The sequence below is a fragment of the Rhopalosiphum maidis genome, chromosome 4, assembly GCF_003676215.2.
Source record: "Rhopalosiphum maidis isolate BTI-1 chromosome 4, ASM367621v3, whole genome shotgun sequence".
Classification (NCBI taxonomy): Eukaryota; Metazoa; Arthropoda; class Insecta; order Hemiptera; family Aphididae; genus Rhopalosiphum; species Rhopalosiphum maidis.
In genome coordinates, this window is record NC_040880.1 from 12,265,834 (window position 1) to 12,405,817 (window position 139,984).

Sequence of the window (139,984 nt, forward strand, 5' to 3'; positions counted from 1 at the left end):
TAAAACATAAATCTACAATATATGAGTAAAAACCAGATGTTTTTTTTTAACAAGGTTAACAGGGTTTTTGAAATATAATTTGTTTATAGACACATAGTTTGGAGAAAAAAAAATGGAAAATTTAAGTTAAACGTTTTCCATTCTAAGGAAAATTTTTTAAACTTAGTTATTTTTAAATTAATCTTTTAACCAGTTATATTTGAATTATAAAAATCTAATTTAAATTGTTACAAATTATAAATTATATTTATCATATAATGTAATTTTTAATTTCTATATGCAAATACTAAAATATGCTAATAATGTTTTACACTACATAATTGTTTAGTTTTATGTTTTTAAATATATATGTATTTTGATACGAGTTTTAATTTGTTTTTATTAATAAATATTGATTCCAGAACAACATATAACAACCATTAGCAAAGAATTATCTTTAAATCATCTGGATTTCACAGTTTAAAAGCTTCTAAAAATTTTATTACGATATTCTTTGATTAAATTAACTCGATTTTTTATTAACATAAAGTCGGTTAAATATGTAAAAAGTTAGTGTTTTTTTTTTATTTAAAATAGTTTACTAATTTATTAATATGATTTTTTTTCAATACAAATAGGATATCAATAACTTTAATAAAATAACTTAAATTGAGCCCTTGGGTTGATAATATTATATTAAATGAAACAACGAGCAATTTGTTAAAAAATGAATTAAAGTTAATATTTTATCAGTATAAAATTAATAATATATAATATATATTTATTAAGTTTAAAAATGTGTGTTTATTTCTTTAGTTTATGTATGAAGTAAAAATAAATATGATTTATTTAAAATTAAGATGAGTACATAACTATCTTGGGTTTTAGTTTTCATGACATTAATAAATACAGCTAAAAATATTGTGATTATGAAAGTTTCTTTAATAATTTATAAGAAACTTGTAATATTTTAAATAAAATGTATTGCATGTTTAATAAAACGGACTTATATTATTCTCGATGAAATTATTTAAAGAATAAACTTTCCACCATGCACTTATTCAGTTTAAGAAACATTTAATGGAATAATTTTTAAAAATTTTCTATTTTATAATTTCTGGAAAGTTTCTAACCGTTATTTATATATACTTCGTTTAAATACCTTTGTTTATAATATTCATAATCGTGAATTATAACGCACTAACGCACTGTGATAAATAACGATTTAATATTTTATATTCATAATCAATATATTAAATCATACGGTTAATAATCAAAAAAATATTCTTCGAAATTGTATTTTATAAATATTATTTTATTTATATATTGTTAATAGGGAACTGAGAAAAGTTTAGTTATGTATACTAAACTTTTCAGTTATGTTTTGTAATACAAATAACTTATTTGTATATAATTGTATATTATTTGAAATAAGGAACTAATTATTTTTAAAAATATAGTTACATATTTAATATTGATATATTATTATTTTATATTATAATAATTTATTAAAATAATTAAAATAAATTTCAGTGTGCTACAACTTTATTTTTTGTATACAATTATTTTACTATGAATTGTTTCAAATATGAACGTATTCTATATTGTATTATTAAACGTTAAACATCTGAACGTGTTAGTGGAAAACTATTGTTATTAGTATACTAATATATAAATTAACTATGTAATTAATTAGATAATGACCTCATACAATAAACTTATAAATACATTATTATGAGTGCTTACATAATATTGAATTTTAACTAATATAAATATCTAAATTTAAATTAAATTGTATTAAAATTGGGCATATTACATTCTATTAATTAGTATATTTATAACGTAAAGAGATCCATTTAATTTAATGTGAAATTAATTTTATGATAAAGTTTGTCATATTAGTACAAAAAAGATAAATGTTCTCACATTTCCAAGAATTCATCTAACCTAGTTAAATATTGTAATATACGCTTTAATATAATATAATGTACTTTTAATGTCGTGGGTTTCAAAAATATTAAAATATTTTAAGCCTAATAGGTGTATATCATGACAGTTTTAGAAGATTATAGTTTATTGGATGTTGCGAGATGTGTTAAAAATAAATCTAGATGATTCCTAATACTATAGTTATTAAGCCGTTTAAATGGTAGAACTGTACTATGTATAATCAGTCTATTCAAAAACAAAAAATGTATTAAGAGGGCAAAGAATGTGTTATGATAGGAATTTTCATAAAGTCATAAAAAATAATCTGATAAAATTAAAAACAAAAATGTCAATAATCAGCAATAATATACAAATTAATTTTCCATGCGAAAAATGATCAACAATGGGAAAATTATATGCACTCATTCCAGCAAGTTCAAGTTTCCAGTGAACCAGATATAATATCGAATATAATGGAATATTTTTGAGAAACCTTTTGCAAAAGTTTGGCGAAATATCAACTAACGTTTTCTATTCTATCCAATATATCAATCCTGTTTTACATTTACAGTGCTTACTCGTTATTTTAATAGTTGTATACTTACGGCGATTTGAATCATTGATTTTGAACTTGTTGAAAGTTAACTATAATACTTTAATTGTTTACTACTAAACATAAAACATAATATTATAAAATAAAGCTATTAAAAAAAAATGTGTTATAAATTATGGCCATGTTGTGGAAAAATAAATTTTTTAAAAAGATGCTACAACTGAAAATACATAAATACATTATAATAATAATAATAATTTTTTTTTTAACTAATTATATTTTTCATTTTTAAATGTTAAGTGTAGGTAATTAATGAAATTGAATTTATGAATGACAAATATAAAATGTTGTTAATATTTTTGTTATAATAAGTACCTTCACTTCAATTTTGTTCTCAGAAACCGTTTAAATTTACACACGCAAAAAATAAATAAATAACCATTTTTGAAATAAATAATGAATTAATAATTATGTAAATATTGTATTATGTTTAGTACCAATATATTTCTATGTTATAATTGTATCCTAATTAGTTTGCCGTTGTAAAGTGTTAACACATACATTTTATTGTATTACATACTTGAAATATTTTTAAATAAAGGCTGAAAATGAAAGAATAATAAAAAAAAAAAGGTTGCTATAATTACACAGATACAAGACTTATACAATTGCTGTACAGATGAATTTCATATTCTTTTTTCTCTAGCTAAACTTATATATATATGTATACAGTACACATTTGTTTGACTAGTTCAATTATTGTATAGTATAATAATGGTAGGTGAACATAGTTATAAGATGATTTATTTAGTGTTGTATATAATAATTCAAACAAATCAGCTGCGAGAATAAATTATTTTTCATTCAATTATTAATAACCTTATATACACATAATTAGAAGTGCAACATACACCTTTCATGCATTTGTAGTAATCCCCGAGATTTAATAATAAGGAATTTCCATCCATCATCCAAGTAAACGTTCGTGAAATATGTATAAGTTATTTATAAGACAATAGAAATAACAACCGACTTATGATAAATTATACTTTTTAGAGTTAAACTATTTTTGCTATAATATATCATAATAATTCCTTAGATTGTGATAGGAGATATGAATGTATTGATTTCACAATGATTTGTGTGTCTTTGTTGTAGAAACAATTTTTTAGTGTCTAAAGAAATGTTTTACAATAGAAAAATGCTTTGATTTTCAACTCAAATATATTTTCTGATAGATAAGTGCGCACCTAGTTGAAAATTCTCAGTAAATTCCTCATTAGTTGGAAAAGCAAAAAAAAAAAATAATAAAAATCTATTACCGTTAGCAGTAAATACTCTAATATTTGTATCAAATGTTCATAATATAAGTATTTTATATACAACGTATGATTTTATCAAAATATTATGTCTTTATTTGCAGACGTTTGATATTTTGGTTTTCTTTTAATTTTAATATTTGATTAAAGTATTAATAACAAATGTTTAAGGCTAGCCTAAAAACTTCAAAATGATATACAATGTTATTCTTAAATATTTGTTACTGAAATTTAAAAAAAAAGTTGAACGTACATCAATAATAATTTTGCTATGGTGTTTCAAATTAAAATTTTTATCAAATTTTATAAAAGTTTTCATATCATTTTTACTTAAAATAGTTATTGAAAAGCTGAAAGCGAATTTACAAATGAATGGATTTTTTGAAAAACAGAACATCCAATATTTTGACATCTTCTGATTTTTTCAGAAATATGTATTTGTATCAAAATACACTATTTGGTGTACAAACGAAACATCCACGTGTTCCTATATAGCATGTTATATTCATTTAATTTATTTCAAAAAGGGAACATTTACTGTAAAACCACAATAAGTTTTTTTTCTCCTGTAAAATTTGAATTTCTGGAGATGTTCCCTTTTCAAAATAACCCATTCAAATATTTTTATTAGCATTTTAAGTTTAAATTTAAAAAAAAATACACATGAAATAAATGATCTTAGTTTTTATTTTATGTAATTCAAATTATTAACCATAGAACCTTGAATATTCTACTGTAACATAAATTACTATTTTTTATACTTGATGAAGTTTTCAAAATATTTAGAAAAATTTAGTTATTTATAAGCATATGAAATTTTTAATTTCTTTATTTCTTATTTTTAATTAAAATGTTGTTAAACATTTTTAGTCTCAATCAATAAACTTCAAAATGTAATATAAAATCTCATATAAGATGTTTTAACCACAATTAAAAATATTAAAATTACTTTAACAAACATTTTTTTATAGAAGTTTAAAATAATGCAAAATTAGGTACAACAAATAACGATTTTAGTTATTTTATTGTAATTCAAAAATATTATTCGTAGGGATTTAAAACTTTTTACCACTACATATATTATTATTTACTACTACACTATGCGATTTTCAAAATATTTAGATTCATTTTAAGCTATTTATACCACAAACCAATTCACGCTGTTTTACAGTAAGTCGGTATTAACTCAAAAGTTAATAAAAGTAATATATGATAAAAATATACATTGTATAATGATAAATATTATAAAAAATATGATGTGTTTGGCAAAAATTATTTTAATCAACCGTATTATCTTTAGTAAAATAAATTACTGTAATAATTAATAATTAGCATTATAAATATAAAATATACTTATTAAAAAGTAAAGGGTGATGAACCATCCCTGGTAAAATTAATTTTTGTTTATCAATTATTTTACAATAAATTTAAATTTAACACATCCATTACAGTGAATTACTCAATAACCAATATTCTACACCTTTTTTACTGCAGGGCTGTAATATATTTTTGTTGTTATTTAAGTGTAATACTAAAAAATATCTAAGGTAACTACATAATAATAAAACGTGTTATTAATTTAAATTATTAACATAGATATAGATGTTTGTATACACCTGAAAATGCACAATAGTTTTTGGTTATTACTTATTTCTAATATTACATTTTTCCGGTCTATGTTTTTATTAAATTTATATATATATATATATACTATTATAATAGCAATATTAACAACAATTTATAACTTAGAGCAAAACACCCTTTTCTCATCCCAGTGTGGTCTGTGGTATCAGGTTACTGATAAAGCAAATCCTAACTGAATTCTAAAAGTTCCATAAGCATCAACTCAGTGTCAAAGTTCCCAAATAACTTGACTAAACTCAGATAAAAACAATTTAATTATCAAGTTTATAGAATCAAATGATCAAATTATATAATACAACTGTTTAAATAAAATAAAAATCATTCCACTGTTTTTAATTTTTAGTTCTTGAGTATATTTTCCATAACATGTTTAACTTTACATTATAGTGATATGCAAGTAATGTAACTAATGGACATTTCAAAGAAAGTTGTAAATAGAGATCAGAGTTTAACAAAAAAAATATTATCCACAACATTCTCAGGTTTTTGTTTTAGTTATTTATGTATTGTGTAAATCAAAATGTATTTATATTAACTTAAAAAAAACTATTAAATCAACAATTCATATATATGAACTAATTATTGGAAAATATGACTTTAAATTATCGACAATTATTTAAATATTTGATGTAAAATGTATATTGTTTAAGTAAGTAATATATAACATATCCAAATTGAATCGGAATAGAATGGGTCAATTGAAAATTATCTCGTTGCACACATAAACGTCAAAAACGTAGCAAAATATAATTATTATATAGTCTATAAACTAAAGAGTAAAACTAACTATGTAAGATAAAATAATTTATTTCAACGAGAAACAGTAAGAAAAACTTATCAAGACGAAATTAATATGCACTAAAAAAAAAAATATTTGTAATCGAAATTATAATTTTTATTATAATCGGTGTCTACGTTTTTATTTGTTACGGTATCAAATCGACTTTTTAAAACTGTCCAATCACATTTATAAATTGATTGATGAAATGCATACAGTTCTTAGATACTATTGTTTCTCTTCGATTAACAAGACTACGCTGCATTCAAATCGTATAACGTATAATGTTTGACGATGTCTATAGAGAATAATACATTTTCATGAAAATTGTATTTGTTACGTCGCAGCTTTCATTATTATCGTCCTAATTCGTTTTAAATTTAAAACCCGTGACTCTATACATGTATAGATGCATTTCAAAAGTTGTTATTTATATTTTATTCAACAACAAACTTTAAAACTCACATTGCATTTCAAGCACAAATCATTATCATCGCACGCTTTTTTTTCGTGGTTTGCAAAAATATGTGTCCATGTATATGTTTGGATAGATATATGTGTAAAAATATATTGTTACATACCTCGTGGTTGTCACAACCAAATTAATGTTTTCGTATTCATTTACACGGGTCAACGATGAGTTTTATGAGGGAAGAGGCCATAAGTTGTCCAGGGCGGATGGCAGATGTAATTCATTAAGAAGATGGATGGCCACAGGAGATGGTGGAAATCGTGATAGGCCCTGTATATACACATGCAAGGCGAAATTAAACAGCTGCCTTGTTTTCGCCATCAAATCTGCCAGTCACCGTGTTGAGAGGCAATTTTTTTAAGCCATTTCTGTTGTTTATACAATATTTTTTCCCTCCAAAACGGGTTTCACATTATAAACATCCTAAAACCGAGACCGGACAATTTATCATGGGCAGATCATGATGGCTGGAGAAGGGTAATAGTATAGCGCGAGTTGTTCTCGCGTCTCGTTTGTAACGGTTAATAGCCTAAAAAGGCGTAGTTTTTCGCTTTTCAAATAATTGCCCATTGTACTTTTATGTCGGACCTTGCTTTTATGTCGGATTTTTAAAAACCTTTGCGGCAATTATTATACGACCTTTTTTTTGTTTTTATTTTTTATACAGGAGGACGATCGCGCCACAAGCTTGCGCGCATGTATGATTTTTTTTTTTTTTGTTTAATGTTCTTCGTACATGAAATTATGCGAAGCTGTATTTAAGTACAGTCATTAACAATACGTGCATATTGTAAATGACGTACGTAGAGACAAACGTAAACAACACTAATTTTTCTTTAATAAATAGGTACGTTTCTTTTTACACGAACATTTAAACAATATTAATTTTCAAAGACAATATATGTATACATTATATTCAGTTTGAATTATTATTTTCCCTTAATTTCTTAATTCAAAAACGTTTATTTCGATGACACTTTGTTATTGTTTAAAATATAATAGACCGTATAATATGTCCATTGTCCGTTGTAACGTGGTCGAGGGAACCGTGTTACGATATTAATTATCCAGGCAAGGTTTTCTATTCCTTGTGGATGAGTTTTCCGTAGCTGGGGGTTAGAGCACTGTGTATGATTTGCTTATCAATAATAAGACAAGTTCGGTTTTTATATCTGTAATGATGATGTATCTAAAATATACTTTACAGTTTGGTAGATGGCTGCTAATAATTGTACTGCCGAGTTTGCTCGCGTTGATGGTCAGTGTCTTACTGGTGTCGTTTGTCATTTTAATACATTAAGTAATAATTCGGACGTGTAAAAAAAGTTGAGTGCGTATAGTATACTATACTCCTCTTGTATATATATATATATATATATTTTTAATTGATACGTATAGTATAGACCTGCTTTAAATGAAAATAGAGGATATTTTAATTTAATACAAATTTAGATGTATATTATTTTTTTGTTTTAAATAGGTTTTTTTATTTTTTAAATTTCAGGGTTTTTGTTTTTTATTCTTTTTCAATATGGTACTATGATGCAATACCTGTCGATATAATACATTTAAATCCATTTTTTGTATATTAAATAACTAACTTTTATATGATTATCTGTTACGGCGTATAGGTAATAAATCAAATTTGCAGCCACTAAATTGAAAACGTATAATTATCAAAAAACTGATGCAAATAATTTATTAAAATGTATTTAAATTATGATTTAATTTTAAACTGCCTCCAAATGATTATTTATTCTAACAGCCTTGTGAAATATAAAATTATTACTTATTTAAACCGCACAATTTAAGTATAGATACATAAAAAAAAATGTTTGAGTAACGATCTTATCAGTTATTACTATACAATGTTATGTTATATATTATACAATACGATTATATTATATCTTAATATCTTTAGATCAAATATATTCATGTAAGCTTAATAGTATCAAGTACTAGTATATACTATTATATTAACTGAGAGTAAATTTCAAGATTGCGTTTAAAAAAAAATGTATTCTGAATGTTCTTATATACCATTCTAAAGATAAAATATAATGTATGCACCATTTTACATGTATACATAATTTTATTTTACATTTTTTTATTCTTAAATAGACAATTTTGATCATGATGCATTTTTCTTTTTATTTGTGATTTTTAATATAGTTCATGTCAAAAATAAAAAATAAATTACCATAGTATGTTTTCTCAGTCCTGAACAATATTTTAAAAATAAAATAATTTGAAAAATCAAGTTCATTATGATTCAATAACATTTCGTGCTAGATTTTTGAAATTGAATGCTACTCGTGACATTATCTACATTATTATACATAAATATTTCTTTTAAAATAATTTTAATTTAATTTCGATTAAGTATGTTATTGAAAGACGACAACAATAGACTATAAATAGAATATTGAAATATGGATTTTAGCTTATTTCTTTTATTTTTCTTCTCGGTAAAATATCCATCAAAATAATATTAAAATCATTTAATATATTATATTACCAGGAAAGGCTCTTATTAATACTAAACTATTGCAAAACTGTTGAATGTTTATCCCGTTCGGACAAAAAATGTTTAAGTACGGTCGATTGTTTATGTCGTTATACATGGTGTGAATGCTTTTTCTTTTTCTTCACGCTCGTACACTTAATGTTGACATCCGTTTTCTCGGATTCAACTATACGGGCTTATCCATCAACCGAGCAACTTTACTCTTTTTCACAGCCGCATTTCTGCCTGTAGGTCTACACGTTTTACACGTTCTGCACTACGATTTCCATAATCCCATATACGTAGTATTTTCAACTGTCAACGTCATACAATATTTAAAGCGAACACATCGCGAGTGCCACTATTTCATCGGAAATTTTTGACGATACGTGTGTGGATTGGTGACTACGCGAATACCACGCACGACTACGATTCTAACCGTTCGATGTCAAAACCTTGCCATCGTTAGGGTTTAAATTGACACGCACCTGAGCCAATCATAAGACACTGAGAGGTATCAAATAATAAACGATCTGTTCAGACAGCACGTCTGCAAAGTGGTACGTGCTGTAGAAAATTAAAAAGTTATAGGCATGTACGAATATAGGTGATTTTTATGAGATGTCATACGACATTTCACAGAAAATTGAATACCGTACGTTTTGCATATGATACCGAGTTGTTAGATTGGCCAACAATCAATATTATATATTGTATAAAATACATACAAACACAGCACATTTAAAAAATTAATAATAATTATTACTATTATTGACATGTTAAAGAACGATACTTTTATGTTTGCAGACGTTTGTAAATGCAAGTTTCTTTGATCATCAAAACATACAACAAAAACTTTTATACCGACAACAAATATACAGTTATAAGTACTTATTAATTTTTAAAATTGAAAATTAGTATACTACCAGTTTTGTTTATATGATACGAGAATGGCATATTAATACTAAAATTTGTTTTAATCAAAATTATATGGATTATTTTTAATTGACAATGTTTTTTTTTTTTTTTTGATACTTGTGTAAACATTATCAAATAACATTATGGGAATAAAAATTGTGGCTTATTCAAAAAAAAAATACAATCTAAAATTTCTATTGTTCTCATGATAATATTATACTGTGAAAATAGATGATTTATAATACATTTTTGGAAAATACTTTTATGTTGTTCAAATATGTCACATCAATTCTTATCAAGTATGGAAATCAAAGTTATCTAGATTTTATTCAGCTGTCGTTTCGATTCATCCTTTACATAAAACTCACATCGTTTCAACTAACTCTTAATGTAATCCGTACATCGATTCATTCCAAAACTTAATATATATAAAAATAAAAACCGAAATACTATATGTTATTTTTTTAAAACATAAATTCAAAATGTAATTATATCATTCAATGAAATTCAAGTTGTTTTCATTATAATATTGTTTTATAGAACAAAAAAATAACACAAATTATAACGAAGATAAGTCTCTTATGAAATATGAATATATAATATATATAACCAATATTATATATATATATACATTTAACAACACGATAATTGACAACAATTCTCTAGTGTAATATTGTTTTGAGTTATTTATAGTATTATATAGGTACAATAAAATTATGATATAATAAATAATAGTAACAATTAAAAACTCAATAAAACACAGTTTGTATATAATATTATGTTTAAGTTATTAAATTTAATTGTAAAAGTAATTACATAAAAATAAAATGTTTTCATCTGAATCAACATTGAGTTAATTTAATACATTAATAGTTTTATTGAATAAAAAAAAGTCACAACTTTATAATCACTTATTGTTTTCAATAACTGCTAAATTAATAAAATGCAATATCGATCAAGAAGATTATAAGTAGGTACTGTATTTGAACGAAATACAATTTTGATTAATAATTACCATATGTATTGTCAAACAATAAATTCGGAAGTGTACATAATATAATTTTATCAATAATGAGAAAACGACTGAAATTAAAAAAAAAAAATGTATAGATAATGGTTTAATCAAAATAAATAAAAATAATATTCAAGCAAAAGAAATGGACAGGTCATAATGATGTAATTTTTGGACGACTCCTGTATGCAATTAAAATAAAGATTAAAGTGAAGATCTTGAGTTAAAATGCGTTAAAAACAATGTTATTCAAAGATCACGGATTAAAAATAAATATTAAAAATAACTACAAAGTTAATTAGTTACTCTTTAATAATAATAAACATAACTGGTGATGAGTACTTATACAGTACACGATAATCGCTAATGTGTATTTGTAATCCAATATGAACTAAGCACAGTTAGACGTATTGTACTGGAAGTAATAAAAATAAAAATAAAACATTTTAAATAATATGATTCATATAATTTGAATGCATGTATATGGAATAGTGTAATAAATGTATATTGTTATATTGTAATTATTGTAATTAAAAACGTTTCGTTTAAATATTGTGGTTCGTTGTACATTTCATTTCATTTGAAAACGTTTTACAAATAGGTTTCTTTAAAATGGTTAATCTGTCACTTAAACTTTTACTGAAACCTGATTGGACGTTTTTTTTCATATGACTTTACATCACATATTTGATAGATATAAAAACAAAAATAACTAATAAGATCATGGTAGCATGTTATATTACATATATGAAAACCAATATTCAAATGCCAATACTATAATATCCTTGCTGTATTTTATTTAAAAACAATTTCATCGATGAAAAAACCAGACCTATCCATTTGCTTATGCTTACAAAGTAAGTTGGCTTTATATAGTACCTACTGTTTTTCTGATCTAGACATTTTATTATTAGTAACATGTACATACGTACGAAAATACAGATGGTGAATTGAGTAACTCATAAAGCCAATAAAGAGTTCACTTTAAATTGGATACATGGGAATAACAACAACGGTAGGACCCAAAGTTATGACAAATGTATTATCCCAAAATTGTAAAGAAAAAAAGTGTTATTAATAATAAAAACCCGGCTAAAGGGCCCATAGAGGTTGTATTTTGATAAAAAATAAAAAAAAACATACTATATAGAGAATAACACTTAGTAGACACTGTTATGAATGTTTGTATGTACACGTCTACACCGTTATTTAATATCGTTCAATAGAACTTATAGCTGTCTAATAAATTTTCATTTTCAGAGCTCATTCTTTTTATCATTTTATTTTTGTTGTGGGAATGAGAAAGTTTCATTAGTTTTTAAACAGATATTTAACTACAGTGATATAGAGCTTATGTCTTAATAATTTACTATTAAGTGTTATAGAGTTTCATTAAATTAACAACTAGTATATATTTACTTTATAATGAGTTTATTACGATTATTATTATTTGTACCAAAATAAAATAAAAGATACAATAATTATACAATTTTTGATCAATTTTTTTTTATAGCTTCATATGAATGAAATATAATATTAATTAGAAATATAAGAGTGTATTAATTTATATACATTTAATTATTATTCTATAATCATATAATATAATACATGTGTAAGTTAAACCATTCATTAAATCACTCATTAAAAAATCCTCAGTGCGTTATTTTTTATTTATTGTTTCATTAGCTGATATTGAATGTGTTTTTGTTTTCCAAAAACCTAAAAGACAAATAGAGCTATAGAACCATCACAATTACTTTAGTATTATCAATAATTTTGATATATGACAAATTATAGTGTAACTGGTATTATCCGATTATATTAAATTAGTTTCATTTGTTATAAATAAAGCTTATTTGTCGATCACTAACACAGTTAAGGCTGTACAAAGTTTCAACATGCATCTAAGGATCTATGTATTACCAAGTGTTTGGCCCAATGCACCAATATATAAATATTTGTCGTTCTATGAAACAAAATGTACTTTTAACTTTAATTCTTCAGTAAAATTTAGCTTGTATTTAGTGTATCGTGTATTTTTATTTAAAATAAAGCCGAACTATAGTAGCAAATTTATTTTATCCAGATTTTAACCCGATATTCAAGATGAAAGATTTTCATTTTTACATTTTCTTTATCTCATATTCCTGGGTTGAACAGATTGGATCGTATTTCCGGTTAGTTAAGCCCAGGAGTTATGATAATATATATATTTACGTAATCAACAGGATACTTTACAACATGTAATTATCAATTATTTAACCACGATATATTAATAATTAATAAAACGAATCGAAATAATATAATATGTATTGTATTCATTTAAGTTTTTTTTTTTTAAATTGTTATCTTAATACCTAGTTGAAATTATTGCGAGTTTGTTAATTTAATCACTTAATATATACGAGTATTTTATTAAAAATAGATAAAATTCATATATCAAAAACGGGTCAGTCTTCTACTTAATTTTCTGAGTGAATATTCCATTGCTTGGATCTATCATTTTTTTTTTTCACTTATAGATATTTTATTTAATATTGTATTAAGTGAAAAATATTATATAACTATTGAGGCTTTCACTATATTACGTTTAAAATAATCACAATTTATTCTTCTTCGATTATTTTTAACCACATTGGACTGGTATTTGAAACGAAATTAGTGATATTATTTTTTTAATATTTGATATCGTTACAGATATTAGACAAAAAAAACTCTTAAATTATTAAATTCCTACGTTATTGTAAGGAAGGGGAAACATATAATAATAATAAAACACACGGACATTACCATTATCCTTTCGATTTGTCCTCTATAAGTGTTCCTTTCAATCTATGTCCTGTTGGAGACATATTCGATTGGAAAATACACAATACATAAATATTATACATGCGCATACGCACATACATACATGATATATTTTGCAACCGCAGTTTATTTGGTCGTATAAGAAACCTATGGTCCATTTTCGTTTGATTAATGTAATCGTATTTTGTCATGTGTATTTTGGCCAAATGCTGTATATTAATGGAATACATTATTCATGTCCTGACCCTACGCCTCTTTGACCATTGTGTACGGAGGATTTTTCTTATTTTCAAAAATCACCTCTAGCAAACAACGTCTGGAATCGTCAAAATCGAAAGTTCACCTCCCCGGTCTTTACTGCTAATATGTTTGCATATTCTGACATTGCGTAGTACGTGCACGATACAAAATTTATATTATATTCCACATTCATAAATGAAAGTTGCTAAAAAATTACAATACATTTTTCTAAATTGATATTAGCCACCGTGTTGTTATTGTAAATATAAAAGTACGTAAAATCAATGAATAAGCCGAAGTTTCGGCTACACAGTTAATGCCAAATGCCAATTGCTCTATGCAATTGAGTAGAATCTAATTTTAAACTTAAGTCAAAATCTTATATTATAGATCGTTTTGTATTTATTCATATTATTCCGTGTATATATTTTACATCGATCTATTACTTATCATTTTTAAAAACTTTCATCAAATCTTGACTCCGTGAAATATACCTATCGAAATCTCTGTTTACAATAAACAACAATAATATTGGTTATCATTTAAAAACTGAAATAAATATATACAAATGTTTTACAATAGCATCTCGTAGGTTATTTTTGATTAATTAAATAATTATTTATTATTTATTAAATTTGACAAAATTATAACGGTGTTATAATATTGATTTATAGTAAAAGTTGGTAAAATATAGTTTGTTATGAAATTGAAAAACAAATAATACGTCCAAATCAATCAATAAAATTTATGATTTATATTAAATAAAAGATTGTTGAAGAAAAAACAAGTTAAAATATTATAAATAATAATTGCAGCTTTTGCTACTTAACAGTTAATAACACAATTTAAATATATAATAATTTATTAATAGCCATAAAAACATTGATGTTAAATGGCTATAATAATTGAAAAAAAGTTATAATTAAGAAACAGACGACTTTAATTGCGTTCTTCTTTGGTTATTTCTTTTGCTTAATTCATAAAATCACAAAATACATAGTTTGATTTGCATAGAATTTTATTGCCAAAACAAGGTGTATGTATTTAGGATTATCTTTATAATCTATTTATATTTTGTTTTCTGAGCACTTATAACCGTCACATTAGATATACATAAACCTATATTGAATAGTTGTAAAAATATATATCGTATATTATAAAAGAAAATAATACTTATTAGTACTTAATAAGTATTTATTACGTACAATGTTTTTTTCTTAAAAGCTTGTTAACAAAATACTTTGAAATTTATATATCTCATTATTTGAACAACAGTAATTATAGTTTAATTTTAGTTATACATATCTATATATATATTATATAAAATAGGCAAATAAATACTTAGTGAAGTAATTGTGTTATTTAAACAGTTATTATAATTATTATTGTACCTATTACTTATATTTATTTATATTTATATACCTAAATCATTCGTTATAGAAGACATACGAAAGGAAAATAATCACATAATATATGACATAATAATATATATTACATAATGCACATACCAAGTACTAACCTATTTTTTGAATTGCATACAAGTACAACGTGAATAATATATCTTATTCTTATTAATCTAATAAAAGCCCAATATATAAAAGTACATTTATTTTATGGTAGATCTTAATCGTATTATCGTTCATCAAATAAACATGTTGTTGAATTTATTCGTATAAACATTAAATTTCAATTTGCTTTAATCTTATACAATTTGATTCTAAGAACAACACGTATTATTGTTGTATTATCCACAGAGTTCAATTTTCATAAAATATAATTTACATATTTTATGTGACATAGTTATTTGGTGTATATTTACAGATTCAATCTTGTCATAATAATATAAATAAAAAATACTTTTCAATATTGAGGTTGAAGAGATAGTTGTAGATTTTTCTAATTCCATTTTTAAAATATACCTAACTATAAAAAAAATATTTAGAACTACAATGTTAATTATTGCTGTAGCAATTGCACACTATTTCTTTTATGCATTAATAATTTTTATTGATGGATATGAATATGCATAGCTTTATGATTTAGTAACAAAAACACATAACATAAAATACCACCGGTATCGATAAAAATGAATGAATATTTAATTGGTTATTAATATTTTGTTTTTAAATTTCGGAAATAATAAAATATAATTGAAAAGTAATGAACTCATAAGTAACATGCGATTTTAGTAAAAAACTAGAATATAATAATTAAACGTGTATTAAAAAATAACTTGGTATATAAATTACATTTTTCTATATAAGTTTTATTGTGTGAGTCATAATGTTTTTCTATGAAGAGAAAACAGAAAAAATATTGTACATAACTTTAAATCAAATGTTTTAAAATTTATTTTTATATACTAAATTTTTACCCTACGCAAATTGAATATGATTTAAATTTACACTTACAAAAACTAATTTTTTTATTTAAAACACAATTTTTAGAAAAATAAACAGAAAAAATGATACATTTTAATAAATATATTACTGTGGAATGTTTTAAAACCAAATGATCTAAGGATGAGAAGACATTAAGCCATAACAGTCTGAATTCATTGCTCAGTAGATCGTTTAGGTCACAAAAAGCATTTTAAATACAACATGAATCCCATAACAATGTAAAGCTACATAATTTATTTTTTTGTGTGCAAAGAACCAAGTAGTGGTTAATGACTTGGTGGTTTGAAATGTTTGTGTTAAACGAAAGAACAATAATTGGTACTTCAGCATTTAAACAAATATACTTTTTTACTTTAATACAATGAATAACATAATTGTTTTTTTTTCGAAACAAATTTTTGAATTTTTCTAGTATACTGTACTTTAATTATAATTTCATGATAATAATGAGAGAAAAAAAATAATTATCAGTTATCATAAATTCATATTAAGAGATTTATTAAAATATGTTTTTGATATATGAAATTATTTAGTATAGAATATTTAAAAAGAAGTACGTCATAACAATACAGTATATTCCTAAACATAATAATAGAAAATTATTTATGAATAAACTATTAAATTCCTAAAAAATAGATAAATTACATGGTGTATATTATACATTTCTGGTATAAAGTACTTAATAAAATAATTAACATTTGACCTAGTTCATAAAAATTTTAATTCTGTAATAGTTCTTATAATTTATTATTTTTTCATTACTTAAGACAGAAAATATAAATTATTTAAGTTTTAAATTTAGTAAATCAATAATAAATGTATAATTAATTTTAAGCTAAATAATTAAAATTGAGTATTGCATTAAAATAAAAAAATAAAATGCTCAACAATATACTGAATATACTGAATGGTTTAATTATGTTATTAAGACTATGTTAGTGTTTTAGTAGTGTATTGGTGTCGACGAAAATAAATCGTTACAATTTGCAAAATTTGAAATACTTATAGAAGTGATTTTCAATGAGTTTGACCTAAAGCAACCTAAAAACTTTAATCTCAACCATTTTTTCTTTTTTAATTAGGTTATCATTTATTTTGTTTAAACACAATTTTTATTCTCTCTTAAAACGGAAAAGTACACTTCATATTTATTTTTTTATTAAAATATAAAGTAGGCATTTGAGCGACGTATCGAGGCTTCTCTATTCATGATATGAACTATGCCTGGGACAAGTAAATGTTAAAACGCAATACGAAGCTTTATTTTTAATCACTTGAATATCAGTACTTGTGAAATACATTTTTAATATGTCATCTATTTTTACGTTATTATGAAAAAAAATGTACTGTATTATTGTATTATTCATTATACATTATAATATATATATAATATTATGCTTTACAATAAACACACACTACGGGATTGACCAATACAAAACATACACAATAAACCCTTTTCGACACATCCAAATTATTACAGAATATATTAAAATTACACACAATAGGCAGTTCGATACTAACCATCGACACGAGCGAACTCATCTATAATAACACACTTAATAATACTCGTCTTGCAAACATTAAAGTACTATTTTAAATATAATAATTGCAATAGATTTATAAACCAAACGTTTATAATGATTGGTAAAAAATAACCACGTACATAGTGCTCTAATCTACGGAAAACGTATCCGTAAGGAATAAAAAACCTATTAGGATATCGTACAAAACAAGGGTTCCCCCAACTTTGCTATTATATTACCTTGACGTTTTGAAATAAAAACACTAATTGTGATTCCATCTCTTAACATTATGTATCATGAAAATAAAATATAATTTAAGACATACAAAGAAGTAATTGTTAATAATAATGATAATTTTCAATTATTAATTAAAATGAAAAATATAAAATAAATGTAAGTTTTTATCTTTTTTGCATTCAAAATCTGCATTAGCTTAATAGACATATTTAAATATTGTTTTTTTTAATTTCAATGTATCGATATAAGATTGAAAATTATGTAAAAATCAAATATCTAATTGTTTTAATCATATCGTAAGCACATATTGCACGAAAAATCTCTAGTTATTAACCTAGATCATAGATTTTTTGGGAAATAAGATTCAACAATTCCTAAAAATGACTTCGATATAATTATTATTATAAATAGATCGTATTGATAGAAAAAAAATGGATTACTCACATATTGGAGCTTATAAATGAATTATTATCGGATATTTGAAAATGTTTTTAGATGATTAAGTAGCTATATTGCCTATACATCACTCCGTGTCACATATTCTAAGAAATTTAAACAATCATCAGATATGAGAATACCATAGTCCAATTTTAAATTGATTTAGGATAAAAATAAAAAATAAAATAAAATATGTTTCATTAATGTCCATGTTGAGTTGTTGATTTTTTATTTATATTAAAATACTATTTTTTGTTTCAGTTGTGAAGTATACGATAAAGCAACTAAAACTAATAAACGTTTTTTTTTTCACATAATTTAACACATTTTTATTTTAATCTAACAATAAACAAATATATTTTTATTGCAGATTTAAACGTATAATATTTACGTTTTTTTTTTTCTATACAATTGCGGCGAACACGAGATATTGCATATTATTCTTATAACTTTTATCATGAAAAATATAGTGTGTAGACTGTTGTGTTATTATTAAATAATAAAAAAATTATATTGGATATATATTTTAAGCCGACTGGTCTCGCCTGCCAATAATATATTAGACAAACAATTTGTAATCAACATATTTATAGTGTCTTAAAATGTCAACAGACATTATCAATATTTTATAATTAATGAGTCTTTATCTATGACCGCTATACATTATTCCTAGTGAAAACATCTAAAAGTTTGTTATACTTAAAAAATATTAAAAACTATCTTTCAGATTGAACCGGGGCAAGGTAAATCATCTGTTATTTGAGCTTATATTTTCTTGCTCACGTCCGTATGCTTGTGTGAATAACAGTAAACCATTAGCCTATTGTAATTTTCCTACGGCAGAGCAAAATATTTCAAAACAACGCCTAAACGTCACTGGCAGATTTTTCGGGAGGATTATTTGTTTGAAGATGCGAGTTGTTTAATGGTTAAACAATAATTTGAATATTTTCTATTTAGCTATTTCTTATAAAAATAATAACTACACGAGTTGTTGGAGATTTTGTAACTAAAGTATTTTTTAGCACTTCTGTAATAAATGATACTACAGTATCAAAAATATTTCTCGAAATCATGTTGGGAATTTACCGTAATATTTTACTGGTGAGTTCCATTTATACAATAATTTATAATTATTTTATGACCACTGACATTTTATTTCATTGATATGTTTCTTGAATTTTAAATGAAACAAAATGTATGAATATTATAATTAAAATGATGATATTTTTCACATCAGTGAGTTGTGGAATTTAACTTCTGTACCTTTACTATAATGAAACATTTCTATTCGATATTACTTTTAATGGGATGTTTAAAAAGATTAATATAAGTATTATAAAAGCTGAAAATTGAGAAATATCTTGGACTCTATTATACATGACTACGAACAACAATAATAATAAAAAATGAACATTTTGGTAGTATATTATACAGCATTATTGTATTAACGTCGATTTTATAAATAAATAATGTGCCGAAACTCTATTATGATAGTATTATTATGACACTGGTTTTGGTGACCAGTTGGTGTAACGACCACAATAATATGGCCCCATCATTTTACCCTTTATTTCAATAGACAATGCTAAAATACAATGTTAATACGACCATAACATATATTAACCAGACGAATAATACAATCTATATTATTTTAAAATCCCTGTAATATGATGGCTCGACGTGCACACATAAATGATGTAACGGCTGTATACGTTTAGTAGTTTAATTAATTCGAAAACAAAAGGTAACGGTTTAGTACTATGGTTTAAACCGAACTTATACTTTTGTTATAACCTTGAGTAATTAAAATCAGGTTTTAGCTGACGTAACATGCCAAGTATTTTGTCTTTCTCATGTCATTTTTGTCAGTGGCGCTTTAGATAATAACTTATTCTAACGACCATTTGTAAATACATATTACGAATATTTGTACCATATGATTATATCGATATTTAATACGAAATAATATAATAATTTGTTAATGGAACCGAAAATTTGTTTCAAAAATAAATTATAAGATAATACGGATTAAAATATAATATCAAAATGAGATAACAAAATTATAAAGATGTAAAATATAATAATAATTAACTATGCTGTCATCAAACACATAAAGTGTTTTTTTTTTACGATAGATTTCTCAATAAATTCTATGATATATGTACATAAATTTTTTATGAATAAAATGTGGTAACATATTAAATTTAACATAGGAATATTACATTAAATAAAGTGACCGAAGTTATTAAATAAAATTTGCAGAGCAATCTATCTGATTTTTTTTAAACTTTTGCCAACCACATAATAGATTTTCATTTTATTTTAGTATTTTACTAAATCTAAAAAAAATTAACTGTAAAAAAGATAATGGTTTTGATAAATTCATCAAACTATGATTTAAAAAAATAAATATAAAAATGTACAAACATTTAAGTATGTACTAAATATATATGTTTGTTTACGGTAAGACTGATTTTTATAAATTATAATACTAGACAATATTGTTATTTGGGTATCAGAATTTATTTGTTGGAATAGAATTTTTTGATTAAATTCTTTTTTAAAATTAAACACCTTCGATTGCTAAAACATCTTTCTATTGTTCTAAATTTTTATTTTCAAGTTGGTCGATTGTTGGTAATGGATGAAAGTTAAAAAATTTTCCTTAGTTTATTGTCTTAACACCTTGAGTTATTTTAAACCAGATCGCATAAACAAATAAAACGAAAAAACAAATAATAACTCCATAAAGTTTGAGTATATATACCACATTGGGCACTTTTTAATCATAATGCAAAGAGTTTTATAAACATAAATAAATAACTAAAAGCAAGTCTGTTTCCAATAATAGATTTGATAAAAATGTTTTACATTTTTCATTTAAATTTTTAACTTTTCTTCTATAATATAGTTAATATTTATAATAAGTTTATTACTTAATAATATACGTGCGACATATCTAAATAATTGTCTAGTCTATTGATAAATATTTTTTTACCAAAAAAGTTTATTATGATTAATTTATTGATATAAATATTAATAACTATAATACGTAGCTTTGTTATTATTTAAATTTATTCGCAGAATAAAGAAGGTTATTACGTATTCATATTTTTTATTTAATTATCAGATGAATACTTACACTACTATTTTATGGATTTTTATTATTTTAATGTAACAGTTATCATTATTTTTATTAGTTAGATATAATATCAAATTTAATTCTAAACAGCAATCTCGTTTTAGGTAGTTATCGAAGCCATATGCTAATTTAAATAACTAAAACTCGCCTTCCCCCCCAAAAAATACAACCAAGTCTTCTATGTACTTAAACTATAATTTATTAAACATAAAGTATTTACTGTGTAATCAAACGTGTTAAAAATATGAATTTTTACTTGCCTTTTCTTGCTATTCATCTATGTAGACCGCTGTACACAATTATTGAGTGCGGTTATATTATTGTACTAACTACGCTTTGTGTTTTGTACGTGAATGGCCTAGATATAACCCTGGAATTCAAATAAAACTTTTTTATTAAAAAAATCAATACAATGTACCTTAAACCTATTTAATTTAAATCAACAAGTTTTTATCAACATGATTTTGAACCTTCATTTATTCCAAAATCATCTATTTCAATCGAATTAGTACATAATTTATATTCTTGTTATTTACCTGATAAAAGTTTTGAATAGTTTTAATACACTAAACTAAACGTATATAACAAAATAATGTTCTTTTATTTATTTTATGATAGACTTGTACACTATTCTCACTTTGTACGTTTAAAGTAAGTTAATCATATACCATTTATTAGATCAGACCAATCAAAAACTTAAAAAGTTGTGAACATTTAACATAGATGCAGTGAGTATAATATTTATATTTATTTTTTATTAAATTTAATTTTATATTTAGTGGAAATAAAACATAAATGGAATTCAATAAGCGTTATTATTTTTTCATTTAACATTAGATTTTTTGATATTTTAACTCAAAAATTAGATATATTTTACAAAAATTCAAGCCACTATATTTAATACACGCACCTGATGTATTACAATATTTTAGTTCTTATGGGTTTTGAATACACACAAGTTAATAATTAAATTAGCAGCATTTTAACGCCAATATAAAACATAATAATATAATGGTTGCCTAGTGGATTTTATTACAAAGTGCTGCACCTGATCTTCTTGAAAAGTGTATACAAGATAAGTGTAAATTTATTATATCTTGTTTATTTAATATAATTTAAAAACTATAAATTGCCTTAATTTTTAACAATAAATTACATTATCACATGTTATTAGTTTATAAAAGTAAATAATAATTGTTTGACTAATATTTTATTTTAATCAGTTTAAATGGTACTAATCAGAATTTGTTTAAATATAGATACTATGATTAATTAAATTATACTGATAACTAATTATACAACTGTACGAATGCAATACAATTAAAAATATATACCTATATAAAAAAAAAAAAACCAATAAATTTAAAAATAATTTTACATCACATAATGAATAACTATATACACATTTGAATTAATATCACCTTGTGAAGAAGGTTTTTCTTCTAAAATTTAATTTATTATTCTAATATTTAACTGGCGTTAATTATATTTAAGAAATATATAATACATTGATTTAATTATGTTGAATATGGTATCATTTAAAACACTTGATAAACATGATTTTGATATTTACGTGATTAAGTTTTAAGATGCATCTCAGTTTTAAATTTGAGCAGGAATTCAAATTCTCATGATCAAATTTATAATACCTCTTCATTCAAACGGTGTTATTAACATAAATTAGGTAGTTGTTCTAATTTTCTTATTAGGTACATTAACTAATATATTTTATGAAAAAATAACGCTTTACGATTTCGTAAGTGTAATATTTTTTAACAGAACAATAATTTCGAAAACAACATTTTTTAAAGAAAAATTGTTCATAAATTGTTATAGATTATATAGAAAATATTATTATTAATTTATCATTTCATTTTTACATAAGTCATAGTTTTTATAAATAAACTATTTCTAGTTCATTGAATTTTGTTTTTTCTTCATCAAAGTACATACATCGCTTTGCTCAGTATTTATAATATATTACACACATCAATTAGCATATTGTATAATATATTTAATAATACATATTTGTAGGTTTTTTTCTCACATATAATTTTATAAACCAACATTACATGAGATAAACATTAAATACAATTCTCGTTTAAACTAAAAAAAACTTGACCAACATATCGTTTTGTTTAACATTTTCATTGAATAAATATAATCGTAAATTGAATTAAAAATCCATAATTGTCGTTAAATTCTACATGTATTATAAACATTTCTATACTTGAAATCGTATTGGATATGATAAAAGTATAATTTACATAAAGTATTAAATGAACGATTTATAATTTAATTTGAAACAATAATAGTAACTGCATGTGCCTTATCTGCTTTTTTTCAGGGTATTCGATGTATTATGGCTTCGTAAATAACTGAAATGGAATTTATAGTGCTTCGTGTGTGTTTTTTTTTATTTTCAGTTAAAAAAAGTCTATTCCAGGATAACAACTGGTGTCAATCACCAATAATCCGCATAAAAAGACAAGTTCGTTTGTGTTTTTGCGCAATACTTTTGGACTTCTATTATATGTTATTTACAAAATTTATTTCATTTTATAAGTATTAATAAAAATCTCGAAATAATCTTTTATTCTTATATCTTATATATACATATTGTTATCCAGAAGTAGTCGAAAATTGAAAAATTGGATCCAAAAACAATATACAGACGTCTATGACCCCAGCTGCCAAAGGACGAACTCTTATCGAAAGACTCAGAAAACTTCCACGATGACTAACAACAATAAATTAGTATAACTTATTATATTTTTAATTTTCCTATTTATTTTTGTAAGCTATTAATTTAATGTCAATTTTATTTAAAATCAATTCTGTTATTACTACAAAACACATAAAAATGGTTATGATATCTATATAATGTAAACAATTTATCATACATATAATAACATAAAAATATTATATTTAAAATAGGTAATAAATAAAAATAAAATATAATATAATATTTGTATTTAACTTGTGTGTTATATTGTTCTACATACTATTAGCTTTAGATTAAAACTACCATTTAATAATAATTTGTATACCGATGTAAAACAATATTAAGTTTGTATTAGGTATATTATAAGATTATAAATAAAAATACCGGGAAATTTCGCAGATTATTAAATTAAAATAATTGCAAAGATATTCGAGATAAAATTTTAAAAGTTATGTGTATCTATCATTATTAAATCATGTATGCTATAATATATACGTATATTTTGTATAAATATCAAGTCCATACTTTTATAAAAATCTAGATATTGTGTAATATCTGTGAACTAGGGCATTATTAAGTTTAATTGTATGATTATACATATAATTCTAATTTATAATAATATAATGATGTTGTAACTTGTTTTTTTTTTAAAACTTTTTTTTCGTTATTTTGATTAATGTACGTCACGTAATATTTGTCAAGAGAGATTCAATTTTGTAGCTTACACAGCGAGTGATATTGATCTCTATACAATGCCGTTTATAAAATTATAAACAAATATTACAATGTTAATATTCCTTACCACAATCACACTGTGGTGTAGTATAAATAATTTAACATAGCTAATAAAAATCTATACGCGTTTACCGAATACCTACGACGCCGGGTCACAAAAGAGCGGAAAAATAAAAAGTTTTTTTTTTCAGTGAAACGGGTATGAATCGTTTGCGTTCTAATTGTAGGCATTCCGCAAAGGAGCCGTGAGATAATAATTATTACTGTGTATATTATTTTATAGGTCTGCACGGTGTTCCAAGTGCGTGTTTCGTATTTTGTAAAGTAATAATGGCAACGGTAATTTTATGCGGTTCGGAGTGAAAAGGTGTGTAATGTTTCTTCTATATTTTTGACGAATCGTAACCACTATTATAGTGGTCAAATTAAATAATATTAAATCAAGTAAAAAAACGTGAAAATCAAAAGTTAGCAAAAAATTATTATTTCTCTTGCATAAAATAATATTGATAATAATATGTAACACGGTATAATATTCTTGGGTACGATAATTTTCACGAGTTAATTTAAACGAATTTTCGAGACTTTAAAATCGTGTATGATCAATTCGTACTAGGGAATTTATTTTAATAGTATCCACGACTAATATAAATATAAAACGCGTTTTGCTTAAAGAAGGTGATTATTAAGAAATATGATTATAATTTAACACGAACATTTAATACTACAGTCTACAGTAGTTATTGTTGGAGGGGTTACCGTTATTGTCAAACACTAACACCACGTCACAATCATTTACTTTGCCTACAGCATAATAATCATCACAATAATATACGTTAATGAAATAAAGTATAATTTAGCTATATTATTACATGCAAATGTTCAAAACATGCTACGTATTTTTTTCTTAAATAAAAAATCAATAACATTTCAGAAACATTTTGTATATTTTAACATATAATATAACATAATATAATGTAATAAGTTTTCCTAAGTACCTGGAAGTTTAAGCTTATATCCTATAGAATATGAGTTCATATTAAGTTACGGAATGAAAAGCAGATTAGTTAATAAGTTCGGTGTGGAGCTCTTGTCTAGTTTCGCTGAGATCCAGTTGGGATTTAGTCTTGTAAAAATTACTTTTTAGTAGATTGCTTGTGAATGTGTGTAGAAAATGTGCGCTGTCTTTTTAAATTTGAGAACTATTAATCATTTCATTCTAAAACCGATTCTCAGAAAAGCTCAATGTGGTTTTCAAGTTTAGTTTCATTTATTTTTCATTTGCGATTACCTGAAAATATGATGATTTCTGATTTGGATATTAATATATCATACAATACGTGTCACGAAGTCACGTGTCTGACAGGCATATATTCAAAATGATATTTAAACTTTATTTCATAATATACCACAGCAACTTAAACCTTAATTTTCTCATGTACAATTACTATTACTATTCAAAAGCCGTATATGTAATACAACAAAGATTTTGGTGTATGATTTTTAATCATTGTATTGTAATTTTTCGCTACAGTTCGTGTTAAATATCGAACTCGAGTATGTACATTATATATATTAATATTATAAATATTTTAAATATAATTTATGTGTCAATAATGTAAATCTAAAACGGAAATTGTAATCACTGTAATACGTTTCATGACGTGCACACTGTGCAAGCGATGGTTTTCCGACATCAATTATCACGAAATCAACACATACCATCAATCTATTTACGAAAGTATAAAAGCCTCATCCAAAACTTAACTGTTAAAAAAGACCCAGTTAAAAACCACTTAGCAAAAGTAGTCAGCCTACAAAGTACCTGTTATCTACATTGTGGCCAAGTCTACTCATTTCTTTTTAGTTCAACACCTCACTTCACTATTAATTTAGTGAGCAACAATACTTTTTTTTTTTATTGCTTAACACTTGGCCAGTTTACTAGCAGAAACCCTAATGAGTGGGCGATGAAAATCATAGAACTCAGAAGAAAAGAAAGAAAATTTCATGACCTGCCAACTTTTTGGTACGGGTTTTTGATGTACGATCCATACAAATAAACTATGTAATGCGATATAGTCATAGTGTACAGATATTTTCTGTTTATCGGGATAAATTTTTCTACAATTTTTCACAGTCACACGTAGTTATTACTCTACCTGCGATTTAAAAAAAATGCTTTTCCAACTTTTTTGGCATTTACATTAAACTGCGTAGCCGCTGCATTTTTTATACGTATTTTATAGCTATACTTCGAAGCGCAATCTCGTGCTAAACGATACCTTAAATATAATTTACAACAAATTATTGTAATCAAAATATCGAATGATTTAGAATAGACGGGGAAACGGAATTTCACCTTGATTTATTATATACGTCGTGGTGTAATAAATTTTGACCACTTCCGTAAACCACCACCACCGTCGTCGTCGTCGTCGTCGTGAAAACCGACGTGCGCCATTTACGATACGTACGCGTTTGTCGCATTGCTGCATTAACACGTTGGTACATACACCTGCAGTATCGATGCGTGCCCACTATTATTCATCGCGGAATACATAGTCACCTACGCAAGTAATATTCTATGTGACATGTGTTACATCTATATGTTTGTAGTATAATATTACAGCGATTTAACGAAAAAATTTAGAAAAATACACGCATCAGCTGATGTCATATTGTATATTCTTCTATGAAATGTGTGTTACACACACACACGCACACACACTGATTTTCACCGATTTTATATTGTACAAAAAAATTAAAATAGTTCTATTACAAAAGTATAAAACGCAGGTCCACGATAAAATGTAATTAAATTACAATTTTCAATATATATTTCTTCAATGAGATTAAAAACAATAATTAATTTAGTGTCAGAAAATGTAAATGAGTCTAATAATATAAAAGTGTGAACATAATAAAAAAATATCAAAAATAGAAAATTAGTGTTATATATGTTGAAATAAATTTAATTTAAAAACGATAAAAAATACTATAGACCAAAAACTATAATTGTATGCCTGCTAAAGTATTGAACTGAATTTATAGCTATATATATACTGGTTGCAACTGTAAATTTAATTTAAAATATATTAAATTAAATATCATTAAGTTAATAATAATGAATGATTAAAAGTTAATAGATGAATTATAGACATAGAATTTCTGCAATATATCGACTTATTGTACACGCTCCTGGAGAATTGAGTCTTGTTGTTCCTTTTTATAATATTGTATTTGAAACAAATGCGTAGGTACAGATAAATGCCTAAAGTTCTTTCAATGAATTTCACACTATGATTCATATCCTTCTATTTTTTTTTTATTTCTCTTTGTAATTAAATTTGCGTATCGTTCTTCTTGTTAGGTATGTGTACATATAGTGTAATAAAACAAATTTAAACATAAACTAATATAACTATAATAAAAAGGTTTTTAAATTTCAAAAATACAAAAATAATTTTTTAATGGTTTATTTTTATAATGTGTATATAGATACCCTATATGTAGTTGTTCAAACCAAAAGTTTTAGTCATCAATAATATTATTATACTACGAACAAAAATAACTTAACGAGATATCGTTGTAGTTTTTATTTGAAAACATTATATTTTTCTGTGTATGAAAGTTGTTCGAATGATACCAAAGTAAATAAACGGTCAATGATACCATTTGTTTTCTCTTTACTGAAACCTATAAGATAAGAAACAAGAATAAATAAATAATGATCGGAAAACAAAAAATACGTCGTTATCCAGAGATAAGGAAATGTATAAACCAATGAATATGAAAATGTTGGATGACATTATTTTCTTTTAGTACAATAATATACATTGAACTGTTTTGAGCTCAATAAAAATCACATTTATATATACTCTTTAGAATTGTTGACATAACATTATAACCTAATAATTTATCCTTACATATAATACACTTGTAAAACTGTTGAATATATTAAAGAAATAACTTTATCTTAAATGTGCGCTTTCTAGAATTCCTCGTAACACAAATACAAAAAACAAAAATATAATGATACATTTATTATATAACAGTATTATTGAATAATAAAACAATTTCGGATTTCCAAGATAATTAGAAAAAAATCGATATATTACCCATATGTGTTTAATTTGAAATCAATACAAGATACAACTTTCAGGGCACTGATTTTATCTTAAACTGTGATCACGTACTTAAAGAAAAAACTTAATCAATATGTCATCATAAAATCAATTTGGTATTCTATCCGTATCAAAATTGGTACTTCATATCTAAAACACAAGCACGAATACTCGAATATTCATGTAAATTTATTTATGGCTAGAATAATAAATCGAACAATATTATAACACAGCGGAACAATCAAATGGAATATATTTTAATGTAAGATTTTTTTTTTTTTTTTTTTTTATTAATTAATCCGCGGCAACAAAGGCCATTGGATGGTTTTTATTCATTTTTAGAGGAGAGGAACGGTAGGTTGAAACACGTTTTTTGTATGCGTGGCAAGGATTTGTCACTAAAATCCCGGGTGGTCACCCATCCGGGAGCTAGCAAAACCGGCCGATACGTACACCCAGAGCGTTTCTGCAGTTGAGTGTACGATCGCACTACACCAAGCCACTGATGTAAGATTTATTGTAACCAGTTTCATGGTTTTACAATAATTTAGCACCTAATAGATCTGTATAATTGAAAAAATGCTCATATCGGTCGTACATTACACTTATATATGTAATCATTTTAAAAGATTTACAGTAAAATAAAGGTAAATTCGAAAACAATGAACATGGGTGTTGGTGCAATTCGTTACAATAAAGTTCTTTATTATGTTGTTTGTATAATTTAATTTTGTTAAATCTAAATGATCTTTGATAAATAAAGAACTCATATGTATTAATATTTTAATTTTTGATTTGTATGTATGTTTTATTTTTCTGTAATATTTTAGATACCAAGTAGTTAATGCAGTATTGGTTCAACAATTAACCAATGATTAAATATCATAATAATTATATCCATTGTTAAAAATGCATGCATTTTGTTAAATATATAATTATATTTACCTACAGTGGTTAATATAATAATAAAAAAACCTAAGATTGTACAGCAATAAAAATCATAAAAAATAATTTTATCAAAACTGACTACGGATAACGATTTAATTATTCATTTTAGAGTGTGTTTTACTTCTCAGTAAACATTTTCTGATGGATATTTTCAATAATTTAGTTTTTTTTTGATATTTGCATTATCACTTAATTTTTACTCAATTAAATAATTATTGAAAATATATGTTTAAAAGATAATTGATGAATACATTTTGAAACTAGAATATTTTATATTATTAAAAGAACTTTAAATAAAATTTGTAACACTTTTTCTACCTTTAGTTAAAGTTCACCCAGCTACAGCTTGAAACTAGAAGTATAGCGCAAATTCTATTTGTGTATATTGATCACAAAAATATAAATACCAATGCCATTAAATCATTATAAGGTCCATTGTCTTTAACTTATGCAACTATAATTTTACAAATATATAAGGTATATTCAAAGAGAATTGTGATTATTTATTATGAAAATGTATTGTTGCTGTATTGATTCTAGAAATATTTAATATACATATAAAATAGTGACTTATATTGCATCATTTGCTTTACGGACGGAGACATTATACAAAATATATTATATTATGTAAATCGCAAACTATTTATAGAGCAGTGGACCATTCAACTATTGAAGTTAGGTTTTAATCTTACAGTAAGAAATCTATTATATTATTGTTTACTAGTACTCGTGTGTCCATCTTATTTACACACGTACATCATTCGTCTAGTAGGTACTTTTGCAATTACTTTGTTCATCTTGTCAGATTCTGTCTGTACTTTACTATTGTACCGTTGTTTATTCTAAACCTTTTTGAACAAACGAGGAATCTGTTAATTTAACAGGCCAAACTAATTTTGTGGTAAATCGATCTTTGATAAGTTAATTTTCTACACGTATAAATGAAGCTTATTTGAATCCAATAAGTCGTGTATGTTAAAACGTTGGATATCAATTTATTTGTCATACCCTTCATATTGTATCAAACACATTTTAACATCGGAAATGATAACTAAGTTTTGTGTATTATTTCATAGCAAATTGAATATAATTAGTTATCACAAAATATAAATTAATTAATCGCTGTGGTTCACGTTTATGAAAAATTCTACCCACATAATTAGATATATGATTCATAATCTATATGGTTAATATTGTTAATAAAATAAACATGTTTGCATGAAAATTATTTGTAAATTTAATATTAAGAAAAGTAGTAAAAAACTAATAATTTAAAACGAGTACCTACCTAAGCACACATATCATGATAATCTAAAAATAAGAATTTTATAAGAATTTATATGAGCAAGTACATTTACACAATACTACATTAATAATTATTATAACATGTGAATGGATAAGTAACTTTTGTTATTAAATGTACCTACGGTTTTTTTAAAAAAAATTATAAACAAAATTCTGTAAAATCCTTCGAGGGATTTTAATTTTTACAATCGGAATAAATTCGAGAACGCCGATCGTTTTTGTAACTGAAAACTAGCAATTCGGTTTTTATTTTTATTTTAATTTCTCATACCATAACGAACTACCTATATTTACCTCGACAAGATAACAAAAACATTTTTTTTTCTCATTTTTTTTTTTTTTGCTCCCCTCTATTATGCGTATCGGATTACATTCTTGTTGGCACGTACCGAGCGGCATTTGTGATTCGGGAGATTTTTATTTTTACTTCTTTGAATTATTCCCCTCTCTACCTATGACTACGAAAAAATGGTTCATGCTTTTTAAACATAACCCTTTAAGGATCCTTAATTCCTAGCTGGTTTTACATACCAATTATAAATTTAATGAACTCCTTCATACTCTGTTTCATTTGTGTTTTCAACACTCTGTGGATATTTTTTGGTAACATACAAAACTAAACATAAACTTCCGCAAACAGAAACGTTAATCATCGTAAAGATAAAACTTTTTTTTTTTAAAGTTAAATTGTTTTAAATTTGAACTGGAATCTATCGGAATATTATGTATATAATAACAATGCTTTGTATGTAAGTGGTTATCAAATTAATTTCACACTAATAATGCGGAAATTACATACTCTAAACTAAACATTCATTTTTATGAATACATTTTGTACATTTATTTTGAAATTTACCTGTTTTTTTATCAGTTGCTCTACGTAAAATTAATTTAATAAACTGTATTCACAGTTTTTTACACTGGTCACGTTGGAAATGTTTTTATAAAAACACATATTATTCCGTCTTACACGTCATATTATGTTTGATTTTAAATTAAAATCTTGTAAAACATGGAAGATATAATATGGCTCACATCCCGCTTGTTTTTTTTATATAATATAAATAAGGTAGGTATCAAAATACAATTGTTTATACGAATTTTTAACTTATAATATTAAAAATAAATATTTTATCTCTTGTACATTATTTATTTAATCTGTTTAAAAAATATTAAAATAATACTATTAAGCAGACAGTCTAAAATAAAATGATAAAAATGAAAACAGTCAAAATTAGTTAAATTGAATAAGATTTTTTCAATATTATGGCTATGTATAGAAAGATGGTCTTGTTTTATATTTACTACCTACCAGCTAATAATTTAGTTTTTGCTCTATTTATTCATTAAGTATTATATTATGTTTTAAGATTGAACTAACATTATAAATTATAATGACCAATTCGAACATAATTTTTTAATCACATATTATCATTAGGTGATATATTTTTTTGAATAAAATAGTATAATGTTTACCATTTATAATTAGTATGGTTAATAAGTATAGGTATGGATTTTTATACTGTTCTACTAATGAGATATTTTGCAAAGTTAAAATATGTTCATTATGTGAAAATTACTACATAACAATTCATTTCATAGAAGAATCAGACAACTACAAACATACAAACTCTTGGTTACATATAATTATTATTTGTGATGATATTACTTGAAAAAATATCTTAAATTAAGCAGTTTATGAATACATATTTCAGAAATAATAAATGCATAATAGAAATGATCAAATTGTATAGATTTCAAATAAAATTCAAATAGTATTCTATAAATAATATCATGTTATATTATATTTTTTATCACTGCTTAACCATTTTACAATACTAAAATAAATAATCTATGTTATTTTTACATTTCTGAAATTATTACAAACAAATTTTAATGTCAAAACGTCTTAATTTCAAATGTCTTAAGTACTCGGGGAAAATAATAACATTATAGTTAGTTATATAATTTTAGAGGTTTAACTTAACAATTTATAAGCATTAAAAAATAAACAGTTGCCTACATATTAATACTATAATATGTCTATAACAGTCACAATAAATAAAAAAAAAGCTTTGATGACCCACAAGTCAATGCTCCTTAAACATGTTTTAGTAAACATATAGTATAGCATTGTTTATAGATAGTATTATTATATAGAAATATTTAGAATGACAGCTGTTCATGTACTCAGCACAAAATTATTTATAAATATGTATTGTAGTACCTTTAAATGTAATTTATTTTAACACTATGCTGAATTGAATTTACTGTGTATATTATTATTATTATTATTATTATTATTATCGTTTATTGATATCAGAAATATCTGAAGCGAAATACTATTATCTTTTTCTTAGTTAAATTGATTCTTTCAGCAATTTACTAATAATTAAATCGTAAATAAGAGGAAAAAAGTTATCAAAGTGTAAATATCAAAGAATATTTTGTGATTAATAATAATCGACCGAGAATAGTTATATTTTTTTATATCACTTGAAAATTTGATTTAGTTCTTTGCGCACAATAAGGCCATCAAAATCATATAACTCAATAAAATACATGTCGGCCGCAGGCAATTTTTATACGTGATTGAAAAAATGAGAAAAATCGTAAATAAATTTACTACCCTGTCCGGTGAAAGTCAATTTATAGTACCGATTTTTAGTTTCTTGGTCTCCGTGACCCTGATAAATAATATAATTTTATCTTCATGGATCATACCGCAATAAGCAGAAAAAAAAATACATATATATTCTAGACTATAAATTATTGTATTTTTTACCTCATATTTAAGTAATAAATCTAATAAAGTGATAAAGTATCGAATATTATAATACTTTTGAATCAAAAAAACAAAAAAAAAAAATTCTGTTCAAACTGTTGTATCAAAATTGTATTTGTTATCATAAAACTAAAAAAATATCTATGCCATTCAAAGTTGTTTAAGGTAGCTATATCTGAAGTATAACCATATTTTTTATAACTTATAAATATATTATTTATCTATAATTTTTTCAAATACTATATTCGTAGTGGGAATTAAATTATATTTATCCAAAGCTATTAAAAGTTTATTTGAAGTGAAATATTTTAATTTATATTTAATTGTATCCAATACTTAAGTATGATGTTATCATATTATATTGACATAATATAATATTTATAAATAGTTTCTATATCACAAAATATAAAAATTGAAATAGTATGATACCTAAAAGAAATTATATAAGTTCAATAAAAATACGATATATATAATATTAAATAATCATTTATTTAGAGAAATAAAAATATCAGATGAATTCCCTTTTTAAATTAATGAATATAATGTTAATGTTTATAGATTTATACTGATATGATATTATTTATTAAGTTATTTTTTGTTTGGTCAGTCATAATTTTTTGGGCCAGTAAAAATGTTTGGATTCTCAACTTTAAAAGTGGTTTTTGGTAAAAAATTAGATTTAATTGAAATTTTTTTTTGTGTGGGGGGAAATTAAAAAAAAACCTTAAGTGTTTTTCAAAATGACTGAAAAAAAAATAAAACTAATGAAACACGGAAATTTTTATTCAAAATCAATACATACACGATGAAATCAATCATGTTTTTTTGAGTACAACTCAAAAACGAATATTTCGATTAAATGTGTTAATATTATAATTTTTATATATGCATACTCGAATAGATTTTTTTCAAAATATTTTCATTATATTTAAGCAATTTATATATATTTTAAATTAAAAAAAAATATATCAATTTAAAATAGGTTCTTTATAACTTTTTTTTTGTATTATTTAAAAATATTAATTCTGTACAGCATCAATTGTATGGGAATAATTTTTATCTTATTTAATTTTAAATATATTTTTCAAAGTAGGTATATGGCATTTTGCAAATAATGTTACATTATATCATACAAAGTTTTAGGTTATATGAATTTGCGTGAAATATGAAACTAAATTTATTTTTGAAAAAAATAAAGAAAAATGAAAAAATATTGTATAATAGTCCATACTCCATATAAACATTCTTAGAGGCTAATACCGACCGACCCACGAATTGGTATGTGGTTACAGACTATTACGCCTTCACGCAATACAGCCTGAAACCTTATAAAATTCTAACGAATTTTACGAATATACACATTTAATGTAACTTTTGAGTTTTAAATCCCACGAATATGAAGTTGAAATTTTACCGCATATTGTTCGTTTTTATGAGTTAAGTAATAAAAAAAAATTAAATGCACTTTTGAAATGAATATTTTTTAATCAACAGAGAGTCAATAATAATGTATTCTTTTCTTTTGGCGGTGGATATTTTCATATCCCCTTGTAACAAGCATACGTTTTAAACTTTAAAATTCACAATATACATTTTCATAACGTTGACATTGTGTCGTTTAATAGGTTGAAAACAAATTGCAATTTTTCTGGGACAATATTTTTTCTAACCCAAAAATCAGATTATTCAGTAAGTACAATTTTATATTTTTTTATTTTTTTTTTTTTATTTAACAATATTAATTAGTTTATAAAACAAAAACCAACAGTGAAGCAATATTGAAAAGATTTTTACACAGTTTTCCATTAGCTGCTTAATGGTTTTACATTTCAACACAATTTCAAAGCAAGTAACATATTTTAACAAACACAGACTAAAAAAAAGGCGCTAACAAGGTATTTCTCTATCATATTTCACAAAAAGTAAATACATTTGTGTATATTTTTTACCAAAAACATTATGTTTTATTTATAATTACATTAATAATAAACTAAATTAATTTTAAAAAGTTATCCATTTTAAAAATATTAAAGCACATTTCTAAAACAAGATAAAAATTAATAGCTATATTCATTTTATGCGACACATTTTATAGTTGTTGATGGAATACGAAACATTATTCTCACAAACAAACATTTATGCCTATTAAATAAAAAGATGTTGGCTATTATTTTTTGATTATTAAAGCACTGTAAAATAAATTGTAAACCCAAATTTGTTTGACGTAAACCAAGCTTTTCTTTGTTGCATATTATAGAAGTCTCCAACAACTCTGCCGACGCTTACAATTATTTTACTGAATCCCTTTAATGGAAATGGCGATCGAATTATTTACTAGAAGATGTGATCGATTTGAGGCGTAAATTTCACATTATACATTTATGCCATCAGCGTACACATAGTACCTACTTTTCAAACATAAATTTATAACGAGAAAAGTCTAAAATTACAATGTTGCTCTCGTCGCTGCATACTGATTTATTTTACAAAATCATTAATTAATTACCGCATGCGATTCAATTACAAAACTAATAAGTAAGTTAACTTGGTCACAATTTTTATTTACAATCACAAAAACATGTTCAAAATGTACTACATATCTATACGCTATATTTCACGAAGGTGGATATTATTAAATAGTAAAATAAATTGACAGGACAAAAATAGGTACCGGGCTATGGTCACTAATCTAGACTCGTTCATCTTGACACTTCATAAGGAAGTAATTAAAAATAACAATTGAAAATAATTAATGTAAATAATATATACGTCATACGAGTATAAATACATTTATACCATATTAATTAATTGTTATTAATGTTTAGCTTAATAGTTTAATACCGCCTTACTGAAAAACAATCTAAGTTTATAGAACTAATACATATTATGTTAAAATTAACTTACATATTTTGAAAACAGCATTGTGTATAATAAAATGCATATTATACCAACATTTTGAGTTTTCACAAATATATTGTTGAATTATAACAATTAATTAGTATCTGTATTAATTGCGTACATTTTTTTAAAAATGTATAAAAAAAAAAATAGGTATATGTATAAGATATATGTATATTAGATTTTTCGGTTTCACTATTAACAACTTATGAGCCACCTCGTATTTAATTTTCAAACCTTAGCAATAAAAATTGAAGATTTTATAAATGTTTACTTAAAAATACTTGTAGCTTATAAATGTTCATAATTTTGACAAATAGTGTAAACATTTTAAATTCAAATGCACATAAAAAAAAAACTGTTGAGTACTTAAGTGTTTTTAATATTTTTGTATAGATATATAAGAATAACGTGGAATTACGTACTTACGTACGTATTTTCAAGAACTTTTATCGTAGTTTGTTTTTAAAAAAAAAAACCTAAAAAAATAAATACCTAAAACAGTCAAAATACTCAAAATATTTTGAAATAAAATCATTTATGTATAGAAAATGAAAATAAACATTTGGTTTTAATTTTATACATAAAATATGGATATTTGTTTTTAAAATAAACCAAAAACATAATCGTTTTTTTTTTTTTTTATATTGGTTTCGCGTAAAAATTCTAGTTTTTCCTTTACTTTTTTTATTTTACTTAGTTATTTTGAAAACTATTGGAATTTTTTTACTTTTGATCCCCAAAGTAATAACTGTATCCAATTTTTTACACACAATTTTACACACATGAAAATTAAACATTTTTATGTTCCAAATAGTGTCGAAAGATGCACAAAAAAAAATTAACAAATAATAAGTATAAAATAAAAACAAATACACATCATTATAAAATCAATACATTCATTGCTCCATTCAAAATTTAAAACATCATCAATAAATTACACCATACAATACTTAAAAACAGCAGAGTAGAGAAATCAGTCACTTTAATTTTTATTGTATTATTTAATCTTGGGATTTTTTCCATACATAACATTAACACAAACTTGAAAAAATTTCCCAATATTTTTTCAAAAATATTAGTAATTGAAGTTTTAGTACTATTTTTTGCTAATATACATCATTTAATGCCTTATTTTGTATTTTTCATAAATTTCATTTATATTGAATGAAAATTAATATTTATTTATGTGACTCCATAGGAAAAATTCCCACATTTTCATTTCATATTAATAATTTATAAATAATATGATATTTGACATGTATAATTGCGTGATATAATTTATGTATTTAAGATAAAATATAGGTATATCAGTACATATAAGTTTTTTGAAACTGTAACAGAAGATAGTCTTAGTTTTTTTTTATAAATATATAATTTTATAAAATTATTTAGTAAATATAATACAATTTTGATTTGAATTTTTTGCTATTTTTAATTTTTTTAGGGCATATTTATAGAGAATATTTTAAGGTTTTTTTGGTAATATTATAGCGCATATTTTAGTATTTTTGATGCTATAAAATCTGAACCCTGCTTATGATTTTATGGTGGCCTGGTAAAGATCGGAAAGGATAAACAACATTCTTCAAGTAGCATCACATATAATAGTTTATCATTGTTAAAACTGGAAAACTAACTGGACAATTTATTGGTTTCTTCTTCCAAATCATTACTTTGGAAATCCTTAATTAATGTTTTACAATATCTCTAAGTTATTTCAATAATTTTGATTAAGTATTAAAACTTTAAAATGTTCAAATTTTGATTTACATTATATTAATTTGAATAATTATATATGATATTTTTTATAAGACAAAACAATTTTGAAAAAAATCACGGAAAACTGTAATTTAACTATGACGATATATTATACTAAAGCGTTTAGGATAAATAGCGTGAATAATTTATTATACTAATGGATTTCGAATCAAAAAACATTTAATAGAGTATAATTTAATTATGTTTAATACCAATTAAATAAAATTACACAGTATAAATGTTTAAACTAATTTTGTTGGTATTTTTATGGTATAAGGTCAACCCCATTTAATAACTAATAACTAATTAAATATATAAAAATAGATGAATATTTTGTATCTACATAATTAAAGAAAATTTTTCCAATGCTCCAAATAAAATAAATTATTTAAATTAGGTTTATTTAAAAATCTTAACTATAATATGTTACATTTAATAGTTTGATAAAGAATACTTATGAACAAAGAAATTGTATCATAAAGAATTAAGTATTCACATTTTTATAAAAAATAGGTTACTTTTAAAAATAATATCATGTTTAGTTAATACCCAATTTAATGTTGCTAACTATGGAGTTCTGAAAATTGACATTGAATGTAATGACAGTATTATCTATTGAATATGTTATATTAGTTGGAAAATAAAAATATAATAATATATTATAATTTAATTTTTATAAGTTTAGTTTTATGACACAAAATGTATTTAGTTATTTAATAAGAATCCTACCTCACTGTTTAATAAAAAATCTGAAGTAAGTAGGTATACTTATATAATTTGAAATTTAAATAACGTTTAGTCTAAATGATCATAATAATTTAAAAATATATTTGAAACATCACAATACGTTAGGATGTCATAGATAATTTGATTAGAAATTCGATACTTGATGAAATAAAGTTTCAAATAATATCCTCATGAATGCATCAAACACTATATAATTCATTTGAAAACTGATCTACAATGTTTACATAAAATACATATAAAAACCAATTGCCAATTTCGGGATCCACATAGATACGAAAGGGACTGATTGGCACTAGTATTCGGTTGGCATGTTTCAATGACAGCAATTTTCTTAAATTTAGTGTTTTCCTCTCTTTTCTTACCACCAACGAAACAACACTCATAAATCATATCTGTACGATTTTAGACCTTGACATCGTTGGGTATATTTCATTATCAACAAAACTGAAGACGGCGCCAAAATCGTATTTCCGCTATAACAAAATATATTTGATTGCCGTCAAATCATAAGTGTCTATACATCACAGCTGATAATAAACGAAAAAAATATAAACATTCTCGGATTATCCGATATCGAAATTAAAAATGAGTGATATTGTTAATAACATTAATTAATTAATTATTGCTGACACTGGTCAACAAAGAATTCATTTTATTGATAAATAGCAATACAAATTAAATTCATATTTTATATGTATAAATTAATATATATGATGTGATATAGATAAAAAATTATTCACAAAATTAATTACTGATAATAATACAACTGAAACTATTGGCTACATAAAATACAAATTAAGACTTTTATTTACACTATTTTATAAAAACGTATCTAAAATGATAATTTAAATGAGCTATTTTTATATTTAAATATTTAAAAAATATTTATTTGGACATTAATATTTTGGTAACTGCTGTTAAATATTACGAGTAATATCATATAACACGAATAAGTGTCATGGTCGAGGTTAGTAGTATCGTTATACCAAATAATGTGTAAAAAATGTATGTTTATTAATCCAAGACCGAACTCCTATTAATGATATATTATTATATACATGTACATAGCCGTAATATGTGGTTAGGAGTTTCCGAGAACTTCCGTGGCTTCTAAATAGGGTTCTAAACTCGAAATGTGGTAAACTGGTAAAGGACCGAGTAGGAGGGTATTATGACTACACCTATCCAGTGTAATGGCGAGTTGGACGGCCGAGTCCGACAGGCCGAATGACACGCCGTTTCACGTCTCGTCGCCCGAATAGCACCATTTAACCGTTTTTAATGGACAGTAAACGCTGGAAAGTTTGGCGTTGGTATTATTATCATCATCAACGCTATTAAGTTTCTTAGTGCGGACGTAGAGTTTTTAAAGGATTCATAGCAAAACGCAACTTAACGATTTGTCTTGGTACGTGGTTAGAAGTTTGAATTCGTCTTGTATTCTAGTCGATTTTTCTTAAGTCATCAGCTGTACAATATAACAGTTGTATTATTTTTATATCTGTGTGTTACTTTTATCATTTTATATTAACATTATAACGCGTTAGGTTAAAATTTATTGTATCTTACATATTGTGCAATGATCGTAGAAAATAATTACTTTATTTAATTTAGTCATACTTCATTATTTAAATACTGTAAATGTGTTTATAAGGGTTATATTTAAAATATAATTGAGAAAATCTAAAAAAAAACGTATAAAATAATTTATTAATAATCTCGTAATCGCAGTAAAACAAAAAAATGGAATTAATTAATAAACATTGATTTCACAATTTAATATATAACATTTAATGAAGAAAATTAGTGATGATCATAAGAAAAATCTATTTTAAATTTTCACGTAACATAAGATGTACTTTAAAATTGAAAGCTGTCATTTCATTTTTGTTTTCTACGCTTTTGTAAACAAATGTTTTACACACGAATCGTGCAACGTGTTCAGAAAGATAACGTTTAACTGATTCAAATTTTTCGTTAGAATTGGAGTAGCATCGTTTACTACACTAGAATACTTTATTATTATATAAAAAAACAAACTCAGCTAAATTAAATAGTTTTAAAATTGCGCTTAATGTAATGCTTAGAATATTTAATAATTAAAAATAATTTAGAATAAATAAGCATGCATTTTTTGTAGTATTACAATAAATGTAATATTAATAACACAATTATATAACATGTATTTTTAAATGTATTATAGCATACACTTGTTTTTGATCGTTGTTAAACGAGACATAATATATTATGTATTACGAACAGTGCAAGAATTATAAAAACAAAAAAAAACTTCCTAAATTTCCATATCTGAATATTCTGATTACAAATTGAACTGCATTTTAATTATAAAAGTTTCGAAAAATTTAAATTTAAATTTCATTCAAAATCTAAAATCTTGCACATTTTAGACTCATATTATTTCACAATGAAATAATAAATACATTTATCAAAATATAAATGTTTAAAAAATATCTAACGTAAATAATATACTTATAATGATAATATTATTATCGTTATACGTTAATTTTTGTCAGTTAAATGTTCAACAGTAATAATTTTTAAGTGTTTCTAAAGATGACTACAAAGATTCAAATAAACTGTTATAATGGAAAATTGACAATACATTTTTAAAGACATTTACAATAGTGATCCCATTCAATATTAATTTTGACTGTTCCATTATTTCTGCTGAGAAAATCTTTTAGAATGCCTTTGAATACAGTCAATATTTTCAAATTAAATATACATACAATGTATATGGTTTTTTCTTTGTGCAAAATCAATAATTAGAGTCTCATTTTTGCTATAAGAAATATATTTAACGTAAAATGTAAGTAAAACCTTACTAACTGTGTACTAAACAATTAAGCTTTTTTTTCACATAAAAATTAAAATCTATCACTGCAAATATTAGATACACCAACTAATTATTGAAATCGTCATAATCCAATAAACATAAAATATCAGATACAATTAATATAAAAAAATGAAATTTTTTACTTGCATAGTATATTATTATGCTGATGGTTACAGATATATAAATACAAATTTGAACGTCCTCACATTTAAGTTAAATTACTAAATCATGATTTTAGAGTATAACATAATATAATAATTGTATTATTTATTAGTACCTACCTAATAGTTTTCGCTTAACAGCACTACTGAAGATTTATATAATATAGGCACACAATAAATATTATGAGTAGAGTAATACCATGTTTAATAAACTAACACTAAGTCGCATAGACAATCATTAAATATTTAGGAAATTTATAGTGAATAATAAAAAAATACTAATAATATTCTTAAATATGATTTAATGCCCTATGAAATTTACGTTTTATGAATATTTTCATTTATTCGATACAAAAGACAATATTTAAAAAATGTAATTTAACCTACAGACCGATTTTCATTAAAATTATCACTATGTGGCTATGAATAATATAATATGATAATGTAAAATATATATATATATAGGTATGCTCTCGCATTAATATACATAATATCATGTATATAATATAATGAAAACTGTCCACAATGCAACCCGATTAAAAGAAATTGCCTTTAGCTGAAACAATTGCGAATAGGATAGGATTTTATGCGATTTTAATAAAACTAAAAACTGTTCTAAATGGAAAAAAAAATCCTTATTGCAGTGCCTTTCCAAATGATTTTCATTGGCCTTATGAAAAAAAAAACATATACGTAAATATACACACGTAGGCATTATAATATACATTTTGTGCTAAACTATTCGATGGATATTAATTCATTTCATATACTTACTCGCCTCCTAAAGTTTTCTTGCCATATGTAAAATCAAACCAGCAATACTACGCAGAATACGTATAATATTTATATTGGGATTTCAGGTTAAAGCTGCGAAAATAATATCGATGGCAAACGAATAGAAAAGTTTTAAAAGAGTTGTTGCAATCGTAATATGTTCCCGACAGATGGTGTACCGATGATTGAGGGCTGCATGTATTTGCAATTTTTACTACGAACCTCGACGTTTTGTAAAGTTTTTAAAAGCACGTACAGTATTCTTTTAGAAGTCGGGTGATCGTTTATTTTCAAGACGGCTAAGAAAATGTATTTTATATGATTGTGAAAGGGAGACAAATAATATTACCGAGATATCCATGTCTGAAAGAAGAAAATGAAAAATAAAACGACAATGCAATAACGTCCAGGTGTACATTTTAGGTGCTTTATTATTTTTTAATTTCATCTATTTACGTAAACGTTTTAAAATTCCTTTAAAATGTCGTCGTGTAATATAATTTCAAGCATGGCCTAGTTCATATTTTATAAGCAATGAATATTCAACAAAACATAGTATATCACAGCGCTATGATTAATTATTAAAAACGTATGACACTAAATCATCATAAATGTAAATATTTATCATTTTAGTAAAATTTTTTATTTTAACGATTCGAATTCATCTAATAAAAGTGAAAATTTGAGCAGAAGATGTGACTAAAATTCACAAATAGCATAAAATCAAAATATTAAACGAATTTAAAAAATATGAAATTTAATGATAATAAAAATATGGTGAGTAGTTAAAACGTTGTAAGTAAAAACCTATATAAAGTATAAAGTATTATAACTATTAAAAATTACAATATCTACCTATATGTATATTATTTTTTGATTTATCGTTAATTATTTGATTATTTGTACACACATGCTTTAGTTAATATTTTCACAACAATCAAAAACTGTAACTCATTTAAAGTTATACATTTAACTTCATAGAATTTTAATTATTGATTGATGTTACTTATCAACATTTTTAATAGGTAAACTTACTAGTTATTATTGTTTATATTTTATGAAATAGTGAAAAAAATATTTGTCATAATCATAATTATTATTCATTGTTTATTAAAATAATTTCAAACTTGATATTTAAAGCCACATATTATGATATTTTGTTGTTAAAAACTAAATACATATTTCCTATTTTGACATATAACTTGACAAGTGTATTCAAAGGAAAACCTTGAAATGTGCAAGTGGATTGCTTGCCAGCATTTATAGCTTTTCAGTGTGAATATTTTAGCATAATATTTTTAATATTTTATCGAAGATGCTTTACACATTTTTCTAGTACATCCGTAATTTGCTCTTACCTGACTGATAATATTTATCGGTGTATATTATCAAAACAATTTCAATTTATTATCATTTCTAATAGTTAATATTTAAATGTATTTGTATTATTTCTAAAATAATTTTCCAAGTGCTTCGCTCGTTTCCTCATCATTGAAATCATAACTCATTTTTTCCGGTAGGTATTCAAAGTTTTTATACATACATTTCTTCGTTTTTCTTTAGCTTAATTTTTGAAGGTTTCGTTGGAATTTTTATTATAATTCACTTAATTTAATTTAATAAATTATGGATCTATGTGGTCCTCTCTTATTCAGTAGAAGTAGATAATATGTTATTTTTTCCTCGGTTTCTCGATATATATATATATATATATATAATATGATGTATTTAACATCATATTAATTTTGAAACCGTACTATAACACTTTGTAAGTTGTAATTTATTTATTTGCTCGAGAATCGCAGGTCTTCTTCTAATATAAAAAGACGGTTTTTCACAACATGTGTCATATACGTACACGTGCAAAAGTAAAAAACTTACAATGTATTCTACGAATTCTTGCGCTTTACTTTAATTTTCAATTGGCTATCCTTAAGATTTATAAGTAAAATTTTTATTTCCAATTAAAAAAACTAAGGAGAAATCATTGTATGTATAACTTAAATTAATATTTATAGTTCAGGATTCAATTAACCATGAAAATACCCATTATAAGATGGCAATAGTTCTAGATTTTGATCTAGATTAATAGAAGCTACTGGAAAAAAAAACATAAAACTTTAAAGTAGGTTCTACCGATATTTAATTTTCCATCGAACAAACTACATGAGTTATTAAATGCACTTAAAAAAAAAAAAAATAATAATAATAATTTAGTAGTTTCATCATTAAAATTATACATGTACTGCTTTGATTCTAAAAACAGAAATAATAGTTTAATAAAGATTTTTATCAAACACCAATAAACAAAATTTATGATTTTTATTCGAGTACTGAAATAAATGTTATTCTTTTTTGTTTATTTAAGCAAAAACTAAAAAAATGAAATAAAAATAGTATCTACCTTTTGAAATTATAAATAGTCAATGTTTGATAAACAAAACCAAAACAAATTACTTTTACTCTATTTTCTAAAAAAAAATAAAAATTATAAAACAAAATGAATATTTAACTCATTATATACATAGACCACAGAAAAATAACGTGCTGAAAAAAACGAAAGAATAATATATCGGTTTTAGGTGGGCTCGTGTCGATAATTGATCGAATCCATTCTATTTATGTTCGTCTTGACAGAGTTTACCATTTTTTTGCACCAAGACAGTTTTCGAAAAACTATTGCTTACGCCAATATTATCCATCTAACCATTGGATTATTTGATCCAGTCGACGTATAACCTGTGATTTACCCGTACTACCATATTATGTATTATAACAGTTATATAGTATAAACAATATTCATTATACGTAGAATAAATTTCTGTCCAAAGTTATACGTTTATAACATATTGGACGATTTTACAGACAGCTCCTCTATTATTCCGTGAAACAACTGCGTACAATCGAATAATATGACTGACGTAATGTGTATTATATTAATAAAGTTCGGGTAAATAGCATGTCTCGAAAGAAATCCACCAAATGTATACAACATGCGACACATCGTATAATAATAGTATACATGATGTTGTCTATCTATTGTTTGATCAAAATATTAGTATTGGTTCTCAGGAGACACTAGCAAACAATAGAATTTAAATGTCGTGTCGTTTCCGGAAAACGTCGCAAATGTACTTGCTCGGTATTTTATTCGACTGTTTGAACACATCCGCCGCCGCTGACAACTTACTCCGCTATACGAGTATCACATACATCGCACGTTAGCATACGCAACTACATGCGAGTATCGTTTATGAAGTACACTAATATATCAGTAAAAAATCTATTTTTTCCTCGGTTTATAACTTAACGAATATGAATTAATATTTCTCAGCTAGGTAATATTTACGATAAATCTAATTATCTATAAATAATCAGGTATTTTGTCCTGTTATTAGCAACAACTGTTAGACCGAAAAAAATTGTCAAGACCAAATTATTTAAAAATTAATGAACAACAAAAAACGAAATCTTTAGATTTATTAATTTTGTTTAACAACGATAAAAATAATGCAGTTTTATAAAACTATATTGTTTTGGTTTTAATGCTATACGGTTTGTATTCCACAAAGATAACAGTTAACAAATATTTTTTTATTCAAACATCTCATTTAAATATCGTACAATTTAAAATATACGTTTTTTTTATGCGTGTATCTAATTTTTCTTAAGAGTTTATTATATCATAATTTTAAATTAATATCTATTTTGGTTTCACTGTACATTCATTATTAACCTATCTATACCTAGAATTATATTGAATCATAATTTTGGAGAAAATATTTTACCATCACTATTCATTCCGTACTAAAATATTTCAAAAATGTCAAAATATATATTTATATATATATATATAATGAAATTTAAATTTACGTGATTATGGAATCATAAATATGTAATATCTTAGTTAGAATTAATTTAGAAACTAAAATCAGATAGGTATCTTACCTGTAATAATGATATTTAGTACTTAATGCACCTACGAATTATGTAAAAACGATAAATTGCTGATGTTTTTCGTAAATTAATTTTAATCATTTGATTTTATATTCCATTTTATCTAAGCTGCAAATATAAATTGTAGGTATATCAGTAAATTTAATATTTTAAAATATTATAGCTTCTGTTTTTGTATTATTAATGAGCAGACTGCAGAACGATCTAAGACAAATTACTATATAGGTATGAGCGGTTGGTTGGAATAAATCATCTAGATTTAACAAACCATATTTATTTTGTTGATTGGTAAACGAGAGAGTCAAATCATTTGGTTAATAATAACGATTTTTTTTTCAATAATATACGTAAATATTATGACAAAAAATAAAATCAGCTAATGATAATATTATTTGAAATTGTGTATAATATTTTTCGTAAAAATCAAAATGTAATCAAAATTGTAATTTATTACTTTAACTATCTCTTTTACTATAGTTTATTATTTATAGTATATAAAATCAATGAAATGTATATGAATATGTATTACGAAACTATATTTCTAAAATGCCATGCAGTTATGAATCTCGACGAAATATGACCATAGGTAGTAGTTACCATGTATGAATCAAGCTTTTAATTTACGTATAAAGCCGGGTTAGATTAAACAAGATAGATACATAATAATATTATGTGAGATGAGTTAATTAACAAACAAAATTAATTTAATTTGAATATAGCCACATGTTGGTCAAATAATTTTCATAATTATGCGTCCATAAATCCATAATTATTATTATATTAGTTTAAAAGATATAATCATTAGTGTGTAATTACTAATTTATAAAGGTGATTTAGACGCCAATGTGCCGAAAAGGTATAATTACTATTATAATATTTAATTTAAAAGTTGTACTAATATAAGTTATATAATGTTTTATAAAAAATATTGTAATTTATAACGTATTTATTTTATATTTTTATCAACTCAACATTTTTAAACACATAAAAAACAAACGGCAATTTTCTTTATAAATTAAAAGTCATTAATTGAATTTGTCTAAATATAAATATTTGACTCTTATACAATATTATTATACCATAATTATTATACCCTATTTTTCCTTTAATAATGAATTTATTCAAATTCCGATTTTTAGAATTTTTAAATGTAATTAAAAAATTTATTTTAAATTTCTTGAGATTTTTTCTACTATTTAAGAAATATTCTGTGGTCATACAAACTTTTGTTTTTCAAATATGAACCTCTTTTCTAAAATCAATTATTAAGTGGATATATTTTTGAAAATATTGATGTATCTAATTAAATATTTTAACGATTACTTTTTAAAATGATAATAATAAGGATAAAAATTATTAAAAATATAAAACATCATGAACCTATTTTCCTTAGTGTACAAAAGTACTCCTTCAAATTTAAAAAAAAAATATCGAACAAATAAATTACAGTAGAAAAGAGGGAAGGTATTAATTTTATAAACGGAAATCTTAACCTCGATAGGAAAGTCCTTAAATAGAATAATTTATCTTAAGCATTTTAAAATATGATTCTTTAAATATATTTAAAAATTAAAAAAATCAAATTTTAAATAACTATTACCGAAGAAAAACTTTAGAGTGAGCATGCTTGGTAAATCATTATGTATAATATAGAATGCATAACTAGATAATATTATTATAAAGAATTTAAAAAAAAAGCATTAAATATATTCTTTTAAATAACATATTATACTTAAATTCTAAAAAAGTAATACAACTCATTATAGAATAATATAATACAGAATTTGTGTGAGTTCTAAAAATCAAAAAATATTAGCCCTTATATAAGTATACTTTATCATACATAAAACAAAAATGAATGTTAATAATAGATTTATTTACTTTTACTATAGTTTTTACAACATTTTATACAATTTAATTTAAATTTATTTATATACTTCTTAAAATAAGATAAATAGGTTCATCATATTATGAATTCAAATTAGTTAATTTGAGATTAAAATATTTCCTGAGAATCAAAAACTCCTTCTTTAATTTCAAAATAATGTATAAGTAATTTTTTTTTTTATTTTTTTTATTTCTATTTCTGAATAGAATATTCAACAAAATAGTGTTTCGTCCTATATTATAACTATTATTTAATTATATTTTAATTAAAAACAAAATAAAATTTAAATAACGTATATATCCAAGGGAAAAATTAATTGATTTTTATTTTAAATTAATACACAATATATTTGAATATTGTTTTCCATGAAAAATGTATTAGACTTTTAAAATCACATCAAATCATGGGAACTTTAAAATCTATAAGATTTATTTTTCCCTATAGCTTTTTAACAAGATATTTTTTATACATTTAAATGCTGCTGGTAATATATTGTTGTGTATGTTAAAATAATAGTTTATATTAGATAAATGTGTATAGTTATAATTTAGCTACGAATATTATAACAATTTTCTGCTCCATCACTTTATTATTATTATAAATGCTCTTATTGTTTGTTATAAAATAGCACTTTGTGAATACTCAATCTTGTTAAATGTTAAAAATGTTTCAATATTGTATAAATAGGTAAAATTAAGAAATACAATTTTAAAAATAAAGTTCTCGTTTAAAATTTTAAATATCACTGTAGCCATCCCTTATTTTAATAAATAAATATTATTTTGTTTTATTTTACCATCATTTAAGGAAGTTATCTCACCAAATGTATAAAAATTAAATTGTTTACATTTCTAAATAACTGGTAAATAGTCACATTATTTCACTATTTAAAGTGTAAAACTTTAACATTAGCAATAAATTCATTGATGTATAAAGCAGTTAGCATCTATTGTTGACATACGCTGAAATGCGTTCATTCACCTTATCATAGTAACATAATATCATTAAAACTCGTATGACAAACTAAAAATGATCACATAATTTACAACATAAATTACATTCAATATTATTTATTGCTTACAATTTATAAACTACTTATTTTTACAAGGATCGATGAAATAATTGTACTACAATATCAATATGTTATATCATAATCACTAACACATTATATTTTAATTAAAATATAGTCTGAAAATTTAAATATATATTTAAATGTGTTTATATAAAAAATACAATATTGGATATTGTCACTTTGTGTAAATAATTTTTATATATGACTAAATAAAATAAAACCATGAACTTCTTCAACAGATCAACGTTTATTTGTAATATTTTATAAATCTATGATTTTTGTTAAAACTACTAACAAAGTTTTTCATTTACCATTAAATCTTTTATTGATCACGTATTTAATTTTTATAATCACCAATTATATATTTCAGAAAATACTTTCATTTTTATTACTATTATTATTATTTTACCAAATAATTATCTACGCATTCACTAAAATAGAACTTAAAATCAAATTATTCGTCGACAAATTTACTTTTTTATTAAATATTAACAATTTAATATCATTATATAATATATATCTATATTATAAAATATGAAAGGCACTTTTCATTAGAATAAAACTCAATTAATAGCAATTAGATATATAGACATATTATCACACATACTGCCGACGTTTGTTTTTACTCCTAATTTTATAAATAATAAGATGCTTTTAGATATTTTGTACACAACACTTAACTAAGAATTATAAATAACATGCAAACAAAAGAATTAATTAATTATTTTTTACTTGAGTGAATTTTCAATATTTCTAATAAATTAATTAAATAATAAAACAACAAAATAAAAAAATTTCGTTTTTTTTAAATAAATTATGTATATTTTTTTATTATTTGAAATTGTATATATATAAACAATTATATGTTACATAATACATCTTACCTCTATTTAATTTATAGAAACTTTAGGGAAATATTATTCAGTATCTGCCACTTCCAAATCAAGAAAGTTTTAAGTTATGTTAGAATTAACCACTGCTCAAACTAAGTTAGCTTGAGTATCATTAGGATAACCACTATCAAAATGACAACAAGAATTATATAAAGGAATATAATTACATTATAAAAAAAAGTAAAAACTTTTTACGGAGGTTCCTAACAATAAGTTAAATTTACAAATCTAACACTGAACTCATAATAATATTATAATTTTATTGGGAAACTATAAATTATAAATATAATATTATATCAACAGTAATACTATGATGAAAATGTATAATATATATATATATATATATATATAAGTATATTATGTATTATATTTAATAAATATTTCAATATGATAAATTAGAAGTTAGAACATACTATATGTACCATGTCATACAATTTTTTTTTTTTTAATACAAAATTAACATATGCAATCTGTGTATGCTTCAGCACAATAAACAATAACGAGGTAAATTGTTTTTGTATACAATGAATTAACAATGATAAACTATGAGGAGGACGAAAATCGAGTGAATGTACCCGAGTTTTTGCTGATATATATATTATTTTAGTTTAATATGTCTTGTATTGCAATATTTTCATTTTGATCAACACATAGGATATATAGATAATGTTTTTGGTAAAATGTGTTATACTAACGTGTTTGAATGAGTTAGTTATTTTTAGTTAAATTGGGTATAGTTTTCGACGATCAATCGGTTGATTGATTTGATTTTAAATTCTACAGTGTGGATGGTGGTTGTAGGATATAAACCAATGGACATTAGTTATCATGTGTAAAGCGATTAATTGGATTATTTGGATTGCTTGTAAAGTACGAACATGCACAGCCCACATTTATACAGGTACCGACCAAACAAAAGGAACATATAGGTAAATGTAGTACATTAAAGTCAAAGCTTTAAAAAACCCATCGAAACTATTTTTAAATATATATTGTATGTAAAGTAGACTCTTATGAGATTTGAAAGTCTATATCTAAATCGTTTGAAACTTTTCATACAGAATTTCTGCATAAGAAATGAATGAATGAATATAGTTTTCAGAATTTCAACGATTGATAAAAGTATTGTAAACTAAAAACTATAGTAGCTTTGTTTCAAATGAAAAATGTTATACATATATTGTTCATTAAAATATAGACAGTAAGTTAGCCTGTTTAAAACTAAATCAAAATCTTTAATGAACATAAACAATTTAAATATATGCAGCCCTTGTCACCAAAGTCGAAAAAAATATGTAATTATTTCATAAAAAAATAAAAATGTACTGTGTACCTACTTTACATGATTTGTTTGTGTATAATGAGTGCATTAATGGTGTTCATCATTAAAATCAGATGAATAAAATATTGTTAATACTATTATTATTATCATTATTATTAAAAATATTAAATTAAATTTACAATAATTATAATATCCGTATTTTTTTCTACAATGTCTTTTGTTTTCATATTTTCTTTAATGGTATTTAGCCAACTTTTTCTTTAACATATCTGGTGGACATTTTTTTCTTCAATCTAAAACTCGTTCACTTATTTTCAATCTGCTCGAAAAGAAACTTTTAAATTATATTTTTATTGCTTAAACACAATATTGAAAATAAACTTAAATTAATGTTTTTGAATAAAATAATATTATACATAGTAAAAAAGTAATGCGTTTAAGATTTAATATAGTTTCTACAAACAAAAAAAAAAAATAATTTCTCATTATTTGTCTATTAAACGATAATAATAATTATCAATTAGATAATGTATTTTGATGGCGAGCTTAATGTGCTCATTACATCATATCATATCTTCATTTAAATATTATTAACTGAGAGAATGTTAAAAAGCGAGATAGAGATATGAAACGTAACGTTCGAATTAGTGAAAAATACTTAGAGGGTGGGGGCTTATATTCATAATTTACTCAGTTCGGGGTATAATATAATAATATATGTATTGATTAAGTTGTTAATTAATTTACAGCTCGCAATATCTATCGTGACATTTTGAATGAAACTACGGTAATGTGAATTCGGAGCTTACGATCAAACAACGGCAAATTTTCTCTCGGCCTTCGGATACTATGGTTATGGATGAGCGAGAGGAGCTTATCTGTACATTTCATGCATCGCCTGGCTTTTCTCTTGGCCGTTTTCTATTAAATGCGCAAACACACTCACCCAGTCATTATTATGATTATGATTATTATTATTATTATTATTATTATTATAATACGATGCCAACACACCCTCACGCCGTCGCAGTGTAAACTCGAAAACAACCGCGGTGTGGTTAGGTAGGTTAGGTGCTAGTGGCGTGAGCCGGAGGGTCGACGAGGAGAAGATTCGAGGTGCCCGAAAATCAAACCGCAACAAAACAATGAGCGACCCGAGGATTGTGTTTCTGCGGGCAAATCGTTCGGAAAAGCCGAAAAAGCCGAACGAACCACTTATTTTAAACGCACGCACAAATATATATAATATATATATGTGTATATTTATACATATTATGCACCACCACGGACGTATGTTTAGGTACCTATAACGATCGTTCCCCATTGTTCATGTACGCACGCAGTTTAACATAATATAATAATCTATAAACGATATTTTTTTCTTGAGAACATCTGGTAAAACTGCGGCTATCTTTAACCGTGACCGAGAACCTAAACGAGTCGAAAATTACGTAACACTGTCGATTAACAATATTTATGCGAGCGAGGTATAAAATAATTTGCATTTGTTTTAAAGTATATTTATTATACTCCGTTGCGAAATATTTTTCATGTCGAGGTAATTTGTTTAATAGTAAACACTCGTTTCAAGTATTGACTTCTTTTTATTTGCTATTTAATATTCCTAAGCAGAATATATTTAATTCATAAAAAAAAAAAACAATATAAAACCAGTAAATAATTAATTAATTATTCAGTTTAGTTAATTTTAATTATATTATAGATGTATATCAATATTATAGAAAATTTTCCCGTTTATCTATATACTTATACCTTAAAAATGTATAAATAATCAACTGTTGTATCGGTATGTTACATTTGTATATAAATAAGAATCACTATAAAAAAATTTTAATGTTAAAAAAATTATAATAATATATAGATGATATAAGAATAAAAATAAAATTTATAAATTTCCATGTTTTCAAGATTATTCATCATGAAAAGTTTTAAAAATAAGTACTGATATATTATACGACGTATATCGTACAATATGACGTTTAAAGTATACTCCTTCATTAAATAAGTCACTGTATTGTTTTATGTTTATATATATTCAACTTTAATTCAATGATAAATTATTGTATACAGTATACGATTCTGAGCAAAGACAATATCTCAGCTTCTATTGAAAAATATATTTCATACATTTGTTTATTTATTAAATGTCTCGTATTAAATTTTCAAGCTTAATGACCATACGAATACTTTTCTTTTGAATTCTATAGAAATAAACTTAAAAATATTAAATATCTATAAATGTATATAAATACTTATAGTATACTTATACTTATAGTCCAAAAATAACACATCTCAGTATTTTTAAAACTAGTTTTCCTCATTTTTATTATTTCAAAAGAAGATGACAGATATAGGAAAAAACATATATCATTGTAAAATCAAATCGCGTCAATCAGGACCTAAAAATGTACAAGTTTTTTTAAAATGATAAGTGTTAATTAACCTGTTAAAATATTGTGGCGCGGTATAAGTAAGGTAATGTTATTCATAGTATAATTAATATATATATTTGTTTGTCATACGAATTATAGATTATATGTAGGTCTAATAATACGTAAATATATTATACAAAAAGGATAGTAAACAGTGCTTTTGTATAATGATTTAGATTTATTGCCTTACTGGTTCATAATAGCTAGGTAGGTATATACTTGTGATGACGCGATAACTCAAAACAAATATCGACTTGTGCTGAGCTCGTTATATAAAATCCGTACTGAAACGCTTATACGCGAGAAATGCACGTCGCCACTGAGGCATCTTGAAGTAGTGTATAGTGGCCGACCGCATAATTCACAAACTATTATAAAACATAACCATTTTACAGCGTAATAGGAATAATTACACTGCAGTAGGTAAAATGTAATAAACACACACATTGACATTATATACACGAGCGGGTGCCTGGCGGCTCTGGTATGCCGTTTGAGCGCAATAACCTTTTTAGTCTAAATAACTTGACGAGAATTGCATTTTTGGGTACACAACAATTCGCGTGTCTGGCACTCGATCGTAGCGCACGGTCCACTACCCATATTATAAATTACAATGCATTGCTTTCAGCGATATGAAACATAGTTTTACTTGCTATTATATTTACCAAACGTGGCACGTTAGGGTAAGGGCAGGTAGGTAGTTAAGTTTTCAGAAAAAAAAAAATAATATTTTTATTCAATAATCAATAATCTATGTACATAATATTTAAGCTCTAGAAATTTGATCTGGGAATATCGATTGCTGATCAATATGGTTGTTACATTGGGTATGGCATTTGTAATTATTCTACTGATATATTTTATATAATAATAACAATATTTATAAAAAAGTTTATATTTTTTTTATCCACAGGGCAGAATTATTTTCATTCGTTTTGAATACATTCCGCAATACTTTGTAGTCAGAATTGATAACGTTACTCGTTTGATAAAAAAATAAAATTAAAATAAAATTTTAACTTGTTGTCTATAACAACAAACTAAGTACATACCTAAACAAATATTTAGTTAACTGCTATGTATGACGGAATTTCTCCATCAAACTTCGTAATATCAAAAGTTTTAAAGATGATGATAATATTATTCATCTAGATTTACCTTTTTCTATAATATATGTGGAATTTACGAGCTATTAATCATAAAAAAATGTATGTAATAAGTTCAACGTTAAAATAACATACATTTTTCTTATGTAATTTAGTAACTTGAAGAAACCGTGTTTAAACCGCATATCTAATAATAATTATAATTATTTTCAATTATTTGCTTCAAAATATGTGACTAAGATAAATATTATAAAACTATACATACAACGATCATGATCAATATCTTTAACAAAAAATAAACTCATCATTAAACATTTAAAAAGGCCTTACCTTCAGTAATATAACGTGATTATAATATGACGACAATACTGTTCATTTTTTGCAATTAAACTGGAAATATTGATCAATATTGCGTGTGAATCTATAAAATAAAATAAAAACATTTAGTAAATAATATAATATAATACAATGTGTAAATTACATGAAATAAATTGGTAAATTTGACAATAGATTACAGAACAACGTCCAAAAGCTGAGATTGTCGTTTAATCTGTTATAAATTGTTGACTATATTATAATTATTTTAACTATACATAGTCGGTAGTCACGTTTTTTTGAACATATATTCTAAAGGTAAAATTGTACACTATACAAACCATTTTATTTTTTATATTATTGTATAATTCAAAAAACGTATACACGAAAACATGTAAATATCTAATAATATTGTACCTATATGAAGTGCAGTGGTAATAAATTCCAGATCCTACGCGAAATAAGATGCAATTGGTTTCACAGTAACATGTTTTTTTTATTACATTTTGTTTCTCAGAACACTTTTAAGAAATATTATCGTGCTCCATTGCTCCAGTATTCTCATAAAAATGTACAGTCAATCGAAAATTCCATTTCGATTTTTCTTTGAATTTGTGAAAAAAAAATACATAAAGTACTTCCAACAAAAAATTCTGAGGACTATATGAAATTTTATAATAAGGAAACATATAATTGTGTATATAAGCTGGGTTACTCGTGTCAGGATTTTTTATATTTGGTGCAAAAATCACAATGTATTTCTTTCACATATAAAATAAATATTAGTAACACCATTATAACAATGAATAATAATATTCCTATATCCATCAAAAAGTCTAAAAAAGTATACGGCATATTTTTATATTCAAGAAACACTATGTCCATCACCACACCTCAAGTTCATCCGAAAGGACTCTCTTATAAGAATTAACATACTAAATTGTCTTGCTCATAAGTCACGAGGAAGTCACTTGTCTAGTTTGTTACGAATATATAAAGCACTCATTCTATCTAAACTCGAATATATATATATCGATATCGTATACGTACATAACACAGAGTAAGAATTTACAACGGAGCCTTCTGTTATAGCCCTATTCCCATTATCCTCAATACAGCCGGAGCAGTGACGTAGAAAAGATTTCTAAAAGGGGGGGGGGGTCGAAAAAAAATATCTAAAAACATTTTAAACACAAGCTTACAGTGGAAGCATAGCCCTTTTAGTCGAGCATATATACCTATTATTATATATAAAGTACTGTCTTTATAAATAATAAGATATGCTATAATAAAGTATAAACATAGTCGTTATTGAATATTTTTACTAGATAAACATTGCTTTGCTACAAATAAAATAAAATAAAATTATAATGGTATTTAGTATTGATAAAATTTTCATAATTCAATAGCTCGATAGGTCATAATATCACAAAATATTGCATTTTAGTGCATACTGCATAATTTAAGCAAAAACAAAAAATAAAAAAAATTCAATGGGGGATCTGACTCCCACATCCCCCTTGTATATGTCCCTGAGCTGGAGTAGTACCTTTCGATGTTAAAAAAATTCAAAGTTATGAATTACTCGCAAAGTCGTAATTATGCGTACACGAAATAATCTCAGGGCAATGAAACAAATCGAAAATCTCTTAAAGACATTCCTTTCTTGTCCGTAGATGTTATTAAAATGAAATCATGAAGACGCCCCCTAGGATATTTAACAATTTCGTCAATAAAGAACTTGGTAAAATTTCAAACGAAAATACCCATCATAATATTTATAACCAACATTTACATTTAATAGTCTCCGAACGTCGTAATTTTACCGAAATATACACTATAATAATATGGAAAATGGTGTCGGAGCAGCTGTAGTACTCGTATTACAAAATCACGTTTTCATGTCGAGATTTCTAATTTCTGTTCAATCTACACAGCTGAGGCTGTGGAAATTTCTTATGCTTTGGACCTAATAAAAACAAAACTCATACTCAAAATAGCCATCTTAAGCTACTCAAGAGTATAACAAACCTATCCGTTCCAAATGAGATTGTCAGAAAAATTCAAACTCAACTCCATAAACCATAACCTAAAAGTTTCTAGCTATTCTATTATTTTGTTATAAATCTCAAGTCTCAATCAAAATACACGACAAGCAATAACTTCTATGAATGTTACCATACCTACTTAATTCTTTTACCTTTCACGCTATATCAATAGGTAATTAAAACGGTTTTCGAACAAAATATGACTACGGTCAATGGTCATGGATTCAAGGATCATCTAAATTAATACAAATTGAAATCACCATTCACTTATGGACCTTGCCACTGAATATCTCAAGAAAAATAGAAACTTCCATAAATATAATGCGAATTTGACATACTTCGATAACACGTCAGTATCTTATCTGTATTAGACAACTTAAAGTTCATAAACATTATTATTCAACTGTATTATTGAGTCTAATTGAATTAATCAATTGTAATATTTATAAATACAAAATGTAATTTAGATAAAGTTTAAACGCATAGCAATCAATTATAGCCAATGGTCATGGTCACCGAGGCTTTATTTAATAAAAAAAATAACTGTAAATGCGCAAGTCTATTTTGTTATTATAACTCTATAAATTAGTAAACTAATTAATATTCATCTAATTAACATGAATATTATTAAAAATATTAACAATAATATATTTTAAAACTTTAAAAAATTAGAAATTGAATATTTTATAGTTATGTTACTAGGTTGAAATACTATATTTACCTATTTTATAAAAATTCATGTTATAATTTTAAACAACTAATAATAATATTCATAGAATTTTAGTTGTAGAGAGACATACAGATTATTTAAAGTATTATAATAATAAAAAAATGTTAAATTAAAAATCAACGAAAACTCATAAATCATCATTAAAAATATACTTTACAAGCTAATATTAGATTTGATGAATAAACTAATCTCACTCGTTCAAATAAACTTGAATTTAAATTCAGACTTATCACACTAACAATCTTTTATATTGCTGGAAAATGTTACTACTTATGTAATAACTTAATTCTAATTAATTTCTCTTCGATACACAATTTATACACATCCAGTTTTGGGTACAGATTCTGTAATCTGCTTCTCAATAATCTCTCGTTTAGTAGATTAATAATCCAATGATGAGCTTCTTTAGAAAAAAAAATATGAAAAATATTGTTTTTAACGTAAGACTTTAAATTACACCTTTATTACATGACTTATACCTATATGTTATAACATTTCAGAAAATACAAAATAAGGCCTTTACAATTCTTTGCTCGTCATCAAATTCTAGACTTACTAAATTTCTCATTTTATAATTTTCATAATAATTATTGTGTATCTTCTTTGACCTTAAATATTACATTTTGTAATTTTATATTCATTTATTTAATAATGTGCTACTCACAACGTATCTATTAAATGCAATAAGTCTTCTATACTTCAAATATTTTTTTTCTCCAGTATAAAATAACACACAGTATAGTCAACAAAAAAATAAAATAAAAAATGTATCAATTATTATATTATATTAAACTTTTTTTCAAGAATGTATTATATATATATATATATACCACATAACTCGTAATAACTTCTGACTTCTCAATAATTAAATAAAGAAAAAATGTAACCACTCTCTGAGATGGCCAAAAAGAATCAATATTATAGTAAATATACAGAGAATGTTTTGTCAAAAACCATGTAGTTACAATTTGGTTCCAAGAACAACAACAATTGTATCTACCTTATCGGTCAGGTTCTTAGAAAAAGTATAATATAAGCTCCACTTTTGATTCAGCTTTTAAAAAACAATTACAGTTTCGGTTTGGTTCAGTACAACTCAATATATGCTTGGCTAAAGTATCAATTTTCAACTAAGTATCTCTTCAATTTTTAAAGTTTTTCAATTTTCATAAGTTGGGACCATAAAACGTACTGAATTTTTCTAAACCAATGTTTTATTTATTCCCGTTATTATCCCGAAAACATCTTAAATATTTAATTATTTATACCTTTCAAGATTTATACGCTAATTTCATTATATATTTATACAATTAATTTTATAAAAAATACCAAATTGTATTTATAATTAACCTTACTGTATAGACATAGATTTGTGTTTTAGATCAAAAATTGTTTTTTAGTCCTTGATCTATATAATTTTAAAATAATATAGATGTTTTAATTTTTAGTAAGGTTAATGTCGTTTGCATTGTACTTGATAATAGCCTAACAATAAATACAGTAGACGCCGCTTATAAGACTCACTTTGGGATCAGCACAAAGTGAGTCTTGTAACCAAATAAATCTTATAGGCGTAATGGAAAAAAAAAATTAATTACGTATTTATAAATTTTATTTTACTATATATTTTGCTTTAATTTTAATACTTTAACACATATTACATATCACACACTTGTTATTGAATAAATTTAATATTTCTGATAAAAAAAAAACTAAAATTATAATAGGTAAGTATAACATATAAAAATATTATAAAAATTATAAAGGATGTATGTATAATATATTTATTATTTATTTTGAAAAAAAATTGTAATTTTAGTTTGTTTTTTATTTTGTTCTGATATTCCGAAAATATAATAACGATAATCTTTGCGATAAAAGTGAACTTTTATCTGCGATAAAAATTATTATACGTTATAAGGTACCAACAGAAATAATCAACACGAATATTATTTAACTTTTTAATACCGATTTATTTCTAAAATATAACCAAAAAAGTTTATTTTCTACTATTTATTTTACAAAATTTGAGTCTTATAACCGAAGTGTTGAGTCTCATAACCGATTTTTTTTTTTTTTTTTTTAATGTATTTTGATACGTCCGAACCATTTCAGACGATTTTGAGTCTAATAAGCGACTGAACCTTATATCCGTGAATTTTATAAGCGGCATCTACTGTATTATTGTTAATTGCTGTAACCATAATCGTTACATTTAATTTTTTTAATTCACGAAAGCTTATCGTCCAATGATAAAACGATGATATTTTATCACGTAAAACGCCAGTTCTACATTTAATCCACTAAGCATAGTATAGTTTAATGTAACATTGCATTACAAAATAAATAATGACGATGCTATAATAAACTAAAGTAGGTGTATATACATAATATGCATACTATATAGTTACTTGTATGGCAACCATACACATATAATTTTAAACAAAAATAATGTGCAGCCACGAAAGTAGTTGCTATCGTGTGTTTACCCTACGAAGTATACTCATATACTTATATGCTGAATTCTGATATACAATATACAATCATTTATAAATATATGACAAATATAAACTAAACTTTTAATTATAATTGAAAAATACAAGTTTAAGTAATTGTAATTTACTTTGATGTATGTTCTATTTAATTTTTACTAACATAGCCACAGTGTAATATTAATACAAATTTAAATTTAAATATTAAAACTATGAAAAATTATTATACTTTTAATATCTAAAAATATGTTGTAGTAACTATTCATCTGTTTTTAGTATGTGAATAATATATTTAATTGTGTTACCTTAATTACTTAACATTTTTCGGAAAATCCAATAATTAATAATCTGTAAATATTAGTAAGTATATAAATAGGCGCACATGTACTGAAAAAACACATTTTGTATTTCACATGACATTTTCAAATTGTTTTTAATTACTTTCGGGAACTTTGGAACTTAAAATGTTTTATCAATCGTTATTCTGTTGAATCATTATTATCATTCTAAACTTTAATTTTGTTTTTTGTTACATGCTAACATATAATATTGTAATCGTCAAAATATATGAAAAGTTCATCATCATTTATTTTATTAATATATAAATATATAAGTATAAATTATGTATAATCATAAAAACATTATTAGTATGAGTAATAAATATTATTCTATTATAAAAATTATAGGTATAATTAAATTTAATATCAATAAAAAATCACATTCTATAAATCACCTGAATTTATATAAATTATAAATGGTGTTACTGACATTAATATTATAGTATACATATGTTTTGTAGGCGTGTTTATTAAAGGGGATGGACGTTTGAGACTTTGAGTAATTTATAGTATAATTTCGCATTGGTGATTACAGTTCTAACAAACTAAATGTATTATCTTAAATACTGTTAATTACAAACTCGTCAGTTTTCCATGTCCCAGAACCTTAAAAAACCTTAAGTAGATACGTCACTGATGTACAAATAATAGATATTGACCCCAGTAATAGGCGAGTGATGATAAATGCTGACCAATATTAAAACCCTTAGCGTAACTCATATAGTCATATATATTGACTAACCTAACGATACACAACTTTTTCTCTCTAAATTTAGTCGCACGCAACCTCGACAATGGATTAAGCTTGTAAAGGATCTTATCGGGTTTCCTCCTCGTTTTTCCTTCTTGTAATCGACTTTATCCTTAATTTGCCATTACTGCGTCGTCGACGTCCGTTGAACCCTTGTTCCGATAATTATTGTCAACCGGACATTTCTACAACAATTGTACGGTACTGCTCTTTTTTTTATTTTTGATTATCTTCATCTCCAACCAATGATAAAATTATATACCAGTGTACATTGAAAATATGTGTACTTCTACGTAGGATATTGTTAAAAATGTTAGGAATATATTTATAGTAGGTAGGTACTCGAAAAAATACAATTTAATATTTAGCAATGATATTTTAAATAAGTTAATTTGAATTAAGATTTCGATTATTTCAATAATTACCCATATTATAATATTAAAACTAAGAATAAGATTAATAATTAAAGTCACTCAGACTGTTGTTATATATTATCATTGATAAATTGACAATAATTTGTTATTTCTTAAGTTACCAAAATTAAATAACTATTCCATGGTTCTATACACAAATATCAAAATGAAAACAGGTTAGAAATTCCAACATAATTTTACGTAGAACAAAATCTTATAAATCAATTTAGTTTGAATACAAGAGGCGAGTTTTTGAGAATAAATAAAAATAAATAATTTTAAAATACATTTTAATTCTAATACATTTTTATTCATCGTATGAAAAATATATTTAAAGTATTAAACATTTTATAAACTGTATTTTCAAAAAAATTGATTTTTACCTACAGTTTATGACTTAATATACCTAGGTCCTAGATGTTATATTGTCATTAACCTGTAATATTATCTATTCATTTTGATAACAGTATTTTAAAAGAATATATAATGAATTATACTTTTCTGAAATAATATTTTACTATTATACTTTTGAACTTAATAACTTGCATGAATAGTTTTAGCCAACTAAGAGTTAGGTTAAGTTTAGTTAAGTTGGTCTTGTTTACTAAAATAAAAATTAAATTGACAACAATGTTATATAGTTATTTCAATCAGTTATCAAGAGTGTACAATCGTTTAAATACAAACCTTGTCACAAGCATTTCAAATAAAATTTGATAAAAAGAAATATTACAATACAGTCTCGATAAGAAAAAAATATATATAATATGAAATAGTTTTATTGACATCGGCTTAAAGAAAACATAGTACCCACTACGAAGTAATGCTTGCGAAACACGTTCTAGTACATATTGTGTGCAACTACTATAGACTACATGAGCGAATCGCCAGAACACAATGGTTGGTATGGAACGAAAATGGAAGAGATACAATTGTGCAAAGCGCTGTACACATGAAAGTAACCATAAGAGCGTTCTAAATCAACCGATCTATCTACGGCAGTATACGACGGACGTTTAATACTAGCTATTTTTTTTTACCCTTCTCCGGCTATTAAGTTCTTTATTTTTGTATGTATTTTTTTTTTTTTTTTATATAGTATGAGTAGAACTCTCGAGTAATCCATTACACTGATTGTTTTCCTTTTTATTCGTCTTATGAACACGTAATTGTCAAGAATCGAATGAGACATTTTCTTACGTACTAATACATAACAGTGGCGGTAAACATCGATCTGAACGAGTAATTTATTTGATTTTATAGCGCTACGTATTTCGGAAAACTATTTTCCAATATGTATGACCGATGGCAATGACCAACATCGTTGGTATACAACGCGTGTTTTATTTTGTGTAACTTGACCGGGCAATGATTTCTAGATTTCTACTTGTCCTCTGTCTCGTGGAAAAATCGATTTGAAATAAAAATAAAAAGTATAAGAGAACACTCAGTACCTAATATAAAAAGAAACCTAATAAAGTATCCCTAAAAAGTTTTACATTAGTTTAGATTACATTTTGGTCTATTATTTATATCTGAAAATACGGTATGAATATTAAAGTAACTGTGATTTAAAAAAAAAAATCACGAAATACATCAGAAAGCAAGTTTACAATATCATAACACATTACATACTTTGTTTATATCATTCGCAATACTTTCTTTAAAAAAAAATATATGATGGAAAAGACATAACAGGACTTGTAACACAATAACGTGCAGAATAAAGTGTCATTATTAAAATATAATTCACATTTGTCTACAAATAATCGAAAATATTAAAGAATTTGTACGCGTTTTAACGTATATTAAAATTAAAAAATATATCGTCTGTATGAAAATTATATCACCAAAGTATACATAACTAAGTATTAAATAAACGGATGTATCAGGAAGAATACCGAACGATACCGTATATAAATGCGTCTCTGCTTGGACTTGGGAATAATAATTATACAAAATATAATATCCACTATACCATGCCACGATATTGTATCTGTACAATATGTACGTTGCGTCATTTATATTTTATCATTTTTTTTCCTTCGAGTCTTGGCAGCAATTCTGTAAATGACATCGCCCTGCGCTTATACTTATACATAAGTACGTCCGCTTATTTCACCGTGAATAATACATAGGTGCACGTCCGCCGACCGATATATGATAATATTATGGTCTCTTGACAAAAAAAAAAAAAAAAAAAAAAAGAAATTACCTTCACGGTGAAGTCATTTGTACGACGAGATAATATACCAACAATATTGCTATACGATAAAAATGTTAATTTACTACACGCGTTATATGCGAGACGCTCAGACACACTCACGCAAATCGCAGTGCCAGGCACAACGCATGTATGTTGGGAATCTTATTTCAGTCGCAAGAACAAAAACTGCTATAATTTTGACAAAACATACGACCATAATGTATTAAATGTTCCCAATTGAATTTAGTAAATGTTTAACTACTACTGCAGTCCGTCGGCAATGCTACGGTGTTTATGATAATGATTTATAAATCGTGAACAAGGAACGTTTTTTTTCTTACTAATAAATACAAACAACTTTATATAACGTTCAAATAAAACCTTCAAAGCTAAAAAAGTTTTTTCATGATTAATTATTATCAGAGGACTGTGTTGTTATTAATATCGACGATATAGGATCTTATCGGTTATGTTATAGAATGGTTATTAATATAGATTTCTTAGATTTCTACATTCCAGTTAAATAATAATGAATAATATCTCTTAAGTACCCATACTATAGTTCCGAATAAAATAATTGATACTTTTAAATAAATATAATTATTACATAATTAAAAAACAATCTTGGTTGTAAAAGATAATAAGTAATATTAATATAATAAGCTTAATTTATTTTTGTCAACAATTTTATTATCGTAAATAATCTTAAAATTAAACACAATAAAAATCATACATGTGCCTAATTAAAGCTTACATTATTCAATCTCATGAAGTACAAAAAAAGCAATACATAAACAGTATTATATTTAAACTTCTTTATGAAAACCATCCAAAACTACAATGCAATTCTAATCTAATACCTCAAAAATCGAAACAAACTTAAACTCAAAAAATATATTACAAATTCAAAATGTATTACATTTATACGAAAAAAACCTGGTCAATAAAAAAATAACTTAAATACAAACAATTTAAACAATCAAATTAATAAGCACAATACAATTTAATTGGTTCATGCTGATTGAGTTAAAATAAAACTTTAAAAAAAAATTTCATCAGTGTTATTATGTATAAAGTTTATAAAAGCGGTTCTTAAAAATATGTAGTTCGTAGATAATGGACTTTTTCAATGTATGAACCCACTTTTCCAATTTTCTTTCAAATAATCATTTCTTTTTTTTACAAAATATTTCATGTTGTTATAATCAATATTATAATATCTATTTTATTTTAACGATTATATAAGCAAATATAAATGGGTTATTTTAGAACTGATAATTAAACAACTATTGTATTCGACAGAACAAAATATCGAAGTAAGTTTAAATCATTATAATACTCAATATAGCATAATTACAAATTTCCAATTACGCAGCAAAAAATCAATATATAAACGACATGGCAGATGTAGTGTGTATACTACATCATTTTATTCCAATAAGTATGTCCTAAAAAAAAAATGTATAACCAGAAAATTGCATTTCATATAATAGGTACACATCTAGAGGAATCAAATTAAGGAAAATAAAACATACTGCAAACCAATGGAAAAACCTAATTTATCACTATATAAAATAAGATGTTATTTTAAACTGGATGAGAAACATATGCACCTGGTCACCTGGATCACATGCAAACACCAATGAAAAGAAAACTCACGAAAACTTTGAGATGTATAGAATCGAACTCTTTGTTGTAAATGTATTATATATTTAGTATTACTAGATATAACTTACTTGAACATAATAAATTCTAAGAATTTTTTTTCATTATTATTATTATTACAACTGCCTCGGCAATTGGGGCTATTGGCTACAAGACATTTAATTTACATTAGGAGTTTATTTACATTAGGTTTAACGGTTTGAGACTATATTGCAAATTCATGGTATCGGAATATTTCTAAATTTTCGTTTAGAGTTCTGTATCCTTGAGTTCTAAGAAGATAATAAATCTATTGAAATAATTCCGAATTTCAAACAAAGATCATTTTAAATATCATTCTAAATATAATAAAAGAAATATAAACAATTACTATGGTACTCGTAGTATGATAAAATTATTTTTAATTTATAAAACAAAATTCCGCTCGTGTTTATATTCATTTATTTTTTAAATAATAGATGATCTATACATTAATTTGTTCGATAAGCATGACTTTTGAATTTTTGTTAATTTTGACACGACGTAGTTTTAAAAAAATAACTCACTCATAAACGAAACTTTTATCTGTAGCCTACGGGAAAAATTCTCAAGTACATAAGATTTTCGACGATAACTCGACGATATAAAGGTAAAGTAAGTGATGCAATTCACAAAATTGAAATTTTTTAAGAGTGAATACAATTTTAATAATGTATAGACGTCACATGAGAAGTGGTAGAGACACATTTTGCACTTAGAGATCGAAAAGGATAGTTTAGTTTGTGAAATTATAAGGGGAGTTTATATAATTTTAAATACTAAAACTACTTATTCTGAAATCTGGACAATATCTATGCTTATTTACTATAGAAAAAAATTAAATTAAAATACAAAAATATAGTTATAAATTTACAATATTATATAGGTAGGTTACTAATCAATAATAATTCTATACAAAAAGTATGCAAAGTGTATATTTGAAACTAAACACATTATTCAAATACAATATAATGTGTAAACTTTACTTATAGACTACTTATAATATAATTACTATCATAAAATGATCGTCAAGCGTAGTAGTCCCTACTCACTATAAGTTTTAGCCTGAAAACAGAAACCAAAGTTATAGGTTAAAGGAGCTGTTAGTTTGTTCAATATAACTACATAGGGCCGAGGGAGATGACATCTTTCATATAAACTGTACGCACGTTGTTAAGTGGTTTTATAAAACGGTGAAATGACAATATTGTAATTTTTCTTGCAGAAAACGAGTGACCAAATTTTTATTTTTGGTAAAAATAAAAATACATGTATACAATGAAAATATATAAATTTTCTTGGTAGCCCAGTAAACCGATTTTTAAAAGTCTTTCGAAAATTAAACTAACATGTAGGCACGTATATTTTTAGTTTAATCTTAATTGAATATAATGCAATGAATTATATTAAGTGAGTTACCTCTGTAACGCTAAGTTAAAGATTTAAACTAAAACGACAAGTACGTGGAATTGCCATAAAACAAAGTGACTAACAACTGGATGGGTAATTACAATTGATTTTTAATTGAAGCTTAAGTTCAGTAAATCTTAAGAATGCTCACCTTGGTTTACGGTATGTAGATACCTACTTTATTCTATACACATATAATTTAATTTAACTGGCACCTCTTCTAACCTAACCAGGTCTGTTGAAATTTTATTATTGGAGTAACCGACTATGCGTGTTACGAAATTATAAATACCAAAATGCTTGCAACTGAAACTCCATCACGAACTGATATTATAAAATAAAATACACTGAATCCCCAGTATGGGTCCCAAATTAATTCAATACAATGATTTGTATAATTATTTGTAATTGAATTATTAACGCCCCCCTTCCCCGCAGCATTTAAATATTCTAAAATTCATTCTAAGAATTTTGGAGGGTTTCTTAGATAGTCTGCGTAGGTATAACATTTAATAATTAAAAAAAAATATATAAACATAAGTGAATAGTCAATACAGTGTATACTTTAAATAAATATCCAAATAAAAATTTTCGGGGGTAATAAACGTATAAATCATTGGCCACTGCGCGTTTCCGTCTTGGTAGGTACACGAACATCAATTTATCAAATTGTGAAAACATGGATTTTTTTTTACGTCATAAAATAACAGCCGAAAAACCTAAAGTGTTCTATTACTGTAGTGTGACACCCCCCCCGTGCCCCTACGCCTTCGCTTTACGTATATATCGTCCACGAACGATACGATAATTATACGTAACATGGCAACGGCGTAAATACCACGAACATCATATCATATCATAATATTATATTATAGTACATTATACGTATAATACATAACGTAAAACGTAATCAATTGTCGTTATCATTGTTATCATTGTTATTAGAGTATATTATTAATTAATACATTTTACTCGGGTAAAATAGGCGTATATATAATAGGTACTCGCGAACATCGTACACAATATGTGTGCGCGTGCAGGCGCTGCACCGGCCGGGACGACGTCGAAATTAATTCGTCCCCAGACTTTTGGGTTCCCGGGGCGAAACGGTTCGCAGTGGCGGTCGGCGTGCCGAAGTGGCGTCGGCAGTGGCGGTGGTGGTGGCAGGCAGAAGAGGATACGCACCTCCTAACCACGTGCGCCGCGATGGGATTCGTCGTCGTCGTCGTACCAAAGATTATTTCACAACATCTACGCCGCGTATGCATATATATATATATACATATATACATATATATAGTAACACTGTGCGCAGAGACCCTAGCACGAGTCGTCCCCTCCCCCCGAGCGCCGCCACGGCAAAGCGACGGGATCACCCCGTACGACGATATTACTATGCCCGTTGGCTTAATTTGTTTTAATTTCGTCCGTCGGTGTGCGGTTTTCCTCCGCCGGTTCGCTAATTATTATTCCGCGCCGACGTTTCGGCGCTGGCCCGGCAGTCTCGCGTGCGACATAACATCGCGCGATACGCTATTACTGCTACTACTGCTACTGCTGCATACATCAGCTGGCGTAGTGTAATAAAATAATATACGGACACGACGAACCATTACGAGACTGCCGCGACGATCGCTTCCATCTATACTAATACATTGTTATGCGTTCTATACAGTTACGATATTATATATTATACGTAGTTAACACAAAGCAAGCAATCCGACCCGTCAGCGTCTGCTGTGCTAGCGCGGGCACAGTAACACATCATACACTCGTAATAACAATATAATATAAGCACACGCGAAATAATATTACGCACACAATGGGTGTCTATATTATGTCTGTGCCGCTGATATCGCATCGAATTACATTACACTTGGACGTATAATGAGTTGTTGTTATATTATTGTGCAGAGTACATTTTTCCGTTACCCACTCCATACAACGCTAAGAATACTTCCAATGCGCTTTTTATCGCGATTAGCGGTACGCGAATTGCAGTTGTACCCCGAGGGGCTAGATATTTCGTCTCCGACGCACATCTTACAAACCGGCCAACGGGCGTAAGTACTCGGTGACGGCTCGCGCTATGGGGCCCACATACCACGATATTGCGTGTCCCACTTACAAACCCGAAGGAAAGACATTTATTGAAGAATTATGCGGACGCTACCAGCATGTTTGTGTCCCACTTCCAATGAACCTCACGAGCCACCACTGGGTTAGGTACTATTCGACCACATAGAGACATAGAACAAACATCAGCCTGTAACTGTTTATGACTTTGTGAAAAGGTGTCGTTTACGGTTGAAGACAAAAACATTTTCAACTTTAAATTTTAAGTACTTATTTTGAAAAGTTTAGATTTCAGGTTTTTTTTTTTTTTACAATAATTAAATTAAAATATAATATTAGCAAACATAATATTTAAAAAGAATAATGGTTAATTTGTAATGTACAGTCACTATTTGTAGCACACTTTTTAATTTCGTGATAGAAACTTTGTATTACTCAAAGCTGGTCGTATACACACAATTTAAGTCTCTGTGACTTTTCTAAAAATAGGATTAGTGTATTCGTTTTGACGAGCTTCTTATTGGAATTGTCGAGAGGGACATCGTTGAGTTCACGTCTGTGGAGGGTGTTTTAAGGATTCGAAGTCAGCCGTGCAAAAACATCGAGGTCGACGATAAGTCAAACGTATTATATAACAAATAAAATGTCTAAATGTCATGTTATAAATGCTCTTTTAGCTCATACCGATGTAAATGTTTGTATTAACTGACTGATTTAACATCAAAAACGATATGTAAATATAATGTTTGTATGATTACAATCGTACATTAATTTTTTTTATTTTACCACGTCAATTAGTAATTTTATTCGCTCACGAATACCGTAAAAATGTATGCTAAAGTGCAATGGATACAGTAGATTATAATTATACATAATATTTATATAAAATTATGTGTTTTTAAATGTAAACAGTGAAATTTTGAAAAACAAGCAATAGTATTTGAAAACATTTTTTGAACTTGAAAAATCGATATTTTTTTTTCAACTTTAAAATATGTATCATACATATTTACATTTAATTACATATTATGCTATGTATAGGAACACGCGCGTTTTTTATTCATTCTTATAAACGTTTCATGTATCTAAAAATGTATACCTATTATATATGTTATGTAAAGATCGTATACCCATTCTGACTTGGACGATTGTAAATATTGTAATACAGAAAGGTACAAATATATTATATGCGTCAGTACCAATGTCAAAACAAATATTAATATAAACACGCACTCAACACATTTTTCATATGATTGTTTTTATCGTGCAATGATATTGTTCTAGTGGAATGTGTACAATTTTAGTATAATTAAAAATAAAATGTTACGATTTTTTTCAATAAATTATTATATCTCATAACCTGCGTTTAATTTTTGAAAATGTTTTGTTATTAAACATGAAAACTATATAACATGTATTTAAAATATAAAATTGCTATTTTTAAAATACTCCAAAATAATATAATAGCTATTGAGCTGTATTTGTTTTTACTTATTAATCAATACCTATATATATATGTATATATATACATGCAATGATTATGTCAGACATATCAATGCAATTTAAATATTTTATAAAGTAAAAACGATAATATTTATAAAGAAGGTTCATTATTTTCTGGGCACATGAATTAATACGTTAATAATATTGAATTATTACGTTAAACAAATTTTATATTCGATATAGTTTCAGTTAAATACCGTTAATTTCGACAATTAAGTATCGTAAAACTAATATTTATTTTTTATTCAGAGTTGAATAAAAAGCTATAATTTTAAGTTGATTATTAAATAGGTCTGGCATACTTTCTAAAAAATTAAAAATATATACAAATATATAAGTGACAAGCATAAAATAACAATCAATCGATTATTAACAATATTTTCTTTGTTGAATAGTATAATATGTACCTTTATAATACAAATTATCAGAAAAAACTTTGTGCTTCAAGGTTTTTCATATTTTTATTTCAATAAAATACAATCGTAACCCAAAGCGATCCAATTAAATAAAAATATCAATTTAATTTGTGTATGGGTAAAGTAAGTTAACAATGCAACACGTATATTTTATAAAACAGTAACTATTATAATTTGTAGCTAAGAGAACTGTTTATTTCTTTTTATAAAGTAACACACTTTGTGCTTGTCGAACTCAAATGTTGCAATAATATAATGAATGAAATAAAAATATATTATAGTTTTGTTCAAATAATTTATTGTAATTTATGTAGCCGCTGAATAATAATTACCAAGACATTTAAATTGTTCATATAGCTTATTCAAATTTCACTTTGGAAAATAAATTGATTATGTATGCAGAATAAAAATATTATTTTCGGAAATATTTTCAATATAATTTATAACTATTCCGGAAGAGACTGACAGCTTCAAAAAATAAAAAATGATATCAAGTCCTTAACGGAGAACTTTCGTATTTTGATATTGCTTCCGTCATAAATTATCAGAGTAAAATTATGTTTAAAGTAAGAAGCGCTTAAAACAATTGCGGCACTTTTTAATGCACTGCAGCGAAATACTGCAGTTGTTTACGTATTCAGTCCAAAGTTTAAAATGTTCATACATTATTAGCAAGTTATATTAGCATAATATCAAATATATACGTTAATATATTCAGTTACATTTACTTAAAATTTCAAATATATACATTTACATATATCATCGTAGGCGACTATACGAAAAAAGGATAAAAACGATATTGATACTAGTCTTACAGATATGTTCTGATAACTTCTGTGTAGTATACCAATTACCAATGTAGAAAATTGTAGTGGTATATAGAAAGAGAGCATTGTAGGTATAGTAACATTCCTTCGTCGACCGTATTTCTTAATTAAATGCATGTTTCAAAATGATGAAAAATATATAATGATAGCTGACCCAGTGCGGCTTCGCACAGTAACAGTTATGTTACTGTTTAAATTTAGTGTAAATAACAAATTTTAGATATTTTTAAGATAATTTAACAAAAATAAAACTCGTTTACCATTGAAATCTACTGTAATATAAACATCATAAGCACCAGTTAACTTCATCTACATCATCGTGCCGAGAGATCAACGTATTATTGATAATATATAAATTATTATTTCGTAAAATATAATTTATTCGCACACACAAAATAAATACATTTTCATATTGATTAAAAGTTTTTGAATGAAGTTCAAATGTATACAACAAAAATATATAAATAAAATTATTCAGCGAAGTTATCGAATGAAGTGAATAGACTCTAAATGTACCTGCATCTCTAAGAACAAATACTGAAATTCTGATTAATCAGCCGAGTAATTTTTTAGTCTATGAACCATAACCACATATTGCTTTTTATGTTTATACCACGTAAATTACCATATTATTATAGCAATCATACTATTATACTATTTAAATTAACTTTCCAACTATAAGTATTAGTATTGAAAATTATAAGAAGGTAATACATTTTATTTTGTCTATTAAAAATAAAATATTCCCTTTAAAATTTTCTATCTATGCACCTATGAAAATGTAATTCATATATGTCTTAGTTATCTAAATTTTAGAGGCAAACGTTATTATTGTAATTGTGAAACAGTTTTGTTCTAACCAATATATAAGATAAGTAAGTAACAAAAGGAAAACTTTTACAAAAAGGCAGTCAACTTTCATACCTGAATTACAATTACAATTATCAAAGGAATTGTCTTTGTGCTACTGTTTAAATACAATTGGAAAAATGCCTGTAATTACATTTCTAATCACCGCATACTTAAAAAAAAACTTAACTTTTATCGGATTATAACTTGATTGGTAAGTATAGTGAGTTTTAAAGAACATTTTATGTGTTGGCTTACATTGATTTGCAGTGTGCACGCATCAGTATCGTGAACAAGCCCTGGGGACTTAACAAATGTTTTTAAAGTTTTTAATCCACAATATAAAAGTTGTTATAGGTTATTATAAAAAAATAAAAACATTTTATCAAAAATTACACTATTGTATATCTTAAATAAATAATAATAACTGAAGCTATCTTCTAAACAAAATGTCTGGCTATAACATTACACTTAACTAGTTAGTAATATAAATACCATTGATTATAAATACTAGTATTTATAATCAATACTAATACAGATATATTTTAAATTCTAAAATATTTATTTAAATATTTAGTTTTATTTATGAGAAATGCGTGTAAATAAACAGAGGTCGCTATTATAAATATTCAAATTATATTTACACCATTACACTATAATATACGCCATAAATATTTTAAGTGCACTGTCATTGATTTCAGACAGCATTGTGTATTTATAATGTTTATAATATTATTGAATTGTATTAAATAATTTTGAAAAATGTATATTTATTAAGATGGACAATAGTCTATTAATAGTATTATTTTGAATGAGTATTAATTATTATTTGTCAGTATACATTGTGAAACATTGAATAACAAGTGTCATAAATGCATGCTATTAGTACGTTCCAATTTAGTAGCTATCGTAAATGTATACAAATTGACAATACCAAAAAAATTACAGTATTTGTCTAAAAAGTTTTTCAATGTTTTACACAAAACAATAAAAAATACAATAAATTAGAGTGAGAAATTTTAAAGAAATTAGTTAAAATTATTCTCAAGTACCAGTAAATTAAAATCAATTAACTACCAGCAAATGGGATTTGTCAATACTTGAGCGGTTCAACAAGTCATCAGCCCATCAGTGTTTTTAAAAGGTACACATTATAATTTATAAATATTCAATATATATTTGGCATGGATTAAATTTTAAAATTAACATTACGACAATTAACGTAGTACTCGAATAACCTTACACATGATCCTATTAATTTAAATAACGATTAAAGTTTACCACGTCAAGATTTTTGATATTTAATTAGAAAACTAGCACGCGATGTGCAACGAATTATTATAAATTTGTTATTCATTAAAATATCCATGTATTCCGTATAGTATGTTTTCCATAAAATTATACTTAAACCAGGGTGACTTTAAATGAGATTTAAAAATATAAAGTAAATCTGTATAATTTGGATTTGATGGTTATATTATCAATGATAATACTTTTTAGTAATAGTTAGTTTTGTAAGCTGTAATATTTGCATAGTTATTTAAACTATTAATTAAGATATTAATACCTATATTTGTACAAAAAATAACTCAAAAGGATACAGGATTTTGCTTAGAGTAAACGTCACCACAGAACCAAATATTTAGTGGTAAATTATTATTAATATTAATTCAAATTCAAGATAGATTATTCGTGACATTTTAAAACAAAAAAAATTCTGATTTTAATTAATAGAATACTTTTATATTTGATATTAATTAATTGAAATAAATAATAATTAATGTCTATACCAAAGTATTTAATGCATATAAAAAAAAAAAAAACAAATAAATGTCTTTGTATTTATGTGTTTAATCTCATTATCAAAACCTACAAAATATAGGGAAAAAAATAGCATTCATTTATTCAAAATTTAAACAAAAAATAAAATTTTAACTTTCTTGATGTTTTGAAAACAAAAATATTTAGATTGTCTTTGTCATGAGTCTTATTTCTTAGTCAAAATTCTTATTATAGTTTCTATGACAACCATAGTTCAAATTATTTTATATTATTATTAACCTGGATTTATACCTCCATTTATCTCAATTTATCAATTATTTTCTTTAATACTTAAGGAAACTAATAAGAAAATAATAATACGTACTATCAACATTTTAAAGTACCAATTAAGATACGAACAATTCAAATCAATACATATAATTAATTGCATTTTTGAGAATTTTTTTACTCAAAAAAATGAGAAAAAATTACATTCATAAACCAAAAAAAAACTAAATTATTGCTAGGTATCAAAAAAATATAAACCTTATCATTTAGTTCAGAATATAATAAGTAAAAATTACATTATTTTATTCAAATTATTTATAATAAAATTACTAAGGTCTCGACGTACATATTTTGAACAATAATAATTGATTACAATTATTAAATATTATGAATTATTTATTTAAATAACGTTAATATCGTGAAAACATGAATAAAAATAATTATACTTATTGAATTTTATAAATAATTATGTACATTTGTGCATTTTCAATAAAACTGAAGGCCTTATGGAATCATTTTATAATTATTTTTTCTCTTTGATCATCTACTACAGTAATTGTTGAATTGATAAAATTTATCTTTTCAATAAAATTCATTATGTACCTATTTCTATAAATCGCTTGATTCTGGTATACATACATACAATTATATGTATAGCTTTTACTCGTATATACAATAATCCTGAACATTTTCGTTCGGAGACATTTGTACACCATTCAATAAAAGTAATATAAAATGTAAGTTACAATTTATCAGATTTCGTTTAAATAGAAATAACAGAAAAGAGTTCATTATAGTTATTTTACCAGAAAATTATAAGGATTGAATAGTGTAAATAATAATATAAATAATATAACTATGGTGAATTCATACTATGTTCTCGTAAGACTATTGTAACTTCAAGAATTAGTGACATATCAATAGTTACTATTTATTTTGTGAGTTTATAGTAAGTATTATATATATGTGTGTGTGTGTGTGTGTGTGTGTGTGTGTGTGTGTGTGTGTGTGTGTGTGTGTGTGTGTGTGTGTGTGTGTGTTTGTGTGTGTGTGTGTGTGCAATAATAACTACGAGCAGAATATTATGGAATTCAGCATACCACAGCGGACGATAGTATATTGACCTAAGTATCGTTTTATAATAAATTTGAAAACAATCAAAATCCAATACAAAAAATGATTTCTTATCTAATTTTGTTTACTATTTACTATTTAGCGTTTAATAATTATATAAATATTTAGATAAGTACCCATTATAATGTGATGAAAAATAATGAGAAAAGGTTTTTTTTTACACCTTGTACAACAGCATACAAATATACAATATTAATATTATAATGATAAAATAAAAAAATATCAAAATATGATAAAATTTATTGACTTACATTTTTAAGTCACAGTGGATTTTAAAACTGTTAGTTAATATCGGTCATGGACGATTGGTAAGAATAACATTAGATTTCTTGTAAAATATGAATAAAAATGAAAAAAGTTTATTTGTATGAAAATTATAAAGGGGCCTGTGGTTTGGAAAAGTATTTCAACAAGGGTCCTTGCACCTCAAGAATTTATGATACATTGATTTAAAGCTTTAAAATTAATATTTCAATATTTTATCGTGAAACTATAGCAGTAAAACTTTTATAAAGTTTGACGAACATAATATAATTTACGTACAATGATGTTTGACATTTACACAATTATAGTCAATTTATGTAATCTGACAATGACACTCATAAATAAATCGACATCATACTCCAGGTTCCACCCAAAACTTGATAGAAAATTGATCAATTAAAAAGATACTAAACAATACTATATCCTTAGCTGGAAGCAGAAATAACATTTTTTTACAATAATTCAAAGTTATTATCCCAACAACATACAATGTTGATATAGTTAAATATAAATTATTATAAATTAAATATTTTTTAATGAATTACAATTTTTTGAAACTTGTTCGTTACAATTTAATATACGTCTTCAAGTAAATGCTTTCAATTTACTTAAAAAAATACAAACATTTCAACATATTCAATAACTTATATAGAAGCGTTTTTAATACCTCAAATATATATAACTACATCGTTGCTTTCAAAGTTAAAATTCTAAAATAAAATAAATAAACACATCAGTATACAAACTATTTAGAAATATATCATAATATTACTGGTGGCATAGTTATTTTTTTCGGTAAATGGTAACATTCACATATTACTTCTGGAAAATGAACAAGGGTGACCTATTCCGTACTTCTGAATTTTGTGTGATCTGAAAAGACATAATCATTATATGTTTGTTGTGAAAATTAAAATGACTAGATGAGAAGTTCAAGTCCAGAAGTGGTTCCGGACGACATGATAGACGGTGAAAGACAAACAGACATTATATTATAATATTGTAGGAGAGACAGTCATCGTTCACGTGAACCAATATCATTACACTCAAAAGCAGGAGTCACTTCCAAGTCAGTTGCTTTTGTAATATCAATAACAACTCAACTCTCTCAATTTGAATGCAGTTTTATTCATTTTATTATTGTTACAAATAAATAAAAACAAGAACAAATATTTATTTTATATCGGTAAAATTACCAATAGTTATTACCAATTATAGTATAAGTAATATATTAATTATTATTTATCAGTCGATATTGTTTTTATAATTTAAATAGATGAAAAATATCCTAAAATAAACAATAACGATAAAGATAAATAAGTAATATATTTGTATTACATGTACGTTAAAGTTTTGTATATAATATGATGTCAAATTATAATACATTATCTTAGGGGTAGAATATTGTATTTAAACTACTTTTTAAATATGTTCGCTCGTTTAAAAAAAATATCTGTTTGATTCTAAATCGCTATAATATCTATTATGTTCAAGTCCTGAATTCTAAATTTAACACTGTAAATAGGTACAAACTTCATATAAAATATAAATTATGGAATTTTGTATTAGTTAAAAGTATATTATTTAATACCACCAAAAAATTAAATATATAAATTATATTTCTAATAAATTAACAAAAATTCACGACACTTCAATTTTCCATAAAAGAAAAAAATTGTTATTAAGTACGCAAGCTAAAAGTATAATATGTGTACCTTATCACGATCGAATTTAATCCTCTAAATGGATATAGCGATACCGGTGGATATAAATTTGCAGTTACCTAGGTAAATTATGTTTGATGTCAAAATGATAGGTAATATATAATTGAATTATAATAATGTATAGGTATACGATAATATATTTAAAAAATATTATATTATTTTACCGACAAGAGGGTTACCTCAGTTGTTAACTGTACCGTGGTTTTTACTATAGCTTTTATATCATAATAAAAGTGACATATTATGTTCGGCCAAAATAATATACACTATCATTGCTTTATTTTAAGAGAAAGATCATTTAAATACTAAATACAGTAAATGTAACATAAGACAAAATTAAAAGTTCAAATTTAATTTATAAACACACGTCTTTCTTTTCCTAATAAATATAGCAAGATGTTGGAACAAATAATACGTCGACATGATGTTATAATTTATTAACTTCTTCAACGTGACTTAAGGTACTGAAAATAATTTTAACGTTGAGCACCACAGTTTTATGTTTTGGGTAACTGATTCAGTGAATCGTATTCTCGTAGTCACGTAGTCACGGTACTTGGAAAGTATTTGACTGGAACATGGTTGTGTTACACTATAAATAATGTAAGTTAATTAAAACGGGTCGTATTGATGGATGGCGTTCGGAATAAAGCTATTCTAATAATCATACTCGTATTTCGTGCTCGCCAAAATGTTTATTTTGCAAACCGTAGCACATAGAAACGTCTGATTCGGTTTCAAGAAATTGTTCGTCAGTCCGTATTCGATATGTATATATTGTAGTTGTAATCCATTTAATGAATGTGCTATGTTATTTCCGAATCGAAAATGAAACGGAAAACAATTTTATTTCACTACCTATACGTTGCAGTCAATTTGTGTAGCAAATAACATGTACGTTATCGTCTTATTCGATACATTTCTAGACGATTCAAACGTCTCTAACACAATATCCGAGTTAATGCGAAGATTGATTTTACATACTGCGATACTGTAACTGGCCCGATATTAATGTATTGACATACATTTTTTCTGAAAAATTATACCGCTCTAATTTTTACTACCGAAAATTCCCGGGAGACAATTATTCTAATACCGCTTGATTATGCGCCATATATAATATATTATTTGATGTGTTGTACAACAGAAGCGATTACGAGAAAAGTAATTAATATGAGTAGAATGACTTGCGTTTAAAACCATTAGAGATGAATTGAGCCACACAATTGTCACTTGTCGGGGATTATAAATAATGTATAAATTCTTACCTTGTAATATTCCTTTCGACGACACCCACCACGATGATACCTCTAAAGAGCGTAATCGTCTTGGCAACGCTCTAGTTCCGACCACTATAATGGTCGATGTACCAAACACCATTGAACTTTTTAGAAATACATAGGACAAATATATGTTTTTTACTAAAGACATAGATTTTGAAACTTATTGAACTTATTTTTAAACTTATCGCTAATTGAAACTTTTATAAAATAAATGAACTATTCAATGTAATAAAATACAACATTTAAGGCAGCATCAATGATTTTTTCATAATAAAATAAAATATAATACGAGTATATGACTCCTTTTTTTTTTTGTATTAAATAAATGTGCATCTTCATTGCCAATCGACACAACAACAGTATACGCATAGGTATTTCAGCTATCATCGCATAGGAATAAGTTCTCACATTTGATACAATAATGTTTACAATGTTATATACCCATTAAAATGTCTCTAAACAATAGGGAAATTAATTTAATAATGGTATTTTTCTTTTAAAATAATATATTAAGTGTTGATATAATTACATTTTATACAGTAAGTATTTCCAACAAAACACCTACATTTATATAAATTTATTTTTACAGCAAATTATGGATACGATACATATTGCTTAAGATTACAAAATGTTGAAAATAATGTACAATATAATAATATAATAGAGTACACGATGTTATGCCGTTAAGTGTTCCGCCTAAAAATACATTGGTAATAGAAATATCATTACTAAAGTAACACGTGAGTATTCTCCATTATGGTAATATATCAGAATAAATATGACAAAATGAGTTTTTTTTTTTTAAATGAGCAATTTTTTTGTTATTGTTGTTTATACCTAAATTTTTTCTCTCTAAAAATAACAAACTGATTATTGATTTTATATTTTTATTTTTATGAACTAAATTAATTTCACTTTTCAATAATCAAAAATATAAGAACTATCGTGAACTCTTCATATTTATTTATATTGTGATAATTAATTTTTAATCGAATAACGTTATGCATAACCTTTATTATTGTATTTCACTGTTTGTTTAACAGGACGTTTGTATAATATATAATTGATATTATATTGTCAATTGCCCACTGAGAATTAAATCAACAAAGATTTATTAAATATGCAACAATATACTCTAAACAATAATAACAATTCAAAAATCGACTGTCTACTTATGTTTTATGCTAACTATTCACAAGGAGAAGTTACTAGCTTTCAAAACTTTTATTCCAATGCACGTTACTTTTTATAAACATTAAAATACATCTGTTTTCCCCTTTATTATATATATTGTTATTTATGGTTGAATCGCGTTATTGGGCTGGGCGTGTCTTCAAACCTAATTTACATTCCTTACGATATTATTATTATTGTTATTATATTATTATACTGTTTATCGTTACACGTTATCCTTCGGATAATCAATGATTTGGTCTTATGCAATTTTAATAGCAAAAATATATCTATAATTTGTTATTATTGCCCATGCACAACATAATATATTATTATAATCGGAAAAGGTGTTTGTGCTATATTATTTCATTATTATTATACCGATTAGTATTCAGATTTCCATTTTCCATAAGACATTGTCATCAAATGTCATTAAACATAAGTCTAGATAAGATATTACACATCTTCACATTTCTAATTTCCTCAAATGTACAATTACTTTTAGCAAAATGTTCATTAAACTACTTTGAAAAACTTATTATTATTTTGGTATTAGTTTTTCTCACGTTTTGGCACTCCATATATATATATATATATATATAAAATTGGCTCAAACTCCAGCTGACCTTTCATTTGTCTCCAAAAGTAATCGTGCGGTTCAATTGCCAAAGTTTTAATAGCTGCCACCCTGACTCTTTATGAACAACCATGGTTGCTGATTAATATGATTAGGACGGAAAATAGAGAACAATTTCTTGTACCTTTGTACCTAACATATTTGATTGAATTTAATATTATATTTAGTCGATATTTTTTATTTTAATCGTGTTATACAAATAAGTGTACCAATCTAAACCTACCTAGTGGATAGTACATACAAGTACCTAAATTCTAAATGAACCATATTTTTTCAATTAAAAACTACGATTTAAAAGCATAAAAATAAATTTCATAGAATATTGACAATTCAAAATAATAGTCAATTACTAGAACACTTTAAATACATTTAAAGCATTCGATGTATATTATTAATAGGTATTTTAAATATCAAATTACAAATAAAAATGAAAACTTTTTTTGTAGAACTTAGATAGAAAGAAAATTAAACACACATATTATTTCTTAACGGGTATAATGTATTGAATTTTTTTATTAATTTCCGAGTGAAAAAAAAGTTGTTAAGCATCGTTTGTTTTAAATTAAAAAAATATTCATGTTTAGGTAAACCAAAAATCTAGGTACGCTATTAATAATCGATATCAGTGTATTACAGATACTTTTTAATCTACATATAAATAGGCTAACTTAAATTCATTAGATTGTTATAATATTATGTACTTAAAAATAATTTTATAACAACTAAGTTCTTAAGATGAAAGCCGAGTAGAATCAGATCGACGAGTAAAATAAGTCTATCGTACGAAAAAAAATAACTTTAACGAACTCACATTACAGTCACTGTACATAATTATCTTACATGTACGTACAACTGTATAAGTATATTACACATATAGTATAATAAGATATTACACATTTGACTTACTCCGATATATATATATAATATGCACATTTCAGACACGTTTATGTATATGTTTATATTGTATAATGTATATTATAAATAACATTATGGATTCACAGACGAGAGTAAAGAATAGTAATAAAAAACAAATAAATAAACAAAAATCTTAGGACTGCTATCCCCCGACGGTCCGGCACCACTTTATTTATACATACGACTGAGCTACCCTCCGATATGACTACAATACTACACACACACACACAAAATGCTGTTTCCTCTTCGTGGTGGTGCGCGCTGATTAAAAGTCTTTTGCCGTCTATATACGAATACAGTCGTGTTGTATACGTATACTCGTGTGTGTGTGTGTGTGTGTTTGTAGGATACCCGGCTAGTGTCGCGGACTTTGTTTACACTTGAAGGACCCATTAGGTGGGCGCGACTCGGGGGTCGGCATAGTAGAGGTCACTGTTTTAGAAGGTTAAATTACAGAGGCAACAACAAAACTACTGCCACTATATGTATATGTATATACAGCTGCCCATTAACAAAGTATATACACGCCGATCTCTGTGCCCGCCGCCGCCGTCGCGTATTAGTAGGCCTCGCGTGTCGAGTGTATACAGCAGACACAGAGAGTGACTGAGCGAACGAAAGCAACAGAGACAGAGTGAAAGCACAAGAGAGACGGGCCGAGAGCTTATAAACAATCGATCATTATATTCATATATATATATATATCGTAGTCGTTACTCTTTCGCCATCGCCGACGTTAATCCCACAGCAAACCGTCCGACTGCTGTTCTCATCCTTTATCCGCGCACCTCATCCGCCCGTCTCACATTATTTATGTATAGGTACACGTCGTTTACTTTCAATCCGTATCGCGCAAAAGTACCCCGTACGATATATATATATATATATATATATATATATTTATATGCGTCCGTCGCTGCGACAGATGTCGTTTACCTCCACGGACAATACGAACGGATCTCCAGATATCGCGCGGTCTGACAACGGATCACAATAATATTTAATAATAACAACAGCATAATATCGTATTGATTGTGCCCGTGTAATCACCGCGCCACTTGACTGTGGGTGCCGCAAGACTTAATCTATTATTTATTCTTTCTTTTTAAAGAGAGGACGTCAAAAACCGTTATAATTTTAGTCTATTATACAGACCACGATGTGTGTTATAGTGTTATACCTGCTGTATATTGTGTATATTACGCATACAATATATATATATATATATAATTTTACCGAAAAAAATCAGCAACTCGGGAAACGGGGACAAATCCGAAGACATGAGAATAATCAATAGTTTAAACGACTTTTGCCAGAATTTCCGTAGTGTTTATCAATAGGCTGCAATGATATCGTAATATAGTTTGTATAGTTATATCTATAGCGATAACTTGCATATTCGAATGTCCGAAGTCAGAGAGGAGTTGTCCTATTATAAAACACACGAGTTAATGTATGTCTTATACTATAGTTTTTTCATATTATATTTTTAAATATTATTTCTATTACGCTAATATTTTCTAAATAATTTTATAGTCTACACTTTTCGTTATCATAAATTATCGGAAAAATGTCGGTTGACCAACGTGATGGAGGCTTATATAATATTTTGGAAAATAATAATCGATACGAAAATGGGATGTGGTATATTTTCTGAAATATAATTAAATTTACTTGTAGGCATTGAAAATGGATTTCTGAAACACGTGTACACGAGATCAAAAATAAATCCTTGCAAAGAAAAATTACTGGATCTGGCTTCTGTCTTAAAATCAGCAGGTCACGCAGAAAAACCAATTTCACTTTTAGAGGCAACGGCTGCCGGCTACAAAATAGTATTTCAGGAGTACAAGGATAATAACACACCCGATATCATTGTAAAACAAAATACAAGAGGAGCAGATGTGCTCGCAGATAAGCATTCCGAATTTATAATTTTAAATATCACGGAAGTTTACCATGTAAAAATAAAAATGAATAATCCTATTTAATACCCATATTATACTTTATTTTTATGCTAAACGATATACATTTTCATTGAATTTTAACATTAATTATAAATTTAGATACCTATATGTATAATAATCGTAATACTAATATTAGCCAATAGTATTCTCACTGTACTGTATTTCTACATCTTCGATATCTTCTTACAGTTTTCGTGTACCAATCTAATAAATAATAATCTAAATAAAAGTTTGCGTGAGTTGTTTCAGAGTTATTAACGTGTTTATTGTATATGTAAAGGTATTAGTCATTAAATACATGTTTTATAAAAATATGTAATTGATGCAGTATTAAATCTAACATTAATTATACTTAAATATTTTTACAAATTATAAAATGTTGATAAATTTATATTTATCACTTAAGTTTTCAAATCATTAGGTTACGTTCGTTACGGTCCTCGTTATATCTTATTTTCCTCAATCTACAAGTAAATAGTGTAATTATTTTTTGAAAAAAAAAACTGGTATCGCCTCCTAACACTTCTTAGATGATCTAAAAAATCAAAGAACTTAAAAATACAACCTTTAAGTATGAAAATAGTTCTATACTATATCAGAATTTGAATTAACTAATAATTAAAGGTAACCAAATGAAAATTATAAGTGAGCATACTTAGTGAATTGCTCTGTATTTAATATATCACATGACAAAAATAATGTATAAGATGGATGTTTAGACTTAGACTCCGAGGACTCTCCAGGCTCCAATATTGAAATGGCCTTGGTCGGTGTATGGCGGTTGTATAAGTAAACAACATAATGTGTCGTACATGTTTGTATATGTAGTAAATTAATGTTTGTAATGTAATGCATAATAATAACACGTCCTATTATGTTTACAATATGTTATAATAATATTATTTATATTACCTGATATTTTATCAGTGATATATTATTACGGGCTGACACGACGCTATACAACATAGTGCCTATGACATTTCTGGTGTATTGCCGATTTAATTATATATTATATTATGTACTAACATTACCATCCGTAGGGCAGAACATAACATGACAGATATTACTGTGTACGGTTATTTTTTTAAATACAAATATGGTACAATAAGGTTCAAATACCTATAAATCATCGGATTCTATATAGTACCGAGTGTGGATATTTGTATGAAATTAATAATTATAATATAATACTCTATTTACGTAATCGTATACCTAATTATTGCGATAATTAATAATATTTTTATCTTGGTTTTAAAAAATAAGTCATCTGCTTAATAAAAAGATTGAATACATCTTTATCTACCGACTACACAAATCTCATATTAAATATTTAAAAAGTTTCTATAGATTTTTACACAGACTAATTAATCAAATGTTGTAAATTTGTTAACTTTTTTTATCACCTGCTATTCTGCGCTTGTGCAATAAGACTAATGAAACTTATTTAAAATAAAAAAAAAATACCTTTATATTAATAAAAAAAAAAAACCGAGGAAGTCACTCTACTTCTATAGGTAAGCAATAGGTATAGTAGGTTTCAAGTATACCTTGTCAATAAGTAAGGTCTTTAAAATGGATATCAATGAACCATATTTGAATAATAAAACGATTCTATGAACGAATATAAACAGAGTATCAACCACAATTTCTCGGAATAATGAATTACTATAACTAGGTTTTATTAATTTATTGTTCTAATGGTGTAGTACAGCGTATATTGAACTATTTTTTTCTAAAATCAACGCACATAATTTTGATATTGACTCATTAAGTCGAACCGTGTACAGTATTTTCAAGCCTTGGCTATTATAATTAAACATTTTGTTGAACTTAAAACACATGTACAAAAGGTTCTGTCAATATTTTATGATTTATAACAGTTACGATTTATTCCGATTAACAAAAAAAATACGGTAAGGACTTTTTACTTTATACACACAAAATTAGATATCAAAGCCAAATAGATCCAATTTTCCACCAAAAATAATCCTCAAAGTTGAAGCATTTTTACTGCTCCGAAAGGGTGATGATAGATACAAATAAAATGTCAACATGCCCTAACTCCGCTCAGAATATAAAACAAAAATTCATTTTTATAATTAATTATTTAAATAAGTAGTGTTTAAAAATTATATACTATTCTCGGGGTGTATTTCTAAAAATATATTTCGTAGACTAAATAACAACGATAAAGCCTTATTGTTTTTAACATTAATATATTGAATTTCTTGTCTTATTAGTTAGTTCTTAAAGAATCCATAATTGGCCAATCAATTTGGAATTTGCGTGAGCTATTTGTTTAATTTTACAAAATTATAACATTGATTTACTTCACACAAATAATGTGCTTCCTTTCCTGAAATGATGAATTTCATAAATTACAATACTGGTTTGGATTTGTTATGAAAGAAATGTGATTTAACTTCATTCAGTATTATTGTTATCTTTTGGTTGAGTGAAAAATACTTTAAGTTTAATATCAATAATAACTAAGTCACATGGTTTAACAAAAGGATTTTTATTGAGAGAAAACATTTTTTTTTTTTTTTTTTGTTTGTTTGTTTTATAATACTAACTTTGAAATATGAACTACAAATCTTAAAATTTTTGGTGAAAATGTCTGTATAGGAAAATGTTGAAAACTAAGTCATCATCATAAAAAAAAAAAAAATAGTTTATTATATTCCAATTACAATATATACCACGCCGCGGGAGATCACGCATAGTGATTTATAAAGTGTTAACTTCCGTGTGAAAATCGTAACTCTGTGACTGTATATAGCAACGGAAAATAGTTGTTCACAATACACAACAGCTTATACCGTTTGAACTAATCGCAGGCATTTGAAGTATGGCACGGCCGAACGCATTACGTACAGCAAACAACACACGATCTATAAACGTTAGATGTATAGATATATTTTATATATTTTCAACCATAAAAGTGTAATAGAAAATGGTAAGAAATTTTTTATGACTGTTATTAATATTGTCGATTTTCGTAAGGTATGGCAGACCCTGTACGCAATTCCATAAGACAGATATAACTCTTTAAGGGAGATGATAACATTTAAGACATTTTTTTGTTCTTCGACATTCTTTTCGTGTTTAAACTACAATAACTATATTTTATATATTTTTTTTTCAATTATGACACTTTACGGGAAAACCGTGCGAGGAACATTAGTGTATTTACGATTTATATATATATAGTATCACAGCACTATCCCATAATAAATTCATATTTTATTGTGAAACGTTCAACGTTATAGTTCAAAAACAATAATAAATAACTAATATATATAATATTGAAATTGCTGGGCGTAGGGGGATATGTAAGAATAAGATAATGAATGTAAAATGTGCCCGAGACACGAACACGTTCAGTGGTGCTTTTTAACTTCATAAAGAATAAATAAATGTATAAAATATACCTACTCGCATCCGATACGAAAATAACAAGGTTAATATAATAGAATATATTAAGTAAGAAGTATACGACGTAGGTTACAGCTGTTTGTATCGACGATCGGTTCACCTTAATAAAAACAAATGTTTGAAGTCGTATATTATATGCGACTTATATGTGTGCATGCGCACACGAATCGTCGATCGCCAATCATTTTTATACCTATGCATATATTGATACGCGAATAATGAACATCAGCGAAGATCGCCAATTTGTGTCGAATTAATTATACAACGGCAAAGTCGAGAAAAAATAATTATTACGATACAATTTTCAACCGAGATCCTGGTTTGTGTATTGAAATGTGATTCCTTTAAACGCAATTTTAGTCACATTTCATAAAAGCATGTCACGTTTTAAACCATGACGTTTAGTAACTCGTGCAAACGTTAAATTTCATTTCAAACTCTGTAAAACTGTCACAAAAATGCATGAAATGCTTTTAACTGCTCACGGATAACGTATTGTAATCAAATAAATAAATATATTCATCACTTCGCTGTAACATAAAATAAATATATAATTTTTACTGTTTTTAGGATATTTTAAAAATTGTTGTTTTTTGCAAATCGTTTAATAAAATTTGGCAAAATAATAATTATATTATGATGAATACGTTTTTTTAATGCTTGAATCGGTGTATTTTGATACAACAAATAGTTTTCTAAGAATATAAATGCAAAAACAAAATGTAATAGAAATATTAGTACTTAATTTATTATCACTCTTAAAATTATATTATTATACTATTATGTTGTATAAAAATGTTTCTTATGCGTTTAATACATATTTTTTTTCGATAAAATCACTTGATTTTTGTATCAAAAATGTTTAAAACTAAAATATATTGTCTTAATATAAAAAGAACTTTTACGATTTTTCATTGATTTTATTTATGAGATTTTTTTTTTTTTTGCTGTACTTCAATAATTAATGTTACATTAAAATGTAAAAATATTAATTCTTGTTATGCTTTTAAATTTAAGAAATTAACTTTAGTTTTCAAATTTTCATTATTCTAAAATAATTAAACATATAAATAAAGACATTGCATATTGATTATAAAAATGTCTATTTTTGATAGAGTTTAATTAATTTGTTGTTAATTACGTAAATGATGTATTTTTCTTACCATAAATTAATGGAAAAATATTAAAACACTAATACAATTTAGCTTATAATATCTATATAGGTATATGAAGAAATGTTTAGTCTCCTTTATAATATCTTATTTGCGCTTGTCGCGCGTTTTTCACGCTTGAATCGCCGACTAAAAAAAAACGCGCGACAAGCGCAAAAATGATGTAACGTCTCGATTTGTATGACAATTTTGCAAAAAAATATAACTAGAGTGTAAATTTTTACATTTAAGATAATATTCTAAAAATAATTTGAATAAACTCAGACTTATAGAATAGAAAAAAATTCGAAAAAAATCTTCATTGGACATTCACAGTTAGTACATATATACTAGTGACTTCATCCATTTCAGAATACTTTGTATAATGTATGTATATATACAATTTACATTATACATTTATTTAAATCATACTGCTAAGGAATATAATATTACTGTACATCATTATGTATAAAAAATACACCATCATAATATATTAATGCAATAACAATATAACTGGAGCTTAAGCAATTAGAATTTAAACTGATGCTTTAGGTATGTTAATTTCACACACTAAATATATTTTAATTACGTCTACAGCTATTATTAATTTTAAACGTCTTATATGCAGAGCAGCACATGTACCACAAACCAAAGTTTTATATCATCCTAAAACTTAGATAATAATTTAAATAACGCATACATTTAGATGAAATTGCACACCATACTACACCTACACAATATATTTCGATGTTTCGATTACTTACTAAAAAAGCTCAACAACTTAAATTGTTTTCGTTTCCCTAGTGTAATAAAAGTTGCACCATAGTTTTGTTTTTACTCGAGCAGTTTATACAATAAACATTTTAAAAATTAACTAAAGGTTATACCTATTTGTCAGGTATAATATTCTACATAATAATAATATATGATACATGTATATATTATACATCTATTCTACAAAAATTAAGTTTATACATAACATATTTATAGAAAAAGTTTACTGAATTTTCACTCGAAACTTCGAAGAAGAAATCACAATATGTGTATTGAACCAAAACTTTATTTTTTTTTTATATACTCTTTAAAGTTTAAACCATTCATAAATAAAAAAATGAATTCTTAAAATAAATTGTTATTTATTGTTATCAGTTTTGTCGATAAAGTCAAATCACTCCAGCGATTCGTTGATAACGTATTGTAGAAACTTACACAAAAAACATCATATAGAACGTCAACGATGCGAAATGTATGTAAAAAAAAAAAAAACAACTCACCTAAAACACGATTTTTCCTCACTTAACACGCTTCATTGAAACTCTTCTATAAGGCGTGATCGCAACAACGGACGGGGACAAAAATTAATCAGACGACGACGATGTTCGACATCGAATTAAAACGCACTGTTGTTCCCACCGTATTAAACCTATATAATATACTGCTTATATCGTATTATCGCGAACTTATGTGCATGGAACTTCTCAGACGGTTCAGTATTCGCGCGATACTCTACGCCTTCGCGTCAAAACATCCTAACGGCCACTGATTTTCAAATGCCCGTAGCGAGCACACACATCGCATAACCAAATTCAAGCATGCGCGCCGACACCGAACTCGCGGCGTCATATTATAATAAATACGAGAATAACGCAAACGACTGTGCATTGCGGTAGTACGACCAAGTTCAGGACGAAAATCTAAGTCATCAAAACGCAATGTGGGTAATACTGTGTAGTGTGTATAATAGTCGTATAGGTAAACTATTAATATTAATATATAGTTCGGTTTAATAATAAATTATTACGCATACGTAGACCATAATATTATTTTGGCGCGTATAAAAATCGAAACGACCGGACAGATAATAATATAATATTATTGATGTATTTCATTTTAACGATAGGCGCGTGTTCTGTCTAACATGAAATCCAATACTGCGACACCCCTGCTGTGAGGCATTATGTTTCCAAATAGGTACCTATACATATGAAATAGAAACGTTTTAACCGTACGCGTATACATTTTGGTTTCTGTTTAAGTTGTCTGATGGTAAGTGTAAAATTATGTTCATGTATTATTATAATACACAGTATACACCTTATATACAAACATCTGTGTGGTCTCAAAGATGATTTTGAATTTCGATCCGAAAATAATGGTTCTTAGGTGGTGCAGTTAATGCGAAAATAACACTGTTCGCTTTTCGACGAATAATTCGATTCTCTTTAGATGTTCGGCACAATATCAATGTTATTACACCGTGGCTTATATAACAATTGAAAATAATAAATTAAAACGTATAGTTAAGATATAATTGTGTTTAGGATTGTTCACAAATTGAACACGAATTTGTGTTAAATGATGACTAAAAGTTTATATTAACTATACATATTAAACTATTTAAATTAACGATATATTAATAAAAGTTATGTATTGCAGACTACAAGAAAGGTAAAACATATATTATTGCATGATTATTCATTCAAATGATTTTTTGTCTGTTTTTGAAACTTATTTATTTACAATTTATAATACATTATATGATTAATATAAGGGCTGAAATAAAAATGAAAACTTAAAAACTATTTCAACAAAGGATTTAATGGTTTACCATCAACTGAAAAAACATATGATAAACAATTAATTTAGATGATAAATATTATAATGAATATAATAGTCTATTATAAGTCCACTATTTTATGGAAAACATCCATACTGTTGACAATGAAAGCATACAAACTGTTGATAGTTTGCCATTTATATTTTTGTTAGACGTAAACTATTGACTTACGATTGTGTGATTTAATAATATTAATATGTATGACTATATTTTGAATATTATTCAGTGTTTTTATAAAAACTAGACGTATAATATGCTCTTAACTATACTACTATTATAGCACAGGAGTTATGCCGGCACATACTTCTTGATATCTATGGGTTTACCTTACTTGCCTAAACTGAACTTGGGTTTATATATTGGGTAAATATATTACAAAAATAATATTTCGATTATGGACCTATCTCATTACTTGGGAAAAAAAAGACTTGTTTTACTTTACTTCTTACAAATATTAACACGATATTTTCGTCATTCAAATAACATTACAACAGGATCTGACTCGAACGCTTTCGACGCGTTTTCTAAATCCCGAGCGTTATAATGCGCATTACTATGGATTCCGGGGTTTGTTAGACGTTGTTAGATATCAATACGTTATATTGTATGTATATAAAATTGCATACACAGTGTGTCAGTGTTTCGTACGTTTTGTTCGATCGTATACTATTGCCACCGCCGCGGCGATACGCGCGTATATATTTTGTAAAACCATAACGCACGCGCGAATGAGTTTGGTTCGTGCCCATGTGTTTTTTTTTTCCAACAATAGATATTTCACTCTCGAGAGTCAACAACGTTTCTTCGTACATTATCGATACGGTGACGGTGGCGCGTCTGTCGCAAACATAAAATCAGAGGCGTCATTTTGATTTTTTTCCCCGTGACAAAAATCGATATTCAATACACTCGCGCGCTACAAAATAATATACACAATACAGAAAAGTATACACATAGATACGCGTATATAATATTAAAGCGTATATCCAAAAGTTTGAATCGTATTGTCGACGCGCAAACAAACGGGAACGGAGAGGAAAATGACCAGAGTTTATTACAGCAATCGTACTCGCCGTATACGTCGTCGACTCGCGACCGCCTATTTGTTCCGTGCGTACCGATTATTTGTATTTATCCTTTTTATTTTTGTCGATATTATAGATAGACCAACGTGATGTATGTTCGGGGAACGATAATGAATTATTTTTCATTGAATTAAAATACGATCGATAATACAGTATACAATGACAAGGGAAGGATTTACAGTACATATTATTGTAGAAAATTAGATTTTGAAACAGGGTTGTTTTTTTTTTTTTTTGTTCTGAATTGTTTTTTGGACGTGAAATGCGTACGGAAAACGTATTTCAAGTTAAATTTCTTATGTTGTGATAGTAATCTATAGTCGGAACGTTAGAAAATAGAAGCGTAGTGATAAGTGAAACGCTCATAAATTGGGGACGATGGGAGGGTGTTGTTGAGCTAGGTATGTTGAGAGCACTCGACGCGGCAGCGAAGGTGAATATTGATGCAACGCCCCACTTCATATGCAGTAACCTCTAACAGTGGAATGGGCATAGTGTGCTTCTATATTTGTTACGTTCTGACAGTCTCCGGAAATCGTTGTAAACACTCGTCTTCATTCTTTATTAAGAAAGTCTAGGAATATTTTTATTTACATTTCTGAACGACTAATGAACGACTTGCTTAAATTTGACCACCAAACGTTGCCTAAAGAATATTCATTGATCTTATAAATTATTTATCAATTGATTTTTTTGGCCAATATTTATATTAAGTTAATTGACTATTTAATTAGTATGCATATATTAGGTACACAATAATAAAATATACAACATGTTATTATGTATGTTATATATATTATTTAAAATTCGATGTTTGATTGATTTTTATTTTTGTTAATTTAATGAGTTATTATAACAATTTTTAGTCATAATCAAATATACTATAAACTATACTCGAATGTATTTTTTGTTGATAAAATTTGAATATTCTCATGGTACAAATCAAGAAACTAGATGCCTATTGTTTAACAAATTTTACGTGAAAATCAAATTTACCATTTTTTAAATAACAAATATAATACAACTAATTATGACAAACAATAATTTTTATATTTTAGCATAATTTAAATTATGCTGTCAATTGTTATATAATTTTAGCCTATAAATATCCACTAACTATAGTGAATATTCTAACATATGTGGTAACTACCTATTATTCGCACTAAATTTTTTTTCTGCACTGAAATTTTGTCCAAACATTATAACTCGATAGTTAACAGACCACGCATATCATAGCCATAAGCAGAGAAGTTATGTAGGGTATGTAACCATTAAAACAACTTATTTTATATAATTATGAAAACGAATCGAGTTATTGGATTTTAGTTCGATTCAATCCCGACTAATGAAAAAATTAATAACGTTCGACAGTAAAAGAAGAAAACCATAAACCCTAAACGGCTCATATTTCATGTGTTGTCTAACTGTATAAATACGCGTTATTACTATACACTGCGCAATCGAAAAATACAACTATAGTCACTGGATAATAATGAATTATTGCGATAATTATAATTATTGTCACCGCTGTTATACATATATATACAACGTTAGGATCCTGGTAACAACCCATAATTGCCGAGTCCATCGATCCGAACTCGGAAACGATGAAAGGTCGTCGATTGTCGTTAGTACCTACATATTATAACCACGAAAATGTTATATATATATGCATAAAAGTGTCACTTGAAACGCAATAGGTCTATGTGGGTTGTACCAAGATTTATAAATTATAATCTATAAATGGGTTTGTACAGGTTTAACCATATTGCCATAATGTAAATAATATCATTATGTATATATATATATATATATGTATACTGTATAGTATTCGTCAAAAGTGAAAAAGGAAAGAAAAAATTCGATATATCCCATTCGAACCGTTCCCGTCGTCCATGCCAACTGATAAAACGAAACGTTAATTTGAATGTCTATTTACGTTTCACAAAGCACGGAACAAAAACAAACGACTATTAATTAATACACGTTAAACTTCTAGGAACGAAACTCGCGTTGTGAAGACCCGGTACGCACGGAATAATTATCGTAGTCAATTTACCGGTCCCGAAATGGAAAACTACCCTTATTTATTATTAATTTTATTATTACTCGCGATCTAATATAAATATTACGAATAACATTAATACTATCCCGCCGTGGTTTTATATTAAATCAGGTATTATCGACGATCCGGAATACGATAAATATTTTTAATTTTGTATTTTAAACAACTGATATATGTATATAACGGAAGACACGAAGTTGAGATACAATAATATTGCATTATGTGCATTACATTAGATTTAACAGATTTTGGCGGTTTTTATTCCAAACGATTTCTTTATTCTTCTTATTATTATATAATATTACTTAAATATCAATCCACCGTCTGTCATTGAGCGTCTTTGAAATAAGGGTGAAGGACGAAGATTAGTATTCCTTACCTTAAAGCTTTTTAAAAGTTTCTTATTTCTTATATTATTTATATTATTAAGAAAAATACTATACGCATGATTAATGTACATACTAATTACTAATAAGTTAAATGGTTACATTTTTATGATTTTATATTTTATTTTGTTATCTTCTTATACCTATATGTGGTTAATTTTTTTTATTCATAACCTATTAAAAGGACGGTATACCCATGTATTGTCTCTATTATATAATATAATTTACAATATTATTATTTAATATTTAAATTTTAAAACAGATTTTTTTTTTATTTATTTATTTTTTTTTGTTGAATGGCCTAATTTGATTTTCTTTTCATTCTGGACTAAAATCTAACAACTCATAAAGTTTCAACAGTGTGAACCGAAAATAATGAAAAAGTTTTGTACTGTTATACATTACATCAATTATTCACTAAAATACTAATTTTTATAGATAACTAATGATTGGTAACATGGAATTGAAAAATAATAATATTTTTATATGTGCGTATTTGCCGATTATTTAAAAAATTAATAACTTGATTTTTCATTAACTTATAGAATAAAAAATAGGCTTAAAATCTGCTCCACGATGTACTTTTTCAGTCATTAAAAAAAAAAAATCAAGATAATTGGATGAGTAGTTTCAAAGAACATGCGTTACAAAGGTTTATATTTTTACATTTATATAGTTAAAAACTTAAAACTATAATATTTTAAATCTTCAGTTTTCGTCCCCATACAAATGGGTCTAGGGACGCCCCAGAATATGTCAATATTATAAGTTGGTTTGGTAAGTTACCTCTATTATATGTAACAATCACAAGAAAATATAACAATATACTGTACAGCAATTTGTGGTGTTTGTATATAAAACGTATAATAAGTTATAAATTTAACCAACTACGAAACATATTACATAATATTATAACATTATTATGTCATATGGAATATTAGTTTAATTATGTTTTATACATAATTATTAGGTATACAAAAGTGACTTTTACAATTCATTGCATGCAAATACAATTTAAAAAAAATAAGGACATGAATATAAAAAGCTTGCAATGCAAAAACCCCGTAAAGAAGGATTACTTCGTAGAATTTCAGCAGAACCGTGTAATGTCGTGGTTTGTGACACGGGAAGGATAAGTTAAAGTTTAATAATAAAAATAATAATAAAAAAACTGAATCAGCATTTTTGTCTTTGAACCTTTCATTTTTCGTATGCTGATAGATATACTACTATCTCTGAATGACGTCGAAGAAAACAATTTCTCTTAACTGAGAAATATAAGAATAAAAACAAAAACTGTACCAAAGTTACACAACTTACCACACACACTGTCGCGGTCGTCTAGCAAAACAATAAAAACATGCTTATTGGATTTATAAAACATTACAACTACCAATTCTATAAACTCTGAATGCGTGCATAATGAAATTGTCAAATAAAAGGCGATCAATTGCATAAATTAAAAGATGAATACAAACCTTATTGATTTTAATTGTATTTTGGTAAGAAAATATGATCAAAAATAAAGTCTACAAAATATTTGAAAAACCCCCTTATTAGAACCAATTATATTATTTAATTATAATTTATATCTAAACTAATAGTCTCTGCAAATTATCTATTTTTCAATTTTTTTTTTTTTTTTATGTTATTATAGAACTTTTATTAATTATTTATTTATACCATTAGTATATTTTAGATTAAAACTAAACGATAATATAATAGTTATTAAATTATTTCGAGAATGGTTGGTAAAAAAAAATAATTAGAATAACAAATATGGAAAAATAAAAAATAAATAGTGAAGGGTGCCTTAATACAATAAAAAAAGTAATTTATGGAGAAAAGTATAAACGAAAAATCATACATAAATGTTACTTGAGAAATGATGATAGCATAAAGAAACGAGAAGTGAAAAATATTCTTAACGGGTTGGAGGTGTATTGATAATTGATAATTAGTTATAAAGGGTGTTTTAAGAGCTTCAAGAAAAATGTGATGTCAGACAAAACTTAGTGCAACGGCTCTTTTAAGTCATGGTAACATTTTTATATTTAATAACTATTTATTAAATAATTGTTAAAAAGTATTTATTTTTTATCATATTATTTGAAATTTAAATAGGTATGTATTTTAGGTACTATCACAATTTTACAATATAAAATATAATTCGTTAATGATTATTAAATTATATATTTTATATTTTGTTTAATAAAAAATGTATGTATAATTAACAATTCCGAGCAACCTCATAGAACGCTGACTACCAATTTACAAACTACTGGTTAAAAATATTAGCCTTTATTTAAAGAGGTTTGCTGGCTTGCCAAATAATATTATTTTCAATATATACAATAATAGAAGGTCTACTAAACTCACATACGTAGGAACTATCGCATATAATAAGCCATAAGGTAATGTTTAAATATGCATATATTTTTCACATGTTTAGCAATATTTACATTGAAAGTTGACATAATATGCAATCAAGTTGAATTTAAGGACATTTTGATGTTATAATGCTTTATCATGCCTTATGTTTGAAAATGTTATAACTTATATGAAAATAAAATTGTTATTACTATAACTATTTGAGTTAATTAGTCAAGTATAATATATTTTATAGTGTCTAAATATTTAATAAGTTCTAAGCGAATTTTAGGTGAATGATTTTATATTTTTCTCTAAATAAGGGTTAGAACCAATTTTCTAAAGCATATTAAATACAATTTTAGTAACGGTTTAATCCCTTTACTTCTCGTATACGATATAATACCGAATTATATACCTACTATTTTCTATTAAAGCTTTAAAGTAGAAAATCGAGTATTACCAAGCTTGCATATGGGTATTGAATTTATTTTAAATATACATAAAAACTTTTGGTACTGTTATCAGTTTTTTTTTAACTTTTTCTTAAGCCTCAATAAAATAAAAATATATCTTTTTTCTAATACATGAACTAAAAATACAAATATTTTATTGTTGTTACAGCTTGAGGTTAAATGCGAGTTATGTACTTTAGAGTTATAACTTTAAACTAATAAATGACAAAAATGTAATAACTGTAAAAGTCGTTAAATATAAAATCAAGTTTGTTCAAATTGCTAAATAACTTCTGATGATTCACAAAGTCAAACGATATGAGCATAAAACTGGAATATGCTCGTTTTAATAAATTAGCATACTACTGGTTTTAATGGTGACACAATTTATGAATATTTTTGGTTGTTATATTGTCTTCAATTTAGTTTTTTGAAACTTCTTTTATAATAACATACTTATAAACTTGAATATATTACAAAAGTCTGTTTTTTTAGGTTTTCATGATAATAGCAATGTCATCATCTGCTTATGTTGTACCAACATGACAAGGTCTTAATTGCGTGGGTAAAACAATTTTTTTTTTAACTTCATATCATGCAAAATTAGTTATGGTACAACTCCAGTTTCCGGAGTTTTTTCTACTTAATTAAATTACTTTATGAAATTCACGTATGAGATTGTACAAGATGTGGTTACGTAAAATAGAGTACGAAATATTTATTTAATACTTATACATTATACGTAACTTATTTTTGTAAACAAATAGTTAACTATAGGTACATGCATATTAATAACACAGGTTCAAGAAAATGTCCTTATTCACGAAAAACAATGCGATGGTCATTATTTTTGAAATACCACTATATTGTTTCTACGAACTTGGATCCACTTGGTTGTGCGATATTAACAGCATTCAGCTTACAGGTCATCATAAATAAATAAATATATTATAAAAACTATTTTATTTTTTAAACGACACATCATTATTATTACTACACAATATGTTATGTTCGCCATCAAATATTTGCCTACTAGTACATAATGATGTTATCATCATCGATTTCTAAAATTATAACCCGCCAAATGCAGTTAATAACTATGTCAGTCAAAATTCGTAGATGAAAATGAACGTTAAAGCGGGTTCCTTGCAATGATGATATAATTGTGACATTTCATATCGTTGATAATGTTTTATCGATATTGCAAGACACCAAATTATATATAATATGTAGTCAGGATTTTGACACGTAAATGACCATCTGGAACGCAAAAAAAAGCGTACCGTGTTGAGGATTGTATGGTTTTTTTTTTTTTGTTTTTTTGTACGCCCGTACAACCAATAAAACAGTTAAGCATGCGGTGTAATGATATAATAATATTTCCTTAAAAAAAAAACTCAAAAAATTCAATAACTTATACTGAAATAAACTATATAGCATTTACATCGTGCTACTATGACACAATTCCTATTAAACTAAGCGAGGGTATACGCGTGTACCACTAAAAAATTTAAAAAAACATTCCATAGTAATTCCATGCGTGAATATTATTATATGATTCACGAGATCATACGACATGCCTACACATGCTGAATTAAAATTAGGTACTAATACTATTTTATTCTCGTACTGAAGTGTATACGAATTAAATTGTATTATATTATTATGATTTGACCTAGTTTAATATATTTATATGGTTTTCAAATATCAAGTATAACAAAATATAATTATCCATCAAATAGTATAATAAAAAATAATAACTAAGTAAATACTAAATATTAAGCCTTATATTATAGTTACCGCATAAATGTATTATAGAAATCATTAATAATATTTATTGCAGTATATAAACAGATGAGTTATTCAACAATCATACCCACTCTCATTAAGATCTTTAATAATTAATATATTTAAAGACTATATTTAAAAATACTTAGATTTCATATACCATGTAGAGCAGTCATTTTCAAAATGCGCGATAGCGCTCCCCTATTGGTGTTGATAGTCTTCAGGGAGACAGTATAAAACCCAAAGACTACTGTTTTTTAAGATGCACTACAGATGGTAAGCTTAAAATATTTTTGGGACTGGAAAATTTTAATAATTCTCAGAACGACCGGTAGATAAAATAAGTATGAGAACCTGCTATGATGTAGAACATGTCCAATGGTAATAATAATTTAATTTTTTTAAATGATTTTCAACTTTATTTACTTTTTTTATTGTAAATTGTAAGCATATGATTTTTTTTTTAAGATTATGGTGTATCAAATTCAAAACTTTTGCAATTAGTTTCTGAGTTATTAAAATATATAGTTTATTATATTTTATACAAAAATATATAAAAAAATATTGAATCTTATAGTACATACTTATCATAATTTTCTAAAAATAAAGATGATTCTTATTTGATAAAAAAAAGATATTATTTTTACAGCTCACGTGATAGTCTTAAAACTAACTAAAACCTCTTATTTCTTGAATAATATAAGAAATCTAAGTATTAAATAATACAATCCTAATTATCCCAAGTAAAAAAAAATCGAAAAATCAAAATGTGGGTAAACTAAAGTAAATTATATATTAAAATAAATAATAAGTGAGGGGCATACTTGTCTTGGTGAATAATTTTGCATATTTATATAGTTATCTCAATAAACAATTATAATGAGAAGACACGGAATGGCAGAAAACTGAAAAGTATGTTTTTGTAGGCATATAATATTAACTATATTATAATATTACTACAGTTTCATCTTATTTTCAGTTAACTTAAATACATACATTTAGATAATAATGTAGCATCAGCGTATAGTTCAAATAAAATTTAAGTATATTATGAATATTATTATATTATTTTTATAGTGTACTTTAATAAAAGGTATATAGGTATAATTCAAAAATGAAATATATAATTAGATTGTTATTATAATTTTTATTATTGGTTTAAATAATACAACTTTGACTTACGTGATCGTGATACACAACACACTAATAATAAAACTTAAATAATTTAAATGATAAGCATATATATATATATATCAATAATAATAATAATAATAATAATAATGTATCATGGAATCTTAATAATTTATTTAAAACGACAGTCGGTGGAGATATTGAGTATGTGCTACATAATTATTTAAATGGCGTTATACCATCACCACTTACAATTAGTAAATTCTCGTAGACCACTTTATACTTGCATAGATTTTAATATTTATGTTTAATGCAAATGGCACATACGTTGAAAATTTTAAAAACTGTAGACATATCTTTCTTGACTCAATTTAATATTGTTATTAATTACTTATTAATAAGAAAAATAAATTGGTTAATTTTTTCAAGAAAAACAATACGTGCACAATTGTTTTAAATATGATTCGAATAAAAGTTGATCGAGTATCCATCATAATAGTTTTAAATTTTGTCAGAAAATTCAAAATACTATTAATAACAGTATTTTAAATTCTGAGTGAAGCAATACATGTGCTAATTTTACAATAACATAAACATTTTTTTTTATCTGAAGACATATTTTCTTAAAGTACAGGTACAATATGCAAATTGGGAAAACAGAAATAAAATTAGGAAAAAACTGGAATTATTAGGTATAAAACCACTGTATTATTTTTATTGAAAATGTTATTTAAATTTTTAAATATTTTAATTAACATACAAAGTGCCCATTTCATATTTGTGCCCACCTTTTTTATTATTATCATCATTAGATAATTTAAAATTAAATACAGATATAATGATATATGGATGTTATATGAATAACGTTTTATTGTCCAGATAGCGTATGACGCTTATAGTCATACATACAATGAACTTTAAATGAGATTGTACCTATTGCATTTTCTCCACTAGAGTGCGTAAAAATATATACATAAATAATAAAATATTAAACAATGCCGTGCTTTTTAGTAAGGGGGATTGTCTAACTGCACTCAATGCACTCTTAAGTCCTTATCTAAACTAAATTTCCAAATATTATTGTACCTACTCTGATTAAAAACTTCAAAAAAGATAATATCAAAATGCACTCGATTCGATTTTCCACTAAACTTAAAAATACAAATTGTAGTATCTCAGTATGTATGTCAATCGATTTAGTATTACCATTGATTATGAATGCTAGTATTTAATACAAAGCGTATTCAATTTAAAAATAAACGTGAATTTATATTCTTATATTATTTTTAAATTATAACTACATGTATATAATATAGTATACCATATATACATAGTAATATATATATACTATATATTATAATATTAAATTACAGACATTTATTAATTTTTAAAAAAGAAATTTCAAATTAGTATGTTATTGTTTATTTATTTTTAAAAAACGATTATATTTTAATATTATTACTTTTCAATTGTAGCTATACATATTTATATTTTTAGTAAATTATTTTAAATTTAAATAGAAACAATACAATAAATACAATAAATTTGCACTAATTCTGTAAAGGATTTAAGATTTACCCTAACACGTAACATGTGCCCTAATATGCGTATCCAGATAATGTGTTGTAAGGCTCTTAAGCTGCTTGGCTTCATAAATCGTGTCTCTACAGATTTTCAACTACTCACTCCATTAAAAACTCTTTTCTGTTCCTATGTTCGCCCCTCCCTTGAGTATTGAATCATCCTCTGGGATCCACCCACGGCATCTGCACGTAGTATGATTGAAAGGCTTCAAAGAAAATTCTTCCGTCTCTTTGCCTACAAATTAAATATATCCTGTCCACCTCACGATTACACACAAATCCAGCACCTCTTTTTCCTTGATAGTCTTGCTGATCGTCGTCATTCACCTAGCATCGCATTTCTCTCTAATCTTCTTTCCTCTAAAATTGACAGTCACGAATCACTATCTCGTGTTTCGTAAAATGTCCCCTCCCACCGTACACGATCATCTGTTCCATTCCACATACCCTTCTCTTCCTCTAACTACTTTCATAACTCACCAATCATCCGTATTATGCACATTGACAATACTAACCCTTCATTCTCCCTCTAAAATTGAGCACGTTTCCTCTGAGCCAATATTATTATTGTTTATTGCTCTACTTTTGTATTAATAGGGTTCGTCCGGGTATTTTAAAATAAAATAAATAAAAATTCAAAATATAAACTAGGTCTCGCCATTAAATACTTTGATGTCAATGGGAATAACCTCTCCATTGTAACTAATTATATTTGTATAAATATTTGTAAGTTTATCTCTTATTATGTAATCATTATGTTCATTATATTTTGTATATACTTATCTTATATTTGTATCAATGTTATATTATTGTAATGGCAAGATTTGTACTTGTTATTTTCATCAGTATTGTAACTTTATTGTAATTGGACATTGTTCGCAATATTTAATAATAAATAAATTAATAAATACAATTAGGATACAAAAAATACGAATTACTCTTCTAGCCATTGACTAATATACGTTAGTAAATAAATTGTATGATATGTTCATTGGAATAAGTGCAATTTAACATAACAATATAACATGCAATTTCTACTATTATCCCTAAGCAAAATGATAGTTAAATACTCTCATAATTAATGTTAATTAATATCAGTGACGTATGCACTTAAGGTGGTGAATTTGAACAACCTAAAATTTTGCGTGGCTGGGCAGGTAAAAATATTTAACCAAGATAGTTAATACTATTACTATAGTAAGTATAATGTAGGAACTAACTACTAGGGACTTGAGCAGTTACCGGTTATGCATTACCTAGGTAAACAAAACATCTAACCTAATGTAAGGTAAACTTTATTTAAAATGAAATTATAAATTAATATTATAAAATATACAAAAAGGTTTTCATGTTTATGTAGGTATTAATATTTTATTCTTGCATAATAAATAGTAAATTGGTAAGAACTAAAATAATTTTTCATGTTCTATGATAGATGTATCTATGTAGATGCAAACATGCTACCAAAATGTTTGTGAACACTAACAGTGACTTTTATTGAAATAGATACATGTAATAAAATGTGTGTAGTTATTGGTGGTTTTAAATATTTTATTACATTTTTGAATAATGAATTAAGTGGGTGGGTGGATGGGGTTCGGTAAAAATTGAACCACCTTTTTTAACTGAACTTAACCTCACTGATTAATATCACTTATCGTTTATTTTATAAAATATTTACTCACATAAATATGTTTATTTAATTTAGTAAAATCCTACTCATTATACATACAAGAACCGTTGTATATATATATATATATTTAGACAAAATATTGGAACGGAAGCACCAGATTTAGCACAGCTTTCTAGAAACTTATATACAAATATTGAAGAAAATAAAAAAACCTTAGCTATCTTTATGGACTATATGATGAAAGCTTTTGATAGTATCTCCCATGATCAACTACTAAATATTTTCTAATCAATAGGCATAGTTAATATATCATTTAATCTACTTAAATCATATTTATAACATAGAAAACAACAAGTCGAAATATCAAATACTCTAAGCAATAAACTGCAAATTGACATTGGTGTTCCACAAGGCGCAGTTTTATATCGTATTCTGTATATTATTTATGTGGCTGCACTAGGAAACTTAAAATTACACGGTAAATTATTTTCTCACGCTGACGATACAGCTTTAATTACATCTGATACTAACTGGGAAAAAACTACTCAGAATGCAGAATCTGACATGTATAAAATAAATGAATAGTTTCTAAAATATAATTTGAGGTTAAACTTTAGCAAAACCAAGTACATAGCTTTCTCTCAAGACAAAAGAACACAACCTAATAAAAACACTCTAAAAATCCATAAAAAAATTGTAATTCTAATAATAATAATACATGTGAGGTGATTAATAGGACCGAAAAAACCAAATACCTGGGAGTCACTATTGACCAACATTTAAAGTGAGACATTCATGTAAATAACTTAATAATCAAAATGCGTAAACTCAATTACTTCTACTTAAATACTACAAAAATACTCGACAAACAAACACTACGAATAGTTTATTTCGCCATGACACAGTCTTTACTACAATACGACATAACAGCTTGAGGTGGTTTAGGGATAGTAACAAGTAATAAACTAATAACAGCTCAGAAAAGCATAATAAAAATAATCCTTAACAAACTAAAAACTTACCCTTCTGAAAACCCAGTAATTTAAATTATACAATACAAATTGTATAATATTGTATTATACGAGCGTATTATACGTCATGTATAAAAAAATAAAATACGAATGGTATAAAAAAAAGAAAAATAATAATAAATTATAGGCTAATAATAAAAATAAAATATACCTAATTCATACATGGATACTATAAGATTCTAATAATACCTATGAAAGTTTTTTCTTTTTTTTTCAAAGTTTGTATTTATTAGAATTTAGAACTTTAATATTCAGGGTCTATACTTTTGACTTATACTTCTGCTAGTCGTATAAGCACTAGCCAGTAGCCACAGTTAACACTTACACAAGCACTAATTCAAATTATTGCAAATATTAAAACCTAATATATTATATAAAACTAAGTATAAACAAATGTCCTTATAATTACTATTATAATTTACTATGTTATTTTGCTGCCATTAAGTAATTTAATAATCAAAATGCATCATTAATCATCTCATTCATCAATAAACTGAAATAGTATTGATCTATTTGATCTTACTACACTCGGATAGCTATATTTAATAATTATATAAGCACCGTAATAATTTAAAAAAATACTGTATTATGCATGTATAATACATGTATAATACACGTAATATACAAATGAAAAATAAAATACAGTTTTTTTACATCACTGTGAAAACCTATTCAAAGATTTCAGTCTTCAATGTTCAACAGTTATTCCAACGAAATTCATTATACTACTTTTTTAAATTAAACCAAATTAACATTAAACCGAAAACTCACAATACACGTCAAGAAAAAATATAATAATACAAACTTATAAAACTTTAAAGGCAAGTCGATACTTTGTTAAAGTAGATCATGACTTACTAACTAATATTCCACAATCTATAGTAAACTGCAAAGATTACACTAAATATAAACTTATTAATATATGGTTGATAAGGCATAACTACAATTCCTCTACTATGTTATACTCCATTATTTTATTATGTTTAGTTTTGTTCTATTTTGTTTGTTTTTGTTTATTTTGTTTATTTGTTTATTTCTCTGATTTCTCTCCTCTACATTGTGTTTTATTTCTTACTATTCATTATACACCATCATACTATAAGTAATTAATATTAGGTACATATAAAATTAGGCAGATAAATAATTATGATTTCTGGAATTACATGACTGATTTTTAAAATATGCATGTTTTAATATTTTCAATGTCATTAGACTATATTATTCTAGCTAAAATTATTAAATAACTAACATATAAACCTGTAAACCAACTACCATTTAAATGTATTATACATTATATTATTATGTATGATTTAGATACTTCAATATTACTAATACGAGGTAATACCTCAGTAATGAATTGGACCAAATAATTTATAATGTAATTAATTATTCGTGTATGTATTTTATCAATCTTTTTGGCCAATAAATATTATTTTATGCTTAATAATTATTTATATTCATAAATGATATGTCCTTCAATACTTTTGAATTTGTAAAATATTCTAGGGTTTCCACTTTTCCGTTATTACTGTTGTCACGAATCCGCTACGTAGGTATGTATATATAGCCATGTGAGTACTATATAATATGTATTATTATTTGAGTTGTCTTTGACCAAATTTTTCAAACACCTTGAGAGTGAGACTATAGGGAGTATTTCATTTTTACTATGGAAAAAATGTTCTGCAATAATACATAATTAATATTATTTATCTAAAAGTTTCCAACAGCGTTATCACAAACTCGTCGTATATTTAGATGTGCACCTATTCAAACTTCCTCGTTGTTGTCATCGTAGTGATGTCAACATAGCAGATATCATCAATTGTGTTTAACATTTATGTCTAATTTTTGACCAATATTCCGCCGTGTCTTATCAGTATAAATAGTATACCATATACTTATTTCGAGGTTTGACATTGACAATATTGCTATTCATTGCATGGACAGATCTAGACCGAATATCTGAGAGAAAGGAAATTAATTTTAATATATGCTATTATTATACTACACATACCTAAAAGTAATATGCATATATATATTGTACATTTGTATATATATTATAACATATGTATCAAATCTATCACTTGCGCTAATATTTATCATTTAGAAATATTGTAATATAATATACAGAAAATAAATTTAAAAAAGGTAGTCAAGTGGATACCTACCACTTTGCAGTATATATTAAGTATCGTGTGGGTCACTGTTATGGATGTGTTCAATTTTAATTCAATGATATCATTGTATATGAAAAACGATTCTGAGCGAGACGGTCGACAAACCTACAAATATAGAAATCAGGAAATTTCACCACCAGACTTTTCGCCGCCGTACTATTCACCGCGAAGAGTTAATCTCCCCACGAAATATCAATAATATAGGTCTTAATAATGTATTTATCATTAATATAATATAACAATACTAAGATTATGACTAGGGTTCGGAAGTTGATGACCTAAAGAACCTTAAAAAATGACCTAAAAAAATATGAATAAATTACCTAAAAATGATGGAAAATGACTGCAAAAAATGACCCAACAATTGTCAAATTATGAAATAAAATGACTTAATTAGCTAAAAAATGCAAAAAAATGACTTATTTTATATTTTTAAGAAAAAAAACCTTTTATTTAACATCTTGTTAAAAATTGTTATTTAAATATAAGCCATACATAACAAAATATAAAAATGATCCTAATTAAAAAACCTAATCAAATTTATTACATTGAACAATAAGTGCATGTTTGATATTTTCCATAGTAAATGACCTGCGATTGTCTGAAAGTAAATTCTTATATTTTGAGAAACTTCTTTCTACATCTACTGATGTAATTGGTGCAAATTGAAAATGAGCAATATCGGAATTATTAAGGTCGTCTGAAAAGTTTTGATTCGACACGTTTTCACCATTCAAAATTTTTGAAATTTTTGTCATTATTTTAAAGCCCGTATTTTTATCCAAAACGGATTTTAATTTTTTTTTTTTATATCTTATCCTACTCTATTTTCTGCTTGTTGAATTTTATTTTCTACATCTTGTACAATTTTTATCGAGTGATGAAGACTAAGCCCAAATGTTTCTAACTGATTTATAGAATCACTTAATGTTCCAAAATTAGAGAAAATGTATATCAAGTCACTTTTCAAATCACTATCGTCCATGAGATCTTGAGCTTTCTCAATCGATGTAGCGTCTTCTCAATTTAAACCAAGTATTATTTCCTTTAAAGTTTCAAAGTGTTCACAATAATAATTTGCGGCACTTAGCCACGTCCCCCATCTAGTTAATACAGGCTGTGGTGGTAAAGAAATATTCGGTGCCTTTTCTCGAAAAAATTGAATACCAGCAGGACACTTAAAAAAAATTTTTTTTACGTTGGATATTAATTGATCAACTTTAGGAAAACATTTACGAACTTCTTCAGCAACCCTGTGTAGTCCGTGAGCTAAACAGGTGACATGTTCCATTTGGAGTACATTATTTTTATGTCTTTACCAGCCTTTACCATATATGGCGCTGCATCGCTCAAAAACAGCAAAATATTGTCGTATTTAATCCCGTGAGGCCACAAAATATGAAGTGCTTTATCCAATAATTTAGCAATGCTGGTATGATTAGCTTTTTCTAGTGCTTCTGTGTCATGTAAAAATATTTTTCCTGGGCATCCAATTTCTAACGTTCCGATAATTACATTCGCGATGTACCGGCCTTCCACATCTGTGGTTTCGTCGATAGAAATCCACAGTTTTTGATTTTCACAATACTTTTTTATATTATTCATTATTTCTTCGTAACATTGGGCAACATACGATTTTCTCAATGTCGATTCGACGGGAATACTCTTGCTTGTATATTTTTCCAAAAAGTTACAAGAACAGACGTTGGATAATTTATTCAACGGAATATTAGCCGATAAAAGGGCTTGACACAAATCATAATTAAATGTACATTTTCTGGATGGTTGTGTCAGTAAACTTTGATTTTTTGATTTTTCAATTGGTAAATTTTTGCGCTCAATACCATGTATATGCTTTTGACGTGACACGTGTTGTTCCACAGTTAACTTTTTATCTGCGGCAACCTTAACATCACATATCTTACAAAAAAGTATATATCCATCAGTTGAAAAAATATCACTTCCGAATTCAGACACAAACGCACGTAAACGAGCACTAGTCGAAATTTTATTTTTAGGCATTTTTTAATAGAAAAGTTCTTAAGACAGGACAACGGTCAAGAACACGCTACACAAGACGGTCGAATACTAAATTATATTATACAAAATATAGTGGCTACAATACGTGTTAGCTGTTATTGAAAAATAATCATTTTATTGTTTACAATAATACACTTTAAATATAAATATACTATAGTAGTATAGTCTATAAAGTATAATCTATAAATATACCTTATTTCAAACGTTGCGAGATAAACAGCTCCAACACGACCAGTAATTTTAATGTAGGTACCTAGTTATTTTCGTAACACTAACAACAATAAGCTATATTTAAAAGTTAAAATAAGATATTAGGTATATTTTATTTTTATGACATTTACACATTTAATGAAAAAAATTAATCATTAAATGTATATGTAAAAGAAATTGTTGCTATATTTTAGAAAAATGACGTATTTGTCGAAAAAAATGATTTAAAATGTAGGACCGTGATAAAATGATATCAATGAGAAATAAAGGCAAAAAATGCAAAATAAAAATTTTAGATTATTTAGTAGACCATCTAAATCGGATTTTTAACTTGATAGATTAATGACTTCATCAATTAAAAAAAAATGCAAAATGCATCAACTTCCGAGCCCTAATTATGACCATATATTATTATTTACTATATATTACACATTATAAAGTAATTGTTTTGTATAGATTTTAGATTTTTTAGTTTCAGTATGTAATACTATTTACTAAATACGGTATTATTAATACCCATGCAATACATCTTGTATTACATTTTCAAAACTTAGATAATATAAATTTTTTTAAGAATTTCTAACTACAAAATATTTTGCCATTTTTTGCTATTTTTCAAAATGAATATAAAATTTATTTAAATTTAAAACAACGATAAAATATCAAATACCATGCCAAGCAAGCATATACGAAATTAATATACATAACTGTATAATACACGATAATAAATAGATTTTCGCGAAGGACAAATTCCCGTGGATTAACGTGGTATTGTAGGTACTAATTCCTTCCTCTGCTAAAATATAAATAAAATGAAAAACTACCAACGTTCTTGCCATTCTCGGCGGTGATACGTCTGACAGTATACTGCTGTATAATACTACAAGTAATATAGATAACTAGTAATATAAAAACTCTTCCGTTCGCCCGTTCGCGCATAATACAAGCATAAAGCGAACAACCCATTTTACATTTCGGAGAAAAACTACGCTACTGCTACAAATCTCGGTTATTCTATTTATATTATTATACTTTAACTAGATATTGTAAACTATCTATAATTATATGTAGTTGTTACATAGAATTACAATTTAATTTTGATACCAGTTAAAGTAGGTAATATATATTTTAATACGTACCTACTAGAAATAGTAGTTACATTTCAAGTCGTGCTCAATAGTAAAACAATAACAAATGCCTAGGTATCTATTTTATAAGTTTAAAATCTGGTATTTTACGATATTTATTCGAGGTTCTAGATGTAAAATTTTAGAATAATAATAAAAGTAATATTAATATTATTTTATGTAAGAGATGTTATATAAAAGCTAATGTTGAATAAATTAGGTATATCCGATTTTACACCACTGTGATAAATTTTATGGAGTAATATTGCATAAAATTAGTAAATTATCAATCGTAATTCATGAGTACTCGACAAGCAGAAAACTATTCGACAATATCAACTAGATAAATTATAATTATGTATATTGTATAGATGAGATAAAAACAGTGTATTGCGTTTACGGATATCTTTGTTCTGAAAAATCAGACGTAATTATTGAAAGCGAATAAATAATATGTATTATGTTGTATGTTTAAAAAAATGTTCGTTTTTCGTTAATCGTTCTAGTACATTAAAATTAAAATGTATTTCGGATGCAAAAACTATAAAGATAAATTGCTGGCTGCTACTATGTGGATAGTGTTGAAATACATAATATTTATTTCTGACGCACAGTTATTCATTACTGTAGTGTTATTGTTACAAAGAACACGTCGCCTAACATATTATGTTCCTACTTCCTTCCCTTTTTATTGATCGTACAACTATATCAACGAATATTATACAGCGTTATCATGCAAAATAATGATATTTCATTCGACGGCGAGACCTGATCGCCGTCTGCTCCGGCCGAGCATCAGACGATGCTGCCGGTTTTAGCTGAACCACCCGCGAATGGTCAGCCAGCACTGGTATATCGCAAGGTTTCTGGTCTGCAGATGTCAAGGCCATATAATTAATGCCCAACATAATGGTGATGTGTGGTGCAAACGGTCAGTCAGAAAAATTATATAGCGAGTTTTCTGGTCTGGCGACAAGGCAATATTTTTAAATGCCCAACATCGCCGTGATGTGTGGCGCAGGCGATGCAACTCAGATGCAATCGCCATCTTTGATATCAACGCGTCCAATTTCGGTGGGTCCGGCCGAGCGGCGACTTGAACGGTCCGTCGACGAAATCGTGTAGTTTGATGCCGAACATTCACGTGACATTTAGCGAAACTGAAGCGATCGGATTTCAGTTCGTTCCTGTGCGAGCTTCGGCCGAAGTTCAAAACGGATTAACAAAACCGGCCGATGTGCAAACTTCTTTGGATTCAACAGCCAGCAGCGATGGTGAATAGAGTTAACGGTAAATACGACTCGAAGAGGGCGCCGTACGTGGCGGAAACGCACCAAAAAATGTATCCGTCGGTTGTCTTATTGTGTGTAACATAGGCATAATATGTAGCCCATATCATATAGAGTATAGTTATTGAAAATAATATATTGTTTTACACAGATAAATGTGTCTTTGTTATATTATTTAATTGGTTTTTATATATTTTATTTGATGTATTATTGTTAAACAAGACTAACACACATTTGTAAAAATGTTTACTTTGCCTTTACAATAAAACAGGTAGGTGTACTCTCGGTATTTTTGTAACCAGTGTAAAAAAAAAAACGCCAGGCTAGAGGTTAGGTATTGAATATTTTTAAGCTTTTCGACAAATTATTATACTTATAGATTTGGTAGGCACTTAAAGAAATGACATTTTACAACTTGACAACAAACAAATAAAATAGAACACTGGTAATAACTGTAAGGTCAATAGAGGTACATTACTAGGCTAAGAATTTTAAATGGAAATCTTTTTTTAATGAATTATGAAAATAATTTTAAACGATTTAGAATAGATATATGTAAATGTAACATATTATATATATATAATATACTTAATATACGTGTTTTGTTGTATTTCTAACGGTTTTATAGATGATACGTTAATACCTGCATTGCCAAGTACAGTGATTGTCAACTTCATCATAGACACGTACTGATTGAACTTACTCATCGTACTTATCTACTATTGTAGACTGTAGTAAGGTTTGAGTAAATTATTTTATTATTTGATTGTACTTATAGGTGTACGATAACTAATAAGGACAATGAGGTACTTACCAACCTACCTATCGTGTTTTCATTTTCCTTTAATGTAAAGGAGTGGCCGGGGTGAGATACTTCATTTATAAACGATTGATTGACTAATGAATAATGATTATGTGTATATCTTTATGCGTTGGTAAATAATATTTAAACAGAAAATATTAAACGATAAAATTATTATAATTTCCAAAGACGATAATAAAAATATACATTCGTTGAAGCGTTATCTCTAAACGGCTAACGCTTCAAGTGATAACACGATTGTTCTGTTCCTCAGTGGCCATGCGAGTTGCGACCAGTATTTCCTATTCCGGTGTTTCAGCGTAGCGTTCCCGTGCCCTTTATACTTCAGTTGTGTCATTAAATAATTTTCACTTTTCGGTGTTCTACTATTCTATAGTATTATTATCGCCGTTTGTCGATCACGGTTGTTTCATCATTCATTGTACACTGAATCAGTAGCATCGCGGTTTTTATCATCATGTTGATTTGTCGGTGTTATAATTTTAAACCTGTTTACCCGATGAATTAGCTTCAATGTTTATTTTGTATTTTTGTTTGTATAAATAATAATTGATAAGTATGTTGGTTATACAGAGTATTCTGTTGCGTTACTGCAATGACTCATTGGGATATATGAAGTCTATTATTAATCGTTATTTATGCAATGGTGAAATGTCTGATTCGGAGGTAAACAATATTATGTGTAAATAAATAATTATTTTTTTAACGATTAGAATATTCACTTAAGTAGAATTCGTCAGAATTACATTATAAATAAGTTTACTTTTATACAGATGTTGTGATTAATTTATTTTTTTATTTTTACTTATTTTGATAATAATAAAAACAATTTCTAATGATATAATTAATCAGATGCGGTAGGTAATTGGCTTTTTAATTCACAATTCAATATTAAATTTATTTACCAAATGTTAAATCTTGAGCTGTTAAGAAACTCTTGACATCGAGTTCCTGGTACAATCAGGTAATAGGTTTTTGGTAATTACAGTGCTTGTGTGACTGAATGCTTTAATTGTTAGTTGTTCCACAGTATACACTAGCTAAGCCCCTTTTACTTTTTACCATTCAATATTATGTAATAATAGTATTTTATTTAAATTTGTTAATTCATAAATACGCATGATTTAATTAACTATTAATGATTTTTTTTTTTGCATTTCAGAGTAGGTAGTCAGAATTGTTATTTTATTAGATAATAGAATCAATGTTGAAATTATTGATAATAAATTTATTATGTTGGTGTGAATATTGAAAAATTGAAAAATTGCTTATACAAAAGAAAATATTAATTTTAATAACTTGTATATATATTTTAAAATATAAATTTTTTAACGATTTTAGGAAAACAAAATAATAGAAATTATCAGTCAACAATCATGTGCGTGTACACTGGACGAAAATGGCTTAAAATTTTGGCCACCATTATATATGCAAAGATACATGGCTATACAAGAAATTATTGAACATCCTATTTGGAAAGGTTCAATAAAAAAAGTATGATAATTAGAAATTGTAAATTTGTCATAATAAATATGTTTTGTTTACTATTTATTAATACTTTTCAAACATAATTTATAGGTTGTTGATTTTGGTTGTTCTGAGATTGGTTTATTTAAATGTATAAAACCAATACCGGGACTCAACAACATTATGCTTGTTGATGTGGATTTTGAAACATTGGATCTAAATCAGTCTAAAGTTTTACCAACTAATTATGATCATATATCGATGCATGAACGTAAAGAGCCTTTGATAGTAGACATTTATAATGGGAGTATAGCTGACCAAGATGACAGGATGTTAGGCGTTGATGCCGTTATATGTATTGAATTGTAAATTTCTGTTATAGATTTAAGTTAAATGGGTTATTCATGTATTATTTTTGGTTAATAGAATTGAACATTTATATTTGGACGTTTTGGATGCATTACCCTATACTGTGTTTGAATTCATTAAACCAAAATTAGCGATATTCACTACACCAAATGTGGAATTCAATATTCTATTTCCAAATTTTACAACACAGTTTAGACATGACGACCACAAATTTGAATGGACTAGAAAACAATTCAAGGAATGGTAATCATTCTCAAGAATATATACATTTATTTAACAATTGTATTTATACTAATATTTTTTATAGGGCTAAAAAAATAACTGCCCTTTATCCAGAGTACGCTGTACAATTTGATGGTATTGGAGCGGGTCCTTCTGGTACAGAAAATATTGGCTGTTGTAGTCAAATGGCTATTTTTTACAGAAAGGATATGACAACATCTCCTGTTAAACCTATTGTAAGATATGAGTGTAATTGCCTACTTTTAATTGTTTAAGTGCTAGTGAGTAATTAAAAATTGATATAAATTAAAACAATTAATTCAAACTTAAAATACCAATATCCTTTGGGATGAAATGTGATAAAATTATTAAACATAATATTATATAAAGTAGAACCCATTTAAGATGCCCTCCTCATTAGTTCTATATCTATTAAAATAGTGTTTTAAGAAGAAAATCGTATTTTGCTATAATAGTTACTAATATATGACAACAAAATTGTTTATTACATTATCTAGCTAGTATTATACATTTTTGATAATTTTAGATAATAGAATTTTTTGCTGAATTTCTATTATCTATTTTCTTATTATTGTAGAACAATTTCTTTTGGTATTTTTGTATCAAAATTAACAATTCCTTGAATTAGTAATTAGTAATTTAAGCGTATGGTCCTGTATCATACGCTTTATATCTTGGATCAATTATATATTAAATATTTTCAAAATCTAGGGACTTCTGAAAATGAGTGTACAGTGTACTAAATGAGAAATTCTCTTAAGTGAAAACGTCTTTTATGGGTTTTACTGTACATGATTGATAATAATATTATCTACAAGTATTCAGAGTAAATAATTAGTTTTTTTATTATTATTAACACATATTTTATTTCTAAATTATAAACTAATGTATATACGTTCATATATCAACCGGAAAATAAGTTTTAATTAGTGAATGTAGAGGCAGATTTAATTATTTTATGGATTTAGGCACTTAAAATTTGTTCCCATTATGAGTAAATAAGTTATAATACCACTTCAAAATATTCTAATTATTAAATTTGAAGTACCTAAATCCATTTAAATGTTTAGACTATTTTTTCTCGCTTTAATTATTATTTAGCTTACTTAAGAAAATATTGATTGATGTCTATCATTTTTTAATGAAATCCTACAATGATGATTTTTATGAACCAACATCATTAAAACAAAATTTAAACCATTGCTTGGAAAATTAAATAATACATTACAGCATTCTTTTTATAATAATAGAAATATAAAAGAGGTTTTTTTAATAATTTTTTTGTATACCAATAAACTTAACTTAACAATTTTAATTTTAGAAGTTGACATCATGCTTTTTGATTAGCACTGAATTGTTACTCAATTGCCTGACTTCAGTTCACAATAACAGCAATTTATCTGGGATAGCCAAATTAAATTTTAAACATGAATTTATTCTTAAATATTATATCAACACTACTGACATCCAGTATCTACGTTTTGTTGCCCATATAGTCTATTTTTGTATTTATTATTATCAAAAACTGTTTTTAATACAATGCTCATAAGACTTGTGGACTATTTTTACGAACTTATTATGACTAATAAATTATAATAAAACAAAATAGATACATCGTGTGTCCACGTAAGCCAGGCCTATTGATAAATCTACCTCTGAATTTATGTTCTGCATGTTTATTACCTTTTTACATTAAATATACAATCAAATTATATTTATTTTGTAAAAAATAAGAATGGAAAATATTTTTCATAAAAGTTAAAAATTAAAATGTGGTATAATATTTAATACATTTTTAATAAATAATAAAAAAAAATTAATATTAATTTACATTGTAAATATTGAAATCATTTATACATATGAAAATATCAAAGATTGTTTAATATGTAGATTACTTTTTTTTTTTTTATACCATTGCTTATATATTTTTCTAAATTTACTGTTTCTTTCAAATTTTTCAATTATTTTTTGAATACTATGTTTTATATTTAATTCTGGCTATGAGACTCTTGACAATGGTACTAATATTTAAAATCATAGAAGTCATGTATAGTGTGTCCTGTGCTTCCTTTCCTTTTCAAGATAAATTTATAATACGTATATTACATATTTTAACTTATAATTATATATAATTTATATTATATTATATTACTTATTTTTCAAAATTTAAATTTTATCAACTATAATATAATAATATCTCATTTTGACTAAGAAATATCAATATATTTAATAGTAAAAAGATTGAAATATTGTTGTGTTCCAGAAAGGTTTTTATTTAAACGTGATAAATAAAGATGTGTTTAAATTCCACTAACATTTTTGAATCAGTGTAAGATTTTATTCTAAAGAAAAATTTAATTTTTTTAAATATAAATTAGTCTATTTCTATTAACTTTATAGAAATATGTTAATAATGTAATATCTATCTATATTTTATTTATATAAAAACAATTGTTCATTTGTTAATATTCATTAATCTCAGAAACTAAAAAAACTATTGAAGCAATATTTAGTTCTTAGATTTAGTTAGATACAAATAAAAAATTTTAGGAGCAAACAAAGTTTGCAAGTTCAGTTAGTAAAATTTATAATTGATAATCAAATCCAACTAAGTTTTTATTAATAAAAATTATACTATTCTATAATGTTTTCATACATTACAAATTATTTGTAAAAATTATTAATTTAATATTATATTTTCAGGGTTCTACTCCTTACAAATTGCTGAGACGTGTTGATTATCCATATGATATTGATGATGAAAATCATTGGAAACAGTCTATGTATGTAAAGCTAAGAAAATTTATTTCAGATGTTTCGAGTTGCAAGAAATATATAGTTGGTGATAATATGGAAATACCGTTAAGTGATATTATGCCATTTGTATCAGATTGCTGTTCATCTATAGATAAACTAGAGTTTGTACCTATTACATTTTATTATATTTAACATAAATAATTTTCTATAGTTTTTAAATCAAGTATTGTTAATTTAAACAATTAATCACAAATTAAATTAAGACTGTATATATTGATCAGGTTATTGAATAACTATAAAAATGTTTATAGAGTTAGATTAGATATTAATTTAACTGTAACAATGTCATAAACTATCTACATATAGTTCAATGGTATTGTAAATAATCTACCATAATTTTTATGAATTTTTCAAATCAATTAATTGGGCTAACCATCAACAATAAAGGCCACATAAACTGGAACCCAACTCGTTGAATGTGTATATTATAGTGTACCTATATCACTATATTCTATTCATGTCAATAGAGCTTCTTTTGGAAGAATGGTTAAGATCAATTAAAAGAATTTAATTATCAATGTTTATCAAAATGAACCAAAAAGCAAAAAAGCTTAATTAATATAGCAATTGTAATAATAATATTTAAATAATTTTTATACATCAACTATTTTTATAAATTATTTGCTTATATTATTTTGTTTTTTTTTTCTTATAATAATATATTTTTATGTAATACGCTTTTTAATAAATTTATATTTTTTTAGTAAAATTCACTTTAATAATTAGTACTAACTATTTGCTCGTATTTTTTTAGTTAATTGCTAACACTAGTGAGCTATATTATGTAGATAGCAACAATTATTATAAAAAATAGTAGATCTCTTGCACTGTTGCTAATTTAATAATTGAACAGTAAAATAATCTAAGTTTAAATCATTACTACACATATTTAGGCAGAGGTTTTATTGATATTTAGTTTGAACTAACATTTTCCTATACTAAATGAGCTGTTAATAAAATTAAAATACAATTTTCATTGTATGGGGGCAGATGCCTCTCCTATAAATGTCTATAAACTTATATTATACACAAAATCATAAAACTCCATTTCGGTCATTCCCATTAACTTCACATAATACATGATATATCTTGTAACAATCTTGTTATATTATTGAATATTTGAATATTGACTAATTCTAGTATTACATTTTGTTGCTTATTTATAATTTATTTACTACACTTATGAAAAAAGAAGTTTTATGTTTTGAATACTTGTACAAATACTTTTTTGCTATATCTTAGTTTTATTTAAGGTATTATGAAGTATTTATAAGTATGTTTGTTGCTATTATTTCTAAAATTACTCAATATTATGTTATGTTTTAATTAATTAAATTTTTTTTTAAATAGAGATGTTATCAACAAAGTCTATTTTACTACAAAAAATAATCATGGAGATTGGTTACTAATAAAAGCTGTGCCTGGATTCAGTTCTGATGAATATGAATCAGATTCAGAGTCTTCTTCAAACAATAGCGGACAGGAGTACAATTTATTGGAAAATACAGTAAACATTGATAATGATAATGAGGATTGGAATGTATCAACAGTGATCAGTTCTGACAAATCAAAACTATGCTATTCTACTCCAATGACTAAAAATTCAGAATTCAAATCATTTTTTAGTAATGTGGATAGCTTCAACACAGTGCATTCAAATTCAGATTTATATAAAACAGCAGTTGATTACAATAAGAGTGAAGATACTGAAGATATGGAAATCTCTTCTAGTTGCAATGGTAGTATTATTGTTGAAGACTGTAAAGTTTATCAGGATTTCAGAAAAGGTCGTAATAGTTCTGTAATTAATGAAGAAGATATCAATGAAACAGAAAATACATTGACATGTGTTATAAAAAGTCATGAATTTTCCAATGATGACAATAAACTAAACGGCAACACAGTCAACGATAACACTATTATTCAAAATAATAGTAATATATCTTTAAAAATAAATTGTAATTCTGATACTCATAAACTTGAATCAAATAATTCTGATGAAGAAATTGATGACCAACTAACAGTATGCTTCAATAGAACATTGTTAGATGAAAATGATTATACAGAAAACTTGTTGCTTACTTCAGATAAAGAATTGTCAAAAAAATGAAAATACAATTCAAAATTTAAATTATTTTAATAAATTAATAATTTATAATACAACATAATCTTAATCAAATGCTACAACACTTAATCATTGTTACAGCATGATTTTGTTTATCATTTAATAGACATGATGAACAGTTTTTTTTATTTTATAAATTGTGATGATTAAGTATTTAAATTATTAAATTTTTAATGTTATGTGTAAACGACTTACTGCAAACACAAGACTGCTTTTAATTTAATAGTTATGAAATTTTAAATAAGTGGAGGGTAATAATATGTGTTCCTTTTATTTTAAATATTTTACACCCGTTTTAAAGAAAATGAGCTTAATTTGTTATTCTATATTACTTATTTATATTGAGTAATGTTTGAGTAATGTTGATATAAACTGAAAAAGATTCTGTTGTTTTTTTGTTTACATGTTTTTCTTAAAAAAATAAATTATTTTTTTACATTTTTTACTAACAACAGTATTGAATTTAAATAATGATATTAGTATGTGAAGTTTATTTTGTATTTTATATGTAGCGTCTATAGTGATTTACTCAATAACAAGATCTGCTCAACACTTGATGTACAGTAAAGTGGTACTCACTTGTCTTCCTTTTTTTTTTACTTGTAGACATTTTTATGCTTAGTAAAAATGCTCAAGTATACAATTTCCCTTCATTAGTTGCTCTTAAATATATTTAAGCATATCAGACATAGGCACACTCTTTTTTTATAGTTAAAGTTTAAATGTTGTTAAAATTTGTTGAAATTCACATACTGCATTCCCAAATTATTTTGTTAAATGTTTATAGTTATGGCTTGAAAATATAATTTAAGATTTATCAAAAAATTTTTCGAAAACCTACAAATCTTAAAAATACATATGTAATAATAATAATATAACATAATTTTTTTTTACAATAATTTCAAGTTCAAATTATGAAAAAATTTGTTATTTAATAGAAAAATAATAATAATAGTTATTTTGTTCCAATCCTAATAATATATGAGCAAAATGGAGAAAGATTGAAAAACATAGACTAAAACCCCACAAAATGTTGGTCTACTACTCCGATTATCTAAACTTTAAATACTTTTAATTATATAAATAAATATTAATGTATTACTTTTCCAAAATTAAATTAATATATAGACCGAAATACATTGAACAATAATCAGCTTCGAAATATAAAATTAAAAATGTATGGTATTGTCGTTTAAAAAAGTAAAAACTTCAAAAAAAATAATAAAAAATATAATTTGTACACAAAAATGACGTTTATTATCGCTTGATGATTTAACAGTGCTATCATTTATTTATTATTAACTTATGGGAGTTACCACTTGCAATAAAATAGTCATGGACATAATATGACATGGGACATACCCACATACCAATTCCCGAAATGTACGCCGTCGTATAAATCGTATTCGTTTAATGTTATCTCAGTCCCACTCAGTTCTCACTTTCGGAACTAGTATAGGTAGACATGGAGCACTGCAGGAACAGGTCTCTCCTTCCCACACCACTCATAGGGAACACTGCGATACATTTTTAACGCGCTGCTTATACTCGTAGTTATAAGCTTATTACTATGAAAATATGTAAAAAAAATATATTTTCAAAAGAATTAGTGTTTTCTAAAATAAAAATTGTTTTACATTTAAGCATTCATTGGATTACATTACCATATAGGTAATTAACCTATTAATCTATAAGGTATATGAAGTTTGTTTAGGTAAACAGATAAATAAATAATATTATTATAAGATTTGTAATTTTTTAAATGTATTTTTTTCGTTTACAAAATGGTATAGGTATATTGATTAAAACATATATTGTGTCATATGGCAACTTATGTGTTTTAGGCACCTCGCTTCAATTTAATTAATAAAAATCTTATATACCTACCTAATATATTATAATCAATATATGATACTTTGGTACATACGATTGGTATAGGTAGAACTCTCCAATTGTACATCGACAATATATTGTATACAATATTTTCTTAATCTTATTGTAGTGATAGATCTATAATCCTTATACATCCTTATTATCCTCCCCTACATCCTAAAGTACACTCTGGTTGAGCTATGAGGAGTGGCATAATTATGCTAGCTACATTTACCATTATGGGTAAATGAGATATCCTCATCCACGACGACGTAGAACATAGAACAGAAACGACAAGAAATCATCACAAAGCGACGGAGAGGAAGGGGGAAGGGCATCTGCCGATATACAGTGGGATTAATAATTGAACAGTACAGTATATCAGACGACTTAATCAGATGGATCGCGGAGTGTACCGGGAACAACCGACGTATAACCACATCCGGACCACGACGAAACAAACGCAAATCCTTCTCGTGCGGGCATGCAGATCTATAGGTTGGTAGACTCACCGAACTATTTCACCGTTATAGCGGAACTTATACAGCAGCTACAGAAACAGAATATACTTCCTTAAACGATATCTTCTACCTATTTAATTATAGTCGCGACGAGAAGAAGGGGCGGGCGTGGGGATAACGAAATTAATACTATGAGAGTGGTGAGACCCTTTTTGAAATTAATTATAGTAGAATATAGGATTAAAAAAAATTGTTGCCACATATTTTCAAAAAGTTCTCAAAATATAAAATTTTAATATTATTGCAATTTTGTATTCAATTTGGTCAAGTGAAAAACATTTTACTAAAAATTGATAGAAATTATTTTATCATTAAAAATAGTTGTAATTTGAAACGTTACCCATCTATTATAAAAAAAAATGTATTATTTTATTATGTCATTAAACTTTATAAATGCTATACCTTACTTTTGTAAATTTAATGATAATCTTTCTTCTAATTTTCTATATTAAGTTTTCATCTTTTGTGACAGATTGAAGTTTATTCGTGTATGACGTCAAGATAAAGTTTGTTATAAAAAAAAATATTTATGTATTTCGCGAAACAACGATTCGTCGGCGAATTGGAATTTTTTCCATTTTTATCGGAGATCAGTTTCGGCATCGGTGAAATGAGTAGACGGTGAATCGGGCCTGAAACTCTGTAATATTAATTTATTTGTCTCAAATGTGAATTCCGTATATCTAAATAAAAATAAAATAGGTAATGTAGATTTTATTATAGGTAAAAAAAAAAGCTGGAATTTACATTTTTTTCAGGTAGTAAACAATTACCGGTGGAACACGAAAAAAGGTCGCGATCGGAGGAATTTACATGCACATAAGTGAATACAAACATATAAACACAAAGTGTTTAAGTTTTAGATTGCGTCCGTTGGCTGATGGAACAAGAAAACGTTTATAATATTGTATGAGAAATAAAACGGTTAACATTTTTCGATTGCCGTAGCGTAAAATGTATTATTTTATTTTTATAATTATTAAACCATCCTTTCTATAGTCGCATACGCACGTTAATGACTATAATTAAAGTTGTGTTCAGAAATAACAATTTTTCGTTACATTAATTTTCACAACTTTAATTCGCACTGTCAGTGGCTAACGTGACATTTTAAATTACATATCCATCTGCCTACTACATAATAAATTACCATTAATAATAATTATTCACTAAATTTATGTAATACAACGAGTTTCTCTATTGGTTTTAGATTTCAGCTAAACAAAAGTAGATATACGACAATGGAAAGGCTCTATAAGTATATTATATTTTTTTTTATACAAACTAAAAAGTTGTTTATTAAATTATTATTGTTTGTCTGTTATTTCGTTTAATATACATACAGGTACTCTGGCATAGTTAGGAATTTTTTTCAGTGAGAAAGGGCTATTGATTAATATAATATATTTCAATATCATTATATTATATGCGTCTAAATATTTGATTTAAATAATACAAACTTCAAAGATAAATATTATTATGTATCTGACATCGAAGTCCATAGAAGTAAAACGATTCGAAACGATTTATTGTCAAATATAGGTAGATGTGCAACTGTAGTAGTGGACCAATCAACTAAGCGCAGTTGCATAGTAAAGATATAGTCGTGTCGAAGAATAAAAATGACAAAAATATTTCAAAGTGTTTTTTTTTTTAAATAGAAAATTCGACTAAGTGCAAATGACAATATTCCGATATAGACTGGCGTGAAGGTGCTTGCGCTGACTCTTGTGATATCACTCTGTCGGAGTCTTCTCCGGGACCCCCTTATACATACCTATAGTAGATTTCCCTCGTCCTACTTCCCATGTCCCTTTTGGCCTACGATATGCGTCATTACATCCTCACGCTATTACGCATTTCAGGATTCAGGACCGCACGTGCGATGATCCCATCACAGTACGACGTCCGGATGACGCTCTGGCCACACGAGCGGACTTGCCAACCGCAATGGTTCTGCTAGCATTTCCCAAAAATGCTCTTCTATCGTCGTTACCGATTATAGACACTCATACAATGTACTAATGTATGTGGATAATATGCTAGTTGCTTTCCCAATTCAGGTGGTGTGACTAGGGACGTACGCAGAAAAAGTTTTAGGGGGGTGTTTTTGAAAATCAGTTATTGAAATGTAAAACCTTTTTTTATAAATATACAAAATATTTTTATGAAAATTAGGTATACTTGAAATACTTTTTTTTTTTAATACAAACATTGATATAACAAAATTAACATTGAAATTGAATAAGTAAATAACGATGCAAAAACCCAAGTATTTCGGGGGGCGTTTGAACACCCAAAACACCCCCCCCCTGTGTACGTCCCTGGGTGTGAATCCTTAGCAACTATTATTTGTATGACTACCTGCGTAATCCACGGCGTTATGATTGCTCGTTTCGTAACTATAATGGTTTTAGTTTGATTGTTTTATTACTACCAGTGTCTGACCCGGTGCAGTGGATAGCTCATTCCATTATATATTTAAATGTTTGTTTCTTCATCGTAGTTTCCCTATTGTGTGTTATATTATAATATATATATATATCAGTAATCATTATCTTAATACTTATACATAATAATATGTCATTATATCTATTATAGTATACCTATTATTTACTATATTGTTGGTATAGGATATTAGAACACGTAGCAGTACTTACAAAATTTAGATTACGTATTCTTATAAGCAGAATAAATAATATATCACATATTTGCTTACAAATTATAAATCTATATATACTTGATTTACATTGTCGTTTATTGTTTATATAAGTCCATGCGTATAGAGGTTAATTAACGACAATATTATTATTTATTATGTACAACAACAGGTTAAAGTAGGTATTGTACTTAAAAAAATATCGGAATCATATTGTAACCTTATACTGACCTACTCGGCTACTCAATACAAAAGGTAAGATATTAGAAACCTACTATACGGCAAACAGACTATCCTGATTTTTTTTTTATACAATTTGTAGTTAATTTTAAGTAAAACATAATCTCTTTAAATTACTTATCAGAAATAGAAATTATTTAAACATAATTTTATTTTATTTTGTCTTGTGTCTTGTGATTGTTTAAATTTTAATATTCTCTATGATGGTGACTGTAGTAGCAGAGAGGGTATTAAAAAACCTTTCTCGATAAGTACAATTATATTTTGTTTTTGATGTAAGTCAGACTTTAGTTTAAAGAACACAACGCTGTATTTGATACGCTGTATTAAAATAGATTTATTCTGTTTTGTTTTTTTTTATCCAAATTCATAAAATATTCGTAATGCGCAACTGATACAGACATATTAGAGTAGTGAATGGACATAGAAATTATTCTTAACGTAGCAGAGTGGATTAAACGTACCGTGTATTCAGTATTGTATCTTTTTTGAATTCACCGAATCTTGTTTTCTCTCTTTTTAATTTGTTCTGTCTGATGAAAATTTAAATTTTTTATTTTGTTCTATCCAAGTATTACTTACCTATCTAGAAGTTGAAAAAAAGATTTAATTATAAATATCATAGAATATAGATGCAAATACTTATGTCTATTAATTTATATATAAAAAATGATTACATTTATACCTAGCATAATATTACACTACCTAATTTACTATTTTTATTCATTCTTATTTAAAATTTAATTAATTTAATGAAAAGTCCAATACGTATAACGTAAAAATATGAATACCGACTGTCTACAGTAATGAATACAACAGGCAGCAATTAAACATAATATTTTATAACACGGGTGACCAACATCAATAGATTTATGAGTCACACGGATAAATATTAAATACGGTAATATCAAGAGCCAAAATATTTATAAATACATTTTATAGAACAATCATTTTTATGAGTCTACCAAAAATAATTAAAATTCATAATAATAATAGGTAAATTTTGATTTCATAAATAAAAGCGCGAGCCGCAAGTTGGCCACTCTTGTAGTATAAAATACAAAACCTTTGGTTTTTATATTTCTTATGAAAAACGTCCTATTATTGTATTGGTAGCTATTTTGTCTATAATCCTTCCACGCTAGTAAAATTTAGTTGTCCTCACCGTTGTTTCATTTGATAAATACGGGTGTAATACGTGTTGTTCGAACAGTGTGTTTTATTAATGTAAATTTTTAGTTGAAGTTCGAATGTTACGATTTTTTTTTAAAGACATTTTTCATGATTTAGTTTAAAAAAAATCTTATGTTTTATCATGATATCGATATAATTTAACTTTAAATTATTAGACCGATTGATATTAATTAATTATTAATTTTTACATTTATATATGGTATATTATATTATAGGTAAAAATATTAGCACGCATTACATATCGAGCATAAATTATTTAATGAATATTTTTTTCTAATATTATAAATTTAAAATAATATTTCATGAAAATAAAATAATTCAGACTACGTCATGTTGGCATACAATAACTGGATTGTTACAGAGGGAAACGTTCTAGATTTGTTGGAGGCGTATTGTCATTTTAAATTTAAAAACGATGATAAATATTCGTGACGCAAACATAATTCTGCATGAAACTCATATTTTATAGGTGAATAAATCACACTGTGTCTAAACACTTTAAAGCTTATTGAATAAAAAAGAGTAACTAATGGTTTTGGAAATAGTTTTATTTGTAGGCAGGATTAAAATATTATTCTGTAGGTTATAATTATAATAATATAAGTAATATGAGCTAACCTCTTTATTGTAAAATTATTGATAAAAAAATATTTATTCAACTTTTACGCATCACACTGTGATATATTAGAGAAAACGAAATTCCTATAATATCGAGCATTAAACTTGTTTTAAAATACAAATTGTGATAGCTGCGTACAAAATAAACTTGCAACTTTGTGATGATTGATGTTGTGTTCAACAGAGAAAAGTGCATTGTGACGATGGTCGGAATATTGGATATCAGATTTTACCGTAAATAGAGGGATTGGGGTATGTGAAAATATATCTAGAAATAATTTAAAAACGTATACGACTTGGTAAATACATCTCGTTTGACACAATAATACTATTTTTTTACGTGGATCGCGCATACTTTAAACGTCAATATAACATATATGATATTATATTTTTTAGCAATATTCAAAAATCCGATTTTAGATTTCTTTATACAAATGAAAAAATATAGTACAATAATCCAACTTTCAGGATTGTTTCATTCGTATTTGGTGATCAGTATTTGATTAATTTACTTATCAACGGTTTTTTTTTTCTTCGACTACTACTTGTCAAAACTACAAGTTTGATACGTGTGTTTGTATAGTATTTGCAGAACTACTGTTATTAATCGATTTAAAATTCGTAACTGTGTTATTGTGTTTCATTTAAATAAAAGTTGTCCTCTACATGTTTACTAATATGAATACATTATTAATGTCTGTTGGTCGGCGCGATGTATAGGCAATTTCGGTACATAACGGTGTAGCCGACTTTTTAACAGTATACTCGTACAATAATACTATACATACGAATAATTTTAATAAAATTATAATGGTTATTTAATCATATTATCATTATATTATTTTGATGTGTCGAAAAAAGCGTGCTAACTATCCTCGTAAAAACTGTACGTTTTAAAAACCCGCAATTACGGAATGTACTGTCTGTTTTAATTGTACTTACGATTATCTACAGTTATTTTCATAATGCTTTAATTATTCAGTTATAAGTTTAGTTGTGTATATATTATACATAATTAAAAAAGCCATTTTAAAGTTTAACGACTTGTACTTAAAATAAATTACATAATATGAACAAGTAATTAAAATTCGTATTTTAATGATTTTATCTATCGTTAAAAAATCAAGTATTTCATTTATTTTCAATATTGAATTTCGGTAATTTTTTTTCAAATCAATTAGCTGGTGCGGAGGATATACATATTATTTTTTTTTACTGTCTACTTCTGTAGTATCAAAAAGATTCACTAAATTTAAATTTAAGCATTTTTAGTGCTTCAAAAGGTGTTGAGTGATCACCAATTACAGGCATGTACATACATATACAAACTTAATTGTAAAGTCAATATATTTATCGTTTTTCTCGGAATCTAAAATTAAATTAAACATAATAATTCAGTTTACAAAAATACTGTATTATATAATTTATCGCAATGTTATCCCTTCTAATGTATTTGTTGGTCGTTATATCATCAAAACAGCATCTAATCACCGTGCGGCATTGTCGGTATTACATTTTTTTTTTTTTTACAATATATACAGTTAAGGATGAAACGGCTGATATAGACAATGGGGTAATAACGCCATAATTGAAACTTTTAAGGATTTCGAGCATTTCTGCAAAGTGAATATATTTAGGTTTTCAAGGTATTATTCAAACATATCATGTACAAAGAACTTGATTGTGAATACTGGTTTTTTTTTTTACATAATATATATATATATATATATACGTTTAAATCTATATTATATATATTATATATGTATAAATTAAATATCCCACATATTTTTAAAAATAGATTTTGATTAAATGTTATTGCCATCTACAAATTCGATTTACAGAAATCGAGATCAGAGAATCCGCAAAAATATTACACAACATTATTTTTTATGTATTAATGTATATATTTTATAATATTTTGTTAGGATATTACCATTTTATAAATATCATAGAAATGCATTGCCATTCATCATGAAAGTACAATAACCACATTGAACTACAATTACTGTTTTACAACATTTATAGCATCGGAAAAAATAAATAAATACAAATACTTTAACTTAATCATAGTATACAGATTACAAAAACAAATTTAAAATGTCGTCTGTCAATTGTAGTGTTTGTTAATTGTTGTACAATTGTATTAATAATATAGTTTTAAGCGATTAATTTAATAATTATTTATATATTATCATATTATCTCTGATAGCTTTACTTATTTATAAATAAAATGCAGAATTCTATACTTTAAACTATTCACCTTTCATTATATTTTAATTAATATGGAAACAATTATTCATAAAAAGTAGCTTTTTATAATTCTTGATTCACTAAACGGAATATATATAATATATACTATGTACAACGTTTATTATTATGTGTTATACAAACTTATACACTGTGTAATATTTTAATGTTACCTGTGTACTCATATTGAGATTTTATATTATATTAAAATAACTCAATGAAAATAATATAATAAATATGGTGTAATTAAAAATAGAATAAAATATAATATGTATCATGTAAACTCTTTTTAATATTAATTAAAATGTAATCATTTGTTTTATAAATATGTGTATAAAAGTACACTTTTAAAATATCCATTAAACCCCACTTTTTAAAAAACTGCACATTAAATAGATTTTTTTTCCTATTCCTTTATTTACTTTATCTTTATAAACTTTCTATGAATTCATTAACTAATAGAGAATGCATAAGGTTTTTTTTTTGGTTATTTTCCAAATATTTGTCATTGGTTGGTACTCGTCAAGGTGTAAGAATGGTATATAATTGTATACTTCTACAATTACTGTTTTTCACGTGTATTGCTATTGTTAACGCCCTGGGTACTTCTTAATAATAATTATTGAATATCCACCACGAATAAAAATGTAGTTAAGATTATTCCAACTTAACACATGCAAAAAATTAACCATGTAATACAACTACAATAATATGTACTTGCGTTTTGTGTATACCAATTATTTGTTGGACTTGTTTTTAATTTATTATTGGTTTTTAATTCAATATTTTTAATTATGCGCGTGAAATAATAATTATTTCAAAATACGTTATTACTATTATTATTTAAAATATCTATAACGTTTAATAGTAATTTACTAATATCTAAAAACGTCATATTGTTTTCTCCCATGGTTAATAGGTTAGGGTTTTTCCACATCTTTGAATTTCCTATCGAATACTTCTTAAAAAAAGGCATGCTACTAACCTCTTAATATTGTTAATTGGGTATTTATCTCCTAGTTATCTTGCACTAAATCATTTGAGAAACGTTATTAATGGTCTCCTACATTTTCACTATACCTTTTATCACGAATACTTGAATATTTAGCATACCGTCATATTTGTCAAGATTAATTATGAACTTATTTAGAATTGATAATTAGATCATGGTGATATTAAAGCCTAATAGAAGATTGGACGAAACGTGCCCGGCCCGATAGGTAGTCTATTTTTTTGGTTTACTACAGTAACTATCGTTGGTCTATTTGCTGTTATTGCATAATTATTATTTATTTTTTTTTAAACGTATTTTAATTTTGAACTATTTAAGGGCGATTGATTATCATAGTAAATTTTTCAAAAAAGCTTAAACAATAATCATACAAGTTGTAAATGCGTTTTAAATTTCTAGCAATATAATGTTCGTGTTTATATTGTAACAATATTTTATATTACAAGTTGCATAACTTTTCAATGCGTTATCAAAATATCAAAAACGAATTTATGATACATATCGTTTTTGTGTCGGTGCCTATATATTATGTCAATATTACGTGGCAGATAATAAATTATTAATTAATGAAAAAACATATTGTCAGCGTTTTTGTTTCAGTAAACATATAAACACAGTAAAATTTCAATATTTTATTTAGTTTTCAATTACTTATTATTTACATACCTATTATGCATTTTGTTTTGTTATTAACTAAAAATGAATACACATATAACTCGTTTCTAGTCGTTTCTGTTTAATTTAATGCAATAATGTATTTAATATACCTATGAGCTGATTCCGTGTTTATAAATTAATTGGACAAACATTTAATTTTTGATTGGCAAACGATGAACCGTATAAAACCACAAATGGATGTATTTTGTAAAATATAAAACGATATACTCTACTTGTATATTGCGTTAATGATGTGTAATGATTAAAACGTTAAGGTGCTCTGAAGCGACATGGAATATTATTATGTGATACGTATTCTTAATAAGTATAAGTTACCCACCTGTTACACAGGTGGGTAACTTATACGGTGCAATCTTGAGGGATCATTATACAGTTTAACGATCTGAATATCCAATGAAAATGTTTATTATTATATTGTATGGTGAAATGTTACCGAGCGTATATAAGAGGGCATCGATCGGTGGCTGTGGATAAGTATAAACCAGTAGGTAGGTATAATACTCGAATATATAGAGAGAGACTTTAAGACACTAAAAAAAAAAAAAAAAAAAATAATAATAATAAAAAAAGTAAAAATAAACTACTGTAATATAACTAAAATCTTAAAGAATGCGTACCAATATATAGACCATACAAGGTATATATACTCTTAACTTAAAGTCATAAAGTTTGAGCCAATGAATACATCTTTGGGATTTGGTATCAGATTATGACGTAAACTGTGTTTCATTATAAAAGTATATTAATAATGCTTAATATATTTCATTTTTTCGAGTAACTTATGAACGCGTTTATAGCCACTAGAAATTATATTGTTCATACTTTCAGCAACAATATATTTATATACCTATATATCCTCGGTTAGGTAAATATTTGTTAACAGAAAATAAAGAAATTTTGCTAGGTATTTCGACAGAGATATCAACATAATATCATCTATTATAGTCTTGTACTTAAAATTTTATTCACAGCTAAACGTTTAAATTTTAAAAAATGTCGTTATGATTACACTAAAATATATTGTTTTTAGTAACTCTTCATCGGTATCAACCGTTGTAGTCTGATTATTTTTTAATTTAATTTCTCAATGTCACGTTTATCTACATAGGGATAAGTATGATCGAATTTTTTACCGATACTGCCCATACGGGAGTCATAGTAAACAGTACGTATATAATATATTTTTTATTTTAATCAACTCTGTTTAGTATATTGTTTCCTCCCGGGTGTGTGTAAACCGACTTCAAGGTTGCGCTCGGCTTTCGGGTTATTTTCACATTTTATTTTGCCGTTTATTGCGTGTTCGCATTTTAATGCATTTATCTCGTTTGTTTTTAATGTTTAATTTGTTTTTATCATGTTTACTCGATCTTTATCCACGCGTGAAATAAATTTAATATAAGAAATACCAGACACCGAGTTGACGATTGCGGTGATAATTATTATTTAAGACATTTAACGTTTATGATAATTTTCATTTGAACCAAAATATTTTTTTCCTGGAAATGTTGATTATTTATTCAGGAGAGTGTGGATTTGGAAAGTTTAGATTAACGTTAAGAAGTAGTGCGTAAACATTCCGCGGAGTTTTTCCTGTACTACATACCGCGCGTCACCACTCTGTAGGTCACAGTTCGCCGTTTCATAACAAAACAATATGATCGACTTGTGTTCATACAATATTATACTACGGTAGGAATACCTATGGGTAGGTTACTATAGTAGGTGATGAGTATATCGTGTAGACATTAAAAGATAAAATAAACTCTGAGTAACAGCTCAAACAAATTCAAATAATTAATTAATTGCTATGAAATATATTCTTAAAACATTCTTTTTTCTATGCATTTTTGGAGAAAAGTCTATTGTATGCCATGCCGGTTTGTCGGGAAAACGGGCGTCCTTTCCGACACGGTACGATAGCAGCAGACGAGATTCTACAATGGCATGATATATGCGACGAGTAGAAAACAAAAAAAACTGTTTGTTTTATTTCCACACGACCCCCCCACCCCCGTCGTGTGTGCTATACGCATATTAGATTCGCGTACGACACTAATGCCGTGCATTAATAATAACACCAACGATTCGGTGGTGGCACGGAGAATATTATATCAATTCGATCGTTTCGTAAGTATTACGGTAAGCGTATACTGTGCGCACACTATGCGTAGGTACCCAAACTATTTTTCCGGCGTGGCAACGAAATTACGTATTAATAATATTGTAGATACGATGTAGATAGACCACGCACGGCGATCGATCCCAAGTCATTACTGCCCTGTGCATCGGCCGCCCTCCAGAGGAGTACGTCGGCTTGTCGTTCGTCTCGGTTTTTTAATTTCCTCCCTTTGAACGTATCTCGTGTGAATCGACAGTTTCGAAATAGCGGCGCGGGTATACGCGTACTATTATTGCTGTTGTTATATGTACCGTGTAAAATAAACCTGACGGGCTTTTCCAGTGTCCCATTATAATACTATACTGTATTTTATTATTATGTAATATGTAGGTGTACAAAGAGCGATTCTTTTCAGATTCCGAGCAAATGTGTACTTATTTTTTTTGGGTTTTTTTTTTTTGTTGCTTTGTGTTTGAGAACTCTTTTTATACCGGGAAAAAATCTTTAGTATCGAGAGTTAGAAACGAATTGGATCCAATTAGCAAAATAATCGTATATTAAATTGTAAAATATTTTCATTACTTATATCATAGTTATGGGGAAAAAACTGAAAATAAATGATGTAAATATTATTGTTCGTAGAAACTATTGATTAAATCGAAATAAAATGTAAATAACTTGTCTAAGGTGCCGATTAAACCAAGACGAAAGCAGTACTTTTCGTACTTGAAATATGATAATCGTGTGCCCGAAAAATAACAACGAAACCTACGGTTTCCTGATTTATAAAAAAAATAATAAAAAAAAAATAAGTCGGCGTTCACGCGAAATAAATGACAATAACTGATAAGATACTTATTTGTTTAACAATCGAGATTTACCGTGTTTTTAGAGGTCGAACGACGAAATTCGCTTTTACCCTGCGTTACTCTATCTAAATCTTACGCACTCGCATTATCGGAGTATAAATGTTTACTCGCTTTTATGGTAAATTGGATTCATTTATATATCATGCGTAAATTTCAACTAGTAGACTATACAGTCGGCAGCGTAAATAAAATGTACACATTTTATTTTTTTTTACGGCGTAATACACACGCAGTCCGCCGGAATGGTTTGGTTTTTATTTACTTTTATTCGACGGCCAACAATCGTTAGTAGCTCGGTTTATTTGTGTCCGTGTAGTCAATTTACGGTGTTTCGTTGCGTTTATTCCTAAAAAATAAATTCAACCGGCTTTTCGGTAGGTACACAAATATATTAAGTCATATATTAATCACTCACGTCAAATGCGTGTCACCGGCTAACGGAATGAAAACAATATTTGGACGTTTGGTACACATTATAGGTGTTCCGCAGAGATCGACCACGTAAACATTGTCACCAATATAATTTGCGAGTTGTGTGTGCTTATTGTACGTATACACGATTGTGCGTCGCAGATTGGATGAATTAATATTGTACACGGTGCGAATATATGTAATTATGTGTACCTACGAGTTAAATATACGACGCTGCAGGTTAAACGCCACACCATCGAAATCGCGTGTTCGTAGAAAAGCTTTCAACAATTATGTTTATCACCGTTCACCATGCACGTGTAAATCGAAAAACTTCGATGAGAAAGGTTTCGATGTAAATGAAAGTATTTTCGACATTATATTATTATGATAAAAAATAATTTCTGAAATATATTATTATTATAGCTATAATAATATAAATCGTGAAAAGATCACGATTTAGAAAAAAAAATTGTACATACGTTCATTACTTCGTCAGTCTACTCGATATTTGTGACACAAAATCGACTATTTCAGCTTGTCGGATTCAATAAATTTGATTTCGTTTTAAACTCTGAACACCGTTATTTGATAGAATAACCTAGATTTGTTTATATTAAAAGACCACAATATATTCATTTTCAGCATACGTGAAACGTGTTATGTATACAATTTATGTATTTATGTACATTGCATACACCGGCCATCGATACGAGATAATTATACTAAAGCTTTCAAACCATTATTTTTGTGTAAAATCATTCGTTTAATGAGCATATTATTATAGTATCCAAAGTCTATCTACGTGTTGGAAGTTTAGAACTCTGTGCGTAAGTGTTGGGTTTTATATTTTATCGGAACATCTAGTATTGCTTAGTCTCTCTCTCTAAAAACATATTTTGTTATTTATGCATGTATAAACGATTAGATTTGCTCCTCGTGTTTTAACGTGAATAGAGCAACTTTTGATGAAATTCAACCCTAAAAATGTACATCTCCTTTCTGTCCTTTGGTAACCCTTTAGAGTGACTTTCAAAAACATCTAGCTTAATGTAGCAGAAGTAACCGTTTGATTTGTTGCTCTGAAAGAGTAGTTGATTAGGGGAAGATTACAGTAGAATTTCTCTTTAAAATAGATCAAAAATATAATTTTCTGTTAGTACCCAACATTATAAGGTAGCAATAATCGACTTAGTAATTTGTATATGACACAACAAATTTATATTTTACAAACATACATAAAAATGTCACTGAAATTAGATTTAGACGTAACGTTGTTAGCATAAAATTCACTTATTTTATTTTGATAGTTTTATTTGAGTAATAAATTACATACACGCCAGTAATATATCTTAATAAAAGAAACAGATATAGATTACCTAATATTATTCTTAAGTCTCATTCTAGACTTTTTCTAAAGTATTGTCTATAATATCGAATAATAAGATTTCTATAAATAGTTTTCAACTAGAAAGATATACTTACTTAAATATTTTAATATCAAGTAAGAGATATTCATTTTTCATAGAATAATTTATTTTTTATATTATTCAAACAAACTTTTTTTGTTTTTTGAAATTAGATAGTTGCACCTAAATAACTTTCATACATATAATTAGTTATACATCGTTAATTTCTAATAATTTGTTATTTTTTTATTAAAAGGTTTAAGAAAAAGCAGTTCTATCTTACAATTAAATATACCTATGTAATTATATATAGAAGTTATGAACAGTTTGTTAACAAATATTTTAAAATGTCTGTGTAGATTTTTACACAGATAATTTAATTTATATGGTCATGAACAAGTATAATTAAATTATAAATATCGAGTGTTTATAAAAAAAAAAAGAATTTATACTGCGCATGTACTAAACTAAATTATAAAAAATAAGAATTAGTTAAAATATGAGTAGATATTAAATATTTAATATCATAATGAACAAAAAAAACCAGCTAAATATTGAAAAACTCTACGCTGAAAAATTAAACGTTTCAAACTATTGTGAACACGCCATAAAATACAATATACATAAAAAAAAACTCATTACTGAATGGTTATAATATCAAGTAATAATTGGTTATAATTTTATCACTAAGCGGCATACTTGAGATATTTTAGCAATTTCGATCGCTCTAGATTTAAATTTACGTAATACTGGGTTTAGGGTTAGATAATGACCATGACATTAGTGTTATAAGCATGAATATTTGCATCTTATTCAGGTTTTTTATGCATTTCAACTACAAAGAATAAAACCATAAATATATGTTTCTTTGAGTTGTATACAAATATGTAGCATACAATTGTAACGTTGCTGTCGGTTACAATATTATACTAAGATACATACTTTTTTTTATCGGATTAGTGCTTTTTGGAATTTGTCCATTATTTTTTTATTTATAAAAAATTTTAAAAAATATATGATAATTGCGTACCGTAGTAATTTAAAATGAAACCTCTATTAGTATTCCCAAGAAAAAGTAAAAATCATAATTAACTTTGAAGCAGTTAATTTTAAATAAGATTGACTATAGTGTGGCATTTAAAATTTCACGTAAACTATGTGAACAGTATTAAAATATTTATTTTAGTTTATACGATTTTCCGGAATATTCATAAGTTCCAAAAGCATTTTAATATTTTCGATATATTACGTTTTTGTTATTTATGGGATCATTAATCAAAGTTTGCCAACACGTTAATACATTGTAATTACTGCATTTTTCAGACATCGTATTATAATTCAATAAATCAACAAACACACATAGCTATTGCGTATTTTTTCGGGAGAAATAAAATTTGAATCTTATTAGTTCAGTTTTTATGATATATAAATTAGTGTCAAAGGTTATATGTACGTGGTAAGAAGAATTTCCTAAGTTATTGCTGCTGCAGGTAAAATAAAAACTTTCTTAAATATTTAAAAATAGTAAATTTTAATTTGAAGCACCCACAAAGCCATCGTGATTTTTTTTTATATTCATTATTAGCCATATTTATCCCCAGTGAAGATTATTTATCGCGATACGGTTTTAACAATATAACCCGATAAACTTAATATACCTTTAAATACTTTATTTTAAATAAATTATACATGTATAGCTGTTGCTTGTTAGTAATATGTATACTTATATATAAAATAATTGTAAACATTGAAAAATCAATATTTTATTGTGTCATGTAAACACTTTATACTTATGAATATATATATGTGTGTGTGTGTGTATAATAAGAGATATTAATCTGTGTTGATTATTAGTTATTATAATAATTGTGATGAGGTTTAAAAGAAAATCGAATATGCTTTGTAAGAGCATCAAACTTTTCTGAGCTCGGCAGATTTTCACTGCATTTTATGTGTATGTTTTCTGAACTCATCACTTTATAAAACTGTACTATAGACTTTAAGTTTTTTCTTATCGCCTTTCTTAGGGTTTTCAATGTCGTTTCTGTATTAAAATTGTTAGGTCCAAAAAGCTTGAATAAAACAATACTATACTTAACGAATTTCTCAGCAGAACCTGCCATTGTTATACATTTTTAATGACATTGTATAACAAGTATAAATTTAAAACTTTTAAGTTCTAATATATTCGTAATCCTAAAATAATCATTTTTGTTTTTTACTTCTAAGTTTTTATTATTATTATTTTTTTTTAATTGTAATATTTTAATATTTTCAACAATTAATCTTCTAGTAAGTAATTTAGTACTTTACTAATCCTAATATTTTTTTTCATCATTACATTTACACATTTTATTATTTGCTTACAAAATTACTGTATATTAAAAAAACTATGGATATAGTTCTTAAAATATGAGGGGAAAATGTTAAAAATATCAAAAAAATATTTATAATATAATGTGTAGAAACTAGAATACACGTTTATTATATTAATTTATCTTATTTTTACTTATGATAAAATATGTAAATTTGTGTGGTTTTGCTTAATTAGTTATAGTTCTTAAAAATTCTATAAATTAAGTAGATAACTACAAAATAATTAGTTTATTCACTGGTTATTAAAAATAAATGATAACAAAATTCTAAATAACTATGAAAATTCAATATTACAAAAAAAAATTAAGTAAATAAGAGTGATTACTGTAATTAAAAGCTCAAATCTTATCTAAACGTAATCATTTTTTACAAAACATACAGAACAGGTGGGAACGTACTTTAAATTTATACCTTAACAACAATACTTGAGTGTTTTAAACTAAAACATGAGTTATGTACCTAGTTAAAATTTATAGCTGAATCTCTAATTGTAGACAGTTTTGACTACACATAAGTCATTATGGCAAGTAAACCAGTCCTCTTGGCATATTCTAAACATTAGAAACATATTTTGTAATTTCCATAATACACGGTATATAACATATCAACGTGAATAACTTTTTGACATCGGCTCCGAATCTGTTTGTTTGAAACTAGTAACATTTGAGCTGAATAGAAGTTATAGATCTAGTTATATGTTAGTTTAAACATTATCATAAATCAACTAATGGTATGCATTTAAATTTAAAG

The 139,984-nt window shown here is 25.9% G+C and overlaps 1 protein-coding gene and 1 long non-coding RNA gene across 3 annotated transcripts; one reads left to right on the forward strand and one right to left on the reverse strand.

Annotated features, from left to right (window-relative positions):
• Positions 1-22,195: 22,195 nt before the first annotated feature.
• On the reverse strand, positions 22,196-91,693 carry LOC113560613. Its single transcript, XR_003406127.1, has 3 exons — positions 91,447-91,693; positions 56,711-56,801; positions 22,196-22,273 (listed from the first exon to the last, which is right to left on the reverse strand). It is a non-coding gene; the product is annotated as an uncharacterized LOC113560613 (long non-coding RNA).
• A 22,542-nt stretch (positions 91,694-114,235) lies between these two features.
• Positions 114,236-121,322, forward strand: LOC113561029 (small RNA 2'-O-methyltransferase). Of its 2 annotated transcripts, none has more exons than XM_026967208.1 (7): positions 114,236-114,651; positions 115,327-115,479; positions 115,564-115,817; positions 115,879-116,064; positions 116,129-116,279; positions 118,768-118,982; positions 120,232-121,322. In XM_026967208.1, the coding sequence occupies exons 1-7, from the start codon at positions 114,544-114,546 to the stop codon at positions 120,989-120,991; spliced, it is 1,827 nt and encodes a 608-aa protein (XP_026823009.1). In that variant the 5' UTR covers positions 114,236-114,543; the 3' UTR covers positions 120,992-121,322. The 2 variants fall into 2 exon arrangements, with proteins under 2 accessions (XP_026823009.1, XP_026823010.1); XM_026967209.1 differs by lacking the exon at positions 114,236-114,651 and adding an exon at positions 114,763-114,949.
• Positions 121,323-139,984: the final 18,662 nt, after the last annotated feature.

Excerpts from the sequence above, each read along its gene's own strand:
- LOC113561029 (XM_026967208.1), top strand. The coding sequence starts at position 114,544 with ATGTTGGTTATACAGAGTATTCTGTTGCGTTACTGCAATGACTCATTG. Across the intron at positions 116,065-116,128 it reads AGAAAACAATTCAAGGAATG|GGCTAAAAAAATAACTGCCC; the intron begins GTAATCATTCTC and ends TATTTTTTATAG. Across the intron at positions 116,280-118,767 it reads CATCTCCTGTTAAACCTATT|GGTTCTACTCCTTACAAATT; the intron begins GTAAGATATGAG and ends TTATATTTTCAG.